Source organism: Grampus griseus, assembly GCF_964374135.1.
Source record: "Grampus griseus genome assembly, chromosome: 9".
NCBI lineage: Eukaryota > Metazoa > Chordata > Mammalia > Artiodactyla > Delphinidae > Grampus > Grampus griseus.
Window position 1 is genome coordinate 90,046,338 of NC_139003.1, and position 144,179 is coordinate 90,190,516.

Sequence of the window (144,179 nt, forward strand, 5' to 3'; positions counted from 1 at the left end):
GTGGGTGTAAAAATGAGTTATATTTTGAACTGTATGCATTTTATTCAGAACAGAATAAGAGTTTTACAGACAAAGCAAATCCAGATAGAAACTACAGAACAGTCTAGTATATCCCATCCATATTTATGCCATCCTAGTATTAGAAATATTGATTTATTTAAATTTGTTTAAATTTATTTTATTGTGGTAAGAACATTTAATGAGATTTACACTCAACGCTTAAGTGTACAATACATTAGCATTGACTATATGTATAACGTAAGGCAGATCTCTAGAACTTACTCATCTTGCTTAACTGAAACTTTACTCCCATTGATGAGAACTCCCTACTCCCCCCACCCCAGCTGCTAGCAACTTATTTAACACTTAGGTTCACTGGACTGAAATGAGTTTGAATACATACTTATTTGTAGATTTGTACTTGTTATATGTACATATGTCTATATCTATTGTATGTCACATTTAGGCTATGAAAGGAAAGGAAGGCAAAAGGAAAGGTTTCCGAAACCAGAGATGATCCCTTTACTACTCCCTTTCTATTCCATATAAAGTGGCATTGCCTTAGCCAAGCTTCACTCCCCAGCTACACTGGGCAAGGAGAGGGCTCAGGGATGGAGGCAGAAGAGGCTGACCATCTGTGCGTCCCAACTTCAGCACTGCACCTCAGGTTTGCTCATGAGAAGCCAGAAACGAAGGCACAGGTGATTTTGCACTTTAACTCCGCCTAACTGTAGCAGGTAGCATATTTATTTTCTTGCTCAATAATTTCTTTTTTAATGGCAATGACTTGATCTTCCAACTGTTTCAGCTGATCAGCTTTTTCTTGTCTACTTAGATTCAAAGCTTGGATCTTTGTTTCTAAATCTTAAAGAAGAAAATGGAGTAAATGTTTAATTAGGTCCCATTTGTTTATTTTTATTTTCATTACTCTAGGAGGTGGATCAAAAGAGATCCTGCTGCGATTTATGTCAGAGTGTTCTGCCTATGTTTTCCTCTAAGAGTTTTATAGTATTCAGTCTTACATTTAGGTCTTTAATCCATTTTGAGTTTATTTTTGTGTATAGTGTTAGAGAATGTTCTAATTTCATTCTTTTACATGTAGCTGTCCAGTTTTCCCAGCACCACTTATTGAAGAGAGTCTCTTTTCTCCATTGTATATTCTTGCCAACTTTGCCACAAATTAGGTGACCATAGGTGCGTGGGTTTATCTCTGGAGTTTCTATCCTGTTCCACTGATCTATATTTCTGGTTTTGTACCAGTACCATATTGTTTTGATTACTGTAGCTTTATAGTATAGTCTGAAGTCAGGGAACCTGATTCCTCCAGCTCCATTTCTCTTTCTCAAGATAGCTTTGGCTATTTGGGGTCTTCTGTGTGTCCATACAAATTAAAAACAGAGCTACCATATGATCCAGCAATTCCACTCCCAGGCATATATCCAGAGAAAACCATAACTTGAAAAGATACATGTACCCCAATATTCATTGCAGCACTATTTACAATAGCCAGGACATGGAAGCAACCTAAATGTCAATGGATGGATGAATGGATAAAGAAGATGTGGTACATATATATAATGGAATATTATTCAGCCATAAAAAGAACAAAATAATGCCATTTGCAGCAACGTGGATGGACCTAGAGATTGTCATGCTGAGTCAAGTAAGTCAGACAGAGAAAGACAAATAACATATGACATTGCTTATATGTGGAACTAAAAAATGGTACAAATGAACTTATTTACAAAACAGAAATAGAGTCACCGATGTGGAAAACAAACTTACGGTTACCAAGGGGGGAAGGGGAGAAGGGATACACTGGGAGATTGGGATGGACATACACACACTACTAGGTATAAAATAGATAACTAATAAGGACCTACTGTATAGCACAGGAAACTCTACTCAATACTTTGTAATGACTTACAAGGGAAAAGAATCTACAAAAGAATGGTATATGTATATGTGTAACTGATTCACTTTGCTATACAGCAGAAACTAACATAACATTGTAAATCAACTGTACTCCAATAAAAATTAATTTAAAAGAAGTGGAGTAAATGATATCTATTTGATAGATTCCTCCTGGATACCCATGTTATACCAAACACAGGGATTTATATGTCAATTAAGGACATATTTAGTTTTCTGTTTTGATTCAATGGATAAAGCACTTATTTTCACCAGATTTCTCAAGGTTTTCACCTAAATCAGCAAATTGATATTTTTGTCTAAAGCTAGTTAGAATTCATTAGAAATGAAAAGACAGAGGACAAGCCTTGATTGGATTTGGTGAAGTGCTGTATTTTCAAAGATTTGTTCTTCCTATATTCACTTTTTTTTAACATCTTTATTGGAGTATAATTGCTTTACAATGGTGTGTTAGTTTCTGCTTTATAACAAAGTGAATCAGTTATACATACACATATGTTCCCATATCTCTTCCCTCTTGCATCTCCCTCCCTCCCACCCTCCCTATCCCACCCCTCTAGGTGGTCACAAAGCACCAAGCTCATCTCCCTGTGCCATGTGGCTGCTTCCCACTAGCTATCTATTTTACGTTTGGTAGTGTATATATGTCCATGCCATTCTCTCACTTTGTCACAGCTTACCCTTCCTCCTCCCCATATCCTCGAGTCCATTCTCTAGTAGGTCTGTGTCTTTATTCCTGTCTTGCCCCTAGGTTTTTTATGACCATTTTTTTCCTTAGATTCCATATATATGTGTTAGCATACGGTATTTGTTTTACTTTTTCTGACTTACTTCACTCTATGACAGTCTCTGGGTCCATCCACCTCACTACAAATATCTCAATTTTGTTTCTTTTTATGGCTGAATAATATTCCATTGTATATATGTGCCACATCTTCTTTATCCATTCATCCGATGATGGACACTTAGGTTGCTTCCATGTCCTGGCTATTGTAAATAGAGCTGCAATGAACATTTTGGTACATGAGTCTTTTTGAATTATGGTTTTCTCAGGGTATATGCCCAGTAGTGGGATTGCTGGGTCATATGGTAGTTCTAGTTTTAGTTTTTTAAGGAACCTCCATACTGTTCTCCATAGTGGCTGTATCAATTTACATTCCCACCGACAGTGCAAGAGTGTTCCCTTTCCTCCACAACCCCTCCAGCATTTATTGTTTCTAGATTTTTTGATGATGGCCATTCTGACCGGTGTGAGGTGATATCTCATTGTAGTTTTGATTTGCATTTCTCTAATGATTAATGATGTTGAGCATTCTTTCATGTGTTTGTTGGCAATCTGTATATCTTCTTTGGAGAAATGTCTATTTAGGTCTTCTGCCCATTTCTGGATTGGGTTGTTTGTTATTTTGTTATTGAGCTGCATGAGCTGCTTGTAAATCTTGGAGATTAATCCTTTGTCAGTTGCTTCATTTGCAAATATTTTCTCCCATTCTGAGAGTTGTCTTTTGGTCTTGTTTATGGTTTCCTTTGCTGTGCAAAAGCTCTGAAGTTTCATTAGGTCCCATTTGTTTATTTTTGTTTTTATTTCCATTTCTCTAGGAGGTGGATCAAAAAGGATCTTGCTGTGATTTATGTCATAGAGTGTTCTGCCTGTTTTCCTCTAAGAGTTTGATAGTGTCTGGCCTTACATTTAGATCTTTAATCCACTTTGAGTTTATTTTTGTGTATGGTGTTAGGGAGTGTTCTCATTTCATACTTTTACACGTACCTGTCCAGTTTTCCCAGCACCACTTATTGAAGAGGCCATCTTTTCTCCACTGTATAGTCTTGCCTCCTTTGTCAAAGATAAGGCGACCATATGTGCATGGGTTTATCTCTGGGCTTTCTATCCTGTAAGTGTCCATCACTTTAGGGCTTCCCAATCTTACAGGAAATAGACTGAAGACACTTTTTTAAAAGACACGTTCATTTCTTCATTCTTCTCTGCTGATATGGAAGTCCCTGAACAGTAAAAGCAAAGTGATGCTTTTCACTCTTATCCAACCATGCATCTGTCTATGAATCCATCCATGCATTTATCCATGAATCCATCCATGCATACATCCATGTGTCTATCCATGCATCCATCCACTCATTTATCCATTCTTCATCCAACAAATACCTGAGAATTATAGTAAACCCTAACCAGGAGCCCATAGAGTAGTGGATAGAAGAGGCACAGAGAGCTATAGTTAACAGTGTGAAGTGGTCTTTAGAAAAGAAACTGACCTTAGGTTGAAGTGGAACTTCTAAAGGAAGGAAGGTAAATGTTCCACTTCACTCGGTCATATCACACCTGGATACTCAGTTGGTTTGGAATAACTGTCAGAATAGCATGTAGCATGTGTTTAGAGGAACAAGCTAGATTGCTGGAGAAATATGAAATTGTCTTGTGAACAAAAGTTGAATTAACTTTTATGTTTACATTTCATACAGAGAAAGAAGATTCAGGGTGTGTGCTATAGCTATTTTCAAGTATTTGTGGCCAGAAAAGCAGAGTAAATGTGTTTTTGGTCATCCTGAGGACACAGAATAGAACACAGCAGGTGAAAGCTCCATGAAGGAGGATTTTTGTCTGAATACAGAGAACTTTCTAGTAGTCACAGCAGTTCAAAGACTAAGGAGCTGCTTTGGAAGGTGGTGAGCATTCTATCACCAGAAACTTTCAAATACGGGCTATCTGGGATTGAACAGGGGAGTCAGCATTGGAAGGGTATTTGTACGAAAAGAAAAATAGATCCTTGGGTTTCTACCAAGGAACTTAACAAGATCGTGCTGGATACTTTCCATTTGCCCCACCAGATCCCTGACCCATCCTGCTCTGTGTCCTGGAGAGAAAGGCAGCCTCCACAGATGACATCACCTGGCTCCCTTGATCTCAGGCTTTCGTTCACACTTGGCCACTGGCCAGTTCTGAGAAGTGATCAGAGGGTGGCAAGAGTGAGCAGAATGCACCCTTGGTGAGCAGCAGGGTTCTGGCAGTCCTGCCCTCTCTCAAGTCCAGCTCCTGCAGGGTGGCCTCCTCCCTTCTGTCCTCGTACTCACAGTGCTGCTTCCCAGCACGCACACTCCTCCTTCCCATGGCTCATTCAGGTCCAGGGATGCTAATGGCTTCTCTGCTGGTCACCCAGGGCCTCCAAACCCTTGGTTGATTCCCTTAATTCCTGTGTTATTTTTTTTTTTTCTAGTTCCTTCCACCAAGAAATAGAGTCTATTTACCCTCTCTCCCCAAACCAGGTCCAGCTTTGCAAGTTGTTTTGACCAATAGAAAGTGGAAGAAATGATGTTGCTGGACCTCAATCAAGAGCCTCGCGCCTTCTGCCCATTCTTACGGAACCCTGTAACCACCAGGCTCTAAAGCAGCCTGGAATGAAAGACCCTGTGGAGAGAGGCCCAGCAACTCTGCCAAGCCTGGGCCCTGGCAGACAATGCGGCTGCTTGAGTAACAGCCCAGGAGAGACCTGCACCACCCGGACAACCCCCCCACACACAATGCACGCTTGTTGTTCTAAGCCATTACATTGGGGGAACAGTTTGTGATGCAGTAGATAGATAAGTGAGACAACTCCGCTTATAAACACACAATCCAGAATTACATCCAAGTGTGCTTTTTGTTTCTTGCTGGGATGCTGACTGACACAAAGCTCCACGGAGGGACCCTGGCTGCAGACTGGGGCCCACTCCCCACTCTCTCCGCTTTGATCTCGTCAGGTTAAGTCAGGGCTCCTTTCTGGAATCCCATGGGCATCTCTTCCTAACCACAGACCTTGTGGTTCAGCCTCTTCTTAAGTGGCAGAGTTGGGAAGATGGCCAAACCACTGTCTTAGTTTCCTATCTTGTTGAGTTGTGAAAACAGCCTTATGGTGAGAAGAAAAAAAAAGTACTAGAATGCATTAGTTTTGACCTGAGAAGTCGCCTGACTCAAACTTCTCTTCCAACCTAATTTTAAGAACTGTGAAAGTTTTAGTCTATGGGGAAAAGTGGCAACAATGCAGACCCTGACATAAAATATAAGACAGAAAAGGTCCTCCTGGTGTTTTTGTTCTCACAGGAAGGACCAAGGTCTGGGAATAATAGAAACTGATTTTTCATGGTATCGCCTATGGAGTGCAAGGTAAAAACAACATTTGTCTTTTTGAATCTTTCCTAGTATTTCCCTCTTTAAATTATTAAGAAAATACTGAAAGTGAAAAAAACTCACTACTTTTTACAACAATTCTGTAAATGTAAAAAGTAGTGTTTTCCTCTTCACCCCCCTTGCCCCCACAGATATCTAATGGTAACAGTTTGGTATGTATTTTTCCTGACTTTGGCCCACACTAATGTTGCGTTCTCATTTTTTTCATTTCATAACAATGATATAAATAGTTGTAGGGCCAATGACTCATTTTATAATAAAGTAGCATTTGTAAGTGAGAGTTGTTTTTTTTTGGCCCCGTCCTGCGGCATGTGGGATCTTACTTCCCCTACCAGGGATCGAACCCGTGCCCTCTGCATTGGGAGTGCAGAGTCTTAACTCCTGGACTGCCAGGGAAGTCCCTGGGTTATTTTAGCATTTTGAGAGTTACTTATATTCGAAATGAATATGGTTAATTTTAAAGTTGTGGGAGACAATAAATAAAACTAGAAGTAAAACTAGACCACTTATCATTCAATATTTCTTGATGATTTAGAGGTGGTTCAGGACATGATGATTGCCCAGAACAATCATGAGTATCAGCTGCGGAAAAAAACACTGATTACCTTTCTGATTGCATGTGTTCTATGTTTGCTACACTTTTAGTGCATCAAAATTTCCATTTTTTTCAAGAGTATGTTTCCTTTCTGGATTGCTACCTACAGACCCATGATAAATGACTTAGCACCCTAGAGTCTAGATCGTAACTCCAAAAAAGTAACTTGCAGGAGCGGAGAAAATGAGCAGCACAGCTTAGGACGGGGTTTTCCAACCTCGGCACCATTGATACTTTGGGCAGAATAATTGTTCATTATCAGGGGGATGTCCTGTGCGTTACAGGACATTTAGCAACATCCCTGGCCTCCGTCCACTAGAATGTTAGTTGCACCACTAGCTGTGACACGCAGAAATGTATTCAGACATTTTTATCCCCAGGGGAGGGGATAAAATCACCCCTGGTTGAGAAGTACCAAGTTAGGACAAGGGCATTTCAAAGTGACCATAGGCAATCTCAGTGTGTTCCAATTAATGCAGACAGAGCTCATCAGTACTTGTTGACATAAAATCAGGCACGAGGCATATTCCCTTACAGTCACAAACCCACCTCCTACTTCTCTCTCCTCGGTGGACTCAGAAGTGGTTAAACTGTGTCAACGATAAATTGAAATTGGTATATGTTCTACCAGAAAGGTGGAGTATTACGATGTTATTGTCCAACTGCAGGAGTGGGTAAAAGGATAGAGAGAACTACCACATGGTCCAGGAATCCCGGACTTGTGTATATATATGAGAAAACCAAATCTGTTATCTCAAAGAGATATCTGTACTCCTGTGTTCACTGCAGCACTATTCACAAGAGCCAAGACGTGGAAACAACCTGAGCGTCTGTCAGTGGATGACTGGATAAGGAAAGTGTGAGAGGCATATATACACACATCAGATATATACACATGTATGTATAAATATAATTCATCATTACAAACAAGGAAATCCTGCCATTTGCAACAACATGAACGAACCTAGAGGACATTACGCTAAATGAAAGTAAGCCAGAGAAAGACAAATCTGTATGATATCACTTATATATGGAATCTAAAAAAAAAAAAAGTTGAACTCATAGAATGAGTAGAATGGTGGTTGCCAGGGGTTGGGGGATGGGGAAATGGGGGGAGATGTTGGTCAGAGTACAGACTTCCAGTTATAAGATGAATGGGTTCTGGGGATCAATCAGATTGTATTGTATATGTGGGTAGATCTGAAGCATTCTCACCACATACACACAAAAAGTAAACATGTGAGGTGGTGGACGTGTTAACTGTGGTAGTCATTTCACAATGTACACGTCCATCAAATCATCACGGGGTACACTTTAAATACATACAATTCTATTTGTCAATTATACCTCAGTAAAGCTGGGAACGTCTAAAGAATAGATACCTGTTATTCTTCTTATCTTGTCCTCTGTATCTGCAGCCAGTTTGCTGCATCTCTTAGCTGTTTCACTTTCCCTAAGGTTTCCTTTGTCAGTCCTGGCGCGCTTGTCTTATGCTGAAGAATAGCTTATTGACACTGTAGCTCAACAAGCTCCTGTAACAAAGCAACACTCCCGTCATCAGAAAATATTTATAAAGCATGCACACGTGCGTGATGTTTGCCTGATAATGTTCATAAAAGGGATAAGCGGCGACCATCATCCAGTCAGTGACGCTTGAGTCACTCTGATATTTCCAACAGGGCTTTTATTTGCATGGTTTGGGTCATTTTTTTCAGGTTGAAAAAATGCTCAGGTTTAGTTAGTCACAAATAAAATGTTTCTGTTACAAAATATCAAGGCTTTTTTCACGTTAAGGCAATGATTTGTCCTGAACTATGTTAAGGTCAGAGATAATAGAGGACAGAACTGAGCCAGTTCTGCCCGTGACAAACGTTTGGTTCAGTTGGGTCGAACAGCTGCAAGTGCAAGGTGAAGGTCAGAGAGAGTGGTGAAGGTTCAGAAGCAGCAAGGACACAGTATTTGGTTGGCACAAAGGTGAAAGGGGCATGAGGAAGGAAGGGAGGCAGGGAGGCAGGAGGGTATGAAGGGCTCCTCGCGTTTAGAAGGGAAATCTTCAGGGTCAGCCTGGGTGGTTGACAACTTGGAACGTTACATAGATGAATAACCACCAGACCCAGGAATGCACTATGGAAGTGGTAGAGGGTGGGCAGGAATCACCTTTCTCAACCTCTGTTCCATAGAAAATGCCCTCAACTCCCAAGTCAGTGGAAAATGTACCCAGCACGTTAGGAATTAAGAGCAAGAGAATACACCAGTTACAAGAACACTTCAACCTCTTTCTTTTGCTTAAGCTGCTATATTAATGTGACCAACCAAAGATTTCCTGCTAAGAAAATGAGTTGATAGCTTCTTTCAGCAACCGAAATGAACAGGCCATTTTCCACAACTGTTTCATGAACTCACTCTGATTTTTGTAACTTGATCTATTCTCTTTGGTAGATGACTTTCACTTCTTTGTTTTGTGATTTAATTAGAGTAAAGGGATCAATCAGATTGTATTGTATATGTGGGCAGATCTGAATACATACAGTATAGACCCATGACATAAATTGTGAATGGTTGGAAGTTCAGGAAAAATTTGCCTAACATGTCACTAGTAATACGGGATGCGTAGATGGGGCTAAACACTCTAACGTAATCTGGCCAAAAACCTGTCTTCTTTGGAGACAGCACTCCACTTACAGAAGCATCTCCATGCCCAGCGGGGTCCCTACAAACATGCACTGCTGAGCATGGGCCAGCACTAAAGGAAATGCTGACCAATGGCACAAAAATCTGGGGTGAAGGGATTATCCTTCAAAGAAGCACGGTTGTCTGTTCTTAGTGGCAGGGGTAGGACCAGCGACCTCCTCAAGGCCCCCAGCCTGGCGCTGGGCCGATTCAGCCTGAGCTCCCACACGGACAGCCTCGTTCCTTTGCAACTTGGTCTGCAGCCCGGCAAGTCCACCCTCCAGCGCTGACTGTTGCTTTGCTAAAGCCAGCTCAGTCTCCCGGGCCTGATTTTCAGCCTGTTGTTGATTGAAAGACCAGGAAGGAGACAGTCTTTCTAAACAACAAACAAGAAAATACATGATGTAATGAGCCCTCTGAAGACAAGCTAGGTGTGAAGGGAAAGGAGATCATTCCTTTGCTTTTTCTGTTCCTTAAAAAAATGTTATAAAAAAATACTTCAGACAGACAAGAGGTTCTAGGAGAAGATGTGGCACGTATCCGTGTGCCCACCAGCTGGCTTAAGAATAAGTATTGCCAGTGAGCCAAGACCCTGGGTGTACCACCATCATCACCCCCTCCCCCGCAAAGGTCACCACTACTCTGAATCTAATATTTCTCATTCCATATACTTCTACATGCTTTGAACTCTATCGTATTTGGTATTTCTAACAATATACAGTATTTTCTACTTTTAAACTTTATGCAAATACATCATCCTGTGTATTTCTGCAGCTTGAATTTTTTAATTCAAAATTATTCTGGTACAGGTCACCTAAGTTAATTTGCATAACTCTTTTTATTCTTTTTTTATCCTTTATTTTTTAAATTCTTTACTCACTTTTACCAATTGAAAGTGTTCCATTGTTTGAATATACAAAAATTTATTCTTCTATTTTCCGATGGATGCGGGTGGCTTCTAATTTTTTTCTCCCTTATAAACAATAACGAACACCTTATACTTGTTTCTTATTTTGGCGACTATACTTGTCACGTCTAGAAGTCTGACAGGTCATTTGTTATCTCTTGTTCTTTGGTCAAACTTTCATGCCTTCTTTGATTTTTCTTAAGCGTAATAAACATTCTTATTTTGTACTGGATATCCAATAAAGGTAATACCCAAAGTCTCCTGCATTCTGACTCTGTTTACTGTTACTGATGGCCTCTTGCTTAAGGCAATTTGTTTCTTTATTGTGTGTTTTAAGGGAATCCTTTGAGGCTTGGTTTTAAGGTACATTCCTTTGGAAAGGATTTCTTATTGCCTCTGTCAGGCATCTGAGGGCCCTGACAACCCAGGAGCACTTTAAATGACATTTTCAGCTTGGTTTACCAGGGCCACACAGGTAGTACGAATTCTGGCCTCATCTCACCTGAGAGCCAGCTTGTTAATAATTCTTAGTGAAGACTCTCCCCCTCCATGCACAGGCTAATATCTTTACAGCCTCTTCCTCTCTCTGAAATAGTTTAACATTTCCTTGAGGGTTTGCCTTTTGGGGTCTCCTCTCTATGCGGGGGTCTCATCCCCTCCTTGCATGGGTTTCATTTTCTATTACTCATGGCAGCCAGGGAAACCAACAGCTTTAATACACCAGGGACTGACAGCTACCCTCCGCCTGCCATCAGGTTCATGCTTCATTATCTGTCTGGATCATGTTTTCCGGTCATTATTGGCCTCTGAAGATTTCCTCCATTTTTTACCAATGCAGCTATGCATTTAACAAATTGTTAAAACATCTAACCTTTTCAGGTTTTTTCCTACTAGATGGCTCCTTGATATACTGGTCCACCATGCTGTTAGAAATCGAAGCCCCTTCCTAGGCCCTTGGGCATAGGTGGGAGTTTTTCTAGAGCAGGAATCTTGAAGCTTTTTCTGTAAAGGGGCTGCTAGTAAATATTTTACACTTTGTGGTCCATAAAATCTCTGTTGCAACTATTCAACTCTGTGCCATTGTAGTGCAAAAGCATCCATGGACAATATGTGGCTGAATTCCAATAAAATGGTGTGACTTTGGATGCAACAGTTGGTGGGTCCCTGTGGCCCTTGGGCTGTATTTTGCCAACCCCTGTTCTAGAGTAGATGCCTAGAAGGGGAAAACCTGGAGACCGTCTTTATTTTTTGCTCCTGTATATATGCAACCTCTTCATATCTGAGCTTTTTATTTCCAGGTACATGACTTCCTGTGCTGGTGCCTTCTGCTTTTCTTTTCAGGATGCATGTACTTAGATATCTAAGACTCAGGGGAAGAACAGAGACTGAGAAGCTTGCAATCTGCTGGGAAGAGGATGTGCTGGAGAGAGATACATCACAGACTCTCAGTCTAGGTCCTGTTCTGTCCTCCAGCTGCCAGGCTTCCTCTTCTCGATCCATCCCCTGGGTTAAACCGTGGCTTTATTCCTGCCAAACAGTGGATGGAACCCTTTCTTTCAGGTAAGATAGTCTTTCAGTCTTAGGATACGCTGATGAGATTTCACGTATATTTTGTTATAAAAATCTGGCAACAATTAACTTAATTTCTTTGGTTGGTGAGCTCTCAGAAGTCCGTTACTTTCCCTGGTATCAGAAGGGATAAATACTGGCCTCACATCTACCATTAATTAGCTGCGAGACGTTAGGTAAGTGACTTAACCGCCGCGAGTCTTAGTTTCTTCATCTACAAGCTGATGGTAACAACACCTGCTTTGTCCCGCAGGCTTGGTCAACAGTGAGATGAAATAATGCCGGGATAACTCTGTAGAACGTTAATTAAACGCATAATACTATCATAATCTTATTTATCATCATAATAATTCCATCAGACAGGTAAGATGAGATATAAAAACTGTGCTGTCTTCACACTCAGTCTATTTCAGGTTAGTTTCAAGGAAGATAGAGAAATACCTGCAGTGCGTTCTTTTTTATTTTTGTCGTCTGGGCGGTCAGCTGTGTGATGGTAGAATCTGCCCGTACTTGAGTGATTTGAACTTGTTGCAACTTATTCAACATTTTGTCGAGATTTAATAGAACATCTGTTGCTTGTCTAAGATACTAACATATCAGATTAGATAAATATACAATTATTCATTTATTTCACCTTGAGAGTTCATTCGACTCAACAAAAACTTTACTGAATTATTCATAAAGTCAATTGAAATCACTCTTAAGCAAGGCAAAGTGCTGCAGTCTTCCTCTTGAGACATAGGTACATTTAGATGCCAGTAAAAGCACATACATATGCATGCACAGGTACAGATTTTGCCAGATATGGAAATCAAGGATACAGGTCTCGTTTCTTCTTAACTTGTCATAAGCAGAGAGGTTTGGGGGATAAAACTGCCAAGCTTGGAACAGAAAAAACTATCTTCGGCCAATTCCAGTTCTCTGATTTCTCAAACTTAAGTAAGTAACGCTCTTGAAATCCTGATTGGAGTAGGGGGCGGGGTAGTCAAGAGGCTCCAGAGGGAGCAGAAGAGAACGAAAGGCCCTGCGTTTTCAGGCTGTGTTTATTCAGGTTTATTTAAGCTTCGCTGACATTCCAGCTGCCCAGGGGCCCAGTCAGAGGTTACCATCACAAGCTTTCCAGGTGGTAGTCTATTTTACAGAAGTGAGCACACCTCAAGTCAACATTCACCAGATACTTAGGTCTGTGGGCTCAGAGGCACCTTTGCAAGAACGTACAAAGTCAGGGAACTAGATCTTAGCAGAGGCATCATTAGAAATGCTTGTGTGAGAGCAAAAATAGCTAAATGGCAAAACCCCTTCCCCATCCAACCCAGCCTCTCCCCTTCCAGTGATAATCTTTCTCTCCATTGAAAAGAAAAAAAAAAAAAACACAAAACTTTTTTTTTTTAAGAGCAGTTTAAGTTCACAGCACAATTGAGAGGAAGGTACAGGGATTTCCCACACACTCCCTGCCCTCACACATGCATAACCTGCCCAATTATCAACATCCTGCACCAGAGGGCCCATTTGTTACAAACGATGAACCTATACTGACACATCGTAAACACCCAAAGTCCAGTTTACTTTAAGGCTCACTCTTGGTGTTGTCCATTCTATGGGTCTGGACAAACATATAATGACATGTATTTATCATTATAGTATCAAACTGAGTATTTCCACTGTCTTAAAATTCCTGTGCTTGCCTATTCATCCTTCCCCTCAACCCCTGATCTTATTTTTACTGTGTCTCCATAGTTTTGCCTTTTCCAGAATGTCCTATAGTTGGAATCATACGGTATATTGCTCTCCCTTTCTATACTTTTTTTTCTCTACAATTACAGTGAGGGTTCTGGAGGCTTTCCTTCTCATAACTCCCCCCTCCCCCATATCTTTTTACTGAATTCTTTTTTTCCTTTAGATTTTCAATGTACTGCTCATTATAGTAAATTTAGAAAGTACCCCAATAAAAGAAGAAAGAAGAAAAAAATATCAGGGAGGGAAAATTTACCAGTAATCCTACCACCTGTTAAGATATTGGCACATGCTAGCATTTTTGTCCTACCAGTTTTTTTCTTTTCATGATTGAGATCCCCTTCTACATATAATCTGTTATATTCTTTTTTTTAATGAAGATTTCTTTTAACATCTTTATTGGGGTATAATTGCTTTACAATGGTGTGTTAGTTTCTGCTTTATAACAAAGTGAATCAGTTATACATATACATATGTTCCCATATCTCTTCCCTCTTGCGTCTCTCTCCCTCCCACCCTCCCTATCCCACCCCTCCAGGCAGTCACAAAGCACCGAGCTGATATCCCTGTGCTCTTTTTACAAGCATTAACATTACACTGTAAGAATCTCTGCATGTTACTAAAAATCCTTCGTCAACATCATTTTTAATTGCTGCATGATTGTGTCCAGTTGCTTAATCTTCCTAGTTTGAAATATTAAAACCAGGAGGGGCTGGGCTTTCAGTGGAGTCTGATGCACTTCACTTGTAGAGGTGGATGATGAGACAGTGAAGGCAGCTCAGGTATCAACTCTGCTTCTGGGGGTCCAAAATGCTGATGGGTGTTGATGATGGTACCATCATCCACTGACCCTATGACCTGGACTCACAGCACCCCATGATCATAAAAACATCAAGGTGGCTTTTCCTCTTTGCTTGGCTAAGTCGACAAGGGCAAAAGGAAGCAAGAGCTGTTGACTTTGTGTACCGTATGTATCATTCTACTCCTGTATTACTCCTGGGGCACTCGTGTTCATTTCTTCTCTGTCTCACCGTCATATTTTTAATATGATATACTTTCTTTAATCTAGATTTTCGGAGTACTGATATTGTAGTAAATACAGAAAGAAACAAAAATAGGTATGCAAGACGTAGAGAATGGACTTGAGGACACGGGGAGGGGGAAGGGTAAGCTGGGACGAAGTGAGAGAGTGGCATGGACATATATACACTACTAAATGTAAAATAGATAGCTAGTGGGAAGCAGCCGCATGGCACAGGGAGATCATCTCGGTGCTTTGTGACCACCTAAAGGGGTGGGAGGGAGACACAAGAGGGAGGAGGTATGGGGATACACATATATGTATAGCTGATTCACTCTGTAATACAGCAGAAACTAACACACCACTGTAAAGCAATTATACTCCAATAAAGATTTTTAAAAAAATAAATAGGAAAAAAATAAATAAATAAATAAATAAATAAATAGGTATGCAAGAAAGGAAGAATACACAGACAGTCCCAGCACTTGTTAAGATATTGGCATATAATTAATACATGGCATTTATTGGTGTATATTGGTATAAGGAGGTAACAGACACTGGAAGGGCATTCAGAGACTAAGGAAAACGGGAAACCAGCATCTCTGCACAATGCCTCCCAGCTTCCCAGCTTTCTGGGGCACCTCCACAGACAGCTTAGCCCTCATTTTGGGCAATGAACTATCAGAGGGTCATTTCATTTGAACGTTATAGCTCCTTAGGCAAATATTTTTCAGATGGCCTTTTGGCAGATGGCCTGTTAAGACAAGGAGGAGAATATTAATACTGTACTTACTCAGCTGCTTTTGCCTTCACCAAAACCTTTCGGGCTCCATCTGCTGCTTTTGCCTTCACCAAAACCTTTCGGGCTCCATCTGCTGCTTTATGTAGCCTGTTCTCCTCTGTCCTGTAGTCCTCACAGAGTTGCAAAAGTTTCCGTATTTTGTCAAATTCATGGGTCAGATTTTGCGATGTTACTGGTAGGTGGATGTCAAGTACACGATTTGCAACCCTCTCTATGTCCTCTGGAGGCGTGTTATCCTCCTAAATAAGAAGATGGGTTTTAGGTAATTGTGTCTCCTTATCATTCTACCTTGTAAATATCACCACAATGAATTCTAAGTTAATTTGCATTTGATGATGTGTCCCTAGAATACAGGGATTATTGTATATGTCTCACAGATGCTTCTTCATCCTCAATTTTCCCTTCTCTCTGAAAGAAATGCTGTTCATGTAAAGCTGAATTCATTCAATGCTTGTTGGAAAAACGAAAAATGACAGATTTGGAATACTGCGTGTGCTACAAAATGTCCTCACAAGAATTGCTTACTATAAGTACAGATTCAAAAGCAATTAAAATGTTTAGATGTCATTAAGATTCAAACACAATGGCAAACTATCATATATAGGATGGATAAACAACAAGGTCCTACTGTATAGCACAGGGAACTATCTTCAATACCCTGTGATAAACCATAATGGAAAATACAAAAAAGAATGTACACATGTATAACTGAATCACTTTGCTATATAGCAGAAATTAACAACATTATAAATCAACTATACTTCAATTTAAAAAAAGAGATTCGGTCTTCCCTGGTGGCGCAGTGGTTGAGAGTCCGCCTGCCAATGCAGGGAACGCGGGTTCGTGCCCCGGTCCTGGAAGATCCCACATGCCGTGGAGTGGCTGGGCCCGTGAGCCATGGCCGCTGAGCCTGCACGTCCGGAGCCTGTACTCCGCAACGGGAGAGGCCGCAACAGTGAGAGGCCCGCGTACCACAATAAAAAAAAGAAAAGAAAAGAAAAAAGAGATTCAAATACCATGAATGAGACAATGGGGAAGCACTGGGTTTGGACTCAACAAAACTCTTCTCTAATCCTCCATGACATTAAAAAGGCTCACAGTTTTTGCTCACCAGCATAATTGGGTAATTATAACTGATGCTACTGCTCAAGGGCCTATTTTGAGAAGGGGATGCAACAAAACAGAGTAATTTACAGTATGATTAACGTATTATAAAGAAACTTTTAGGGAACTCCCTGGTGGTCCAGTGGTTGGCACTCTGTGCTTCCCCGGCAGGGGTCATGGGTTCGATCTCTGATTGGGGAACTAGGAGCCCGCATGCCGCCAAGTGCAGCCCGGGGACGGGGGCGGGGGCGAAGAAACCTTTAAATACATCTATGTCCTGCTTTTCAGAAGAATAAAATTGGCCCCCTTTGAGAACTAAAGTGCGTAAGATGGACTCTTGGTATGTGGGGTAATAGCTCTTTGTCTCTCTCTGGCTCCTTATCGAGGCACAGATGCTGAGTGCCACGGGGGAAGTTAGAGATGAATCAGACACAGATCTGATCCTCAAGGGGTTCACCACCAAGTGGGGAATTATGAGTCACTTTAGATGATTACTGATCCCTTAAGAACAGAAGTGATAAACATAAGCCAGAATGATGTGGGGTTCAGAGGCAGGAGAAAATACTTCAGGAAGAACTTCAAGACAGCATTTAAACCTGTGCGGGTCTTGGAGGCCCGCACAGATTACATTTGTGGAGACGTGCAGTGAGAAGAGGGGTAAGGGCATTCTCCGCCGAGGACAAGCTCAGGGTGGAACAGGTAACAGTGTGTGGATCACTCCCGGCTGGCCAGTGGGGGGCGGGGGGGGTCTAAAAAAGTAACTAAAAAAGCAAAAAAGTGTCTAAAAAAGTTAAAAAAAAAAAAAAAAAAGGAGTGGAAGTTCAGGAAGGCTGGGAGCAGATCACACATGCCCCTATATGTGAGGCTAAGGAAACTGGACTTCATTCAAGAGACAATGTGGGGACTTCCCTGGTGGTTCGGTGGTTAAGACTCCACGCTCCCAATGCAGGAGGCCGCGGTTTGATCCCTGGTCAGGAAACTAGATTCCGCATGCATGCCACAACTAAAACCCGGCACAGCTAAATAAATAAGTAAATAAATATTAAAAAAAAAAAAAAAAAGGACAATGGGAGGCCTGGATAGCTGTTAGTATTTGAGTGACATGACCCCAGTATACATCTTCTTTGCACTCATTTCTGCCTTAGCTATTCTTGTTTAATATATAAAAGGAATATTTAACTTTCTTTTTTTTTGGCCACACCCTGCGGCTTGTGGGATCTTAGCTCCCCGACCAGGGATTGAACCCAGGCCCTGGCAGTGAAAGCACAGAGTCCTAACCACTGGACCGCCAGGGAAGTCCCAAAAGGAATACTTTACTTCCTATAATGTTTTTGAAAAAAATGTGATGAGAATTTTTCATGAATAAATTAACACCATATTTTAAACAGAATCACGGAGTTGGCTCTTTCTAGAAATAGTAACTTTTGTTAAAAAAAAAAGTTCTAATAAAAAGTGAATTGAATTTAACCCCGTATTCAGTCATGAAACATTTCTTGGCATTTATTATGAGATTAAAAATTCATATTCAAGTGATTATAAATTCACTTTCAGGAGAAGTGACACATAACTCTGTTAATAAGGAATTCAGACCGTAAGGAAAATATTAAGATGGTAAAAGAAGACCTGAATAGTGTGGCCACCATAAATGTAATGATCATTTTATTTGGGCTTTATACCCAAGAAAAACAAAGAACTGGGTGGGTGAAGGGCACTGCTTCCTGGTGACCAAGAGTCTTGGACCCTGACCAGGAAAGTTCTTCTTATGGAATAGGATTTTTCTTGATGTCTAGACTAATTTTTATTGTAATAATCTGAGTTTTTTTCCCCTAATTCCTTAGGCTAATTAAAGTGACATTTTTATTAGAAACTTATTTAGTAGCAATGAGAACTAGTATAGGAGTAGGCTCTGTGACCGTTGCTGGAACTGAGGACGCTGTGGCAGCTCTGATTTCATCTTAGTTTTGGCGTCTGAATTGACTTGTATCTGCAGAAAGAGCTACCGTGTTCCTCATACAGTTCCTGGATCTGTGTCTAGTTAATATCAGTCCGTCTAGCTCGCTCACTGAAAACTTGCTTTTGAACAAACAAAATGCCCAGTTGACTGATCCCACACCCAATCATTTTTACTGCTTATTTTGGTCATTTTTACTGATCATTTTTACTCTCTATTCTTTTCTAATTTTGAAAATCAGGACTAAAGCTGCTAATACAATTTCTAGAAACAGTGAGATGGAAAGAATACTTGGCCACAGGGGTCTCTTATAAATAAACAGGTTTAATAAAGTGATTGCAAAGATTGTAACCGACATCTCTACTGTCTATTAATTCATGTGGAGAATATTAAATTATTGAATTTGGAAGATGGCTATAGGAAAGAAAGCCTCCTCAGATCAATTCCACGTAGTGTTGTACCCAAACGACATTATTTACCGAGAGCGAGATTTCCCGTCAATTTCCAGCTGTACTATTTGATTTTTATCTTTAACTAATAGTTCTCTGGAGTTTAAAACAAACCTCTCCGAAAATAAGGCACAATGAAGGACACTAAGTTCATAATTATAATAATAATTCATAATAATAATGAATCCAATAGTTCCCCCTTTGGTCAGTCACAGAAAGCCAACATGAGTCTTGGAAAACAGTCAATAATATTTATCTAAAATAACCAATATTTTAGATGCCACCTCACTACAGTATTTGATACACTAACAAACAGCTGGCGTACTTTGATCTCACACACTCTGTCAGCAGAGAAAGTTGTGGAATCTGACAGAGTCTTCATGTTAGATTTTCCTTGTTTAAAAAAAAATAACTTTAAAGACCAAGTTCACTTCTTTGGAATTCTAACTAAATTCTAGGATGTATTACTAAACTAATCTTATACAGAGAGCCATATTATTTTTGATACACAGTTAATATTTTGGAATTGTTTCCATGAAGAAATTTAAAATCAAGGAGTATATCATGATTCTGATTTAGCCATGTCATTTCCACTTAACGTAATATGGAGTTGGTTGTGATGTTTGAGTATAAATTAAAAAAGGAAGAAAAAGGAGGAGGATGGGGAGAGAGAAGAGGAGGAAGAGTGTGGGAGGGACAGAAACTAGTCCTAATTTTTTTTTTTTTTTTTTTTGTGCAGTATGCGGGCCTCTCACTGTTGTGGCCATTCCCGCTGCGGAGCACAGGCTCCAGACGCGCAGGCTCAGCGGCCATGGCTCACGGGCCTAGCCGCTCCGCGGCATGTGGGATCTTCCCGGACCGGGGCATGAACCCGTGTCCCCTGCATCGGCAGGCAGACTCACAACCACTGCGCCACCAGGGAAGCCCCAGTCCTAATATTAAAAAAAAAATTACCTAACAAGAACATTTTCAGTTTCTTGATTAAAAGATTCATTTTTTCTTCTTCAGATTCACTTTGGTTTTTCATATTCCTCAGTTTCTCACTTAGCTGTAAGGCATTGTTTTTGGAGACTTCTGCCAGTTTACTTATATTTTTGATCTGGAATAAGAAAAAAACAACAATGAAGCAAACATAACAATTAGGCACATTCTGTGATGTTTCCTTACTTAGCTGGACCAAATAGAGGTCACTAAAAATATAACAGAAGTCTACATAATTAAACAATAGATTCATGTTAAAGGACTCTTTTAAAAGTTGATATTATCTGTTTTCATGACCATGTTTTCTTAATAATGTGAACTTATCTCTAAAAACATTATTAGTGATCAAAATTGTTATTTGAAAACAATTATTGGTGTAGGACTAATGACTTTTCCTGATACAAATCGAAAACACAAATTCTGTTTTAATGACATGTTAGCATTCTATCATATCAACAAATGTCACAGAAATTACTTACAGTGATCATTATGTTTAGTAAGTTGAGAACATATTCTTTAATATAAGTTAAAATATTAAGTTTAAATAATAAGTTTAATATAAGTTAAAATACTCTTTTAAACATTCTTCTGATTCAGATAATGTACTTTCTTTGAGAGTAAAAACAAAGCATTCTTCCTTTTAATAAACGAGTTTGAACTCAGAGAAGGCTACAAAGATAAATTCCAGATACTGTGTACACTTGGTGGAGGAATGATAGAACTAAAATGTTTACAACCTAGAAGTGCAAATTCTTAACTGTGTGCTTTGAGATAGGTCACAGACTTTTTCTTGAAATTCCAACAAATGAGAGAAAGAGAAAAAACAAAGAGAAATAGGACAATATCATCTGCAAGTTGAGCTGTATTTAATAAATTAACTGTGACAGAAGCAGGGCTAATTAGGATCAAACATAGTTAAGGAAAAAAGAAAATCTCACTTTATTTCCCCACAAAAATAGGCAGCCTAATTTAAGCAACACAGATTTTGTGGAGGATTTAATGGTAGTCACTGGCAAATGATGAAACAAAAAGAAATATTTACATGATTAAAAATATGTAATTTAATTTTTTGGAGTTGTTCCGTAATTCTCTAGAACTTTTTAAACTTTAAAATGGATAACCGTTGCCAAGAAAGATCTTAAAACTTCTCATCACAGGAAACAAAATGTAACTATGTGTGGTGATGAATGTTAACTAAATTTATTGTGCTAATCATTTTGCAATACATACATATATCAAATCATTATGTTGTATACCTAAAACGAATACAACATTCTATGTCAATTATATTTCAATAAAAAAATAAAAGGGAGAAGCAGTGAGTAAGAAGGCATAGAAGATGAGAATTCCAGAAATAAATACTCTGGACAGGAAGCACCAAATTATACACATGAAATCTCAGTGTACATTAGTCGATGCCATATTCAGAAAGAAAGAGATTGCTAAATTACTTCACTCTTAAAACATCTCTCTGCAATCCATCCTCTGTCATGACTCCTGAGAATTCTCTCATAATCTCTTCTGGCATGTTTCCCCCTTCTAATCAAGAGGAAAATAGCACATCATTTTATCAACATGACAACCCCCATTCTTTTCCAGTTCTCCATTTATGTGCTGATTAAGCCAGATTCTGCTATTATACACTTCAGGGATTATCTTTTAAAAGTAATAGCTTAACACGGGTCTTATTTAAATGGTGTGAGATTTCTGGTTTTTGAGAAGGGGCAATATAGTTGTTTAAAATTACATTAAACCATTAAGGATTGTTTTAACCACAGGGATGCAGGACCAGGATTTGCGTTTGTTCACTGCTGTATTCCCAGCATCTAGATACATGTCCAGCACGCAGTAGGTACTCAATGAATATTTGTTAAAGCAATGAAGAATAACATACAAGTGAAAAACTAGGTGGCAATATAGAACTATGACTATGTGAAAAAAATTTTTCAACATTTAGGATGTGTGGGGATGTTCTCTAACTTAATCAGAGACTTGCTCTGGAACTTGGATCCGGAGCCTGTGGAGCAAGCACGTAGTACCAGCCGGGGTTCGGATGCATGGAGGCGAGGCTCACGGAGCAAACTGGTGCTCTGCGCGTGCGCATGCGCAGGAGTGTGTCTCATCGCTGTGGTTCTCACGCCATTCCCAAGGCTGGCTCTCTATTCTCCTCTCACTTCTGAGACTCAGATGTCTTCCTTTTTGGTGAGGGGTTGGTTTCTCTTGCTTGAAAACAACAATGCTAACTGATATAATATTTACCTTATATTGGTAAAAAATTCAGCTCTTTTTTCTTCATCAAAGGCTCTATGTATACGTCCAAAAAAAAAAAGCAAACTAGGGAGCACATCATCATCTTGTTTTTAAGCTGAACACAATGTATTCACAAAACACCTAAAATTGTATTCATCCTTTCCAAATAAATATAATGTATTCACCAAAAAACCCTAAAGAAAGATAGGTAATTAAAAATTATACTCATTTATTAATATGACCAGAAAAGTAAATGAAACCATTTAAAATTATTAGAGATTCCATTATCGGGTACTTAAATATTAAAGCAACTTTATCATATCTATCAACATAGGAAAGAGTTCAAGGCATTAAGAGTATATTCCCCTTAAAATATTTTCTAATATTAAACTCTAACATCAAAATTTGTCTATTTAGTAGAATTTCAAACACACCCTTGAATTTATGAAAAACATTCTTTACTTTGACAGCTCTATAGTTTGAAACCTTCAAGGCTAGGAGTTTACACATTTCTATGCAGTGTTTGCTATAAAGGGAACCTATCCACACAAGTCTGTATATGTCCTACAAACATATACTTTGACGTTTTTCTCTTCTTTCTCACCATATACACACATACACACTATACATATATATGAGAAAATATATGAGAAAATATATCAATATTCACAGCTACTTCTAAATCACCATTCATATCCACATCTATATTTTTATTCTATATTGTCAGGCACAAGAACATCTAACATCTAGAATCTACCCTTATCACTTAGGAGTTAAATGGAAATTTAAAAAATTCCAAATAGTTTGCTTTTTTAATTGCTACTAATTTTACAAATAAAGCATGAGAAGACATCGTTTACCTGATTTTTCAACCCTTGAACTTGGCTGTTCAAATTGCGAATCACGAACTCTGCTTCCTGAGCTTTGTGGAGGGTGTTCCTCGAGAGGGTCAGGAGCCGGGACAGCTCGGGCCACCACAGGACAAGAGCACACAGGGCGTGTTCCCTCCTCCATACACCTGACAGGAGAAAGTATCTATGCTAAAAAGCAACTTGTTGGGGCTTCCCTGGTGGTGCAGTGGTTAAGAATCCATCTGTCAACAGTGCAGGGGACACAGGTTCGATCCCTGGTCCGGGAAGATCCCACATGCTGCGGAGCAACTAAGCCCGCGTGCCACAACTACTGAGCCTGTGCTCTAGAGCCCGCGAGCCACAACTACTGACGCCCGCGTGCCACAACTACTGAAGCCCGTGCGCCTAGAGCCCGAGCTCTGCAACAAGAGAAGCCATGCAATGAGAAGCCCATGCACTGCAAAGAAGAGTAGCCCCTGCTCGCCACGACTAGAGGAGGCCTGCATGCAACAGTGAACACCCAATGCAGGCAAAAATTTTTTAAAAATTAAAAAGAAAAAGCAACTTGTTGGCAGAGCTTTTTCTAACATCCTCCAGGCTCACCAAGGCAAGGCACTGCTCTATTCATATGTGTTTCTTCAATAGCTGTTCACACTTAGTACATGGATATGAGTGATTAAGTATTTCCTAGTTAACTGAATAAATATCTAACTTATTTGTTATCAGCATTTGGGCCAATCAATGTTGCTTTTACACTTATAGTTTTGGGGGAAATAGTCACATGTCTAGCATTTCCATGTTAATTTCATTATTTTTTAAAAATAAAAAGTACCTTTTACTTATGAGGCAGGAGGAGTAAATGTCCATAATCTGTACCGGTTGAGAAAAAGTAAATAGCATAAGATAATAAAATCAAGCCACAATCTTTACTCTTTGATTTTTCTCAAACTTTGACTTAAGAAATAAAAAATAAAATATAAATATTTATATTATTTTTAGATTAAATATATATTATTTATAGATACTTTCTACACTTATAAAATATAAATTAAAAAATAAAATGTAAGACAGGGAAATACAATCGAAGAGGTCTGTATATCAAGTAGAAACCACAAACACTTTGACTATACTGTCATGAATATTTACCTTTTCATGCAATGTTTGAATATCTGGTATCTGGATCTGCTTTAATTTCTCCAATGACAAGTTTTCTTTTGAGGTTAGTGTATCTAAGATGGTAAGTAAGTCATTTCTGTTTTTTTCAGTTATCTATGATGGAAGTAGTTTCATTAGTTTTCTTTTCAGCAGATAGAGCTCTGATAATACTTCTTGATGTTCTTTGAGGAATCTACATCAACACAAATTGAGGTAAGATAAATTTTGTGAAAACAAATGAAATTATACATGGGTTATCGAGATAATCATTCCCCAATTTGACTAGACTGTCTTGGTCTCAATCATCAATACAAAAATTCAACATCCTCTCCCTTGAATTTGCACTTAACAGGGAAGTAAAGAGTAAGGAATTGGGCTTCCCCGGTGGCGCAGTGGTTGAGAGTCCACCTGCCGATGCAGGGGACACGGGTTCGTGTCCCGGTCCGGGAAGATCCCACATGCCGTGGAGCGGCTAGGCCCATGAGCCATGGCCGCTGAGCCTGCACGTCCAGAGCCTGTGCTCTGCAACGGGCCACAGCAGTGAGAGGCCCACGTACCGCAAAAAAATAAATAAATAAAATAAATAAAGAGTAAGGAATTTGTTCTCATTCCTAATCTGGAAGAAGGTGCCCACTGAAAGAACTGAAAATCTGTCAGCTGTCACCCAAGACAGGCAGAAGAAAGCAAAAGTGCCCCTATGCTGATTTTCTCAAACTTGCAGATGTCGCGTCATAGATATACATATAATAGCTACAGAGCACTGAGGCTTAAGTTTGCAGACATGGGTTTGAATGCTGGCTTCTCCCTTTACTGTCTGGGTATGGCCTTGAGCAAATCCATTAAGTCTCTTAGATTGTGTTTCCTTATCTGTAAACTGATGATGATAATCTGTGGAGATTAAGTGAGATAATATAAAGACCCTCTGTGAAGTTCCCCAAATGTTATGTATTAATTTTGACCACCCATATGAATCCAATATGATGAAACAACTAAGTTCACCTCACTGTATAGAGCAGGAGTTGACAAAGTCATTCTACACAAGGCCAGAGAATAAATGTTTTAGGCTTACCTGCCATCACATTGCTGTCACAACTACTCAGTGCTGCCACTGTAGAGTGACAGTAGCCACAGACACCACATAAATAAATAGGTGAGGTGGTGGTCTCCTGGTGAAACTTCATTTACAAAAACAGGCTGTGGGTAGGATTTGCGGGCAGACTGTAGTTTGCTGACCTCTGATGTTGAGGCTGATGACAACAGCTAACATGCTGAGTGCTTTCTATACGCCTGGCCTTCTCATCAGTTCTCATCCTTGATCTCCACAAAACACTGTCAGGCGGTTAGCACGACCACCACCATTTTACCAGTGAGAAATGGTGGCTCTGAGGATAGCAAGGTCTCACTGATAGTATGATGTGAAGCCAGGATTTGAAGCCAGGTAGTTGGACTCTAGAACCTGTGTTCTTAAACACTTCTCTGTATTTTCCATATTGTAATGAAAACACAAATCCCTGAAAGTAATGTGGGATGTTTTAATGTAAATGAGAGTATCTTAGGGCTTTAAACTGTTCTAGGAACCAAAGGCCCAGGGTTCTGATCTTTACTCTCATGTAGTCATAATCCAGGCATGACAACCACACTTTATCTTTTCAACATTCCTGGTTTTTACACTAATGGACTCACTATATTGTGATTTTCATTTATCATGAACCGCCTACCCCCCCCCCCATCTCACACACACACAAACGAACAAAAAGCCATGTTTCTATTGCTTGGAATGATTTTCTGCCTTGATTTATCTGGCAAATTTATCTTTATTCTGAGAGGCCTTTTCTAATAGACCCAGGAAGAACTCATTCTCTCTACTCTGCTCCCGAAGTAGCTTGAAAACGTTCTGATAGAGTCTTTTCATTGTCTGGGGATTGTTTATATGTCTGTCTTCCCCCCACAAGACTGGGATGACTTCAGGGTGAGACTTACTGCCTGTCTCTGCTGTTCAGCACAGTGTCGGGCATCAACAAAAAGCCCAGTAATTGCTGTTGGACTGCAAGTTTGAGAGAATCAGCATGGGGCAGTTTTGCTCTCTTCTACCTGGCCTGGGTGACTGCTGACGGATTTTCAGTTCTTTCAGTGGGCACCTTCTTCCAGATTAGGAATCAGAACAAATTCCTTACTCTTTATGTAGCATTTATTGAGCGTCATCAACAGTGATTTCATCAAATTTAGGCTTTCCTTTAGGGTCATTAATTGCCATCTATTTTTTTCTCTTTTAGCTCAAGATCAGATGACAAACAGGACCATAGACATAGGATGAGGAAAAGCAGACAATGTTTGTGCCTTGAGATAGGTTTCACGTATATTTTCCCTTATACCGCTCAACTAGATGGGTTTGGTGTGAATAAGTTCGGTGCTGCCTCTCCTGGTACTAACAAGCTGTCTGTCCATTTCCAAACATAACAAGGATCTCATGGGAGATCAGCAGATGAGCTAATTCAAGTTCTGCTTTAGAGTTCCATTTCTCCTCCAAGTTGATTTTGGCATAATTCCCGTTCATTTTTAAGAATTATGCAATATGAATTACAGGCTTCTAGCATGTAACATGTCTCCAAATTCCTACAAAGTTCTTAAGAGAAATTGTTTAGGTCCCTTTTGCCTCATATTCCTTTGCATTTGTGGTTGCTGGAAATGGAGTGGCTTGTACTCAGGAAGGCACAGAAACATGTCTCTCTCATTTCCTTACGGCCACAATAGAATTTCCAAGCTGCTGATTAAACGAGATCCTAGCATGGTTTGGCATCACAATACTTTGGGTTTCAGTATTTGTTTAGTATCGCAGATTGTTAGCGTTATTTTGTGCAAATGCTATCCGTCTCTGCAATGTTTTAAAAAGTTGAAATATTCCTGCACAAATAATACCTTTAAAGGGTGCGTTTTCACGTTCTAAAGTGCTCAGGTGCTGTGGCAATAAGCACAGGGAGATTCACTAATGGAATGCACTATGGATTTCATCAACTCCTGTCCAGAAACAGACATCTGAGGTGCATTTCCTCTCTTACCCATGATGCTTGCATTACGGGCACGGGAGTGCAAATCAATTTCTTCTTGAAGATCTTCAAGTAAGAGGTTCACTTTATTCCTCGTTCTTTCTTTCAGATCTTGAAATTCATACACTGTTTTCCTCTGGTCACTTAGTTGAATGATTTCTTTCCTGTAGGAGAAAATGAGAGAAAATGTAGCTAAGCTTATATTACATTCGACAGATTGTGAAAAAAACACAAGTAAAGAAATTGCCCTCGGACTTCCCTTGGTGGTGCAATGGTTAAGAATCCGCCTGCGGGGATTCCCTGGTGGCGCAGTGGTTGAGAGTCCGCCTGACGATGCAGCGGACATGGGTTCGTGCCCCGGTCCGGGAGGATCCCACGTGCCGCGGAGTGGCTGGGTCTGTGAGCCATGGCCGTTGAGCCTGCACGTCCGGAGCCTGTGCTCCGCAAGGGGAGAAGCCACAACAGTGAGAGGCCCGCGTACCGCAAAAAAAAAAAAAAAAAAAAAAGAATCCGCCTGCCAACGCATTGGACACTGGTTCGATCCTTGGTCTGGGAAGATCCCACATGCCACAGAGCAACTAAGCCTGTGCGCCACGACTACTGAGTCCGTGCGCCACGACTACTGAATCCATGCGCCACAACTACTGAGCCCACGTGCCACAACTGCTGAAGCCCTCACGCCTAGAGCCCGTACTCTGCAACGAGAAGCCACCGCAATGAGAAGCCCACGCACCGCACCAAAGAGTAGCCACTGCTCGCAGCAACTAGAGAAAGCCCACACGCAGCAACAAAGACCCAACACAGCCAAAAATAAATAAATAAATAAATAAATAAAATAATAATAATAAAAAGATTGCCCTCATTATTAGGTATCCTCATACTTAGGATGGATTTTTCCCCCTCAAATTTTCATTTGACAGTTTGATTGTTTATGGCTTATCTCTTTCTTGTTAATTCCACTTCCTAGAGTAGTATTTCAGTGCTCATTTAAAATGGTTTCATAGCATAAAGGTTTTTGAATCTTTCAATTTCAGCTGTTTATACTCTGTCTCCCTTTACTTTGGTTTTCAAAAACACGTATTCAGACGTGGTTCATTTAAATCAGTCTAAGGGAGCCAACCTATATTAGGCTTTTAACAGAATCCCTCACACAGACAAGGATAAAAATCAGTACCTCATTTAGAATAAATCTGCTTCCAGCAAGGTTCCTTTTACTGTTACTTCTTACAGTGTCTTAAACTTTGAATTTCCACAAGTGACAGGTTTCCTTGCTGGCGAGTGTACATTTGGGTGTGTTCTTTCTACATCACCTTTGATGGTGTCACCTTTGTCCCACTTCAGTTGGCTGGGTTCAGCAAACACAGTTGGTTCAGGTGAATAATTAGAATATCCCTCATGAAGGGGAACTTGGGTACAAATCTTGAAGAGTACAGTTCAGGGAAGCTACAATACAAATTTATGGGACTAATTTATCTTGGTATGACTGCAAAGTATTAACCAATGCTTCCTAGCATTCTCTGCTCTCACTCTCCCTTCTAATCTACAGACTTTCCCTTCAAGCTCCAACTGTCAGCACTGTAATTCTTCTGGCTAATAACAATAACAGTACATACTATTATTATAGCTGGTACTCTTAAAGCACTTACTATGTGCCAGACACCATGCAAAGTGGCTTGTCTTGAGTGATTCTCACAAGAATCCCATGAAACAGAGACTTTAACCCTGCTTTTGATGAACTGAAGCTTGGAGAAGCTAAGTAACTTCTGAGGCCACACAGCAGCAGGTGGATTTGAACCACAGTAGTTTGACTTCTCAATCTATGCTTATGATATATCTTGGTTTCTCTGTCCTCCCCTTCCCCTTTGATTTGTAATTTACCCAACAAACATTTATTACTTAACTAAACCACGCCTGAAGAAAGGTACAGAGAAGGCAGCTTTGCCCAGAGGAGTCCCTCAGTGAGGCAATGGCTGAGCCGAAAAGACGTGGGAAGATGCAGAAGGAAACACATCCTCTCTCAGGAGGTCAGGGAAGGCTTCAGTGAGGGGGCGGTGTCTGGGTGCTTGTTGTAGAGAAATAGGAGTTTAGCAGGTGGACCAAGACGGGGCAGGCTTTCCTCACGGCTTCAGGCCTGGCCCCGGGACTCCGGCTCCTCCTGCTTTCTTCTCTCTGGTCCTGCTCGGGGCTCTTGCAGTATCTCTGTCTACAGCATCTACTGTGGATTGGCTCCTTCTGCTTTCTCAGTTCCACTTCATCCGCCATATCCTATAACCACAAACCAGTGGTCCATGAGCCAAAACTCATTCTCAGACAAGTTTCTTTGGCCTCTACAGTGCTTTCTGAAAGCACTATTGGATTACCTGCCTCTATTTTAAAGTGGGGACATTTCCATAAAAATCTGGATGTCTGACATTGTTTAAAAAATGAGGAGATCTGGGAACCCGGGGCCACAGTCTTTACCAGGGCATAGCAGTGCCTGTCCTCACCTGCCAACTTGACTTGGCTATGTGACATCTCTGGGCCCTATAGCTTCATTTATGATGCAGGTGGCCCTTCCTCTGAAGTATCCAGGTGAGTTGTATCATCTTCCTTGTGTAACTTTTAAGCAGTTGCCATATACTTCAGGATTTTTTGTCTGGTGATAACGAACGGCCTTATATTTATGCTTGTGGGTTTTTGTATGTTTGTTTGTTTGTTTTTGGCTGCGTTGGGTCTTCGTTGCTGCGCTCAGGCTTTCTCTAGTTGCGGCGAGCCGGGTCTACCCTTTGTTGCGGTGCGTGGGCTTCTCATTGCAGTGGATTTTCTTGTTGTGGAGCACAGGCTCTAGCTGCGCAGTCTTCAGTAGTTGCAGCATGTGGGTTCAGTAGTCGTGGTGTACAGGCTTCAGTAGTTGTGGCTCGTGGGCTGTAGAGTGCAGGCTCAGTAGCTGTGGCGCAAGGGCTTAGTTGCTCCACGGCATGTGGGATCTTCCCGGACCAGGGCTTAAACACGTGTCCCCTGCATTGGCAGGTGGATTCTTAACCACTGCACCACCAGGGAAGCCCTGACAGGCAGATTCTTAATGACTGCACCACCAGGGAAGTCCCTACACTTGTGTTTCATGTAACGTAAAACTCTGCAGCTTCAACTATTCTTTAATCCAGGAGCTTTTCTGGGGGAGGAGGGATATTTTTCTATATAACTATAATCTTTTTGGTTTCTTAGTAGACTATGTACTCCTAGAGGGGTGGAAACTATACCCCGCTCATCCTCGTTTTGCCCACAGCAGGTCAGCAAACTTTTTCTTTAAAGGGCCAGAGAGTAAATATTTTAGGCCTTGGGGGCACCATAGTGGCCCTGTCACAATCGCTCAACTCTGTCATTGTAGAGAGAAAGCAGCCACAGAGGATGTAAATAATGGGTGTGGCTGTGTTCCAATAAAACTTTATTTACAAAAAAATGTGATGGGTCAGATACTGCCTGTGGGCTACGGTTTCCTGACTCCTGGTCCAGAGCAATCACCATAATCTCTAGAAATATTTGATGAATGAAAAGAAGGACTCAATAATATATAATAAAAATGATACTGCATTTTGAAAGAATTACTGTACTCATTATATGACTCCACAGTAATGTGTGGGCTTATAAACAACTGAAGAATTTGGGAACATTTAGCAAATTTCCCTGAGAGCATGGTCAAAAAAAATTTTTGTATTAGAAACTTCCCCACTTCCAATTTTGTCTTTCAGCTCTGCTGGGTTTGGGTTTCTCAATTAACCTCATGATTGCCTTTTTGTTATAATCAATGACATCTCACAAAATCATGTCATTCTAAGTAGGTAAGAAAGAGACAACGATGATTCCCAGCCTGGTTATTAATGGAACAATGATTACTTCCCTAACATCTACAAAGGTTCATTTCTAAGTTGAAGGCTGCTAAAGTTCACAGGACTTAAGGTAAACCAGGAACTTGGCGATCTATTACTTGCACGCTAACCTTACCGAACAGAGTCATGATAATCCTTGACTTTTAAGAATTCCCCAGATGAGAAAACAGGATGTCTCCAAATCCTTTCTATTTCAGACATGTTCTCTCTGAGGCCTTTGAAGTCGGCCTCACAGATAGGCAGGGTCTCTCTTTTATCTTCCCTGTTAGCAGCCAGCCTAATTAACCCTTGCACCGCTTTGGAGAGGGAAGAAATGGTGTGGTCCCATGGATCAAAGCACAAGTGACACCGAAGACAAGCAGGGAATTTCTGGCCGTGACCCTGGGTGCAGTGATAACATCGTGGGCCGCTAACACCCTCTCAGCAGTGACACGTGCCCGTGTCCTGGTCACAGATGTGCTTCTGGGAATCTTTCCTGTTGCAGTCACATGCTGAAAAGGATGGGAGAAGGAGCGGAGAATGTCAGTCACCTGGCCTTTGGCTCATGACCAGCTCAAGAATAAAGTCCTCCCCTCTCCCCTGAGAATCTTCCCAACTCTCATTTCTAAGGTGAATGTTAAAAAGCAGGATAGGGCTTCCGTGGTGGCGCAGTGGTTGAGAGTCCACCTGCCAATGCAGGGGACACGGGTTTGTGCCCCGGTCCGGGAAGATCCCACATGCCGTGGAGCGGCTGGGCCCGTGAGCCATGGCCACTGAGCCTGCGTGTCCGGAGCCTGTGGTCCGCAATGGGAGAGGCCACAACAGTGAGAGGTCCGCCTACCGCAAATAAATAAATAAAAGCAGGATAATTTCAGAGATCTGTGCAATGGCCATTAAAACAGAGCATACCTCGTTTCATTCCACTGACCAATCAGCTCTCGGTTTTTTTGTTTTTTGTTTTTGGACACTCCACTGTGGCTTGCGGGATTAGTTCCCCAACCAGGGATCAAACCTGTCCCCCAGGCAGTGGAAGCGTGGAGTCCTAACCACTGGACAGCCAGGGAATTCCCAGCTCTTGTTTTTTATATGGATATTATTAGGTGTCACTTTTACTGCAAGTGTGAGTTGTTCCCATCTAGTTTCTTTACCTACGTGAGTGAAGAATATGGATCTAACGGATGACACACTTGTGATGGCTGCTACTGCCCCCCACCCCCACCCCAGGGTGGTTCAGGTGTGTCACAGATTCTCTAAGAAGGCCCATGATCACACTTTTTCTTGGTGAAACCCAGCCTGGGTGTGCTGTCTTCCATTACATAAGGAAAACTGTTCTGTTATCAAAAAAGGGGTGGGTGGGCGGATCGCTCTTTGGTATTTACCCAAAGGAGTTCAAAACATGCCCACATAAAAACCTGCACACGGGTGTTTTTAGCGACTTTATTCAGAATTGCCAACTTAGAAGTAACCAAGATGTCTATCAGTAGGTGAATGAATAAAGAAACCATGGTATATCCAGACAACTGAATATTACTCAGCACTAAAAAGAAATGAGTGTTGAGCCACAAAAAGACATGGAGGAACCTTAAATGCTTTTACTACTAAGTGAAAGAAGCCAGTCTGAAAAGGCTACATGTTGCATGATTCCTTTTCACATTCTGAAAAGGCAAAACTATGGAAACAATAAAAAGTATCAGTTGTTGCCAGGGGTAGGGTGGTGGGTAAGGATGAATAGGCAAAGCACAGAGGATTTTTAGGACAGTGGAAATACTCTGTGTGATACTATAATTATGGATACATGTCATTATTCATCTGTCTAAACCCACAGAATGGACAACACCAAGTGTCAACCCTAATGTAATATGAACCTTGGTGATTATGATGTATCAATATAGGTTCATGAATTGTAACAAGTGTACCACTCTTCTGGGGATGTTGATAATGGGGGAGGCCATGGTGGGGTCTGGGGGTATATGGAAAATATCTGTATCTTCCTCTCAATTTTGCTGTGAACCTAAAATTGCTCTTTAAAAAAGTCTTTTAAAAAATAGAGAACATTAAATTCATTTTGTCTTAACTAAAAAAAAAAAATCCGGATACTACATGCACTTCAAATGAATAGGTTTTTGATTAAGCCTGAGGACGAAGGATGGGAAGAGCTATTGAAGTTACAGCAATTTCCAAAAGGTCAGGGGATCACTAACCTATGCCATTGGCTTGACTACAAGGAACAAGTGATTTAAAAATGCATTTGGCCAGCTTGAGTGAAACTAACGCCAATTAGAAATAAAAACTGATTAACACACTAGGCTCCTCCAATAGACGTCACCTGTCTGGCACATTCCCTTTGGTCCAAAGGCCTCTGCAGAAACCCCTGGGGAGCTCTGTGCACTTCACCAGCTGGAGGCCAAGGCTCCCCCTTATTACCTGCTCGTCCCCAGGAGCACTCGTGGGATCTGTGGCCTGAGTGGACTGTTCGCAAAGTTTCCTCTGTGAAAGATGAAAACATTTTTATAAAGTAAGATTATTAAAATATTAGAGGGGCACAGGAATAGAGGCTCTCTAAGACAGTTTTTCTAAGAGCCAACATTTCTCCCTGTTTTTTTTTTTGTTTTTGTTTTTTTTGTGGTACGCGGGCCTCTCACTGCTGTGGCCTCTCCCGTCGCGGAGCACAGGCTCTGGACGTGCAGGCTCAGCGGCCATGGCTCACGGGCCCAGCCGCTCCGCGGCATGTGGGATCCTCCCAGACCAGGGCACGAACCCGTGTCCCCTGCATCGGCAGGCAGACTCTCAACCACTGCACCACCAGGGAAGCCCTCTCCCTGGTTTTTAAAGTAGCAATCCCATTTGGAAAATTGAGTATTTGAATGGGGCAAAAATCCAAAGGCATTTTTTTTAAGCCACAAAAGCACATTTATAAAGGAATGGAGAGGAGGAAAGAGAGTTACCGTATGTGGCTACATTGAGGTGACCACAATCATAAATCCATTACATCTGACATTTCTTCGGATTGATTTCTTTTGGAAACCGATTTCAAACAGAGATTCAAAGATCCCTCCTCCTAGAACCAACCCAGATTCTAAATCTGCACTGTCCGATATGGTAGCTACTAACCACATGTGCTATTTAAACGTAAATGGATTAAATGAAATAAACAATTGTTTTGCTCACATGCACGAGCCACATTGCAAGTGCTCAGTGGCTACATATGGCTGGTGGCCCCCGAACTGGACAGTGCAGTTGTAGAATGTTTCCATTTCTGCAGAAAGTATCAAACAGCCCTCCTCTAAATCCTGTAACTATTGCTGAGGCATGGAATGAAAGACACTAGAACACAAACTCCATAGGTTGGGGGCCTTGCCTTATTTGTTCACTACCTAGAGTACCCAGTAGACACTCTGAATATTTTTAAATAAATAAGTGAATCTGTGATGGACCCCAAGTTATGAGAGCCACATTGAAAAAACATCCACTCTGCTGACTTCCTATGATCCATCTCCCAGCATGTACCTTAATCGAAAGTAGTTATTTTTGTCAGCATGTTTCCAAATAGCAGAAAATTGGCTACAAGTTACGATCTCAGAAATCTGTTCCATTTTAATGACTTTGAGGAATTTCAATATAGGCTAACATTCAATATAGCGTAAAGTTTTAATATAAGAGAAAAAAATGTATAGGGCTAAAACATTTCTTTTCAAAACTAGGATTAAAGTTTGTGGACTTTCAAATATAAGACATGACACCACAGAACTCCTAGAAAAGAACATAGGCAAAACATTTTCTGACATAAATCATACCAACGTTTTCTTAGGTCAGTCTCCCAAGGTAATAGAAATAAAAGCAAAAATAAATGAATGGGATCTAATCAAACTTACAAGCTTTTGCACAGCAAAGGAAACCATAAACAAAATGAAAAGACAACCTACAGACTGGGAGAAAATATCTGCAAATGATTTGATGGACAAGGGCTTCATTTCCAAAATATACAAACATCTCATACAACTCAATAACAAAAAACCAAACAATCCAATAAAAAAACCAGGCATTTATATATACAATACCAAATGTCAAATAGATAGCTAGTGGGAAGCAGCCGCATAGCACAGGGAGATCAGCTCGGTGCATTGTGACCACCTAGAGGGGTGGGATAGGGAGGGTGGGAGGGAGACTCAAGAGGGAGGAGTTATGGGGATATATGTATAAGTATAGCTGATTCACTTTGTTATAAAGCAGAAACTAACACACCATTGTAAACCAATTATACTCCAATAAAGATGTTAAAAAATATATATATATATTAGGATTAGGAAAAAATAAAGAAAATGCATAGATTTTTATGCATTTCTTGGAGCATTTTCATCAAATAAATTCTTGTGAAGGAAAAAAAAGAAAATGGGCAGAAGACCCAAATGGACATTTCTCCAAAGAAGACATACAGATGGCCAACAGGCACATGAAAAGATGCTCAACATCGCTAATTATTAGAGAAACACAAACCAAAACTACAATGAGATACCACCTCACACTGGTCAGAATGGCCATCATTAAAAAGTCTACAAACAACAAATGCTGGAGAGGGTGTGGAAAAAAGGGAACCCTCCTACACTGTTGGTGGGAATGTAAGCTGGTGCAGCCACTGTGGAAAACAGTATGGAGGTTCCTCAAAAAACTGAAAGTAGAGTTGCCATATGATACAGCAATCCCACTCCTGGGCATATATCCAGACAAAACTGTAATTCAAAAAAGAGGGGACTTCCCTGGCAGTCCAGTGGTTAAGACTTTGCCTTCCAATGCAGGGGGTGCGGGTTTGATCCCTGGTCAGGGAGCTAAGATCCCACGTGCCTCGGGGCCAAAAATCCAAAACATAAAGCAGAAGCAATATTGTAAAAAATTCAGTAAAGATTTTAAAAATGGTCCACATCAAAAAAATCTTTAAAAACAAAAAAACACAAAGATACACACACCCGTATGTTCACAGCAGCACTATTCACAATAGCCAAGACACTGAAACAGCCTAGATGTCCATCGACAGATGAATGGATAAACAAGATGTAGTGTATATATACAATGGAACACTACCAGCCATAAAAGAGAATGAAATAATGCCATCTGCAGCAAAATGGGTGGACCTAGAGATTATCATACTACGCGAAGTGAGTCAGAAAGACAAATACCATATGATATCACTTACATATGGAATCTAAAATATGACACAAATGAACTTATCTACAAAACAGACTCACAGACATAGAGAACAGACTTGTGGTTGCCAAGGGGTGGGGAAGGACAGATTGGGAGTTTGCGATTAGCAGATGCAAACTATTATATATAGGCTGGATAAACAACAAGGTCCTACTGTATATCAACAGGGAACTATATTCAATATCCTGTAACAGATCATAATGGAAAAGAAAAAAAACTAATTGGTTACACAGTTTTCATTTTATTAATATTTTGTGGAAAATTTATTTTAAAGTTTGTGATTTTTCGACCAAACAAAGGAATTGAAAACTCAGTTGGTTCATAGCAAGCCCGTGGTAGGACCAGGCTGACTGTACTCACGTTTTCAGAATTACCAATACTCATGAATGCATCGCCCCAGGGGATCCCCATAATAATTTTCCTCACACTCACTGCAGCGTTTCCCATCATAGCCTAATCTACACGGACACTGGCCTGTAAGCTCAGTCATGGGTGAGAAACTGACAAGCTCTATGATCTAAAACAATAATGCATTTTAATACAAAACAGTTTTCCCTCCAGTGATTTAGAACATACAGCTGTGCAAAGGCCGAGGCAGGAGGATTCCCGCAGCCAGCAACCACCCCCGACAGCACCAAGGATCAGAAGTTAATGTTTTTTGCCTGAGGGCTCTTGAATATACGGCCTGCTTCCAGCTGTTCAGGGACAGGTGGCCCCAAATCAGGAAAGAGCCACAGACGCAAATGAAAACGAAACACATAATGGGAAATAGGCCACATTCACTCCCAGGTTCTGGGAGTTCTCCCCTACCAGAGGCAGACCCAAGACCTGGACTTAACCTCCATCAATTAATTTGGCAAATAATTGTTTCCATTATGCAATGTAAAGTGGAGTTTCTCCGAGTTGGGCTAATGTTTTTCTCCACAAAACATTTTTTGGAAATGAAGCTTAATCATTCAATGACAGTTATTTAACTGTGTTTTGGGGAGAGGGCTGAACGTTCCTGCATCCTCCCAACTGCGCTTTTTTTTTTTTTTTTTTGGCTGCACTGCTTGTGGGATCTTAGTTCCCCGACCAGGGAGGGAACGAACCCATGCCCCCTGCAGTGTGGAAGTGAGGAGTCCTAACCACTGGATTACCAGGGAATTCCCCCAACTGGATTCTTGAAAAGCTTTTCTGAACACCAAGGAGACTGGAAAACTAACAGGAGAAAAATATAAAATCAAATCACTACTGTTGTGGTCCTAGGTTATACCTGACCAAAGCTGCTTACCCAACAACAACTCCAGAAGTAGCTGGATTCATACAGTGACTGGGTCTACTAAGCTTCTACCCATAACCACTGGCTTCTACTCAAATACAAGGAGTTATGGGAGCTTGCTGCCATATTGTCTTTGTTGGGCAATGCTGTCTTACACTGATGCAGAATCTGCTCCTTGTAACTTGTTCCCATTGTTCTGAGTCCAGTATAAGGAAATTGCACAAAACAGGCAGCCTCCCTCTTCCCACTTACAGTCCATCTCCCAACTAGAGGTGGCCATCCTCAACTTGTATATGCTTCATTTCTTTAAGCCAAGCACCCCTAAGACTTCATCACGAAATACATGGTTCTATCCATTATCCTTGTTGTCTTCCTTTGGACACATACTAGTTTGTCAATACAATGTTTAAAATGTGATACTCAGAAATGAGAACAATGTTCCTGGAAGCCATCTGGCCCCATAGAAGACAACAGGACAACAGCCGCCCTGAAGCTGGGCACGGCACACCCAATCCCCTCTTTGGCAGCCCAGCCACACCACTGGCTCACTTGAAGCATGCAACCAAAATCCCCCAGATGTTTTTCTCACAAGCTAGCACCAACTTATTACTCCCATCCTGTATTTATGCAATGGATTTAAAAAACCCAATTGCAAAACTTTATTTTTAACCCATGGACACATCATCTTCTTGTTGCCAGCCAACAAGATAGGCTGTTAAAATATCTTGTCTCTTGTTTTGTCTTGATCACATTAACTTATAACTTTATAATATCTGCAAATTTGATAAGCATGTTTCCCCAACTCCATCTAAACTGTTGATGCAAATATTGGACAGCACATTCGGATCTCTCTGTGAGAATGCACTAGGGACCACCTACTGGCTGACAGAGACATTTATCAGTAGTTGTTTAAACAGCTGGCAATCTAAATGTCCACATGTCTCTTCTATACTCCAATGAAAGTGTTTCCTGATTGTAAAGAGCAAACTTTCCCAAGGAATCCCCTATGGACCAGATGACCCCAAATACCCTTGTCATAAGGGGGTCTTTGGTTAAACCAACACCATCTGCTTTTCAGTTTTGTAGATTTCCCTTAGCCTCCATGACTGAACTGTTGTCTCTGTCAAGTCCTGCTACAAATATGCTTCCCCAAAGGTCTAAGAAGTATGCCAGACAGTGATGTCATGAGCATTAGGAGTTCCTCATGAATGAGGAAGCCATGCAGTGTGTAGAGATCTACCAATTTGTTCCATGGTTGGTGGCTGCAGGTGTGAGGAGTGAAGAGAAGCATATAAATGAGGCACGGTCCTCTAGTGCCCAGATCTTGGTTTCTAATACCATTCTCCAATAAAAGGAACCAGCCCTCCTTAAAGAAATGGCTGATTCTAGGATGGGGCAGGAAATACACAAGATGAGCTTAGAGCACCTTGCAGTGCAGAAAGTAAGGAAGTACTTAAAAACAAACAAACAAAAAATAATATGTCAAATGCACACAGAAGCCAACTGAAAGAGCTCCCCATGACCAAAGCTGGAAAAACTTGAATAACAAAATTAAGGAGTGCTGGATTATAACTCAAAACATAGTACAAATATCCTGAGTCCACTGATATTAAAAAATGATTGAGGGACTTTCCTGGTGGCACAGTGGTTAAGAATCCGCCTGCCAATGCAGGGGACATGGGTTCAATCCCTGGTCCAGGAAGATCCCACATGCCGTGGAGCAACTAAGCCCATGTGCCACAACTACTGAGCCTGCGCTCTAGAGCCCACGAACCACAACTACTGAGCCCCTGTGCCACAACTACCAAGCCCCTGCACCACAACTACCAAAGCCCACACGCCTACAGCCCAAGCTCCACAGCAAGAGAAGCCACTGCAAAGAGAAGCCCGTGCACCACAAAGAAGAGTAGCCACCACTCACGGCAACTAGAGAAAGCCCACGTGCAGCAATGAAGACCCAAAGCAGCCAAAAATAAATAAGTTCATTAAAAAAATGATTGAAAAAAATGAAGAGATGGGGGACAACAGACAAAACTCCAGTGCAGAAGAATTCCAAATAATTTACGGAGATACTCTGCCCTCAAAGAGACAGAGCATAACTGTCCATTCCTTAAATGTGGACTGTGTTTAGTGACTTCCCCCCAAGGAGTACAGTATGAAAAGGAGAAGGGTTGCTTTACAGTAGAGAAATGACACACACTGCTTCAGCCAGTTGATCAAGATTCAGGTCAACAGTGATCAGTCGTGTAAATGGTAAGTATCCTTGATGTGATGTGATGAGAATAGCGCTTTACCTCTACGGTCTTCTCAAAACCCAAAATCCAAGTCTCATCATGAGGAAAACATCAGATAAATTTGCATTGAGGGACATTTTACAAAATACTCCTCAAAACTGTTAAGGTCATCAAAAATAAGGAAAGTCTAAGAAACTGTCACAACCAAGAGGAACTTGAGGAATCATGATGACTAAATGTAGTGTGGCGTACTGGATGAGGTCTTGGAACAGAAAAAGGATATTAGGTAAAAAAACTAAGGACATCTGAATAAATTATGGACATTAGTTACTGATAATGTAGCAACACTGGTTCATTAAGGACAAATGTTCCACACTAATGTAAACATGAATAACAGAGGAAACTGGGTGTGGGGTACCTCTTCTCTATGTTGACAACTTTTCTGTAAACCTAAGTCTATTCTAATACAAACATTTATGAAGGGAAAAAAGGCCATTGTGTGCATTTGTGTGGGTATGGGTTGGAGCAGGGAGGGTTGGAGAGAGAAAGAAAAAGAGAAGGGAAAACACATTCAACATATAAGAACTACCTTCAAAAGTTGACTTGTACAAAATTTGGCCTTTGAATAAGTTGAACAGTGGAGCTGAAATTGGAGGTGAGCCATACTTATTAGTCAGGAAGATTCCAGCTTCTGAAATGAGCATTTTGATTCCAATTAAACCCTAATCCCTGTATTGTAGATTGGACTCTAAAATTTCTTGTCATTTACCCTTCTTCCTGCATCTCTACTAATGTAAAAGTGTTTCAAAGAATACATTTATCAAACCAAAAAAGCCTAATAATGACACTGTTTTCTCCATAAATAATGTTAATATTCTTTTAAAAAAATTTCAAGCTCATTGTTTTGACTGAAAATCACATGTGCAGTTAAGTAGTGTTAACTGTATATTAAACAATAAAGATTTGCTCCTAGGCTGCATTCTTTAGAAACAATTGCTGCTGGTCTGGTAAGTATAAGATAAATAAGATAAATTAAATGAGAAGACATCTTATTTAACCATATGTAAAGCAATTAGTGAGCTGCAGGGAATAACAGCTTGAATTTTTTTGAATGGAATTATGGATTCTGAAGGAACCCGTTAACTTTCATTCTGATTCATAATCAATTCCGATTCATGACGGATTTCTAGGGGCTTGCCTATGCTTACACATATGAAACTGTGAAAGAGAGGGTGCTCTGTGTTTCATTCCTTGATAGATGCAGACTCTATCCCCATTTAAGTCCAATCCTATCTAAAAACACTGATTAACAGCAGTATGTAAAGAAAACATTCTTCACATATTTAGAACGCATGTCTCCCCATCACATCTCACTTTGACACCACAGGAAACTGAAAGTCTCTTGCCTGGTCACAGTGTCTACTGAGTGAGGTCCAGGGCTCACAATCCCATGGCTGACATCCTCTGCCGGGGATGACATTCCAGCATCCATCAGCACGATGGTCGCAGGCCCGGCCTGTGACGCTGGGCATACAAGGGCATGTGCCAGTGTCAGGGTCACAGAGACAAGCTCCTCCACCAGGGGGACACTCAGAGGGACTCACGCCGGAAGGATGACAGGAACACCCTGGGAGCACAGAGCCGTCGTTGGGGGGTAAATCCGCGATAACGCTGGCATCAACAACCCCTGCAAACAACTTTAAAAGGCTCAAGAAAGAAACATCTTACAATAGAACAAGGAATCTAAGTCAGTTGAACCCATTCAACTGGTTTTGATCTCCCCAAAATGCAATTTCCTATGGTTCTACCTACTACTACATTCCAAGAGCTCACAATTAGGATAAATGAAAGTCTCACTTTTTCCTCACGCCACTCACCAAAGTTCCACTTATGTCAACACTCCAGAAACAAACTGACTTCGGTGAACTGAAATAATTAAAATATCTCCTAAAAATGAGGAGTATAGTCCTCCTCTTTATCATGGAATTAAACCCTTGTCCTCTTCTACATCAGTGACTCTCCTATTTATACATTAAAGTCACTTGATGAGCCGGTTACAAGGCAGATACCTGGGCCCGGCTCCCAGAGATTCAATTCCGTGGGTCTGAGGCACAGCCCAGGAATCTGCATATTGATACCACACGCCCCCATCCCCAGGCGGCTCTGGTACAGTGCATGGTAGCCCACACTCTGAGAAACAAGGCTCCGAACCCACTAAGGCACGTGTTGAAGAAAACAGTCACAAAAGGCAAACTAATAACACCAGTGAGTACTCTGCAGCTGCATGTGCGCTGAACCTGTTTCTGCTGCTGAGTTCAGGACATCAGCCCATCACCCCGTGGGCACTGGCACTACTGACCTAACTGAAATAAGTACGGGAGTTGCCACCACAGTTACGAGCTGCCACATTCTGCCCCCCGCCCCCCCCCCGCCCCCCAGGGAGCTTTGCAGACTTCCTCCTACAGGTCTGATTGAGGGTCAAAGTAACCTGGCCTGCAGAGCTGGCAGCTGGGGCCTTGAGTGTTGTGCAGACATTTAAGGTCCTCCCCCGTGACTGGGCTGCAGGACTCTGGATCAGTTACATCAATGTGCTGTTGCAGGCACAAGGTCTGCAGGGGGCTCCCGAAATTCTTGGATTTCCACAGAAACCAGCAGAGCATTCTCCACACTGCACACCAGAAAGAAGGGGAGAGGAAAAGGGAATGAGATGAGGGGTGTGTGTGTGTGTGTATGTGCTTGGGGAGGGATACGGAGAGTGATATGGATAACTGGACTCCTCCGGGGTTAATGAGAGGTCACACATTTGGGATGAATAAGGAAAAGTGCTCTAAATTAAAACAAAACATTCATTTAAATTTATTACCCATTCAGAGAATAAAAAGATGATTTGGATTTTAAAAGTCCTTGGTGAAGAATGGACTCTTTCTTAAAAACTACAGACTTGTGAGTGCAGGATTCCTGGGTCATCATATAACCAGGATCACCCCAAAATGCCTCCAGACCCAAAGCTAATCTCAGCCCGTTTTCTGAGGCGGGGGCACCCTAACCCTCATCTGGTCCTAGAGGTGAAACAGCAGCAGCCTGAGATAATGTGCCTGGAAGTGAAGAGGGGTAATTGTCTTGATGTGTGGGCCCTCGAGGGTATTTTTGTACTAACCTTTATTAAGACACCTTGAGGGTGTCTCCATTAAGGATGATGGAGAAACCATTCCCATCTCTCCTACACTCTACTCTTTCAATCACCGGGCAACTGCCATTGTTTAGGTGCCCAAATCACGGGTCCAACTTCCATGTTTTGGTTCATTCCATTTAGAAATGGTCTCATAGCCCAACTGTGGTCTCATTTCTTAACAACTGACCAACCAAGCCACAGTGCACATGGAGAAGAGGTTATAAGAATTAACTAGAGACACGTGTAACCTTAGAGGTAACAAATACGAAAAAAAAATGGCCATGTAATTTATCATGATGTTAATTATCACTGAAGAAAATAATAATGCCGTATTTTCTATTATGATTCAATCAAGTAGACTATAATTTTTTTCCTTGTTTGCACTACATGTTTATACTCATGCTTAAACTCTTCAAAATAAAATTTTTGATTGAGGGACAGACACAAATACTGAATTAATTTAGGCAGTATCTGTATAATGCCCAAACTGGTGTTTCAAAACATCTGAAAAAATCAATTATATCTGTGAAATACCAGTCAAATTGATTACTTGGAATTATATAAAGAAAGCATTTGACTGATTAATTCTTAACTTTTAAATTATGTTATATGTTTATATATACATATATCATTTAATCACATATGTATCTTACTTAATGAGCCATTATTTTATTTTAAAAAATTAATTTGATCTGAACTCATTTGGTCAGTTTTCTAGAACATTATTTAAAAACAATTATAGCTCAGTGAAATGATTTTTTGTCATTGGTTTTGAATCATTCAAATTCTTTATTCAGTAAAGTAGCAATTTACCAAATTGTGTCTTCTTACCATTAACTTATATCCTGTACCACTCATTTGTCCAAGGCAGATAAACTATGAACATGTCATCATTTTTTAGATAGCAATGTGGGATAAGAAAAAAACATCATGAACTATACTGCATACCTGCATAACCTTGAAGACAACTGCAGATTGCATCTGAGCTCCAAGGACTCTGATAACAGGAATGGGCAAAATACTGATTGCTTGGGGGAACATCTGGACACGGGCAAGGACGGCAGGACTGTCCTGAAGAAGGATTTCCATAGTAACCATCGATGCATCTGTCAAGGCAACTTTTTACTAAAATGTTACCAGGAACAGCTCACATTAGCCAATGTGGATTTGCTGTGCTTTAGGACAGCGCAACTCTCAAAATTCAATATTTTTAGAAGATGCTCATTTGCTCTGTAAAAGGGTTTTTTTGCTTCATGTTGAAAGTTCCATGGCTTAGTCATTAAACTCAATATAAAAGCACCTAATTTACATGCATATTTTAGGAATATAAAAAGCAAGGTGCCAGGCAAATGCCTGTTATTGATTACTTAGACACTGCTTGGCTCATAACAAGATTGTGAAGGATGATAAACTGATGCTCTATCTTTCTCGCCCATAGTCATCACTCTACACTTAAATACTGTTGCTTCTCTACTCAATGGTCCTTCAGATAATGTAGTGAAGTCAGAGCAAAAGAACAAAAAATAAGAGTGCATATGAATTCCGTACCTTTCACAGTTTCTCCCAGTTGTAAAACCTCTACAACTGAAGCACGACAGTGAACCCATTACAAAGGCAGGGGCGGCAGTTAGGAAATCCAAAATAGCCCTCAAGGCACCGATCACAGTAGCAGCCGGCTACCTCTCCATGGCAGGGGCATCATCCCGTTACCTGGTCACAGGACGTCCTGTTACAGTGTTCTCTGAGCCTTGAGGGTGGCAGTGACATGCTGGATAAAGCAAAGAGAAGCCTGTTGGGGTCGGAGTAGGGGCAGTGGTGTGCTGGTGAAAGAGTCACAGTTCTGATTTCACAATCTCTAATTTACTGTATCGACCCTATCAAGGTGAATAAACGGAATCTATACAGTGCTTAGAATAGAGCCTGGCATGTACAGAGAACCAGGTAAAAATATTTGTTAAATAAGAATCCACTGATTCAATCAACAGAATGTTGTGGACAACTGGTTTTTTTTTTTTTTTTGAGGTATAACTGACATACGACATTACATTAGTTTCAAGTGTACCACATAATGATTCAATATTTGTATATATTGCAAAATGGTCACCACTGTAAGTCTAGTTAACATCCATCACCATAGTTATAATTTTTTTTCTTCTGATGAGAACTTTTAAAATCTATTCTCTTAGCAACTTTCAAATATACAATACAGTATTATTAACTATAATAGCCATGCTGTACATTACATCCCCATGACTTATTTATTCTGTAACTGGAAGTTTGTACCTTTTGACGCCCTTCACTCATTTCACTCACCGCCCCCCCGCCACGCTTGCCCTCGGCATACACCAGTCTATTGGTGCTCTATACCTATGGGCTTGTTTTTTTGTTTTTTGTTCATTTTAGATTCCACATATAAGTGAGATTATCCAGTATTTGTCTTTCTCTGACTTATTCACTTAGCATACTGCACTCAAGGCTCATCCATGTTGGCAATATCCTCTTCATTTTTATGGCTGAATAGTACTCCACTGCATGTGTATACCACATTTTCTGTAATCATTCATCTGTTGGTGGAAACTTAGATTGTTTCCATATCTTGGCTATTGTAAATAATGCTGCAATGAACATGATAGTGCAAATATCTTTTCGTGTTAGTGTTTTCATTTTCTTCAGATAAATACCCAGAAGCAAAACTGCTGGATCATATGGTAGTTCTTTTACATTTTTTGAGGAACCTCCATACTGTTTTCCATAGTGGCTGCACCAATTTACATTCCCACCAACAGTGTAGGAGGGTCCCCTTTTCTTCACATCCCAATCTCACTGTTTTAGCCTTTCCAGCCACTGGGCTTAGGCATCAGATGTTAAAGCCGGGTTTATACAGCCAACTCCATGGTGTCCTCACATCCTCACTGGACTACCATCTACCTGATACAAACTGAAAACTCCCTGAAACACGGACCATGTTTTTTTTTTTTATCATCACTCATGTTTCTTAATAGAGCTCTGTACACAGTCAGTGCCCACTGAATGGAAGAATAAAGTATAGCGGGAAAACTTTCAGTATATTTTATCTACATAGACAAGACAATCTGAATAATGAAGCCAAATTCCTAATCCCTCCCCTTTCCAACTCCCCACATTGATTTTCCTGCCTTTAAAACTCCAAGGTTGAGAACACGTGTGTTTCCCCCATCTGGCTTTTGCTACATACAGTGACAGCCGTGATGCCCCAAACTGTAGCTTCCTGTTGAGCACGTGTCACAGCAGTGGCCGGTCACACGAGGCTTGCACTGGCACTGGCCTTCCAGTCAGCTGCAGTTGGGTCCCACTGAGCCCTGTGGGTGACAGTTGCAGGCTGCAGGGAACAAAACAAGTTAGAGGCAAAGGAAGTGACAGAGAAGCACTCCGTCCTATTAGCAGCGCTAGTTCATGTCTTTCTCATTAGTTACCTCTAATCCTTAACTCCCTCATCTGTTAACTGGGGATAACATATGATATACCTCCTGGGGATATAAGGATTGAAGACAGTCATGCCTGTGAAGTACTTAGAATAGTGTTTGGCACCTGTAAGTGCTCAATAAACACTACTTAACAAACATCACTTAGCAATGAACATTACTTAACAAGTTATTGAAAGGCTTAAAATAAATTGCTTCAATCATTAATTGTTCCAATGTAATTGTTATTTCTTCCATTCCTGATAATCCATGTTGGTGCTGAACTATACCTTTCATTTCCCTTGTTCCATATCTTTCATGAGATTGCAGGCATCCCAAAAGCCAGAGTCCTGCATGGAGAAAGCATCTGTCTAGAACTTGGGAAGCCCAGACTCTTCATGGTGGCTGTCACGCTATAGCAGTGATTCTCAACTAGGGGGAGATTTTGCTCCCCAGGGGACATATGACAAAGTTTGGGGACATTTTTGGATGTCACAACTGAGGGGAGGGTGCTACTGGTATCAGGTGGGTAGAGGGGAGGGTTGGTGCTAAACATCCTACCATGCACAGGATAGCAACCCCTCCCCCAATGAACTATTACCCAGCCCTAAATTTTAAAAGTGCTGAGGGCGAGAAACCCACTCTATAGCTTAGCGAAATCTGCAAGTTACCTAATGTTTTGGACCCAACAGTCTCATTTATTAAATGAAGGTTTAGGGATGAAAGAAGGTGTTTAAAGTTCATTCCAGGTTTCCAAAGAAATATTTTAGGACCATTGTTCCAGGAATCTGGCATCCCCAAGCGACTGCCAGTCTCCTCTTTCATACAGTTCTTGTACTGCGAGTTATGATTCCAACACATGGACAGACTGCTCTGTGTACCTAATCATCGGGCAGCTGGTATCTACATTGGCTGGTAGGAGTAGATACTAAAATACATTAGATCATTTCACTCACGTTCCTAAAAGCCTTTGCAGAGATAGCGGCGATTCAGTGGAGCCCGTTAAACAGATACTCAGGGACTTCCCTGGTGGCGCAGTGGTTAAGATTCCACCTGCCAATGCAGGGACACGGGTTCGATCCCTGGTCTGGGAAGATCCCACATGCCGCGGAGCAACTAAGCCTGTGCGCCACAACTACTGAGCCCACGTGTTGCAACTACTGAAGCCCGCACGCCCTAGAACCCATGCATCACAACTACTGAGCCTGCAAGCCACAACTACTGAAGCCTGCAAGCCTAGAGCCCGTGCTCCGCAACAACAGAAGTCACCACAATGAGAAGCCCGCGCACCGCAACGAAGAGTAGCCCCCGCTCGCCACAACTAGAGAAAGCCCGCTCGCAGCAACGAAGACCCAACGCAGCTAAATACATAAAAACAGACACTCACCCACAGCCCCGTTGTGCAGCCTGGCAGACAAACTGGCTATAAGCCTTTCACACGCTCCAGGGAGCACCTGAGGTCCCATTGCCGAGGCAATTTCAACACAGTTGTGCAGGTGATATTCATCTAAATCCTGCTTGCTGCAGAAATTCTCCAATGAGTTGATTTGGGGAATAAGACGAACCTTTTGAAATAATGAGAAATAGAAGACTTACGTTCAAAACTGTCCCCTATTCAAGATTCCAGTTATAAAAAAAAAAAAAATAGATCTGTGAGAATCGTGGTTGAAAAGAGACTCAATTCCATCCTTTCAATTGCATATGACCGAAGACTTTAAGATTTTCAATTTAGTTAAGAAATCTTTAAATATTTACATTTATTGACTTATGGCAAAGAAAATAAGGTTTTATCTTTTTATTACTATATTTTTTACTTGTTAATCAATTTGTCTTAGATTTGAAGGAGTTTTAACTAGGCTACTTGTGATAGATTAAGAAATTATGGCTTACACATAGCACAGGGAGATCAGCTTGGTGCTTTGTGACCCCCTACAGGGGTGGGATAGGGAGGGTGGGAGGGAGACGCAAGAGGGAGGAGATATGGGGATATATGTATATGTATAGATAATTCACTTTGTTATAAAGCAGAAACTAACACCATTGTAAAGCAATTATACTCCAATAAAGAAAGAAATTATGGCTTAGACGTTGCATTCTGTAGTATTACTGTGGAACTCTAAAACTCTCCTTTAGAAAGTTTTATCTTTTTCAATTACATACGAACAGTGCTGTTCTACATCAAACTATCTGCCTCCTGGAGATTCACAGTACAGATTAACGTATTAAACCTCTGAGAAGTACTGCAAGAAAAACACTGTTGTTACTGAAGCATAGTTGATTTACAATGTGTTAGTTTCAGGTGTACAGCCCAGTGATTCAGTCTCCATTCTGCTACCCCCCCAACCTCTCAGCTCAGTGGTTCTCAATATGAGAGGTACTCACCCCCAGGGAGCATTTTAGAAATTCCAAGGGGTGTTTTTGGTTGTCATGGCTACTAGGTGAGGTGTGTTACTGGCATTTAGTGGGTGGGGATCAGACATGCTAGACATTCTCACAGTAAGGAAAATCATCGCATGCCTCCGACAGCTTTTGAATATTTCACTGAACATCCATGAAGGAGGATTCCGTGCTTATGATGATGAGTTGAAAACCTTACTCTGTGTTTTTAAAACACGATAAACATGTTTACAACACACCTGCTTGCATGGCTATCTCGTATGTAGTGAATCTACGTGTTTGAGCATCTCTGTACTTCAGTATGACTCCCGGTGTGTTCATGTTGGTACACGTATGTATTGAAGTACATATTATTTCCTCATAAATTACTTCCCTTTTATTGTGTTTGCACATTAACATTGATATTATTTGGAAGTTATGTGTGCAGGTAGGCTCTAATGCCTGTGAATTTCATTGCAGGGTAGGAAAGAGGGTTACAAACTAATCAATATTTGTAATAAAAAGGGAAGGTTGGGGCCGCTAGACTTCTGAGACGGCCCACAGTCTGTGGAGTGTTTCTCTCCCAGGGCCGCTCTCACTTTCCAAGACGACTCCATGCCCTGGGGCTGCTCTTGCCTTTTGAGATGGACTGCCTCCTGTCTATGGAATGTGTACCACTCTAAATAAATCTACTTCTAACCAATCACTTTGTCTCCCACTACATTCTTTCCGCAAAGAGACATGAAGAACCTGAGCTGCAGCAAGTCCTGAGACCAGGCGTGTGATCTCAATTACAACAGAGTGGGTTCAAGGGGGGAGAAAAAAAAGGAAGGTTGTGTCAGATGACATTGAGAGCCACTGTCCGAGCCACACCAAATGACCTGTCACAGTTTCCAGTATCTGTCACACTGTGTTGTCATTTCCTGTGTAACTGCCTGCATCTCCCCTTTAGAGCATCAGCCCTGGCGGGGCAGGGAAGGTGTTGGTCTCGTTTACCCTGTGCCTGCCCAAGTGGTTAATTTACAGTAAATGCTTACTAAAAATTGTGCAGTAGGGCTTCCCTGGTGGCGCAGTGGTTGAGAGTCCACCTGCCGATGCAGGGGACACGGGTTCGTGACCCGGTCTGGGAAGATCCCACATGCCGCAGAGCGGCTGGGCCCGTGAGCCATGGCCGCTGAGCCTGCGCGTCCAGAGCCTGTGCTCCGCAACGGGAGAGGCCACAACAGTGAGAGGCCCGTGTACCACAAAAAAAAAAAAAAAAAAATTGTACAGTAAAGAAGTATACATACATTCCTAGTATTGTATCTTTGATACTAAAATGACTCTGCATTCTCCAAACACAAACCAAGCAGGGTGACATCTAGGAGGAAGCCAGATGGGCTAGGCTTGGTGGTGAGGGCAGGCAATCAGGGACAAATTGTTTACAGTTCTTGGTCTCAGCCGGTTTAGAGTTGGCCATTCCTGGCACCAAGACGACAGAGCAGATGACAAGAGTCCCTGTCTATCAGCGATAGGATTTTGTAATGCCATGACTCACTTCTCCTAGAAACTTTTAGGGGCTTCATGTTTACCAAGTGTCATCCAACCCACGGTTTAAAAGAAGAATGGCAGTTTTATGTTCTAGAATACATAATTTATGTTTGACTCTCAGCACATTTTTATGGGCACACATATCATGTAATCAGGGCAACCGAAAATAAAAACCCAACCATCTCACTATGGCTGCCAAACAAAAGATACTTGTGCAGAAGGATGACAAAGCTTTCCTCTGGTCTTCTTGGTAATGCATCTCAGTCTCAGATGCAAATGTTAATCTGGCTGCAGAGAAGAATGAACTTTGAAAGGGTCAGTTCCAAACAATCGAGTATCTTCCCAAAGCAGCAAAACTGCTTTAGGCTGGAATCATAAAATGTGTAACGACTTTCTCCTACTGCCATCCTGGGTCAGGGACTCTAGGGTTCACTGCAGGTGCCCTGCCTGGATCCTCCCATCCACCAGCTGCTGTGGCACTGGCTGCTAAAAGCTCACAGCTGTCCCCTTCTCCAGAAAATTGGACCTAGCCAAGTGAGTGCGCTCTCTGGGGGTTTGGGTAGCTGATGATGACGTGGGCACACAAGGCCCCACCCCTTCGCCTCCAGGTGGAACCAACCCTGTGGTGCATTTCTTGCTCCAGGGCCCCCTGGAGACCACATCCTTGCCGGGCTCCGCCCCGCCCGCCCCCCCCCCCCAACCCCCGCAAGCATGCCCTCAATAACCCAGGCCAACCTGAGTCCCTGCTTGTAGGAAATCTGACCTCAACTGCGGAGCTAGGGCCTCTTCTGGGAGTCTGGACAGTTTGCCAAGATTGGGGTGCTCTCTTAATTTCTATTTTGGTTTCAGGGTTTTCATGGCTATATATAAGGAGAACGATTGCTTGATAATTGACCAAATGGACATATTTTAAGTTCATTTCAAATTATCCGTTTATATTCTGCAGCAAACATCACTGCAATGATTTTGTTTACATGCCTGTCTTCTGTGTCAGGCTGAGGACGCCTTGAGGGCAAGAACCAGATTTTACCCCCAATCCCCAGGAACCAGCACAGTGCCCGGCCCACATACCCTCAGAGAAGGGGTGATGAATGGACAATTTGGATGGATGCATCTAACACAGCAACCAGTGATTATCTCTGGAATTTACAAAGTTTAGAAATATTTAGGACATGGATTTAAAAAGAGGAGTACTTGGCTCTCATAAATTTGAGTTTCATGACTGTTATGATACAATAATAACATCCCTTGGTGATTAGGAATCCTTATTTTCTTCCTTTCCCTTTCTTTACTCTGCCTGGGTTTAGCTTTTTTTCCTGAATTAAACCTGTTGGATTTGAGTCTCGTTCTTTGGAACTCACACGTTGGTCATGAGCAACAGTTCTATTTAAAGCTCCTCGGTAGAGAACATGAGTTATATGGACAGGGAAATCATGAGCGTTTACATTTCCCACTTTACATTTCTACTTTCCACTTCAATTCTATTGAATTTCAGAGAAACAATGAATAATTTTTTAGTATGTATAAGGTAATATTTTAGGGCAGTATTTGGGACATATTTATATGATATTCAAATTTAACTGGGTACCCTGTATCTTTCTTTCCTCCCTCCCTCCCTCTCTTTCCTTCCTTCCTTTCCTATATCTTGCAACCTCACCTTTGGTAAAATCATCTTAAAACAATGGCTTTTTTTCATGTTATAAAAGCTGAACTTATTGAATAAAATCTAAGATATACCTGCCTCATACTAAATTCTATAGTAGATGTTGAAATTAAAAAGTTCTAGGGTATAAATTAAAAAGGTTCAATAGTTAAAAACTGAACTTTAAAGACACAATACACAAAATGTGGATATAGTTCATTAAATCAGGGGTTGACAAACTTCCTATAAAAGGCCAGAGAAGAAATATTTTGAGCTTTGCGGTCATAAGGTCTCTTGCAAATAGGTGTCTTTGCAGCTTGAAAGCAGTGTAGATAATATGTAAATGTATGGGCGTGGCTGTGTTCCAATGAAACTTCATAGGGCCGTAGTTTGCTTATTAAATCACAATATTAGAAGATTGTTACAAATGTTTAAAAATGCAATTTTAACAAAGCAATTCCATTTTATCCACAAAAGTACTTTAGAAAAGTCCCACACAATTCTCTACAATTCTGCTAAAGGTGGAATGAAACCGGCACTTTCATAAATTATTGATGATCCTGAAAATTAACTGACATATAAATTAATTAATACCTTCCAGAAATTAATATGACACATTATTTCAAGAACCATAAAACCCTGGGTAAAGTAGGACTGTATTTTCAAATGTTTAAAAAATATACCAACTACACAGAGTAGAAAAAATAGAAGCAACTTAAATGACCACAAGTAGGGGAATAGATAAGTACATTAAGTAAATTTATTCAATGTCCAAACTCTGCCCAGGGACAGGCCTGGGCCTGAAGTTGTGCACAGAGTGAGAGTTTGGAAGGAATGCCTGTGGCCCAAATTTGTGAGCCACAACTACTGAGCCTGCGTGCCACAACTACTGAAGCCCACGTGCCTAGAGCCGGTGCTCTGCAACAAGAGAAACCACCGCAATGAGAAGCCCACGCACCGCAACGAAGAGTAGCCCCCGCTCACTGCAACTAGAGAAAGCCCGAGCACAGCAACAAAGACCCAACACAGCCAAAAATAAATAAATAAATGAATTTTAAAAAAAGAAGCCACTTAAAGAAATACTATGCATGCTTCCTAAGAATGGTAAGATTACATAAGCATAATAAGAAAACACTGATGATATAATAGGAAGTGAAAAAAAGCCATGTACAATCTTGTCTAAGCACTCTGATTACAATGATATGAAAACATAATATGCAATAAATGGGAACTTGTAAGCTGATAATAATTAATGATTGTTGGAATTTCTCCCCAGACTTTCTGCAGTGCCAGGGCACAGCAGTGGCTCCAGGCAGGGATGTGTGAATCAGGCCTTCTGGCTCTGATTTCTCACTCCTCATTCACTAGCTTTGTGACTCTGTGCCTCGGTTCTGTCGTCTGTAAAATGGGAATAATGACAGTACTTAACTCATAGAGTAGATGTGAAGTCTAACTAACAGAATATGGAAAACACTTCAAACCATGGCCGGTACATACTATTCTGGACGATTTGCCATTGCTATTAGATGACCTTTATATAGAGTAGGTGATTTTTATAATGAAACAAATACTTTTCTATTTCTCATGAAACACTTCAAAGTACAAGCCTACTTTTAGAATTAGAATGGAGCTCATTTCAGAAGGAAGCACACCCAAGAGTCTGTTATACTTACAGAATCAATTCAATGTGTGCATGAGCCTGGAATTCTTCCAAAGGCTGGGGAAAACAGACATCTATGGAATATTGTACATCTGGTTCTAAACAGATGGGTGTGGGAAGCAGCATGATTCTGTACTAAGAGAAATAAAGCAAAAATTCAGTGACAAAAGTACAGTTATATAAGCTAAGCGGCCATCATATTTGGTGTGTTTCACATGTGCCGTGAAGTGGGTGCCACTGTGGGATGGAGACCGGGTTGAGGTCCAGACCAGCTCAGGTGCGTTGGGTGGACAGTCAGTTCACACTCAGATTCTCTGTGGCTCTTCCGTAGGGTTGTGCCAAACAGCAAAGCTTTGGAAACTGGCCATGATTTGTCATGACTACTCTGGGAAAAGGATGGAGCAAAGGTCCTTCATCCCATCTATCAGGCTAATATCAAAAGGGTCTCTGTTCTCGTCAGCCACAAATCTCCAATGCAAAATTAGTGGCCTCAAAACTAGACTCTCAGCTGTTGAGATAACTCAAGCTGAATACTGTCCTCTTATTCTCATAGCATTTCATTTTCTCACATCTCCAGGCATCTGGGGAATGGGAAACAAACATTCAAGATCTAGGGTCAGGGTATCTGGGCTGGAGCCCTGGTACTTCTACACATTAGCAATAAGACTTGGGCAAGTGCTCAGAGTGTTCTCGTTCTCAATTTCCTCCTCATCTGATGAAGACAAAACTACCTCCTTGAGTTGTTACCAAGATTCAACGCGGTATGAATGTAAAGCAGAGCATAGCACATAGTAAACACTTAATAAACATTGTGTCTCCTTTGATACATCTCTACTCTCACTTAGTTCCTGGATACAAATTCCTGATAGATGAACAACATTCTAAGAAACGTTCAACGTTTGAGGACACGCCTCCCGCATACCTGGAAGCTGCTGGTAAAGGCTGAGGCTTTGGCTGTGGGGTCTCGCGTGCACTGTGATCGCTCCCTCCGGCCAGGTTAACCACCATCTGGACAGTCCAGTCATCCGCAGACTAGACAGGCATCACGTAAGAGCACGTCCCTGCGAGGATGCATGCACCAACATATTCCTAATGGAGAGTGCATGGGATAAATTTGCAACCCACGGCCCGCTCAGAAAACAGAATTTTGGAGTTGAGAGAAGAGGTTCGTTCTCAGGCTCAACTCTCTGGTGTTTGAATTGTGATCCAGATAGAAAGAATGTTGTTTCTGGCCATAGATGTAATTCCTGGGTCTAGAGAAAAACCCTGGCACTCCGACAGGTCTAATCTTTAACCTCTGTCTCCCAAAGAGTCGATTAAATCATCATGTTCCTGACTTCCTAACACCATACACAAAAATAAACTCAAAATGGATTAAAGACCTAAATGTAAGGCTAGACACTATAAAACTCTTAGAGGAAAACATAGGAAAAAACACTCTGACATAAATCACAGCAAGATCTTTGGGAACCACCTCCTAGAGTCATGGAAATAAAATAAAAAATGAACAAATGAGACCTAATGACACTTAAAAGCTTTTGCACAGCAAAGGAAACCGTAAACAAGATGAAAAGACAACCCTCAGAATGAGAGAAAACACTTGCAAATGAAGCAACTGACAAAGGATTAATCTCCAAAATGTATAACCAGATCATGTAGCTGCATATCAAAAAAACAACCCAATCCAAAACTGGGCAGAAGACCTAAATAGACATTTCTCCAAAGAAGACATACAGACTGCCAATAAACACATGAAAGGATGCTCAACATCACTGATCATTGGAGAAATGCAAATCAAATCTTCAATGAGGTATCACCTCACACCAGTCAGAATGGCCGTCATCGAAAAATCTACAAACAATAAATGCTGGAGAGGGTGTGGAGAAAAGGGAACCCTCTTGCATTGTTGGTGGGAATGCAAATTGATACAGCCACTATGGAGAATGGTATGGAGGTTCCTTAAAAAACTACAAAAAGAACTATCATATGACCCAGCAATCCCACTACTGGGCATATACCCTGAGAAAACCATAATTCAGAAAGAGTCATGAACCACAAGGTTCATTGCAGCTCTATTTACAATAGGCAGGACATGGAAGCAACCTAAATGCCCATCAACAGATGAATGGATAAATAAGATGTGGCACATATATACAATGGAATATTACTCAGCCATAAAAAAGAATGAAATTGAGTTATTTGTAATGAGGTGGATGGACCTAGAGTCTGTCATACAGAGTGAAGTAAAGTCAGAAAGAGAAAAACAAATACTGTATGCCAATGCACATATATGGAATCTAAAAAAACGGTACTGATGAACCTAGTAGCAGGGTAGCAATAAAGACGCAGATGTAGAGAATGGACTTGAGGACACAGGGAGGGGGAAGGGTAAGCTGGGACGAAGTGAGAGAGTGGCATCGACATATATACACTACCAAATGTAAAATAGATAGCTAGTGGGAAGCTGCCACATAGCACAGGGAGATCAGCTCGGTGCTTTGTGACCACCTAGAGGGGTGGGATAGGAAGGATGGGAGGGAGGCTCAAGAGGGAGGGAATATGGGGATATATGTATACTTATAGCTGATTCACTTTGTTGTACAACGGAAACTAACACAACTTTATAAAGCAATTATACTCCAATAAAGATATTTTTAAAAAAATCATGTTCCTGGATCACAGAAACAAAAAAATCCTTCACAAAAAGATATATTTCTTTCATATTAGTTGCATATACATTATGTAAGTTTATATTATTTATTATATTATTAGATCTATTTATACGTATCTGTATAAATATATACATATAGAGAGAGACATACACACACACACATATATATAGATAGCGAGCGAGCGAGAGAGAGCATATGCTAATTACCTAAACTCTGGAAGCCTTACAATTAGGAAAAGCTTTTTAAAGCTATCAGAGATGTGTTCTCTCTATACAAAAATTAAATACATTTATGTGTATATACACATATGTAAAAAAAAAAAATGACTTTGTCATACTCACCAGGTCAAAGTTCCCTGAAGTCCTTTGCCTTTCACATGTAAGTGAGAAATTGAGAACAATGTCATGTTAAGAGTTTCAAGGCAGATCATCAGCTCTGGTCATACCACAGAAAGTGAGCCCTTCCAGAGTGTGGTCCCTAGAGAGACTCTGGGGGCTCTGAGGCCACCCCCAGCCATATACAATATTTTCCAGGGCAGATGGTCTGTGGGGTTTCAGATCATCAAAGAAAAGCTTATACAAAGAAAGGGTTAGGAGCCACTGCTCTAGCTCAAGTGTTTTTCTAATTTGGTTTCTCTTCCTCTTAGATATTTCTCAAAGGGGGGGAAGGTTAGAAAGGTAGCAGGCAAGAAGCGCAGGCTGCTTTTAGCTTTTCTCTTGTTTCCTGGTAAAATCCAAGTGCAAATAAATGCCTGTACTGCATCCCTGTAAGTCTGAATCTCTACACAGGTTTATTACATTTTTAGGAAAAAAAAGTCCCAGGAGGGCAGGATTTGCATTATTTTAGTTATTTATTGTCCTTATACAAACATTCCATCACCACTTCCCTAGAACTAGTATCTTAAATCTATAGCCCCAGCTTTAGCTTCTCTCCACAGAATAAGGCGTGTGTGCGTATGGCTGTGTTGCTTTAATATCTTTAGGAAACCCTTTGGTTTATAACGCTCTCCAGATGTTCGACTTTTTGCAAATCCTGTTAAGATGAACACAGGTAAGATTGGAATGGAAACACTTAGCTAGAGAATGTATTTCAGTCAGCTCGGAACCACCACCGTGGAAGTGGAGTAAAGGGTACCTGAGCTTCATAGCGAATGACAACAGCAAAATCCACGGGAATGGGGATGTTCCCCACAGCAAATCTCAAGCCGGGCCCAGCGAGAACCCTGGCAAATCCAGGTCCCATCCACGTAACAGGCACCCCAGGAACTGGCCCTCGGAGAACGACAGAAACAGCAGGCAGCTGGCCAGAGAGGAATAAACACAACTTTGCCTAGAGTGAAAGGCTGGAAGAGTTCACGGGGGAAAAAAACAAAAACAAAACCCACGGGTTTCTTTTTTTTTTCCCCACGGGTTTCTTGATGTGTATATGATCCATCTGAGTCCCGAATAAATTATTCCAACAAGGATACAGTCCAGCACACAGCGGAGAAGAACGTGCTGAATCTGCAGCTTTGGAACATATGTCACTGTATAGAATAATCACTTGGAAAGCACTGCCACTGGCCAGTACATTATGTACTCCACGTGTCATGTACTGAGTGATTCCACATTGGTGACCTTGGCTTTTCTCAGATCTGACTGTGGAGTTCTGGCTAAAATACGGAGGGCAAGAAAATATTCCCATGCCTACACTTCATGGATTTTGCCTAATTGTGCATGACAATGATAAAACCCACCCAGATTTTTTTTTTTTTTAGATGTTTCTTCCATGCAAATATGAGAAATGATCTTCTCCCATCTGCTTGGGGGCACGTAAGTACAAAACTGCTCACACACTTGATCGATTAGCAGCCCTGCCGGTCTCATGCTGGATGTCAGCCTGGGGCCATCTGGACCCTATAGATAATACTTCCTTGATGACTTTTGCATCTGCCTCTCGATACTTCCAGCCTCCACCGGAACGCTGCCTCTTGTTACTTTCTGCCTGTATTGCTGCAACAGTCTCTTGGCTGTTCTCTCCGTGATCTCCCTAGTCCAATACATACCGCACACTGCTGCCAACAAGCATTTCAAACGCTCTCTCACTGCCAAGAGCATCATGCCCAAATTACTTAGCCTGGAGTTCAAGTTGCTCTGTGATCTACCACAAACTGCTCTTCATTTGACAAATGTTCATTTAGTAACAATTCAACCCCCGCCTCTGAATCAGGAATGCATATACGAATAGGACAGATTCCCAGCCACAGAGGGGTTTAGAATCTTGCGTGGGAGACACAAAGGTAAATAAGAAATGAGACGGAGGTGTATGTAAACTCATCTCTATGCAACATTTTTCAAACTTTAAAAAAAGTACTCTGGAATTTGCAACAGACACTATAGGTACCCCCCCCACCCCGCCCACCCTGGGATCCCCCTTTCCTTGGTTTGTATACCCATCTCCCAGTTGCGTGTGTGCGTGTGTGTGGTTTCTAACAGCTCACAATTGCCCCCCTTCTCCGGAGAACTGCCCTCGCACACCCCAACTGCCTACTCCTACCCCTGGGGTAGCTCACAGCCAAAGACTACCTGATAGGAGGTTATGAAAGGCTGGCCCTGTCGTCTCAAGGGGCAGGACAAATTTATCTGCAGTTTATGTTTCTGACTTTCTCTGTGGATCAATCCAAGTTTTGTTTTACCTGAGACCACCTCTGACTCTTTCCTCTTCTCATGTTTCCTTCACTCTCTTAAAGAGTTTTCCCGAAGAACACTGCCTTCGTAAATTACATGCACCTGAATCCGGTCTTAGGCTCTGTTTCTAGGGCCGCTGACCTGAGACAGTTGGTAGCAGACAGTGTAGACTCTAAGATGCCTTCCTGGATGTGGAACATTTACTGTTCGGCTGGCAATGAGGAACCCAGTGGGTAACGTGTTGATGACCCTTGTGTAGCAGCAGAGCCGTTGCTAAAACAGTCATCTGTGGCCACCTGGGACAGGATAGAGGGCGAAGGGGAGGCACTGACTTGAGCAAGATTTCTGATACAGGGGAAAGAGTAGTTATAAGGACTGTGGACGTGGGTGGCTATTGTTGTACACCACTGACACATTTGATGAAAGATGATGGCAGGCTCAGGGCAATCGATCAGCAACTTAGAGTCAAGGGTGAGAATCAGAAGGGCTCCCTGGCAGCATTTAAAGAAACTCATCTCCTTTAGTGAGAGGGCAGGAAGAACTAGAGACCAGGCACAAGACTTAATTGGAAGAGCTGCGGAACTTCAGGGAAGGCTGACTTCTCAGCCTGGGTAAGTCACCTATGCCCAAGTCAGGCCCTCCCTTCACAGGGAAGCAGGGGCATCGTGAGGCATGGGTGATGCACATAAGAATCGTGAACCTTGAGGTTCTCCTGAGCACTCCTGGACTATAGAAGTAATCCACTCACACTTATTAGAAAATAGAGGCCCCCCCTCCATCCTCGCCCCCCCCTTCATCCCTGCCACATTTGGAGACAAGGCAGAAATCTCAAATGATGCAGGTACCTTAAAAGAAAACGTGTGCATTCCTGAGGATCTGCCCCTCCTGACCACTTGCCTGATAATTAGGGTCACGCTGCAGCATGATCTGATGGGAAAGGGCTGCATCTCCGAGAAGGACCTGGTTAACACGAACAAGTAGCAACTGGGAGAGGATGGCTGGGCATGGATCGTGAGGGGTGCCAGATCAAGGGGACAGAATATGCAATCAGGTAAGGAGAGTTTGTTGGTTTGGGGTCACCGGTGATAAAGGATTTAGCAGCCTGGCAAGGGCCCTGGAGCCCTGCGAGATGCTTGGCGAAAGCTGTGGTCCAGAGTAATGAAGCGGAGCTGCCAGAACTGCTGTAGCAGGCTGGGGAGGATGGGTTATAAGGCTCAAAGAACCAGGCATGCTTGAATGGGTGTAAGACGCAAGGCTGGAAAACCCATCAGCTGACTATATTCCTTGTCCATTTTTCAAGACAGTGAGGAATGAACTGGTGAGGGGCCACCAGCATCACAGAGGATAGGGTACCCTCTGTAGGCTGGTAGCCTAAACCATTACAAAATTGAGCTCCTCAGTATCAGTGCAGTGGACAGGATCGCAGACTATCAAGGGTTGGGGAGCATTTAACTCTCAAAAGCAAGATGGGTATAATTATAATGGTCAGCGAGGTTGGAATAGGAGACAAGGGGGCCTGACCTACAGGAATCTTCTGTGGAGACGACTAATAGAACATGATGCTCCTAGTCGACAAAATATTGCCTAACATGTGTACTCCAAACTGATCAAGTATGAACTGGCAAAGGCTGAGTTCAGCCACCTCAACAGAAAGACATAATCCTTTCCCCAATTTATAGAGCTGAGCAAATTCTCAGACTCAGACCCCAGTGACTGAATGAGAGGCTGGGTCCCAAGGAGGAAAGACTCTTCAACACCACAGCAAGTGTTAATTCTCTCACTTATCTCTCAAAGAGATCTATGTTTATTTACTAGTCTATTGGGGAAGCAGAAATGCCTAGATCTTTTGAGGGCTAATGGATACAGGATCTGAGTTGATACTGAGAACCATGTACCCAAAGTGTCATCATGGTCCCCGTTAGAACAGGGCATATGAGGGTCAGGTAGTAAATGGAGATCTGACTTAGGTTCTTTTCACAGTCAGTTCTCTGGGTTTACTGAACCATTGACTGTTTCCTCTAATTCTTGTATATGTATTGGAATGGACCTGCTTAGCAGTTGGCATTGATGTTAGTGCTCCTATAGTAGGAAAGGCCGAGTAAAACCTTGTGAAATGCCCACCCTCCATTGCCCTCCCCACCACCACCAAGCCAAGGTAGTAAATAAAAAGCAATATTGCAAATCAGAGGCATTCTCAAAGTGCCACTCTCAAGACTTGGTGGTGGGTCTCATATCATATCCCCATTACAAATTTTATACTAATATAACTAAGTTGTAGCCCCAATTGGCAGCTGTCCTGCTGGAAGGAGTATCATGACCAGAGCCGGTTACCACCACCCTGGTGCATGATACGCAGCTATTGAAATGCAAAATGTGTTTTCTTCCATCTCCATGAGGAAGAAGAAACAGAAGCAATTTGTATTCGCTTGGGATGGGCGGTCGTGTATATGTCGTCTTGCCCCAAGGCTATTAATTCTCCTGCTCTCTGTAACAGTATAGCCCCAAAGAATCTGGACCATCCAGATGTTCTACAAAATATGACACTGACTCCCTATACTGAAGGATAGTGAATTGGATCCCTTGGTCTAAGGCGATGTCATGTGGTGTCCCACATTGAGAATCGGACACTCTATGGCCTTGGTCAGCACCACTCTGACAGCTCAAAGAGTGTCTAATTCGCCAATGTCGTACAACACAGCTTCCTCAGCCAAGGGATCCACTTTACAGTAAAAGAAGTGTATCAGTGGTCACGTGACTTTGGGATCCACTGTTCCTACACAAACCACGGCATCCAGAAGATGCTGACCTGAGATGGCAGTGGGATGGGGCCCCTAAAAGACGCATTAGTTTCACGAGCTTGGAAATGACACCCTGTGAGATGGGGCAGTTTTCTTCTAGATGTTATTTACTCCTTAAACCAATGGTCTTTATGTGATGCTGTGTCCCCAGCAGGGAAAAAGCATGGGTTTGGGAACCAAGTAGGAGTAGCCAAGCTCATTGTCACTCCCAGTGACCGTGAATTTCTTAGGTTTGCAGTTAAAATTGGCACTGCATGCTATAGAGATAAACAGTATAGTTCAGGTTAATAATTTAAATTTTTAATATTTCTTTAGAGTGACATTAAATAGCACATAAAAATATTTTGACAAGTTGAGAGAGACTATGGAGGAAAGTAAAAAGCTTTATACTTTACTATCTTCAAGGGCCCTTTCCCTAATTTCTGAATAAGGGGACCTGCATTTTAATTTTTATTTTGCCATGGCCCTGCACATGGGTCCGAGCATGCCAGGAGTGAACTTGGGTCTGTGCTGTTAGTGTACTGCCTGGTCCCCTTGACTGGGCCACTCTATCACGCCACCAGCTCCTGGGATTGCTGGTCTCACCACTGCTCCCTTCTCTTGAGAACTGCCCTTGGCTGAGGTGAGCCACCTCACCTGGGCCGTGATCTCCATCTGCCCTGGCAGCCTACAGCCATGTCTGCCTGACATGAGAAGACAGCCCTAGGGCCTCAATGGGGGACAACTCTGTGGTGCAATTTCTGCTTCACAGCTTCCCCAGGGGATAAGGCAAGGCTAGACTCAGGCAAGGCCTAGCTGCCATCCTTGCCTCACTTTCCCCACTCCCCAGCCTACTGCCCTCCTCCCTGACAGGTTTCTCCTGATGAGTGCTTCCTCAGTAAAACACATGCACCCAGATCTCTGTTGTAATCTCTGATTGTAGAGAATCCAACCAAAGACAGTGACCCAGTGCGCGTGCGCGCGCACACACACACACATTTATATAAAACTGAAATGAAAGTTTCACAAAAAAATGCTCGTTTTATATTCTTCTGTTGTACTAAACTGATCCAGTCAATTGATTTCATGACCTACTTACTAATAGGCATGACCTGTAGTATGAAAATTACTGACCTATGGGACTCCAGAGATAGAAACAATTAATTATATCCAGATGTCAGGGTAGGGAATGTCAGAGAAAGATAAATCTGAATTGGGTCTTAAGGGATGGCTAGAAGTTTTGCAAGTCAGTAATACAGAGGTGGTCATTTCAGGCAAGAGTCAGGAGAGGAGGCCGTGGATGCTCTGAGCAGTGTTTCTCCAAGTGCTGCCAGGGACCACTCGTATCACTTGGGGTGATCGGCAAACATGCAGATTTCTTTTCTCCCTCCAAATGATCCAAAATGTGTGGGTTTTTTTTTTTAAAGCATTGTGCCAAACACCTCAAATATTTAAATCCAAATGAAGATCACAAAATGTAGCCATGTTTTCCTAAGTCTTTGATGGTTCCAATTTGAACCTCATTGCTCTAGAGCAATACTGCCTAATTGAACTTTCTACAATAATAAAAATGTTCTATATTTGCATTGCACTATCCAATACAATAGTCCCGTGTATAGAGTTACCTGAAAACACTTGACTAGTCTCACATTCCCTGATTCAGCATCTCAAGTGGAAGGCCCTAGCATCTGCATTCTAAACAATCTCCCTGGGCAATACTTACGCACAGTAAAATTTAGAGGTTCACTGATCATTGCCACAGCAAGCAAGGGCACTCCCTACTTTTCTCTTTCAGGTCGACTTCAGATTGAGATGCCTAGAGTCAGAGAAGGCTTCACGGGCATGTGGCATGGGAACAGAAACAAGTAGAATAAAGAGCAAAGCCTCTGTGACTTGGTGTACATGGGCCTGGAAGGAAGAACGCCATCTATGAAGCCTTCTCTTATCCTCTCAGTTGGAGGTGTTTCTCCTTAAGTGGAATCCGTATCACATTATGTACACCTCTTTATGATACCTACCCCACCCTGCCATGCATTCATTGTTTGTATACGTGGCTCATTTCCCCCACCATAATCTTAAGGGCAGGCTCTATGTCTAGGTATTTCCATTTTCATTCAATCAATCATTTCATCCACTCGAGAAAGTCTCTTATGAATAAGGAACTGTTTCAGCTGCTGGGTTTATGAACAAGACAGCTAACGTCAGCTTTCCTTTGCTTTTCCAACATGCCCCTTCGTGCATATGCACACAGGAGAGCTCAGTAAAGACCCCGGCATAACAAATGAACAAACAAACAAACAGGCCTAAAGTGGCCCTGACTTCAAGTGAATACTAGTTGGCTAGCTACAAGGTCTTCAGGTCTCCTCTGGCCTTCTAAAGCCATTGGAGGGAGGGCCCTGTGGAGGCGGCATCACCCTGGCACTCATGCCGGCAATGACCAACTACATCCATCTCAGATTCAAGGGCACAGTCACACACCACCCCCAGGGACATTAGCATGTCCTTTCTTCTCCAACTGGGAAGACAGCCATTCCTCAATACTGTATCTCTCCTTTCTAACATGATAAGAAAGTGTACATTCAGAGTCTGACTCTTCAACTCTCCAAAATCTTATTTTCCAGAAATTTTCATTTTGTAGAGAAATAAAGCTATTGAAGTTTTCCCCAGAGCCTCGAATTACTTTGAGCTGGCTTCTTCCTTTCCTTCATTCTATTCTTCAGGATAATAGGGCTTACACTGGCTGATCACTTACATGGGCCACGCATGGTTCTAAGTGCATTACCCGGGTTATTTGCTTATAGTACAACAGACAACGACACTGAAGGAATGATTTACCTTACTCTGCTCATCTGCTCGAATGCTTTGCTTCTGATTTCTCTTCAGTATTATGCTTCCTTTGTCAGTTACGAAATCATCTCCTTGTTGCTGGAAATACACATCACATGTAGGCAGAGCTGTTGCTAGTACCTTAAAAAGAAACGGCTGTTTAAGTAACCAACAAAAGTTCCAATTTTACCAGAGTTCAAGAGTTTCAGACTATACTGTACTTTAAAAGGTAATCATGATTCTCACTTAATAGCTTCAGGAAGAACACACAGAGGCAGCTTATAATTTTTGTTTCTCTATGAAAAGGGGAAATTTTTAGTGATCCTAAAACTATGTGTTGGGTTTTCTTTTTAAGGGCTGCTCAACTAGTGCAATTCTAAACTTTGAAAACACTTCTTATTTTCTACTGGTTTTGTGGTGTTTCGAAAATTAACAATATGCATGATATACAGATTCAAAGATTGTTAGATGTTGTAATTTTAACACTCTCCAGACCAATTTCTTTTAATTCTCATGGTTTGCAGAATCTGGTCTTAAACGTCCCCATGAGAGATTATACCGGGATAGCGAGATTCCACCAACCAAACTATTAAAACAGCAGAGTGGCATTCATGCAACTCCAGTTTCCTTAAAATCCTGGGTTTTATGGGACTCTGTTTTATATCATCTCCTTAGTCATTCAGCTGCCGACCCAGCTAGAATCTCCAATTGCTCGTTTCCAAATTCTCACTATACCCTAGACATCGATGTTTGCTTGATGTTTCATTGTTGGTTTTACAGTTAAGGTTTTTAATTTCACAGGTGCCCTGGTTGTTCATCGTGAGCAGGCAGCCTTGAGGTCAGCTGTAGTCAACTTCAGGAACCCTCATACTCTGTGGTCACTATTCAGACTCTCAGCCATGCTCTCCGACCAGCTCCTCAACCTGTGTGATGAGGACCCTTTGGACAGGCCACACTGGATTACGTTTATTTGTCCTCTTCATTTTTTTCCTCTCACCTATTGTGTTCATCTTGTAACACAAAATTATAAGCTATTTACCACTTTTATACAGAAAACATATTATGGAATTAACTTTATATTATACTACATTAAATGCCGTACCATGTTAAATTCAATCAATATTAACTTTTGTGACCACAGTTAGTTTCTATAACAAGCCAGTGTTTCCCAAACTGTGTACAAATCACCTGGGGATCTTGCTAACATGTAGACTGGATTCAATAGGTGTGGGTGGGGCCTGAGAGCCTCCAAGTCTAATGAACCCACAAGTGATGACACTATTGTTGGTCTACACACCACATTTTGAGTAGCAAGGATATTGCCATAGACTGAAGGTTTGTATCCCACTCCCCCTCTCCCCAATTCATATGTTGAAATAGAATCTGCAGTTGATGGTATTAGGAAGTGGGGTTTGGGGGAGGTGATTAGGATTAGTACCCTTATAAAAGAGGCCCAGAGAGCTCCCTTGTCATGTGAGGACTCAGTCATCTAAGAACCTGGAAGTGGGTCTCAGACATTGAATCTGCAGGCACCTTGACCTTAGACTTTCCAGTCTGCAGAACTGTGAGAAATAAGTTTATGTTGTTTATAAGCTACCCAGTCTATGGTATTTTTAGCAGCCCAGACTAAGAAAGATTAGATACATAGATAGGTAGGTAAATGATAGGTGAACAGATGGATGACAGATGACAGATAATAGGTAAACAGGTGATTGAGAGATGATAGATAGGTAGATGTAGATACAAATATAGATATCTTTCTGAAGACCCATCAAGAAAGTTAACCGTAATTCTTCTTAGCTCTCCTATTTGAGTATTAAAACAATTATTTGAAAGCTGGGGTCTTGGATTCATGTCCTTTCATGTCTCCATCCCCATCTTCTCTCTTCTCCCTGAACCTTGCCCCTTTCTCCATCCCTGTCTGGACTGCACCCTGAGCCCCTCCACCCCAGGCTCCACTTCTGCTGGATGGTGTCCGTAAGGGCACAGAGGACAATCTTCATCACGTCATGCCTTTGCTCAGAAGGTTTCAACGAGTTCTCATTGCCCCAAGAAGAAAATTTAGCCTCTTTAATAGGAGAATCTCATTTTCTCTTCCAGTACCTCTTTCCTATACAAACTTTCTGTTCTACCTGCAAATACACCTGCGTTGTTTCTCCTCTGAGCTGTTACTCAGAACTTTGCTGGTTGGACTGTCTTCTCCCCTCATCCACCAATGGAAACGCTCATGGCTTTCTAGTCTCAGGCAAATGATTCTACCCGCGTGTTAAGCCCATTCGTAAAGGATCAGTCGTGGCTCCAAAATCCTGACGCACTTATGGACTCTCCCCTTGTTGCATGGCACTGCTCCCATCCTGAGCTATCTATGAAAAATATCAGCTATGGTTAAAAACTTCTAGAGGGCAGAGATGCTAACTAATCCCTCTGTACGCCAGTCTTAGCCTGGAGCTCAGCATTATGCACCTGGCTATAAACTGGGGTTCCTGTGACCCCCTCCTTGAGTTCGATCATTTGCTAGAATGGCTCAGAGAACTCAGGGAAGCACTTATTTATATTTACTGGTTTGTTATATAATAAAGGATATGATGAAGGAGACAGATAAACACTCAGACGAAGATGTACATAGGACCGGAAGGATCCCACACACAGGAGCTTCTGTCCCTTTGTGGCTGGGATGCACCACCCTCCCAGCACACAGATACGGTCACCAACCTCGAAACTCTCTGAACCCAGTACTTTCGGGAATTGGATGGAGTCTTTAACCCACACGCAAGATGGATCATTACCTCAGCCTCCCTCACCTCTCCCCTTCCTGGACGCTGGTGGGTGGAAGCAAAAGTTTCAAGCTTCTAATCATGGCTTGGTCTTTCTGGTGACCAGCCACCATCCTAAAGCCATCCAGGAGCCCACCCAGAGTCACCTCATCAGAACAAATGACACTCTTATCACCCAGGAAAGTCCAAAGGATTTGGGAGCTCTGTGTCAGGAGCCAGGGGCCAAGATCACTATGTATATGCATATATTTTTTTCCTATTATTTCATGATAGTTTTAGCCTAAATATAAATATCAATATTCTTTTCCCAAAGCTTTTTTTTTTTTTCAGTTACCATCATAAACCTGCAATACGAAAAGCAATGAAGAAGAATCTAGACATAGGATTGCTTTATCTTGACTCCACCCACCGCAGTTGTGAGTCTAGGTCAGGATAGTGCAAGCCTCCTTTTCTTGCCCTAATCTCAGTCAGTAAAAGAGCAAATTCCGGGCTTCCCTGGTGGCGCAGTGGTTGAGAGTCCGCCTGCCGATGCAGGGGACATGGGTTCGTGCCCCGGTCCGGGAAGATCCCACATGCCGCGGAACGGCTGGGCCCGTGAGCCATGGCCGCTGAGCCTGTGCGTCCGGAGCCTGTGCTCCGCAACGGGAGAGGCCACAACAGTGAGAGGCCCGTGTACCGCAAAAAAAAAAAAAAAAAAAAGCAGCAAATTCCAAGCCTCTTAAGGGGTATTTTCATCCCTCCCACCAGTCGTGTCCAGATAAGGAAGAGACCTCAGGAATAGACTTAGTCAATGCCTTCTCCCCTTGAAGTCGTTTGCCTCACATTGCCTTTTCCTTTGTCACATTCCTGCTTGTGGCTGGAGTCAAAGGCGTAAGAGTGTTATGGGAGGCTAACCTGTATTTTCTCTGATGGGTTCATATGCCTGGGTTTGCCCCCCTCATAAGACTTTGGGATAAATATTTTTAGGGAGCATCTCCCGCAGGACTGCTGACTTGTAGAGAATGAAGCAGACCAAGCGACATTTCCAATCACACACTCCTATGAACAGAACTGAGGACTGCTAATCCGAGACGAGCTTCAGGAGGCCAGTGAGCACATCTTACACTTAGCTCAGTACCGTATTCATTCATTCATTAGCAGAGATCCATGGCTTCCTACTACGCACCAGTCATAGGACTTGTCACTAGAGCAACAGTGGCGATGGGGTACACATCCTCCCTTCCCTCTTATGGTTTACAGTGTTGTCAGGGAGACAGACCAGGAAATGCTCAATAAACACATTCTATCTGATGGGTACCTTGAAAGAGCAAAACTCAAGTCCATTTCATCACAACTTAATGCAATTCACACTTCTGTGCCAGGCTCTGTGCCAGAACAGGGATACAAAGATGAACAAAATGCAGACTCTGCCCTCAAGACTTTATAGAATCTGCAGTTCCATGATAGAATCGACTCTGCTGTGTTTGTGGGCAAAACCACTCTCTTCCGGGTAACTTACCCACGATCTCAAGGGTGTGTGTATTTACCCACACCGCTTCAAATGAAGTCTGTAAAGAGAGTCAATGAAATACGAACCAAAGGAGCCAGTCCCTGGAGTGGCGTGGCTTCCTCTGCCTCGCAGACGTAGAAATTCAAAGGAGCAAAGAAATAGCTGGGCGCTGGCTCAGTGTAGCTGCGACCTGTGACATGCGGACGACAATCACACTGCCCATCCTCGGGTGAGCACCTGAGGGAAAACGAACCCACCTCCTAAAAAAAACATGGAGGAGGGACGGGTGTAAGATAAGGGCCTTGGGGGTGCTGGGCTAAATGCCCCTTGGGTTTGGGCCCATTCTTTGAAACCATCAATCAACCATCCTGGGGAGGATGTGGAGAAACAACGGATCTACAGGTCTGGTTTTTTTGTTTGTTTTTTAAACTTTTTATTATATTGGAGTAGAGTTGATTAACAATGATGTGTTGGTTTCAGGTGTACAGCAAAGTGATTCAGTTATACACGTACATGTATCTATTCTTTTTCAAATTCTTTTCCGATTTAGGTTGTTACGTAATATTGAGCAGAGTTCCCTGTGCTATACAGTAGGTCCTTGCTGGTTATCCATTTTAAATACAGCAGTGTGTCCATGTCAGTCCCAAACTCCCTAACTATCCGTACCCCTGACCGCACCACCACCACCTTCCCCCGCTAGTAACCATAAGTTTGTTCCCTCCATTCTACAGGTCTAGTCTTGACAAGCAAATCCAGATCAATGAAACCTTGGTTGCCACTTCTCTCCTCAGAGGCTCTCTGATTCTGCTCTAAAAACCGGGCAAAGGAGAGTGCAGGACCTCTCTTTACAGGCTGACAAAAAGTTGGAGTTTTAGGCAGGTCAGATCACACATGTGCAGGCATCTTTCATACCACCTCGGGATGACAGTTCTACTGCCTGGGTATCTCACCCGTGGAAATATCTGAAGTGAAAGAAATCAGTTGGGCTACCGTTAATGTCTCAAGATCATAGCTTTTCAATGCCCTTTGCTTGTCTTGGAAGGACCTCCTTCACCTATGACTATAAGCAGGTCCAAATGAAATGTGCTTTTGTTTATTTGATAGAAATGGAAGTGAGGAATAATGCCACAAAACTTATTCATTTTACTGACTTACACGTTGGAATAAGCACTTCAAATATCACAGTCACAGGGAGAACATCTGTGGAGGTGATTTTCCAGTCCCCAGTATCCAACCTACAAAGAGAAAATGCTCAGTTGATTCCAGCCTTCAAGACATCTGCTGCTCTGAAGGGTAATGTTAAAAGCACTGCAGTTCCATCGACGCATAGCAAACAGCCATGCGGTCTGAACCATCACACAGTAGCTTGCTTGCCTACGCACTTGGTCATGATCTTCTAAAAACACACACCTCCCGTTTCTAGGACTTTAAATGAAGGGGACGGGGATTTGTCTATGTATTGCTTTGAATGGAAATGCGATGGATAATCAAAAAGGACCTACCATATAGCACAGGGAACTCTACTTAGTATTCTGCAATAACCTGAATGAGAAAAAAATCTGAAAAAGAATAGATATATGTATATGTGTGACTGAATCACTTTGCTGTACACCTGATACTAACGCAACATTGTAAATTAACTATACTCCAATAAAAAAAAGAGAAAGAAATGCAGCGGAAATCTCACAGCTCCTCTGACAGCGTCAATGTTAGCTTCAAGCTGGGTTGTCTAAGGTCAGCCAGGAGAAATTCTTTGACTTGCAACTGCTTTCAGTCCCTTACCATGAAATCCCTAGGGATTTTTACTTACACACTATGGCAACGTTTGGGGCTAAAAAGAAAAATCATTCAGGCTGATTTTGACATCTTATACGAATATCACAGTTTAGTAGAATCACGTGCTTATAAATAATTGTTTTGGCTAACATACTCTCCCTGTGTGAGAGACTCAACTCTATTCAAGACTTTTGTCATCATTGCAACATCTTGACCTTTATTTGATATAAACAGCTGGTGAGATATAAACAGCTACTTCTTAAGTCTGACATTCACTGTAAATACTCAGAAAAAGACTTCCGCCTCAAATCTCCATTTAACAAACTCAGATAGAATTAACATCTTAGTAGGCACGGAACTCTCATTTGAAATTGGTTAAGCATCTGTATGCTTTTGGTTGTCATCTTGGAAAAATTTTATGTCCACTTTACTCAAAAAGATTTTAAATATCAAAAGTTGACATAATTTGTTACAAAACGCAGCAAAGGGCCTTTGATATTTTTCCCAAAACCAAACTTTAGTTTAGGCAAAAACAACGTGAACTGAGCTGCTTTATCCAGGATGGGGTTGTGAAAACCCCCTCTAGGCAGGGTACGCTGTCATGTTGGCCCCCCAGTGGACCATCCAGGGCACCATTGACACATGTGCGGTACCAAGCAGATGCCTCGGCTCAGCCATGATGGACAAGTTCCCCCATCACTGGCCCCTGCTCAGTTATTTTCCTTTTGCAGACACAATTAAGTACACAGTGGCAGTTCACAAGCCAACGAAAAAAGTTAGGCCGTGTCTAAGGTTTGTCTGGAATGATCTGACCTGGTGTCTCCGTTGGTCTGTTCACCAGCTCTGCACTCTTTTTTTGTGGTGTCCACTCACGGTCATGGAGCTCGGCATGGCGCACCTTCCAACGTGAAACTTCTAGATTACTTGTCCCGTCGTACACAGAGTTCCCTCTACATATTTACTTCCTTGTTTTCTTTCCCCACCTCCTCTGCCCCATCCCCCATGTGTTTTCAGTAAAGCAACTTACAATATTAGCACAAAACTATGTCGTAACAGACATATGTTTCTTATTTATCAGCTACATTTCTTCAGACACATCAAGGTCACTGTTCTTTTATTAGGTTAAATTTTTGTTTTTTCTTTCTAAAATGTCATGGTGGGCTGCCAAGATCAGAGGACAAAGAAAAGAGCTGGGTTTTTAACTCCCTAAATGCGTGACACATTTCTTATGGAGTGAAAAATGTTTTATTTTGCTAATTTGAGACATACATGCTCATGTGGGTAGTGGAGTCTGTCAAAAATCCAAGGGTTTATTTCCCACAGGAATCTACAATACATTTAAACCTAAGGGTTTTTTTTTTTTTTTTTTTTAAATGAGCTCATCCAAAATATTTTTAGGCATGGAGTGGTAAAGGTGGGAAAGAGACTGTGTATAAGAGACAGAAGAAAAGGCCCCATGATCTGGTGGGTTTAACAAGGGGGCCAGATAAATGCTCTTATATTCTACTGCTTGGTACTTCCAAGAGAACAGAGGATAAAACTATTGCTGTTGGTGCCTGGGTCGATTCAGTCCCAACTGGTACAAGTCACGGTGCTGGTAAATGTTTAACAACTAGCTCTCTGCAGAAACATGGGGGTTTATTTCCAGTGTTCGCTGATTCCTGTAGTGTAAATACTTTTACCACGGGAGTACCGAAATACAATAGGACAAGGAAAGCAATCAACAGGACCAAGTCTCTTCTAGGCAATGCCAGTAGAAGACTGCATCACTCCCTAAAGGCGAAATCAGAGACAAATACGTATAGTGCATTCCTCACAGTGTGGTCCAGTAGCAAGAGACTGACACAGGCATTGGCCTGTTTCCACATCACAGGTCAAGAGTGGCATAATCCTTAGGGGGTTACAGTCACAGGCTGAAAGCACAGCATACACAATTATTCTCATTTTGATTTCTCCACACTGGTAAATGTCCTTAACAGCTTACACTGAGCAAAACACGTGTCCACAAGAACACAGAGCAGCCCGCCCTGCCAAGTTCATTGTCTGCCTGGCTGCACCATTACTGGACTGCATTTAACCCTGCACGGGAAATGCAGTGCCAGACACTTTTGCAGCCCTCGTGTGGTTCTACTGGATGGCAATTAGGAGGAGACAAGAGGTCATGCATGCTGCGGAGGTGGGCACAGCTCTGAATGATGCTGGCTGGGTCGGGTGGCTAGGGGAAGGGTTTCTGAGTGCTGCGGAGCTGGGCACAGCTCTGAATGATGCTGGCTGGGTCGGGCGACTAGGGGAAGGGTTTCTGAGTGTCACCGTTACTACCGACAGCTCCCTCTCTGGCAGATGCACCTATGATAACCCTTTCTCTCCTCTCTCTTTCTTAGCACCTCGTTAACTTTTTTTTTTCCATTCCCTCTCTCCTCTTTCTCTCCCACCCACTGGCAATGCTAATCCTGCTTATGTTGTAAAGGCTAAGAAATTGTGCAACCAGAGCAAGATGTGTATTTCCCCTGCAGGAAAAGCCAATGTGCCCGGAAACAGCCCAAATGTCCGTCAACTGACGAGTAGATGAATTGTGGTATACCCATACAATGGAATATTATTCAGCAGTAAAAAGAAATGAAATACTGATATGTGCTACAACATGGATGAACCTTGAAAACATTATGGTAAGCAAAAGAAGTCAGGCACAAAAGACCACATATTACATGACTCCACTTGTATGAAATGTCCAAGATAGGCAAATCTATAGAAACAGAAGCATATTAGTGCTTGACTAGGGCTGGGGGGATAGGGAGGTGGCGGCTAAAGCATGGGGTTTCCTTTCTTTTCTTTTTTATGGTAAAATACCTATAACATAAAATTTACCATCTTCACCATTTTTAAGTGTACAGGTCAACAATGTTAAGTACACTCACACTGTTGTGCAGTCAATCTCCAGAACTCTCTTCCTCTTGCAAAACTGAAACTCTGTACCCATTAAATACCATCTCTCCCCATTCTTCCTCCCTCCCCCCAGCCCTTGGCCACCACCATTCTACATTCTGTTAATATGGATTTGAGGGCTTCCCTGGTGACGCAGTGGTTGAGAGTCCGCCTGCCGATGCAGGGGACACGGGTTCGTGCCCCGGTCCGGGAAGATCCCACATGCCGCGGAGCGGCTGGGCCCGTGAGCCATGGCTGCTGAGCCTGCGCGTCCGGAGCCTGTGCTCCGCAACGGGAGAGGCCACAACAGTGAGAGGCCCGCGTACAGCAAAAAAAAAAAAAAAAACACACAAAAAATATGGATTTGACTACTCTGGATACTTCATATTAGTGGAATGATACAATACTTTTCCTTTGGGGTCTGGCTTATTTCACTTAGCATAATGTTTTCAAGGTCCACCCATATTATAGACTGGATCAGGATTTCCTTCCTTTTTTAAGGCTGAATGATATTCCACTGTGTTTACCTACCACACTTTGTTTATCCGTCCATTCACTGATGGATACCTGGGGCGCTTCCACCTTTTGACTGTTGTGAATAATGCTTCTTCACATCTTTCTGGGGTAATGAAAATATTCTAAAATTGACTGTAGTGATGGTTATACACTCTGAATATACTAAAAAATCACTGAATTGTACACTTCAAAAAGTGAACTGTGTGTGAATTATGTGTAACTGAAGCTCTTACAAAAGAAAAAACAAAGCAAAACAAAAAGCCAACGTTTGGTCCATTTGCCGGAGGGCATAAGGTTAGTGAACCAGGGGAAATGCCAGGAGCACTGAAAGGTATAATAGGAAATTACATAATTCATTATGCTGAAATTTAATTTTGCATCAAGTCCAAAAAGAAGAGTTTTTTTTTTTTTTTTTTTAACAGAATGATTCATCTTGCTGCTTTCTAAACATGCAAATAATCCAGTTCCTTATATGGGCAAAACCATAGAGCATGACACTATGACCAAAGGGAAATAATTAACCCAGATGCTCTGTGGAATTAGCAGCTCTGTGAGACCCCAGGCAGTCCTGAGTTTCTGTGATCCTAGAGCCAATGACCTCCCCATTTGGCCCCAGAAAACTCTGAGGTTATTTCTATTTTCCCACAGCCACTTCCCTTGCTTCTTTCTTTCCTTTTCTTTGACAGAGAACATAAGAAATACTAAAAGCAGTGTGAGAGGGAGAAAATAATTTAAAAAAATAAAAAGAAACCCCCACTTGAAAATTGCCTCAGAAGTCATCAACCTATGCAAAAATATATAATGTCATTTAACAAATTTGTAGAGTAGACTCCTAGTGGAGGATTTTTTTTTTTTTTAAGTTTTCATAACTTGGCATTAAATTTCTTGGCATTTCCCCCTGTGTTTGCTCCAGCACCGAAAATGTGAGCACCCCCTGTTGGTTCTTCATGATAAACTCAGCAAACCACCTAAAAAAGTTCTCCACTAACTTACTAAAATTTGTGGGAGGTTTGGTACACTTAAAAAAAAAAAAAAATCCGAGGCTGGTAGGACTCAGGTACTTACAATGACCAAATTTTAGACGTGACAGAGGCAGCTCCAAGCCTTAAATGCATTCAGGTTGGCGGCCCAGGCCCTGTTGACTTAACGCTGACAGCCCAGGGGGTCGGTGACGGTCAGTCCGTAGTGGTTGGTCTTGCATCGGTCGCACTCGTCTCCTTACACAGGCACTGGCCGGCCAAAGACCCCAAGTCAGGATCAGAGTGGCTCACACAAAGGCCACCCGAAATGGTCCCATCAGTGTCACATTCACAAGCTGGGGAGACAGACATGCATTATCTTAGTTAACTTCAAACTGTGGGATCCTTGAAATACAAGCGTACCATTTTACCTTCACTATAACTGTTTTAATTTCTTTAAATCAATAAATATGTTTAAATAATTAGACCAGAGAGCAAGGGCTGCTCAGAAATATCTCCCACATCTCTGGACTTGGAAAATATTGAATAATTCTGGGGAGACATATATATATATAAAGTGACGGTAAAGGAAGAGGACCAGAAACAGTGTGCTATTATGAAAACAGCATGTTAAGAATAGATTGATGAAATAAAACAAGCAACCCTAAAATATGTATGGACCACAAACAACCTCAAATATCCAAAGCAATCTTAAGAAGAAAAAAGCTGGAGCCATCATGCTTCTTCATTTCAAACCATGTTATAGAGCTACAGTAATCAAAGGAGTATGGTACTGGCATAAAAACGTACATAACTCAGTGGAATAGAATAGAGAGCCCAGAGATAAACCCACACATGTATGGTCAATTAAGTTATGACAAAGGAACCAAGAGTATGAAATGGAGAAAGGACAGTCTCTTCTATAACTGGTACTGGGAAAACTGGACAGCCACATGCAAAAGACTGAAACTGAACCATTATCTTACACCATATACAAAAATTAACTCAAAATGGTTAAAGACGTGATTGTAAGATCTGAAACTATACAATTCCTAGAAGAAAACATATGCAGTAAACTACGTGACATTGGTCCTGGCAATGATTTTTAGATTTGAAACCAAATGCAAAGGCAACAAAAGCAAAACTAAGTGGGACTGAACTAAAAAGCTTCTGCACAGCAAAGGAAACCACCAACAAAATGAAAAGGCAACCTACCAAATATGAAAAAATATTTGCAAATCATATATCTGGAAAAAGATTAATATCCAAAATATATAAAAAATTCATACAATTCAATAGCAAGACTCCAGCGTGGCTAACAGCGCAGACCCCAGAGACGGACATGAGACGCTAAGGCTGCTGCTGCTGCCACCAAGAAGCCTGTGTGCGAGCACAGGTCACTATCCACACCTCGCTTCCGGGGAGCCTGTGCAGCCCGCCACCGCCAGGGTCCCGGGATCCAGGGACAACTTCCCCGGGAGATTGCATGGCACGCCTCAGGCCGGTGCAACGTCATGCCAGCCTCTGCCGGCGCAGGCTCGCCCTGCACTCCGTACCCCTCCCTCCCCGCGTACTGAGTGAGACAGAGTCCCCGACTCAGCGGCTCCTTTAACCCCGTCTTGGCTGAGCGAAGAACAGACGCCTCAGGCAACCTACACACAGAGGCGGTGCCAAATCCAAAGCAGAACCCTGGGAGCTGTGCGAACAAAGAAGAGAAAGGGAAATCTCTCCCCGCAGCCTCAGGAGCAGCGGATTAAAGCTCCACCATCAACTTGATGTACGCTGCATCTGTGGAATACCTGAATAGACAATGAATCATCCCAAATTGAGGAGGTGGACTTTCAGAGCAAGATTTATTATATTTTTCCTTTTTCCTCTTTCTGTGAGTGTGTATGTGTATGCTTCTGTGTGAGATTTTGTCTGAATAGCTTTGCTTTTACCATTTGTCCTAGGGTTCTATCTGTCCGGTTTTTTTGTTTTGTTTGTTAACTTTTTAAAAAAATATTTCTTAATAATAATTTTTTTATTTTAATAACTTTATTTTACCTTACTTTATTTTATTTTCTTTTATCCTCTTTCTTTCTACTTATTCTCCTTTTTATTCTGAACCGTGTGGATGAAAGGCTCTTGGTGCTCCAGCCAGGAGTCAGTGCTGTGTCTGAGGTGGGAGAGCCAATGTCAGGACACTGGTCCACAAGAGACCTCCCAGCTCCACATAATATCAAACGGCGAAAATCTCCCAGAGATCTCCATCTCAACACCAACACCCAGCTTCACTCAACGACCAGCAAGCTACAGTGCTGGACACCCTATGCCAAACAACTAGCAAGACAGGAACACAACCCCACGCATTAGCAGAGAGGCTGCCTAAAATCATAATAAGTCCACAGACACCCCAAAACACACCACCAGACGTGGACCTGCCCACCAGAAAGACAAGATCCAGCCTCATCCACCAGAACACAGGCACTAGTCCCCTCCACCAGGAAGCCTGCACAACCCACTGAACCACTGGGGACAGACACCAAAAACAATGGGAACTACAAACCTGCAGCCTGCAAAAAGGAGACCCCAAACACAGTAAGATAAGCAAAATGAGAAGACAGAGAAACACACAGCAGATGAAGGAGCAAGGTAAAAACCCACCAGACCTAACAAATGAAGAGGAAATAGGCAGTCTACGTGAAAAAGAATTCAGAATAATGATAGTAAAGATGATCCAAAATCTTGGAAATAGAATAGAGAAAATGCAAGAAACATGTAACAAGGAACTAGAAGAACTAAAGATGAAACAAGCAATGATGAACAACACAATAAATGAAATTAAAAATACTCTAGATGGGATCAATAGCAGAATAACTGAGGCAGAAGAACAGATAAGTGACCTGCAAGATAAAATAGTGGAAATAACTACTGCAGAGCACAATAAAGAAAAAAGAATGAAAAGAATTGAGGACAGTCTCAGAGACCTCTGGGACAACATTAAATGCACCAACTTTCCAATTATAAGGGTTCCAGAAGAAGAGGAGGAAAAGAAAGGGACTGAGAAAATATTTGAAGAGATTATAGTTGAAACCTTCCCTAATATGGGAAAGGAAATAGTTAATCAAGTCCAAGAAGCACAGAGAGTCCCATACAGGATAAATCCAAGGAGAAAGATGCCAAGACACATGTTAATCAAACTTTCAAAAATTAAATACAAAGAAAACATATTAAAAGCAGCAAGGGAAAAACAACAAATAACACACAAGGGAATCCCCATAAGGGTAACAGCTGATCTTTCAGCAGAAACTCTGCAAGCCAGAAGGGATAGGCAGAACATATTTAAAGTGCAAAGGAGAAATACCTACAACCAAGCTTACTCTACCCAGCAAGGTTATCAATCAGATTTGATGGAGAAATTAAAACCTTTACAGACAAGCAAAAGCTGAGAGAGTTCAGCACCACCAAACCAGCTTTACAACAAATGCTAAAGTATCTTCTCTAGGCAAGAAACGTAAGAGAAGGAAAAGACCTATAATAACAAACCCAAAACAATTTAAAAAATGGGAATAGGAACATACATATCGATAATTACCTTAAATGTAAATGGATTAAATGCCCCCACCAAAAGACAGACTGGCTGAATGGATACAAAAACAAGACTCATATATATGCTGTCTACAAGAACCCACTTCAGACCTAGAGACACATACAGACCGAAAGTGAGAGGATGGAAAAAGATATTCCATGAAAATGGAAACCAAAACAAAGCTGGAGTAGCAATTCTCATATCAGACAAAATAGACTTTAAAGACTATTAGAAGAGACAAAGAAGGACACTACATAATGATCAAGGGATCGATCCAAGAAGAAGATATAACAATTGTAAATATTTATGCATCCAACAAAGGAGCACCTCAGTACATAAGGCAACTATTAACAGCCATAAAAGGGGAAATCGACAGTAACACAATCATAGTAGGGGACTTTAACACCCCACTTTCACCAATGGACAGATCAGCCTAAATGAAAATAAAGAAGGAAACACAAGCTTTAAATGATACATTAAACAAGATGGACTTAATTGGTATTTATAGGACATTCCATCTAAAAACAACGAATCCACATTTTTCTGAAGTGCTCATGGAACATTCTCCAGGATAGATCATATCTTGGGTCACAAGTCAAGCCATGGTAAATTTAAGAAAACTGAAATTGTATCAAATATCTTTTCTGACCACAGTGCTATCAGACTAGGTATCAATTACAGTAAAAGATCTGTAAAAAATACAAACACATGGAGGCTGAACAATACACTACTTAAAAACGAAGTTATCACTGAAGAAATCAAAGAGGAAATAAAAAAAATACCTAGAAACAAATTACAATGGAGACACAATGACCCGAAACCTATGGGATGCAGCAAAAGCAGTTCTAAGAGGAAAGTTTATAGCAATACAATCCTACCTTAAGAAACAGGAAACATCTCGAATAAACAACCTAACCTTACACCTAAAGCAATTAGAGAACGAAGAACAAAAAAACCCCAAAGTTAGCAGAAGGAAAGAAATCATAAAGATCAGATCAGAAATAAAAGAAATGAATGAAATGATAGCAAACATAAATAAAACTAAAAGCTGGTTCTTTGAGAAGATAACCATTAGCCAGACTCATCAAGAAAAAAAGGGAGAAGACTCAAATCAATAGAATTAGAAATGAAAAAGGAGAAGTAACAACTGACACTGCAGAAATACAAAGGATCATGAGAGATTACTACAAGCAACTCTATGCCAATAAAATGGACAACCTGGAAGAAATGGACAAATTCTTAGAAATGCACAACCTTCTGAGACTGAACCAGGAAGAAACAGAAAATATGAACAGACCAATCACAGGAACTGAAATTGAAACTGTGATTAAAAATCTTCCAACAGGGGCTTCCCTGGTGGCGCAGTGGTTGAGAGTCCGCCTGCCGATGCAGGGGACATGGGTTTGTGCCCTGGTCTGGGAAGATTCCACATGCCGCAGAGCAGCTGGGCCCATGAGCCATGGCTGCTGGGCCTGCGCGTCAGGAGCCTGTGCTCCGCAGCGGGAGAGGCCACGGCAGTGAGAGGTCCGCGTACTGCAAAAAAAAAAAAAAAAAAAATCTTCCAACAAACAAAAGCCTAGGACCAGATGGCTTCATAGGCGGATTCTATCAAACATTTAGAGAAGAGCTAACACCTATCCTTCTCAAACTCTTCTAAAATATAGCAGAGGGAGGAAAACTCCCAAATTCATTCTACAAGGCCACCATCACCATGATACCACAACCATACAAGGATGTCACAAAGAAAGAAAACTACAGGCCAATATCACTGATGAACATAGATGCAAAAATCCTCAACAAAATACTAGCAAACAGAATCCAACAACACATTAGAAGGATCATACACCATGATCAAGTGGGGTTTATTCCAGGAATGCAAGGATTCTTCAATATACACAAATCAATCAATGTGATACACCATATTAACAAATTAAGGAGAAAAACCATATGATCATCTCAATAGATGCAGAGAAAGCTTTCGACAAAATTCAACACCCATTTATGATTAAAAACCCTCCAGAAAGTAGGCACAGAGGGAACTTTCCTCAACATAATAAAGGCCATATATGACAAACCCACAGCCAACATCGTCCTCAATGGTGAAAAACTGAAAGCATTTCCACTAAGATTAGGAACAAGACAAGGTTGCCCCCTCTCACCACTCTTTTTTTTTTTTTTTTTTGTGGTACGCGGGCCTCTCGCTGTTGTGGCCTCTCCTGCCGTGGAGCACAGGCTCCGGACGCGCAGGCTCAGCGGCTATGGCTCACGGGTCCAGCCGCTCCGCGGCATGTGGGATCTTCCCGGACCGGGGCACGAACCCGTGTCCCCTGCATCGGCAGGTGGACTCTCAACCACTGTGCCACCAGGGAAGCCCCATGATTCACTTTGTTATAAAGCAGAAACTAACACACAATTGTAAAGCAATTATACTCCAATAAAGATGTTAAATAAATAAATAGCAAAACCCCACAAACAACCCAATTGAAAAAACGGGCAGAGGATCTGAACAGATATTTTTCCAAAGATGACATACAGATGGCCAACAGCTACATGAAAAGATGTTCAACATCACTCATCATCAGGGAAATGCAAATCAAAACCACAAGGATATACCACCTCACACCTGTTAGAATGGCTGTTATCAAAAAGACAAGAAATAACAAGTGTTGTCAAAGATGTAGGAAAAAGGGAACGCTTTGGCACTGGTGGTGGGAATGTAAACTGGTGCAGCCACTTTGGAAAACAGTATGGAAGTTTCTCAAAAAATTAAAAATAGAGCTACCATATGATCCAGCAATTTCACTTCTGGGTATTTATCAGAAGGGAATGAAAATACTAATTCAAAAAGACACATGCACCCCAATGTTCACCTCAGCACTATTTACAATAGCCAGGACATGGAAGCAACCTAAGTGTCCATCAACAGATGAATGGATAAAGAAATGTGGTATATATACAAGGGAATATTATTCAGCCTAAAAGGAACAAAATCTTACCTTTTGCAACAACATGGATGAAACTTGAGGGCATTATGCTACACGAAATAAATCAGACAGAGAAAGACAAATATTGATACCGTATGATCTCACTTATATGTAGAATCTTAAGAAACCCTCCAAACCAAACTCATAAATGCAGAGAAAAGATTGCTGGTTTCCAGGGGTGGGGATGGGTGAAATGGGTCAACGGGGTCAAAAGGTACAAACTTCCAGTTATAAAATAAGTCACGGATGTAATATACAGCATGGTGATTACAGTTAATAACACTGTATTGTTTATTTGAAAGTTGCTAAGAAAATAGTTCTTACCACAAGGGAAAAAACTTTAACTACGTGTGATGATGGATGTTAACTAGATTACAGTGGTGATTGTTTTGCAATACATACAAATATGAATCATGTGGAATTCCCTGGTGGCACAGTGGTTAAGAATCCACAGCAAATGCCCTGGCCTGGGAAGACTCCACATACCGCGGACCAACAAAGCCAGTGTGCCACAACTACTGAGCCTGCTCTCTAGAGCCACAACTACTAAGCCCACGTGCCACAACTACTGAAGCCCGTGCGCCTAGAGCCCATGCTCCATAACAAAGAGAAGCCACCCCAATGAGAAGCCTGCACATCGCAACGAAGAGTAAACCCTGCTCGCCACCGCTAGAGAAAGCCCGCACGCAGCAGCAAAGACCCAACGCAGCCGAAAATAAATTTATTTTAAAAATTAAGAGAAAAAAATATGAATCATGTGAGACACCTGAAACTAATATAATGTGATATGTCAATTATATCTCAGTTTAAAAATTAGATTATTTGGGGGGTGATGAAAATGTTATGGAGCTAAGTCCATGTGGTGGGTGCAAAACACTGCCGGTGAATTGCTGTTCACTTTAAATGGTTAATTTTATGTTATGTGAATTTCACCTCCATTTTTAAAAGGCTCTAAAAAGTGAAAATAAGGTCAAGAGATAAGAGTGGGATGCTGTAATGAAATATATATCATATATAGTTGATCTCATTCACTATAAAGGCATCAAGGGACATGACATAGAGGGAAAAACATCACATAAAATGTCGACCAAATCTCTGAAACATGGTTAATAAAGTAAATCTGTCCTTCCCCAGCACAGAAAAATATGTTGCAAGGGTAAGTGCTATCATTCTTTTTGATTCGTCTTGGAAGGAGCACCTACAAGAAAGAAAAAGGAATAAGAAATGTTCAAATCTTTATTTTTGGAAATCTGTTGGTGGGGCAAAAGCTTGGATGAAGAGATTCTGGAAAATGAGATAAACAGTCATCTGTAGCAAAGGTGTAACAAAAAGTAACCACCTTCCCCACTTTTTTTTTTTCCAGTAGAAACTCAAACAACTAAAAGAAGGAACATCATATGAAAAAGGATACTGATAGTACAAACAACTCCACAGAGTAGAAGTTAGAAAAGGTAGAGCTTGACTGAGTATAAGGAAGGAATCTCTAACCGTTAAGCCTTCCCAATAGAGCAGTGACCCTCTCATCATTGGAGGCATCCAGGCAGGGGCTGGCACAGCACTAGTTGTGGCTTTGGTATACAGGACAAGCGCATTGGTAGACATTAGATGACCATCAAGGTCTCTTGTATCTTTTTGGTGCTGTGTTTCCAAGGGATTCCACTTTTAAGGAAAGAAATAAAGATGAAAAAAATAAATATCCTGATTTTAAGAAACAATTATGTAAGATTTATACATGTTTGCTTTGGACTAATAAAAACAAAACCCTCAAGTCTAAAGCAATGTTTACATAACCACCATTTAGGTTATTAGTGAGTTTAGTGGAAAAAATCCAGTCTGGAAACACTGAAGCAAACAGTTGTCTGACAGAATCTTTTCTTTCTTTATATATTTATTTTTGCTGCGTTAGGTCTTCACTGTTGCACGCGGGCTTTCTCTAGTTGTGCTGAGCAGGGGCTACTCTTCATTGCAGTGTGCGTGGTTCTCATTGTGGTGGCTTCTCATCGCGGAGCATGGGCTGTAGGCATGCAGGCTTCAGTAATTGTGGCACGTGGGCTCAGTAGTTGTGGCTCGCTGGTTCTAGAGTGCAGGCTCAGTAGTTGTGGCTCACGGGCTTAGCTGCTCTGTGGCATGTGGGATCTTCCCGGACCAGGGTTCGAACCCATGTCCTCTGCATTGGCAGGTGGATTCTTAACCACTGAGCCACCAGGGAAGTCCTCTTTTGGTTTTCAATTGTTTGTTATTGGATTGTGACTGGTGACAAAAATCTTACTGTGGAAAACCAACACTGGGTTCTGTTAAGTTTGGGAAAAAAGCCCACAATTTTCTTCTAATCAAAGCCAGTTGCTTCTAGGAAGGAGCAACAAACTGAGTTTATTTTATAAGTAGCCAAAAGGGAAAAAGCTCAGCTTTATTTGGGAGACACTCCAAAGGGTCAGCAGTGAGTTCCAGAGTATAATTTAATTATACACAGAAATGTTCTTTGGGACATTTACTTTGAAATAACCCTATGTATGGTCTTTAGAGTAGAAGTCCAATAATATGTCTTGGCGTCACGCAATTTAATTCCAGCAAACTTATACTATCAGTGGTGGAGTCTAACAAATATTTGTTTTTTCTGTGTCACATCTGACTGTGTCTTAAATCATAGAAGACTTAAAATTTGTCATCTCTTAGGCCTGGAATCTGATCATGTAAACATTTAGGCTCAAACTAGGACAATTTAGAGAAAATTTATATGAGAACACTGGTCAGTCTTAACACACGTCATTTGTATACACACACACACACACACACACACAATGTGTTTAGGTAAACTGGGAGAAACTGGGAAGTCTCATAATGGTCATTTTTACAAGCTCCTCATTTGCCTTTCCTCAAGAAATTCCTTACTTACAAAGGATGGATTCTTAATTTCATATCAGAGGTACTAGTTTTCTTTCCTTGTTTTTCTCCACAAGCACCATCAAGTTAATACTAAGTGGTTCTTAACGAACAAGACTCTGGTTGATGCATGTGAAATATTTGGTTTAGTTATTTCCAATCTCTTTCCAGACTCCTAAATTATCTGTTTCAAAACTGTATTTCCCTCGGACTTCTCTGGTGGTGCAGTGGTTAAGAATCCGCCTGCCAGTGCGAGGACACGGGTTCGAGCCTTGGTCTAGTCTAGAAAGATCCCACATGCCGTGGAGCAACTAAGTCCGTGCACCACAACTACTGAGCCTGTGCTCTAGAGCCCGCGTGCCTAGAGCCCATGCTCTGCAACAAGAGAAGCCACCGCAATGAGAAACCCAGGCACCGCAACTAGAGAAAGCCCGCACGCAGCAACGAAGAACCAACACAGCCAAAAATAAATTAATTTTAAAAACACCTATTTTCCTGATTCCATCTAAGAGAGAAATTTCATCTTCTTTTACAAATGCAGAGCTTTATAAACATTAATAAAGGTTGTAATGTATATGTGTGTGTGTGAGAGAGAGACAGAGTGAGAAACAGAGACACAGGGAGAGACAGAGGGAGTTTGATCAGAGATTCTGGCAAAAAAAAAAATGACACTTAGGACACTGATTTAAAGAAATATATTTTCTGAGGATCCTGTATTATTTCAAACAGGTCACGTAAGGTAAACTTTTATACAATCAGCTACCTACTGAGTGATCTGAGCAAAAAACCCTTCATTTATGCTTATTCCACATCATGAATATTGAACGTTTGAAATCTAGGACACTGCATGTATTTGGGTATCTACTGATTTACTTTTGCTCAAGACTTCAATTTATGTATTATGATTATATAAAGTTTGAAATTGGAGTCTCATAGCAAGTTCCCCCTGCCACCAATATAAAATAACATTATATTGATGATACAGCCTAAGAAGCAGGATTTCTGGATATCGGGAGAGGCCATCTACCATGGGTCCTGGGCATGTGAACACTGTTGCTGAGTGTGTTAACAATGCAAGGCCCTGACGGCTCTTTGCTCAGGCCGTTTCTCCAGGTTGTGGTTGTAGTAAGCTACCTTGAGGGATGAGGTAACATTTTCCCCCAGAAAAAGAACGGGCTTGCTTCCACTTGCTATAAAAGCAATGAATTCTCCAAACTCAGTGCTCCTGGGCTGTGATGTAAGCTCATTAGCTGTGCAGGATCCAGATGGTATCCTCTGAGTTGCCCCATGGGCCGTGGGGACATGGGAACTCACACAGATACAAACATCTTGTTGCTTACTGTGTCATCAGCAATAAAGTCCTTTGTCTTTGATCCAGGAGTTTCATGTCTTCGCCCAGCATCCATGAAACAGTAACAAGCTAACCTGTTAGTTTGCCAGTAGGGTTAAGATCTTGGACCCAGTAACTCACACTGGGCATCTGAAGTCAGGTTGGAGTATATTTCTAAGCAACAATCTACAGCACTACTGGGGCGAGACTGAGGCAAGCGGGGTGCCCAGGGCACACAATGTAAGGAGGCACTCGCTGTCAGCCGTGTACTCACATGACTCAGAGTGACAGTGTCCTGAAATTTGGGGACCTAGGTGTTTTCTTGCCTCTCCCTAGTCTCGGTCCTGTAGGGAAAGGCAAATTAATGATGAGATACTATTTCGTTAGCAAAAATTAACTGTGGAGGAGCTTCAGGATGGCGGAAGAGTAGACATGGAGATCACCTTCTTCCCCACAGATACACCAGAAATACATCTACACGTGGAACAACTCCTACAGAACACCTACTGAACGCTGGCAGAAGACCTCAGACCTCCCAAAAGGCAAGAAACTCCCCACGTACCTGGGTAGGGCAAAAGAAAAAAGAATAAACAGAGACAAAAGAACAGGGACGGGGCCTGCACCAGTGGGAGGGAGCCGTGAAGGAGGAAAGGTTTCCACACACTAGGAAGCCCCTTCGCGGGCGGAGACTGCGGGTGGCGGTGAGGGCAGCTTCGGGGCCGCGGAGGAGAGAACAGCAACACAGGTGCGGAAGGCAAAGCGGAGAGATTCCCGCACAGAGGATCAGGGCCGACCAGCACTCACCAGCCCGAGAAGCTTGTCTGCTCACCCGCCGGGCGAGTGGGGCTGGGAGCTGAGGCTCGGGCTTCGGTCGGAGCGCAGGGAGAGGACTGGGGTTGGCGGCGTGAACACTGCCTGCAGGGGGTTAGTGCGCCACGGCTGGCCGGGAGGGAGTCCGGGGAAAAGTCTGGACCTGCCGAAGAAGCAAGAGACATTTTCTTCCCTCTTTATTTCCTGGTGCGCGAGGACAGGGGATTAAGAGCGCTGCTTTAAGGAGCTCCAAAGATGGGCGCAAGCCGCGGCTAAAAGTACGGACCCCAGAGACGTGCATGAGACGCTAAGGCTGCTGCTGCTGCCACCAAGAAGCCTGTGTGCGAGCACAGGTCACTATCTACACCTCCCCTCCCAGGAGCCTGTGCAGCCCGTTACGGCCAGGGCCCCGGGATCCAGGAACAGCTTCCCCAGGAGAACGCACGCCGGCCTCTGCTGTCGCAGGCTCGCCCCGCACTCCGTGCCCCTCCCTCCCTGCGGCCTGAGTGAGCCAGAGCCCCCGAATCAGCGGCTCCTTTAACCCCGCCCTGTCTGAGCGAACAACAGACGCCCTCAGGCGACCTACACGCAGAGGCGGGGCCAAATCCAAAGCTGAACCCTGGGAGCTGTGTGAACAAAGAAGAGAAAGGGAAATCTCTCCCAGCAGCTTCAGGAGCAGCAAATTAAATCTCCACAATCAACTTGATGTACCCTGCATCTGTTCAGGAATACCTGAACAGACAACCAATCATCCCAAATTGAGGAGGTGGACTTTGGGAGCAAAGCAATATATATATTTTTTGCCCTTTTTCTCTTTTTGTGAGTGTGTATGTGTATCCTTCTGTGTGTGATTCTGTCTGTATAGCTTTGCTTTTACCATTTGAACTAGGGTTTTGTCTGTCCATTTTGGTTTTTTTTTTACTTCTAAAATTTTTTTTCTTAAAAATTATTTTTTATTTTAATAACTTTATTTTACTTTATTTCATTTTATTTTATCTTCTTTCTTTCTCTCGCTCTCCCTCTCTCCCTCTCTCCCTCCCTCTCTCTCTCTCTCTTCCTTTCTTTCTATTTTTTCTCCCTTTTATTCTGAGCCATGTGGATGACAGGCTCTTGGTGCTCCAGCCAGGTGTCAGGGCTGTGCTTCTGAGGTGGGAGAGCCCAGTTCAGGACACTGGTCCACGAGAGACCTCCCAGCTCCACGTAATATCAAACGGCGAAAATCTCCCAGAGATCTCCATCTCAACACCAACACCCAGCTTCACTCAACGACCAGAAAGCTACAGTGCAGGACACCCTATGCCAAACAACTAGCAAGACAGGAACACAACCCCACCCGATAGCAGAGAGGCTGCCTAAAATCATAGTAAGTCCACAGACACCCTAAAACACACCACCAGATGTGGACCTGCCCACCAGAAAGACAAGATCAGTCTCATCCACCAGAACACAGGCACTAGTCCCCTCCACCAGGAAGCCTACACAACCCACTGAACCAACCTTAGCCACTGGGGACAGACACCAAAAGCAACGGGAACTATGTGTTTGGAGACCCCAAACACAGTAAAATAAGCAAAATGAGAAGACAGAAAAACACAGAGCAAATGAACGAGCAAGGCAAACACCCACCAGACCTAACAAATGAACAGGAAATAGGCAGTCTACGTGAAAAAGAATTCAGAATAATGATACTAAAGATGATCCAAAATCTCGGAAATAGAGAAAATACAAGAAACATTTAACAAGGACCTAGAAGAAATAAAGAGCAAACAAACAGTGAGGAACAACACAACACATGAAATTAAAAATTCTCTAGAAGGGATCAATAGCATAATAACTGAGGCAGAAGAACGGATAAGTGACCTGCAAGATAAAATAGTGGAAATAACCACTGCAGAACAGAATAAAGAGAAAAGAATGAAAAGAACTGAGGACGGTCTCAGAGGCCTCTGGGACAACACTAAATGCACCAACATTTGAATTACAGGGGTTCCAGAAGAAGAAGAGAAAAAGAAAGGGACTGAGAAAATATTTGAAGAGATTAAAGTTGAAAACTTCCCTAATACAGGAAAGGAAATAGTCAATCAAGTCTAGGAAGTGCAGAGTCCCATACAGGATAAATCCAAGAAGAAACACACCAAGGCACATATTAGTCAAACTCTCAAAAATTAAATACAAAGAAAAAATATTAAAAGCAGCAAGGGAAAAACAACAAATAACATACAAGGGAATCCCCATAAGGTTAACAGCTGATCTTTCAGCACAAACTCTGCAAGCCAGAAGGGAGTGGCAAGACATATTTAAAGTGATGGAAGGGAAAAACCTACAACCAAGATTACTCTACCCAGCAAGGATCTCATTCAGATTTGACAGAGAAATTAAAACCTTTACAGACAAGCAAAAGCTAAGAGAATTCAGCACCACCAAACCATCTTTACAACAAATGCTAAAGGAACTTCTCTAGACAGGAAACACAAGAGAAGGAAAAGACCTATAATAACAAACCCAAAACAATTAAGAAAATGGTAACAGGGACATACATGTCGATAATTACCTTAAATATAAATGGATTAAATGCTCCAACCAAAAGACATAGACTGGCTGAATGGATACAAAAACAAGACCCGTATATATGCTGTCTACAAGAGACCCACTTCAGACCTAGGGACACATACAGACTGAAAGTAAGGGGACAGAAAAAGATATTCCATGAAAATGGAAGTCAAAAGCAAGATGGAGTAGCAATTCTCATATCAGACAAAATAGACTTTTAAATAAAGACTATTACAGGAGACAAAGAAGGACACTTCATAATGATCAAGGGATCGATCCAAGAAGAAGATATAACAATTGTAAATATTTATGCACCCAACATAGGAGCACCTCAATACATAAGGCAAATACTAACAGCCATAAAAGGGGAAATCAACAGTAACACAGTCACAGTAGGGGACTTTAACACCCAACTTTCACCAATGGACAGATCAGCCAAAATGAAAATAAAGAAGGAAACACAAGCTTTAAATGATACATTAAACAAGATGGACTTAATGGATATTTATAGGACATTCCATCCAAAAACAACAGAATGCACTTTCTTCTCAAGTGGTCATGGAACATTCTCCAGGATAGATCATATCTTGGGTCACAAATCAAGCCTTGGTAAATTTAAGAAAATTGAAATTGTATCAAGTATCTTTTCCGACCACAACACTATGAGAATAGATATCAATTACAGGAAAATATCTGAAAAAATACAAACAGATGGAGGCTAAACAATACAGGACTAAATAACCAAGAGATCACTGAAGAAATCAAACAGGAAATCAGAAAATACCTAGAAACAAATGACAATGAAAACACGACGACCCAAAACCTATGGGATGCAGCAAAAGCAGTTTTAAGAGTGAAGCTCATAGCAATACAATCCTACCTTAAGAAACAAGAAACATCTCAAACAACCTAAACTTACACCTAAAGCAGTGAGAGAAAGAAGAACAAAAAACCCTCAAAGTTAGCAGAAGGAAAGAAATCATAAAGATCAGATCAGAAATAAATGAAAAAGAAATAAGGAAACGACAGCAAAGGTCAATAAAAGTAAAAGCTGGTTCTTTGAGAAGATAAACAAAATTGATAAACCATTAGCCAGACTCATCAAGAAAAAAAGGGGGAAGACTCAAATCAATAGAATTAGAAATGAGAAAGGAGAAGTAACAACTGACACTGCAGAAATACAAAGGATCATGAGAGATTACTACAAGCAACTCTATGCCAACAAAATGGACAACTTGGAAGAAATAGACAAATTCTTAGAAATGCACAACTTTCTGAGTCTGAACCAGGAAGGAATAGAAAATACGAACAGACCAATCACAAGCACTGAAATGAAACTGTGATTTAAAATCTTGCAACAAACAAAAGCCCAGGACCAGATGGCTTCACAGGCAAATTCTATCAAACATTTAGAGAAGAGCTAACACCTATCCTTCTCAAACGCTTCCAAAATATACCAGAGGGAGGGACACTCCCAAACTCACTCATTCTATGAGGCCACCATCACCCTGATACCAAAACCAGAGAAAGATGTCAGTGAGAAAGAAAACTACAGGCCAATATCACTGATGAAGATAGATGCAAAAATCCTCAACAAAATACTAGCAAACAGAATCCAACAGCACATGAAATGGATCATACACCATGATCAAGTGTGGTTTATTCCAGGAATGCAAGGATTCTTCATTATACACAAATCAATCAATGTGATACATCATATTAACAAATTGAAGGAAAAAAACCATATGATCATCCCAATAGATGCAGAGAAAGCTTCTGAGAAAATTCAACACCCATTTATGATAAAACCCTCCAGAAAGTAGGCATAGAGGGAACTTTCCTCAACATAATAAAGGCCATATATGACAAACCCACAGCCAACATCATCCTCAATGGTGAAAAACTGAAAGCATTTCCACTAAGATCAGGAACAAGACAAGGTTGCCCACTCTCACCACTATTATTCAACATAGTTTTGGAAGTTTTAGCCACAGCAATCAGAGAAGAAAAAGAAATAAAAGCAATCCAAATTGGAAAAGAAGAAGTAAACCTGTCACTTTTCAGATGACATGATACTATACATAGAGAATCCTAAAGAGGCTACCAGAAAACTACTAGAGCTAATCAATGAATTTGGTAAAGTAGCAGGATACAAAATTTATGCACAGAAATCTCTAGCATTCCTATACACTAATGATGAAAAATCTGAAAGTGAAATTAACACTCCCATTTACCACTGCAACAAAAAGAATAAAATATCTAGGAATAAACCTACCTAAGGAGACAAAAGACCTTTATGCAGAAAATTATAAGACAATGATGAAAGAAATTAAAGATGATACAAATAGATGGAGAGATATACCATGTTCTTGGATTGGAAGAATCAACATTGTGAAAATGACTCTACTACCCAAAGCAATCTACAGATTCAATGCAATGCCTATCCAACTATCACTGGCATTTTCCACAGAACCAGAACAAAAATTTCACAATTTGTATGGAAACACAAAAGACCCCAAGTAGCCAAAGCAATCTCGAGAAAGAAAAATGGAGCTGGAGGAATCAGGCTCCCTGACTTCAGACTATACTACAAAGCTACAGTAATCAAGACAGCATGGTACTGGCACAAAAGCAGAAATATAGATCAATGAAACAGGATAGTAAGCCCAGAGATAACCCCACGCACATATGGTCACCTTATCTTTGATAAAGGAGGCAAGAATATATAGTGGAGAAATGATAGCCTCTTCAATAAGTGGTGCTGGGAAAACTGGACAGTTACATGTCAAAGTATGAAATTAGAACACTCCCTAACACCATACTCAAAAATAAACTCAAAATGGATTAAAGACCTAAATGTAAGGCCAGACACTATCAAACTCTTAGAGGAAAACATAGGCAGAACACTATGACATAAATCACAGCAAGATCCTTTTTGACCCACCTCCTAGAGAAATAGAAATAAAAACAAAAATAAACAAATGGGACCTAATGAAACTTCAAAGCTTTTGCACAGCAAAGGAAACCATAAACAATATGAAAAGACAACCCCCAGAATGGGAGAAAATATTTGCAAATGAAGCAACTGATGAAGCATTAATCTCCAAAATTTACAAGCAGCTCATTCAGCTCAATATCAAAAAACAAACAACCCAATCCAAAAATGGGCAGAAGACCTAAACAGACATTTCTCCAAAGGAGACATACAGATTGCCAACACACGAAAGAATGCTCAACATCATCAATTATTAGAGAAATGCAAATCAAAACAATGAGATATCATCTCACACTGGTCAGAATGGCCATCATCAAAAAATCTACAAACAACAAATGCTGGAGAGGGTGTGGAGAAAAGGGAATCCTCTTGCACTGTTCGTGGGAATGTAAATTGATACAGCCACTATGGGAAACAGTATGGAGGTTCCTTAAAAAGCTAAAAATAGAACTACCAGGGCTTCCCTGGTGGCACAGTGGTTAAGAGTCCGCCTGCAGATGCAGGGGACACGGGTTCGTGCCCCGGTCCAGGAAGATCCCGCATGCCGCGGGGCGGCTGGGCCCGTGGGCCATGGCTGCTGGACCTGCGCGTCCGGAGCCTGTGCTCCGCAACGGTAGAGGCCACAGCAGTGAGAGGTCGGCTTTCTGCAAAAAAAAAATAAATAAAATAAAATAATAAAAAAAGAACTACCATACGACTCAGCAATCCCACTACTGGGCATATACCCTGAGAAAACCATAATTCAAAAAGACTCATGTACCAAAATGTTCATTGCAGCTCTATTTACAATAGCCAGGACATGGAAGCAACCTAAGTGTCCATCGACAGATGAATGGATAAAGATGTGGCACATATATACAATGGAATATTATTCAGCCATAAAAAGAAACGAAATTGAGTTATTTGTAGTGAGGTGGATGGACTCAGAGTCTGTCATACAGAGTGAACTAAGTCAGAAAGAGAAAAACAAATACCGTATGCTAACACATATGTATAGAATCTAAGGAAAAAAAGGTCATGAAAAACCTAGGGGCAAGACAGGAATAAAGACACAGACCTACTAGAGAATGGACTTGAGGATATGGGGAGGGGGAAGGGTGAGCTGTGACAAAGCGAGACAGAGGCATGGACATATATACACTACGAAATGTAAAATAGATAGCTAGTGGGAAGCAGCTGCATAGCACAGGGAGATCAGCTCGGTGCTTTGTGACCACCTAGAGGGGTGGGATAGGGAGGGTGAGAGGGAGGGAGACACAAGAGGGAAGAGATATGGGGACATATGTATATGTATAACTGATTCACTTTGTTATAAAGTAGAAACTAACACACCATTGTAAAGCTATTATACCCCAATAAAGATGTTAAAAAAAAAATTAAGTGTGACAAAACCCACATTACCAAGAGTTAAAGTGTGACAAAACCCAGTGTTGGTCAGGAAATAAAGTAACAGGAACTCTCATACACTGTTGGTGTGGCTGTTAATTGTTATACCCACTTAAGGGACAGTTCACTATTATCTAATCAACTTGGAAAGGTTAACAGTCTATGGCCCAGTCATTCCACTCCTAGGTATGACTCTTAGGGACAGTCTCTGCATGTGCACAAGGCCACATGTACAAGAATGTTTACTGAAGCATCAAAAGAGAAATGGACAAATAGATTTTGTTACATATATAGGAAGGAAGAATTCTATGTAGAAATTAAAATGGGAGAACTAGGGGCTACATGATATGGACAAATCTCAAAAATACAATGTTGAATGAAATACTCAAGGGTACATACAGCATATCATCTATCTCAAGTTTGAAAACATGTCAACATGTATTGTTTGTGGATGAAGACATGTGAAAGTCTAAACACAAGCATGCTAATGATGATTGCCAAATATATGAGAGTTTATCCCTAGGAAGGAGGGTAGACCAAGGGGACAGGTGTGCAGCTGGGACATCCCATCCACAATGCTGTAGTGTTCTAGTAATAGCCTGAAGGTGAGAGGGTAAGATATTACATTTTCACAAAGCTAGTGGTGGCTCTGTTTTATTTATATATATATATATATATATATATATATATATTATTCTGTATTATTTTGTCTATGAGTGAAATATTCCCTTTGAAAAAGTTGACATTAAAGATGAAAGATTTTTAAAGGTTAAAAAAAGAAAAATGAAACGAGGTAATAGCTTAGCAAAGTTGAATCATCTACAGCCAAATGCTGTAGCCAGTTTCTCTAGTTACTTCCTTGAGCTGACACTGCAGGTGCATGCGGCCTCTTCTGAAACCATCACCCCATCCTGGTTGAATTCAGAACAGTTTCCCGAATCATCAGTATCAGCCCCGGCCGCAAGACCACCAGGACGGACCTGGATTACCTGGCCCAACTTGTTCAGAGAGAGAAAAGTTCTCAGAGCCGAAGCGATTTTGCAGTTCCCACCCCCAAGAGGGCAGTTTGGAGACGCCGCTGAACCCAGGGTGGGCTGACGGCCCCAGGGACACCAGCTCTGCTCAGATGAGGGGAGAGGATGGGTCAGAGGCTGGGGACTCACAAATGCACGCGTACGGATCCGAGATGGCCTTGAGGGGGTCCCTGGAGAAAAGGGGCCTGAAGCGATCGCAGTGCTGGCCCTCGGTGTTGTGCCGGCAGCCGTCACACACGTACCCTCTGCGACTCCCGCTCGCCAGGTACACCGTCTTGTCGAAGTGACAGCGGTCAGAGTGTCCGTTCCAGCGACAAGCTGAGAACCGAGTGGAGTTACGAGAGATTCGCCAAGGCCTCAGGGATGAGCACCCTCAGGATGGTGGCTCCACGCCCCATCACCCATTCTCCCCTCCTCCGCTTTCTTCAGCCACCCCGCCTTCTTTCACCAAATATACAAAGGCTTAAAATAGGTGCTTTCAAGGATCTTTCTAGTACTCCGATTCTGCTCATACACTCTCTGTAAAATGTGTTCCCGAAATGTTTAATATTTAGTTTGTTTTTTTTTAAATCAAGCGAACAAATCTAAATCATGTGGGTGACCTAGAAGCCCTAGCATGCAGTATGTTTGTTGTCCTTCGGTAAAGAATACTTTGACTGACTCGGGCTTTGTAAATCTGAATTTTTTACATCATATACTCTGCAGTATGGTACTACTGCATTCTCCAGATCGGATGCTAGAGCTGGGCCCAGCCAGCCTCTGCTTCTCTAGGGCAGAATTGCTGGAAGCGGGGCTGCAGGCTGTTTTCCTCCCATCAGGGGCTCAGCCAGAGTGTCGGAAGGAAAGGCAGTCTGTTTAGAGGGATTTGTGTGTCTTTGTGGTAATGTCTATGCTGTTCATCCTGTTGGGTTTTTCCCTGTAAAGAGCATAACCTCTGGCTACGTTTTGCTGGGTCTTATCCACTGTGACACTCACGGATGGGGCTTTCCATAAAAGCTCATCTGAGAACCTCTCCTTCGAATCCTGTTTTCCCCATATTTGGGAAAAGAAACTGGATAACAGGTTTATTTGGAAGTTCATCAAAATTCGGAGGCAGCAAACACATGACAAAACGCCCTATCTTACTTATCAGCCTCAATAGTTTATAAAAAATACAATAGCCTGTCCAACTCCATTCTGGACCTCGTTTCTCATCTTAGCTGACATATGGTTCAAGGTCACCTTCATTTGAGTGTGTGATAATTCAGGAAAACAGTGGGGATCTTTGTACCCATTCTAGGGGTCACCACATTCCTGGAGTGGCACTGTCCTCACAGATATTACCATTTCATGGCTATGCCCCCCTCTGCAAAGGGGCCACACAACATGCATATTGTCTCGTTCTTCAAATTAATGTGAATTTTTGGTGTGAAGGTTTGAGAAGCTGGTGATTCTTCTATGTGAGATACTGGGAGACATGAGGCTATCACACATTTGCAGCTGTAAGCCACAGGGGTTCACCACCTGTGCTGCCTGCAGCTCCGCAGACACAAACTAAATGTTCTCCAAAAGAAGGAAAAGCAGAGATCGTGTAAGGAGCTCACATAAGGAAACTCGGTGTATGCTGAGAGTGGAGGTCCACCCACCTCGGCAAGTGCTGTCCAGGGGGCCCACGGCTAGCCTCCAAGGAATGTCCTGGAAGAAGTCCTTGCACCTTTCACAGTTCGGGCCATCTGTACTGTGCTGACACAGATGCACCGACCATGAACCTGCATGTGTGAGGAACATAAACACAGGGCTTATCTTAGAGCTTTGAGGACGCTGAGGTTCTTTAAATGGAAAATGACATACCAGGCCACAGGGTCCCTTCTGGGTCTTAGTTTCCCATCTGTTAGTTACAATACCAGCCTTGACTATCTTTTATTATTTGCTTAACTAGCTATTAAATTTTAAAAAATTTAAGATGTTTAGTGAACACCTAAAATAAATGTTTTTGCATTTCTGAATTCTAATTTCAGGGAACACAGAACACACATTTTGCAGCCTTTGGCAAAATGAGGGCCAGGATGGGGAGTATGCGTGTGCACATGCGTGTGCACGTGCGTGTGCGTGTATGGGGTGATTTAGGAGCATCAAGGAAAAGAGGGAACTAGAAACCAGAAAGCACTAGAGAAAGGTATGTGATTCTCTTGTTTTTTTCACAAAATGCCCTCCGTGTCCACGTTCCCAGGGAAAAGTTCCATTTCCAGTGAAACACAGAGGTGTCTAGGTGGGAAGATGCAATAGCCTCAATCCAGCCTTGTCTGTTATGACCAATAGTTCAAAACTATTGAGTTAGACACACCCCCAGGACCCTGCAAAAAATGCCATTCTTCGGGGCTTCCCTGGTGGCGCAGTGGTTGAGAGTCCGCCTGCCGAGTCAGGGGACACGGGTTCGTGCCCCGGTCCGGGAAGATCCCACATGCCGCAGAGCGGCTGGGCCCGGGAGCCATGGCCGCTGAGCCTGCGCGTCCAGAGCCTGTGCTCCGCAACGGGAGAGGCCACAACAGTGAGAGGCCCGCGTACCGCAAAAAAAATAAATAAATAAAAAAACCATTCTTCTACTACATTACTCTTTTACGATTAGTCCCAGGAATGGAGAAGATCTGCACTGCTTAAGATAGTCATTTGTAGTGTAAGTGTTACTTGGGGTGACCATCTTCAGAGCATCAGATATCACTCAGACACCTTGGCACTGAGCACAGGCTCTCACATGATAGACCTTCAGTATGTTTTTGTGAGACAATGATGTGAACTTACAGGTCATCCCTAGCAAATCTCCATTCCCTAAAAAACCAATAAACAAAAGACAGCAAAACGGACTATCTTGAAATCATAAATTATAAATTCTGCCCATTAGCTGAATGATGCCCACATGTGGCAGAATCCACAAGAACCTCTGTCCAGAGAACCGAAGGCCCCCAGAATGGCCTGACGGGCCAGGTTGAATGAAACAACATTGTTGATCCCCACATACAGAGTCTGATCTACATTCAGCACCAAGACAGTGAAGGGAAGATGGAAGAGCCAACCACGCTTTCAGGTTTGTAACTCACCATTCTGGGTGGGCTGAAAACGTCTCCGCGCAGCTTCTGTGTTGGGCCACGTTAGCTAGCATGGCCACTGCAAAAACATCTTCCCCAGCCACCATCTCATAAAGAGCATAGTAGTATTTATCAAGGGAATCATTTTGCCTCCTTCCAAGCAAAGTATCCCCGAGGGTATGGAGTTTGGTAAAGTTCATCCTCAGGTTTGTTAATGTCACAAGGTCTAGAGAAAGGAAAATAATGAAATTAACGAATCTAAGTGCATTTAGGTTGGACGGGTTCAATGCACCCTGCTTGACTGACATCTCCTTAATGTCCCCTAGACATGCAATAACAAGGAATTTCCCTAACGAGAAATTCTAGAGAAGGAGTTGGTGTGAAAAATATAAAGCAATTCATACCCTGGACGTAGGGGCTGTAAGGGTTTTCTATTTCAAAGCTGGGATCCAAAACTTCTAAAACAACCTGTAAAACAAAGGTAGGTTAATTTAGAGTATTTTACCCCAAAAACATAATTGTTAAATATACTCTTAAAGAAGAGATTCTGACCTTACAAGAAGGCTGAGCCACTGCTTCCCACCTGGTGTAAAACGCAGATTATCATTTGGGTTTGAGACAAGCTGGGACCTGGGACCGTTTGCTGCAGTGCTTGCACCTGAACACACCTCTCCTCCAGCAACAAAATACAGAGAAACTGCATGGGACTAAAAATAACTGCATGCATGCACAGTTGGGGCAAATTCTGGACCCGAAAGATACAAAGAGACCAAAAAACCCAACTGCCACTTTTGAAGAGCCTGGAGCACAAACAGGGTGTCAGGAGCAAAAGCAGGGTATTGTGCGTGCCCCCTGCACGCAACACTACCTAAGAGGTGGGCAAAACACCTAAGCCACCCCTCTGGCCCGACCCCTGGACACAGCCTACCCTCACCCCCTATAAGAAACAAGCTTGTCCCTCCCTCGGGGAGCGAGCAAGCAGGGGAAACTGTTGTTTGTTCTCGTTCCCCCCTGCTGCAGCAGGGGCCCCAATAAAGTCTTGCCTGAATTTCTTGTCTGGCCTCTAGTCAATTTTTATTGATTGGGGAAGGCCAAGAACCCTGGTCAGTAACAGGTTCTCATATGAATAAAAATACCAAGAATGAAAATCAAGGAAGGTTGTTCAACAGTCATTCTGGCTCTTTACGCACAAGTGGTCCATGTAGACGGAAGTGCTGATACCACTGGTGAAAGGGCTCCTCTGCTGGGTTGGGGTGGAGTGATGGGGTCACTATTCGGCAAGTCATCGTCAATTTAGATCTGGCGGGGGATTCTGGACCTGCCTTCTGCCACTCTTCCTTCTAGTCTAGCTGATAAGGTCATATCTCCCAAGCACACTCCTACCCCCTGACCCTTTGCCCATCACCAGCTTTGCTCTGAGGAAATTCCTGGCAGATTCCACGTGGGTGGGGACTTACAGAGCACGGAGCTGAGACAACTAATCCAAGGCTGCCGCCAACCTCTGTGGTTCCTTTACAAGGGTTAGAAAAAGATGTTCCTTCCTCTGGTGCCCAGGCTGCATTTTAGCCCTTGCTTACCTTCAGCACAGCACTCCTCTACAGGATGATTTCTTATAAGGTATTTATAATTTATCTGAATATAAGATGAATTCAGGACTCATTTCAATCCAGACACATTCATTCTGAAACAACCAGCAGCTCAAGTTCAATTTCAGTAGACACTACCTAAATTGTTTGCATCTCAATTAACCACATTAACAAAAATAGGTTTCATTTATGGCAAAGAAATCCAAGGAAGGAAATGCTACCTCACCACCAGTGGAGGGTTCAATATCCGAGTATTTGGAGTCACAAACAAGGTCTCCCACTCCGTGGGCCTGGCCAGATGTGATGTTGGGGAAGGAAGTAGCACAGTCTTTGGCAAAATATTTGAACACTCTCCAGGTGTGTCCATAGTCTGTGGAGCATTCAATTCACATTGCAGCAGGCCAAAAGGTCTAGGAGAAAAATGAGTTAAACTTGTCATACCTCACAAAAGTTGATTTTATTACTCACTCCAGATTGAATGTTTCCATTTTCAAATTCCATTTTTTAAAACTTTATTTGTATCTTTAAAAATCTATTCTACCGGGCTTCCCTGATGGCACAGTGGTTAAGAATCCGCCTGCCAATGCGGTGAACACGGGTTCGAGCCCTGGTCCGGGAAGATCCCATATGCCATGGGGCAACTAAGCCTGTGCGCCACAACTACTGAGCCTGCTCTCTAGATCCCGCGAGCCACAACTAGGGAGCCTGCGACCCACAACTACTGAAGCCCGCGCACCTAGAGCCCGTGCTCCGCAACAAAAGAAGCCACCACAGTGAGAAGCCCGCGCACCGCAATGAAGAGTAGCCCCCGCTCACCGCAACCAGAGAAAGCCCGCGCACAGCAACGAAGACCCAACACAGCCAAAAATAAATAAGTAAATAAAATACATTTACAAAACAAACAAACAAAAATATCTATTCTACCATGAAAACACCGAAATCTCTTTCTAACAAGCGGGCGAGTATTTATGAGCACATGCTTTGCCCCAGAATCGAATTCCACTTTTAAATTGTTTATGGTTCTGTGAATTATTAATTGAAGCAAAATAGCATACTCATTTTTAAAAAAGGCAGTGTAGCAGATATTTTACAGCAATTTGCATGTGGTTTTTCTTTGCCTAGAATGCTTTTCCTCTGGCAAACTCCTACACATCCTTCAAAATCCACCATGAAGTTTACCAACTCCCCAGAGCCATCTTAGCCATGTCAATGAACCCCCCCAGCATTCTAATCATATATCTATTTCTGCACTTGTCACTTGGCATTATAATTTCAAATTTATATATGTATGTGTGTGTGTGTATATATATAATATATATATTATATGTATGTTTGTATACATGACTAGACTGTGAGCTCTTTGAAGGCAAAGACTGGGTTCTTTTTAAAATTTTTAAAACATTTAGTTTTATGTTCCTTTTTTTTTTTTTTTTTTTTTTGCGGTACACGGGCCTCTCACTGTCGCGGCCTCTCCCGTTGCGGAGCACAGGCTCCGGACGCGCAGGCTCAGCTCAGCGGCCATGGCTCACGGGCCCAGCCGCTCCGCGGCATGTGGGATCTCCCCGGACCGGGGCACGAACCCGCGTCCCCTGCTTCGGCAGGCGGACTCTCAACTACTGCTCCACCAGGGAAGCCCCTTATGTTCCTTTTTTACTACCAAAACCTAGCTCCAGGCTTGACATCAAAATTAGAATTTTGATGAATGATTAAAGAATGACAATAGTACAGGATTTTCTCTGGCATCTACCTAATCTCAGTAAAGAGCCTTTAAATTTTCTCCCTCTTTTGATCACAATTTTTCCCTAAATAATTTCCAGTTCCTGCCCTCTTATGTCAAAAATTATCTTTCTAGTTCTTGTAACCTCTATCAACCCAGGGCTTGGAGGTTTCCTTTTTGCTATATCTTCCAAGATTTTATTTTATTTTTATGTTTAATCTATATAAGTTATTAATGAGCAGAGGGATTTTTTTTGTTTTTCATTCAAGAATAAAAACCCAGATGACAAAGCTTCAGTTGGATTTAAACAGCTTTTTGTTCTCTGTAGGGAAGCAAGGAAGCAAAATTGTAGGTATGCCAAGCATTTGGTAAATAGATAAGGGGACAGCAGCCTACACATCTGTACCTTAAAGGTCAGAATAAGTTGATTGAACTGAAGTAATGCCTCTAGATCCAGTCTGATGCTGACATGATCAAGACCTAAAGGAAAAACCAGAAAGAAGAAAATCAGTGATTTTGAGAGACCCCTGTTTATCACGTTAATCCCTCATTGTGGCTTGTCTGTAACGAAACCCTTTGAAATCTCATGGCTGGTGATCAACACTCTTGCCTAGTCTGCTGGAGTGGTTTCCCAAGCCACCCATGCCCAGGAGAAGGTCCATGTGAGGGTAATACCCATTTTCCCCTGACTGTGCCCACATCCACCTTTTGGTGGCAATGCACACGGCCACTGTGTGGCAGCATTATGTACCACCAAGGGAGTTCCCGGACATTCCCCAGAGGTGGAAAGAGAAGGATCATTTCCATGACCTCAAATCTTGACTCAACATAAGCTAGCAGGCACAGCATGGCAAACACCCTTTCCTTCCAACAGCTGCAAAAAAGCATTTGAACTAGTTGTATTGTCACTTAGCAGAAAACCCAGCTTGGATTATTTCCCTGGGACTGAGGGTCTGTGGGCTCCTCTGTGGCCACCAATCATGTCCTTGTTCAATGGATGACATAGAAAGACAACCTCATATTATGCTTGCCCTCAATGAGCTTATATATTATGACGATTCCCACACTCCCTTCTCATGATCTAGGATCTCCTAAGGGAGATATATTTAGGTGTCCAAAGAGAACACATGGATTGTAGCCCAAAGCATCCTGGCCAGGACTTTGCACTGAGATAGCTGCCATCCAGCTCTAGCACAGACACAGAGGATCAACTCCAATCCAGACGTGATAGAAGCCACTCTCGAGTGGAACTGTCCAATGGGAATATGGGCCCCACGTGTCATTTAAAATTTTCTAGCAGCCACATTTTAAAGTAAAAAGAAGCAGGAGAAATTATTTATCTGTATTAATAATAAATATAATAAACAATACTTTATTATATTATAATTTATAATATATGATATATTGAATATTACTTATATATGTCATACGTGATATAATGTATTATTTATCATATATATTTATAATGTCATATATGATCTATATAATATACTTAATCCAATATATGAAAAATATTCTCATTTCAATATATAATCAACATTTTAAAAATTAGTAGTGCTTTATTACACATATTTTTCTCTAAATCAAGTCTTAGAAATCCAGGATGTTTTTACACTCACAGTGCATCTCAGTTTGGTTTTGCCGTGTTTTGCATGCTCAGGAGCCATGTGTGGAGCCACAGTATTGGACAGTCGAGTTCCAGAGAGCAGTGGCTGCACCGTGGTGAATTGGGGAGCAGCTTAGCATTCTAGGCTGAATGGCTTGGAGAAGGATTTGCTGCCGAGAGAGCAGCCACACTCCAGGCTCTGTGTCGAGGGCTCCTAGCTCTTTCTGGAAAGGACATCTCCTGTCCCCTGTCTAAAGTTCTTGGTTGAGAACCCATCTTCTGTGTAGTCAGCTTTGACCGAAGGGCATTCCTTCTGTAAGGAGACGTGGAACGAATGCTGGACGTGTGGGTCAAAGCAGCTGTGAAGCAAAAATGGCCGCATCCGTCAGTGTGGCAAAACCCACCAACATTCACTAAGGAGAGTCCAATGACAGACCAATCATTAGGATCCAAAATGAACCAGCATTTAATAGACACCAATCATGTCCCTGTCCAATGGGTGACATAAAAAAATAGCCTCATGTGATGCTTGCCCTAAATGATCTTACCTATTATGATTATTCCCACACTCCCCTCTCATGGTCTAGGATCCCCGAAGGGAAATATGTTTAGGCATCTGAACACAAGAGAGGAATTGTAGCCCAAGGTGCAACATACAGAGATGTGGCAATGGAATCCTTTTCTGGGTTAAGGGCTCCAGACCCGTGTTGAAGAGGGCCCATCATTTAATATAGCCCAACCAGCTGCATTAAACACATAAGGCCCAAGGCTGGGGTGGGAAACAAGAAATCCCCGATCAGGTCCAAACTTACAGTGGTGTCTAGGAAATAAGGATGGTCAGGGCCGGTGTGAGGTTCAGTATCACAGTTATTCATGAACAGGGAAGGGCATCAATCCAGGAAAGAAAGAACTGCAGTGAGTAGCCAACTCTCCTCTCAATTCAATTTTTACATTAAAATCTTTGGCTTACCGTAAGAAATAAAATGTCCTTTCTCTTTTTCCCTTCAGGAGTTGAAAAAGGAAAAAGCACAAGGTATTAACTCTCAGACTTCCCCTGGGTTATTATTTCTGTTTACAGCAGTGTGTTTTTATATATGGCTTAATTTACCAACACCTCATAACTTTTTTTTTTTTTTAACAAAGAACAAGAGGATGCAGAGCTATGTTCCTTCCCACCACAGAAAAAGTGAAACATTCTGAGTTATGTGCTTAAAAAATACTTCGATTTCTCAAGAGGAAAATAATCTTTCTTAAAAATTAAATTTTGTTTTTTTACAGGGTTTTACATTCTCAGTGGATACTATTCCATTTCAGTATAACTCCTTGTTGTGTTAGTGCCAAAATCATAGAGTGAAAGGTGCCTTACAAAAAATTTGAAGGAATAAAAAATTGGAATGGAACTTAATCATACCGTTTTCTGATTGCCACCATTTCTTTTCTCCATCTGGTTCAAAATTTGGGATTACATTCTCAGTGGTGTGGCTGTTGGGTTGGGCGTGCGGATCATATGGAAATCTGGAGTCACAGATGAGGCATTTTTGTTCCCCCTGGAAAACACATCATTAAAATTAAAAATAAAGAATCATCATTACTTATTGTTGATATGAATTTAAAAACAAGCTGTACGTACTGTATTTTTCATTCAGTCTGGCTAAAAATACAAAGTAGGGGAAGTAACAAGACATCAATTTTTCCATCAATAGGCATTTAACTACAAAAATAAACAAAATTAAGATGTGACCTAGAAATTTTATAAATTTATACATTTGGGACAAAAATGCAGATTTATGTAGAACTAATAATTTTTCTCATACAAGGGGCAGAGGAACTGGAGGTTATTTTAAACTATAGAAAAATAATTAGGATATACTATTGAGTTGGAATGACTCTCTTTAGCCAAAAAAAAAGAATAATTAGGGACTCCCCTGGTGGCACAAGGGTTAAGAACCCACCTGCCAATGCAGGGGACACGGGTTCGAGCCCTGGTACGGGAAGATCCCACATGCTGCGGAGCAACTAAACCTGTGTCCCACAACTACTGAGCCTGCTCTCTAGAGCCCGCAAACCACAACTACTGAGCCCGCATGCCACAACTACTGAAGCCCTCGTGCCTAGAGCCTGAGCTCTGCAACAAGAGAAGCCACCACAATGAGAAGCCCGCACACCACAATGAAGAGTAGCCCCTGCTCACTGCAACTAGAGAAAGCCCATGTGCAGCAATGAAGACCCAACGCAGCCAACAATAAATTAAAAAAAATAAAATTCAAATAGCTATATAAAAAAAGAATTAGGAAGAAATTAATGAAATAATTGGCCATTAGTTTATCTGCAACCATCATCCTTTCCCTCTCAGACATTATTTTTGGCATAAAAGCTTCCAGGGCCAAAATCTTTACATCACACATGTGGATTTTATAAAAGATTTTCATTAAACTCACAACAGAGAGACCAACCCTCTTGTCTTGCAGACTAGAAGGTTTTAGTTAATTGGAACTAGTTTTGCTTGGGATGGATTTTCAAAGGTTATAACAGTCAAGATTGGCCTTTGAGTTTGCTTAATTTAATGCATCCACTTGTAGCTCTACTTAAAACTCCTGGGGAAATCTCCCGAGATTTCCAAAGGACTGCCAATGGTCTGCACAGATGTTCCTGGCTAATATTTGCGGGACTCTGGAGGATCATTTTTGCAAAGCTTCCAGGAAGCAGGAGCTATTTCTTACATTTCCATATTGGAAATTGCCCACAACAGCAAATGTGCTGGTAGGTATTCAGCGAGTGTTTGATTTTATGTTTGATCATGGCTTACAAGGGCCTACACGATCTGACCGGGCCCACCTCTTTTGTTGAACAAACGCATGATGATTTTAATGACTATTTCAGCTAGAGTCTGTCAAAGTAAACCAGCCTTTCAAGAGATCTATAAAATCTTTTTAGAAGCATGGGCCACCATAAGCCTTATACTTGAAGAAAACCAAAATGCCCTTTGGAAATGAAGGACTCATACAAGCAACATCAGTTCTGCCTACAGGGAGGTTTGCCCCAGGTCTGTCCTAAAAGAGCAGCAGGAACCCTGTGATTCCACTAAAAGGTGTCAAGACTTCATTTCAGTAATACTATGAAAATTATTGGGGAAAATGTCTAACTTCAAGGGCCATTTTGATTGTGGGTCATTTTTTTTTTTTCTGTAAACATTTTCGAAGCACAATCTTTGATGGAAATGGCTACAGAGGATGCTTAGTTGTGGCAACTACATATGGGAGGTCCAACTTGGGTAGCACTCTAAGTCAATGTTGACTTGAAGATTCGGAAGAGAATGTTTCACTTGATAGCTCTTTGCTAGACTATGGATGAAAAAAAATTATCTTCCATGCCAGGCAAATGTTTACGTAACTAGTACTTGTAGTCCCACCTGTAATACTTTGTCAGCCAGAAGCTATCTTGAGGTTTTTTTTCCAGTTTGAAGATGAAGATTTCTGTGATTACCTAGACCAAAGAAGCTCTGCAGTTCGATTTATTTCTATTTTTGGTGTAACTTTGCAATCCAGGAACATCAATTTCTAATTATCATCACAGTATATTGGCTCATGACAACTTAAGCAAATGCCAATGGTGGAAGGACAAGAGGGGTGATGCCAGTGTTGGAAAGTTTCTAGTATTACAGTTGGGAGCTACTTCTTTGTCCAGAGGACCTGGACTTCGGGAAGTTACCTGAAGGGCCTTCCATCCCACCTGACCTAAAACTGAGCAAAACTATAGTGTCATTTCCTTGCACATGTAGAGGATTTGCCTTCTTATACAAGTACTTCCCAACCTTAGGCCAGGGCTCAACATTCAGGTATTGTCTCCACTTATTTATAATCATCTTCTTTTTACTAGAAACCAATGAGAATACAAAGCCTTTCCCAGAGCCTCCGGGAGTTGCCTTAAACGAACAATACGTGGAAAAGCCTGGGCCACTAACATTAGGCTTACATCCAACTTCCTTCCTGAACATCCTCTCAGTTAAGGGGTTGACGTGATTGCCTTGGGCTTTTCAGCAGGTATGATACTCAGATGACCTTGCATGCTTGTTTCAGAGCCCAGGGAAGAAAAAAAAAGCAACTGGTCTTTTAATAAAATGGGTCTTTAAGAAAAAAAGGCACAAAAATATGTTCACTTCAGGATTTGATAGTCTCTAGGCAAGACAATTTCCAAGTAGCATGGAACTGTAGACAATTCCAAGTCTGCCCCAGCTCCATCTCCACCTGAAGCAGGGCAGCGAGAACTCACGTTCAGCATAATAGCCTTGCGGCCCTGAGGGATCTTCCATCTTCACCCATCTAGTCAATTAAGTCCACTCCATGAGAGTCACTAAGGCAGCCAAGCAGAACAGTATATTGTACAGTATTCCCTTCAAAGACTGAATCAAAAAAGGCTTTTCTGTCTAACTCTAAAGGTAACAAGAAATAGATGAAGCCCATTTTCCTTTTTCTCTGATCAGGGAAGGTTTCCCGGATGTTGAATTAAATCACTTGTGTCTCTGATGTTTGGGAAAGCGTGCTGTCTCCTCTTTACTGTTGTCTCGACGGCCCTATATGTACTTGGAAAAACCTACATCACTGACTAAATCATGTCCCCGCAAGTAAAGAATCAACCCACCTCAAGGTAGCTGAGGATGCAGTATTTTTGGGTCCCGCCCAGCCCACAGGTAGAAGCAGAGAGCTGCGCGCTGCAACCCACCAGGAGATTGCTGGTGGAGGGGCAACAACCACCTCCGTTGCATTCATCCTGAGCTTCCATGTAACTGAGCAACCCTTGATCATGACAGAAACAGGACAGAGGAGGCAGTCTAAGGGTAGCAGAAGGCTTAGAGAAGCAACTGGTTAAGTGGGAGAGTTAACAGTCTGTGTATTTTTAATACTAGTTCTGTGATTATTAAGATCCTGGTGGTGGATGCTGTTGGTGCCCTCAGCCTGATGGAAATCTCTTAGCCTGGGAGGTTAAGCCACCTGTGCTCATGTCCCCACCTGGCCCAGCCGGTAGCCAATGACTGATGGATACATATTTCCCAGCCATTGCCTCAGGCTGGGATCCACTGTGTGGTGCAAGTTATGCTCAGAAGCTCTCCTGGGAGGAGGTTGAAGCCAGACTCCTGCTGGGACCCCATCCTGCCTCCACCCCCCTCACTCTCCCTCCTCAGAGCACTCCCTCAATAAATCACTTGAGTCTCAGGTTCTGCTTCTGGGAGACCTGATCTGAGACAGCCTCCATTCGCTGGGAATTCTCTATGTGTTATTTTAGGGCGAATAACAAAGATGAATGCATAGACACGAGGAAGGAGAATCCTCATCCTGCCTCTTATACCTGTTGTCCAAACGTGGAGAAAATCAACTGGAGAATTTAAGAATTTCTTGGGAAATAACTTTCTCTTAAAATATATAAATTCAACTGACCCCTTTATAACCTGAATTGCTGGGTTCAGATACACCATGGACCAAATCATACCCCTTTGGGATAAAGGATGGGACAGGTGGAAGTTTCAGCCTGTATAGTACACTTAGCCATCGGTACCTGCCGTCCAACAGATCTGTCATGAAGGTTTCAGTCACAGGTGAGCTAGAGCATTAAAGGGCAGCTCTATCTCAACTGTCACCTCAGTTCTTTACTTTTCACGTGTAGCCTCTGAAATAGTATCTTTAAAGCTTGGTTTAAAAATGATTTTTAATGTTCTGCTTGTTTTAAAATGTTAAATTCTGAGTTAAGATCACTGTTAAATCTTTATACGTGAATGCGGGGTGGGTATGGTAATCCAAACTATTTCTTGCCTGCGTGGATCGCCTGCAGGGTTTACTCCGTTATGTTAAAGTCACACACTTGCATTGACAACAAGCTCATGATCCATAAAAAGAAAAATTGGTAAATTGGACCTCATCAAAATTAAAAACTTTGTGAAGAGGTAAAAAGGCAAGCTATAGACTGGGAGAATATAATTACGAATCACGTATCTGACAAAGCACTTGATCTAGAATATATAAAGGGCTCTCAAAACTCGACATTAAAAAACCAATCCAAGTAGAAAATGGCAAGCAGCATGAATAGACATTTCACTGTAGGAGACAGACAGATAGCCAGTAAGCACCTGAGAAGATGGTCAACATCATTAGCCATTAGGGAGACGCCAATCAAAACCACAATAGCACTACATACCTAACAGAATGGCTAAATAGAAAACAGTAATAACTCCAGCTGCTGGAGAGGATGGGGAAAACTGGATTACTCATACACGGCTGGTAGGAATGTAAAATGGAACAGCCACTCTGGGAAGACGTACGGTAGTTTCTTATAAAGCTAAGAATGCGCTTATCATACAACCTAGCAATTACACTCCTAGGTAATTATCCCAGAGAGATTAAAATATCTATTCATAAAAAATCTGTATAGCATCTTTATAATGGCCCCAAACTGGCAACAACCCAGATGTCCTTCAGTGGGTGAATGGTTAGGTAAAGTGTGGTCTATCCATACCATGGGATACTACTCAGCAATAGAAAGGAGAGAGTCGTTGATACATGCAACACTATGGATGGATCTTCAAGGAATGATGCTGAGTAAACACCACCAATCTCAAAAGGTTATATACTACATAATTCCATTTCTTGAATGACACAATTCTAGAGCTGGAAAACAGATTCGTGGTGGCCATGGGTGAGGGAGGGGGAGAGGTGGGTGTGGCTATAAAAGAGTATTACTAGGGATCCTGGAAGTGATTGAACTGTTCTGTATCTTAACTGTGGTACGGTCTCATGAATCTATACACGTGATGAAATCACACAGAATTAAATACACACACACACAAACAAGAGCATGTAAAACTGCAGAAATCTGAATAAGGTTAATGGATTATTTCAATGTCAGTTTCCTGGCTGTAATATTGTATTGTAGTTACACAAGATGCTACCATTGGGTGAAATGGGATTTCTCTCTTTTTTTTTTTTTTTTTTTTTTTTTTGCGGTACGCGGGCCTCTCACTGTTGTGGCCTCTCCTGTTGCGGAGCACAGGCTCCGGATGCGCAGACTCAGCAGCCATGGCTCACGGGCCCAGCCGCTCCGCGGCATGTGGGATCTTCCCGGACCAGGGCACGAACCCGTGTCCCCTGCATCGGCAGGCGGACTCTCACCCACTGCGCCACCAGGGAAGCTCTCTGTATTATTTCTTACAACTGCATGGGAACTTGCAATTATCTCAAAACAAAAAATTTAAAAAAAAAAAACCCCAAACAACTCCCTCTCCCTTCAAAATCACCCCATCAGCCTCTGGATGGTAAATCATGTAAATCCCACACTCTAAAATAATACACACAGGACAGGTTCCAGCTGCTCCTATATACTTTTCCCTTGAGACATGAAAATTTATGCCAAGCCCTGATTTCAGCAGACAGGGGTGCGAGGGATGGGCCTAAAAGGAAAAATAATTACCATACTGTGGAATAAGCTTGGTTTCTCCTCAGTTTTTTCAGCGATAAAAATATAAAGAATCTTCTATCATGGACTTGTTTTGAATGGATTTAATGGATTGCTTTCCTTCAAGCTGTCCTCCAAAAATACAGCCTATTGAAAAATAATGTTCTTTCCCTTGTGTACACATTACCCACATCTATTCTGCTAATATGGTCATTTTGTGATTATTAGGTGTTAAACATATATATAGATCACATTTCTATAGCTAAAAATATGATTCATAATGTCTCCTTCCCCACAGATTACCAAAAGTCAGTTTGAATGGGGAATTTTCCACCTTCCATCTCATTGCAAAGATTATTATACTAAAACAGAGCATAATATTTCTTTCTCTTTCTTTGAGATGTGGTTAGGCCCCTCACACACTTTATTTCACTATAGAATAGATGATCCTAGCTTGGTTAACCTGGATGTTTCTTTTTATTCACCCAACAATCCAAATCCAGATCTCCTTTTATTTCCTAGAATTGGCATCTAGGATAAATAACTAAACTAAAGTTTGGACTTCAACAGACAGAGGCTTTTTCAAAAAGGGCAGGTATAAAATCTCTGCTAATGCTACGTGTGGATTAGCTAAGATTCCCCTTCCAGGGCTTTATTCTTTTAGACAGGTTCCATCCTGAATTCTTTTATTGGAATTGTTGCCTTAGAGATTGAATATGTTTTTAGAACCTGACTTGGCCAAACATGTTTTAATCAAACATGTACTTTTCAGAAATAAAAGTATTCCAGGACTTTGGGAAATTGAACTATTATTCATGTGATATTCTACCAACAAATATGAACTTCTGGTCTAAAATACTTGGCAGAAAGTGGTGAAAAACCTTAAGCAGTTAAACCTTCTTGCCTGAACGTAGATAGACGTAGCAATATCCTTCCTGGATTAAAGCTTTCAACTGCTGAGTTATTACATGAGCAATAGGTTGGAATTGATTTCGAGAATAATGTTTCTGTCTATAGAAAATCAATGTATTGCTCAAAAATGACATAAAACTTGATGACAGGATCTTATTAAAAATGAATTTAGGGGCTTCCCTGGTGGCGCAGTGGTTGGGAGTCCGCCTGCCGATGCGGGGGACGCGGGTTCGTGCCCTGGTCCGGGAGGATCCCACGTGCTGCGGAGCGGCTGGGCCCGTGGGCCATGGCTGCTGGGGCTGCGCGTCCGGAGCTGCTCCGCAATGGGAGAGGCCACAGCGGTGAGAGGCCCGCGTACCGCAAAAAAAAAAAAAAAAAAAAAAAAAATGAATTTAGGAAAGCTGGTCATTTAAAGAAAATATACAGTAAATTTTCGATAAAGTCAGAGTCATTTATAGATACAACCATTATTATATGATCTCAGTAATTTTGGAAATTGTTATAATTTTCTTAAACACATGTGATGTTTTCATCTAGTTTAGACTTCATTTCAGAGTTTAGAGGCTATAAACACACACATCCATTTATGTGGTCACACACATTATTTACTATGAGTGAGCAAACGTGCAAAGGATGCACGTTGGATAAGATTTGCATTTTGTATACAGTTCCCCAAACCTGGGGCCAATTTTATGATCCTTTCTCCTTATCTTCCTTAGTTAGAATACAAGACAGAGGGTTTAAATAGGCTTCAGTATTTATATAAATGCCTATGGTCGAACTATAAACCAGAAAATGCCCATGCAGATGAGGTGGGGCTAACCTGGTTAGCAGTTTGACCACAGGCTACCCTAGCGATTTGGGTTAGAGCAGGTCAAGCTTAGGTTTAGAAACCCAGGATCTGTTGCAGGGAGGCCTTTTCCACCCAAGCTAATTTAGTTTTGAAGGTTTTCCCTCCAGAGAAGGGTCTCCTGATTGAGGAGGCCTCTCTGAGGTTCTGTGGCGTGGTTTAGAACTTTGGCAAGGTGTAAGTTATCCTATGGAGAGGCCGGGAAAAGATGCCATGACTGGTTGCTTCTGATTTTGAATACTGTTTTAGTCCCAAAGAGAACATCCAAAGAAGATATAGATGGGGACTTCCCTGGCCGTCCTGTGGTCAGGACTCCATGCTTCCACTTCAGGAGGTGTGGGTTCGATCCCCAATCAGGGAACTAAGATCCCACATGCTGCGCAGTGTGGCCAAAACAAACAAACAAAACAAAAAACAAAGCAGATGTAGACAAGACCAACTCTTCTCTGACTCTTTGAGACCAGATCTAAGCTTCCTAGTCCTGGGGGGGAAGCGCAGTTCAGTGAGTCTCCGCTTCCGTTGGCTGGCTTGTGGCTTGCCTCTGAGGCAGAAATTTTTCAACAAAGAACAAATGAGCCTTTACCACCTAGAGCGGTTCTTCTTTGTTCCATGACCAGCCAAGCTAACTGAGAATTTGCCTCAGGGTTTGGGAGTTGCCAAATTGAAAGAGGAGATTCTTAAAGTCTACTGCCATGAAGAAATTCAGCAGGAATATTTGAAGAGAAGGTTCTAAGCAATTTAGTTAGTACTCACCCAAAGCAGAGCTGTTATAGATACAGAAAAGCAGGATCAAAGAGAGTAATTTTTGGAAACATCTTCTCTGTGACTAATATAAATGATTCTCAGCTTATTAAAGACAGCCCGGTCATGGAGAGTCTGGCCGTTTAGTTCTGAGCTGCAGCTTACTCAGAAGAGGGAATTTTGCCTATAAATTCTTTATGAGACCTCATCACTGGGATAAGGGCTACATTCAAAGCAGAGCTATTTTTAAAAAATTAAAATGCATTGTATGTGTAAATTAAGAATCTGAAAGTAGTTTGCTTTTTTTTAGTGTCTTATTTACCTGCTGCTGCTAATACTCCATTAAAGAGTGACAGAAATAGCTATGGGTGGATAGTGGCCATGTTTGAATGGAACTTTCTACTTGTTGACACAATTATACAACAGAAGAGTCATGCAAATATGTGTTAGTATAGAAAAAAGAGGTGGATATGTTTAAAACCTATCTCCACTAAATATTTTAGAACAATTCAATACAAGCAGAAAATGGATTTTGATAATACTCACCAAGGTGCAAAAAATAGGTCAGTTGAAATTGCATTCCTTGCAAGGATTCTTCAATATACACAAATTAATCAATGTGATACACCATATTAACAAATTGAAGGAGAAAAACCATATGATCATCTCAATAGATGCAGAGAAAGCTTTCGACAAACTTCAACACCCATTTATGATAAAAACCCTCCAGAAAGTAGGCACAGAGGGAACTTTCCTCAACAAAATAAAGGCCATATATGGCAAAACCACAGCCAACATCGTCCTCAATGGTGAAAAACTGGAACCATTTCCACTAAGATCAGGAACAAGACAAGGTTGCCCACTCTCACCACTATTATTCAGCATAGTTTTGGAAGCTTCAGCCACAGCAATCAGAGAAGAAGATGAAATAAAAGAAATCCAAATCAGAAAAGAAGAAGTAAAGCTGTCACTGTTTGCAGATGACATGATACTATACATGGAGAATCCTAAAGAGGCTACCAGAAAACTACTAGAGCTACTCAATGAATTTGGTAAAGTAGCAGGATACAAAATTAATGCACAGAAATCTCTGGCATTCCTATACACTAATGATAAAAAATGTGAAAGTGAAACTGAGAAAACACTCCCATTTACCACTGCAACAAAAAGGATAAAATACCTAGGAATAAACCTACCTAAGGAGACAAAAGACCTGTATGCAGAAAATTATAAGACAATGATGAAAGAAATTAAAGATGATACAAATAGATGGAGAGATATACCATGTTCTTGGATTGGAAGAATCAACATTGTGAAAATGACTCTACTACCCAAAGCAATCTACAGATTCAATGCAAGCCCTATCAAACTACCACTGGCATTTTTCTCAGAATCAGAACAAAAATTTTCACAATTTGTATAAAAACAAAAAAGACCCCGAATAGCCAAAGCAATCTTGAGAATGAAAAACGGAGCTGGAGGACTCAGGCTCCCTGACTTCACACTATACTACAAAGCTACAGTATTCAAGACAGTATGGTAATGGCACAAAAACAGAAATATAGATCAATGGAACAGGATACAAAGTCCAGAGATAAACCCACGCACATATGGTCACCTTATCTTTGATAAAGGAGGTAAGAATATACAATGGAGAAAAGACAGCCTCTTCAATAAGTGGTGCTGGGAAAACTGGACAGCTACATGTAAAAGTATGAAATTAGATCACTCCCTAACACCATACACAAAAATAAACTCAAAATGGATTAAAGACCTAAATGTAAGGCCAGACACTATCAAACTCTTAGAGGAAAACATAGGCAGAACACTCTATGACATAAATCACAGCAAGATCCCTTTTGACCCACCTCCTAGAGAAATGGAAATAAAAACAAAAAGAAACAAATGGGACCTAATGAAACTTCAAAGCTTTTGCACAGCAAAGGAAACCATAAAGAAGAGTTTATGGTTTCCTTTGCTGACAACCCTCTGACAACCCTCAGAATGGAAGAAAATATTTGCAAATGAAGCAACTGACAAAGGATTAATCTCCAAAATTTACAAGCAGCTCATACAGCTCAATATCAAAAAACAAACAACCCAATATAAAGATGGGCAGAAGACCTAAATAGACATTTCTCCAAAGAAGATATACAGATTGCCAACAAACTCATGAAAGAATGCTCAACATCATTAATCATTAGAGGAATGCAAATCAAAACTACAATGAGATATCATCTCAGACCGGTCAGAATGGCCATAACCAAAAAATCTACAAACAATAAATGCTGGAGAGGGTGTCAAGAAAAGGGAACCCTCTTGCTCTGTTGGTGGGAATGTAAATTGATACAGCCACTATGGAGAACAGTACGGAGGGTCCTTAAAAAACTAAAAATAGAACTACCATCCGACCCAGCAATCCCACTACTGGGCATATACCCTGAGAAAACCATAATTCAAAAAGAGTCATGTACTACAATGTTTATCGCAGCTCTACTTACAACAGCCAGGACATGGAAGCAACCTAAGTGTCCATCGACAGATGAATGGAAAAGGAAGATGTGGCGCATATATACAATGGCATATTACTCAGCCATAAAAAGAAACGAAATTGAGTTATTTGTAGTGAGGTGGATGGACCTAGAGTGTGTCATTCAGAGTGAAGTTAGTCAGAAAGAGAAAAACAAATACCGTATGCTAACACATATATAGGGAATCCAAAAAAAAAAAAAGGTCATGAAGAGCCTACGGGCAAGACGGGAATAAAGATACAGACCTACTAGAGAATGGAGTTGAGGACACGGGGAGGGGGAACGGTAAGCTGGGACAAAGTGAGAGAGTGGTAGCGTATATATGGACATATATACACTACCAAATGTAAAATAGATAGCTAGTGGGAAGCAGTCGCATAGCACAGGGAGATCAGCTCGGTGCTTTGTGACCAGCTAGAAGGGTGGGATAGGGAGGACGGGAGGGAGGGAGACGCAAGAGAGAAGAGATATGGGGATATATGTATATGTATAACGGATTCACTTTGTTATAAAGCAGAAACTAACACACCATTGTAAAGCAATTATACTCCAATAAAAATGTTAAAAAGTGGTCACATGACAATGACAGGGTTCAAGGTTCTAAATTCAAAAAAAAGAAAAAGAACCTAGGGGCAAGATGGGAATAAAGACGCAGACCTACTAGAGAACGGACTTGAGGACACGGGGAGGGGGAAGGTAAGCTGGGATGAAGTGAGAGAGTGGCATGGACATATATACACTACTAAATGTAAAATAGATAGCTAGTGGGAAGCAGCCGCATAGCACAGGGAGATCAGCTCAGTGCTTTGTGTCTACCTAGAGGGGTGGGATAGGGAGGGTGGGAGGTAGATGCAAGAGGGAGGAGATATATGTTTATGTATAGCTGATTCACTTTGTTATAAAGCAGAAACTAACACACCATTGTAAAGCAATTATACTCCAATAAAGACGTTAAAAAAGAAGAAGAAAAGCTTGTTAAACTCAAAAGCTTTTGCACAGCAAAGGAAACCATAAACAAAACAAAAAGACAACCCACGGATTGGGAGAAAATATTTGCAGATGATGTGACTGATGAGGGATTAGTGTCCAAAATTTACCAACAGCTCATGAGGCTTAATATCATCAAAACAAACAGCCCAATCAAAAAATGGGCAGAAGACCTAAATAGACATTTCTCCAAAGAAGATATACAGATGGGCAAGAGGCACATGAAAAGATTTTCAACATCGCTAATTATTAGAGAAATGCAAATCAAAACTACAATGAGGTATCACCTCACACCAGTCAGAATGGCCATCGTCAAACAATCCACAAACAATAAATGCTGGAGAGGATGTGGAGAGAAGGGAACCCTCATGACTGTTGGTGGGAATGTAAATTGATGCAGCCACTATGAAGAACAGTATGGAGGTTCCTTAAAAATCTAAAAATAGAGCTACCATCTGATCCAGCAATCCCACTCCTGGGCATATACCCTGAGAAAAACATGGTCCAAAAGGATACTTGCACCCCAGTGTTCACTGCAGCACTGTTTATAATAGTCAAGACCTGGAAGCAACCTAAATGTCCATCAACAGAGGAATGGATAAAGAAGATGTGATACATATATACAACGGAATATTGCTCACTCATTATAAAGAATGAAATAATGCCATTTGCAAAAACATGGATGGACCTACAGATTGTCATACAGAGTGAAGTAAATCAGAGAAAGTGAAATATCATATGATATCCCTTATATGCAGAATCTCAAAAGAAATGATACAAATGAACTTATTTACAAAACAGAAACAGACTCACAGACTTACAGAATGAGCTTATGGTTACCGGGGGAAGGACTGGGGAAAGGGATAGTCAGGGAGTTTGGGATTGACATGTACACACTGCTATATTCAAAACGGATAACCAACAAGGACCTACTATATAGCACAGGGAACTCTGCTCAATGTTATGTGGCAGCCTGGATGGGAGGGGAGTTTGAGGGAGAATGGATACATGTATATGTACGGCTGAGTCCCTTTGCCTTGCACCTGAAACTATCACAACGTTGTTAATCGACTATACTCCAATATAAAATAAAAAGTTTAAAAAAAAAAGAAATTGCATTCTTTCGTCAGGAAATGATTAAATTCAATTCTGCTAGGTTTAAAAAAAGAAGGAGGTTAAAGTCAGTCACTGATAAAATCAATAACTGTCAACAATTATAAGTGACTGATGCTTTTTTTTTGGTACTTATTCTTCTATAGTCTTTCTTTCTCCTCTCTTTTTAAAATTGTAGTTCATTTACGATGTTGTTTTAGTTTCAAGTGTGTCTGATGGCTCTTATACTTTTGAGACACAAAATACCCACAGTGCCCAATTCCTTAAAAAATGAGCGTATACAAGTTTTACAAATATTTGTTTTCTATTTTTTGAAGAAACAGAAGGCAATAATCTATTTTGTCCATTTTTATTTAGAAAACAATTTTAATTATATGATTAACATGTACTCATTGAAAAAACAGAAGTATCAGGGAAAAAATGAAGGAATTATTATCTGCTGAACTACCGCCCAGAGAAAAGTGGTTAATATCTTGCTATATGTTCTTCCATGCTTTTTTCCTTGCATATAAATATTTTCCAAAAATGATACCGTACTGTATGCTTGTTTCAGTCTATACAACCCAGGCATCTTTCTGTACCAACAATAACATTTTTACATCAGGGAATTTCCACCCAGTGAAGGCCATTAGGACCACCTGGGGGCTTTCACAAATCCAAGCTGTGTCCCCCTGGTAGATCCAGCTATTCCTCTCTTGGTAGAGGGCCGCCCCCAAGTCACTGTTGTAAGGGACCTTGATATAAATGGCAGTATACACACACCTCAGTGGTTTAGGAGGAGAGGAGGTGAGATGCTCTCCTGCACTAGTACTTATTCATTTTTTTAAGACTACAATTTTTCTTTTTAATTTTTATTTTACATTGGAGTAGTTAACAATGTTGTATTAGTTTCAGGTGTACAGCACAGTGGCAGCAGTATTTTAAACGAGTGTATCGTATTCCTCTGAATGCCGGGACGAGAATCTATTTAATGAAGGCCCTGTTGGTTGATGTGGACTTCCTTTCTTATATTTTCCTGTTATAAATATTTTTGCTAAATCTTTGTTCATATCCTTAATTATTCCCCAGGATATATTAAGGGGAGAGGAAATATTGGATCAAAGAGCATACGTATGCTTGTGTGTATATAAAATTTTGATGTTACTATCAACAGCTGTATGGAAAGTTTGTCCCAATTTACACTCTCACCAACAGCCTATGGGAACAATCATTTAAAACTCTGTCAAGTTAAAAAGCAAAAAATTATACCTCATCATTATTATTTTAGTGTTTTTGTTTGAAGAGCAGTGAATGTAAAATATTTTTCATGTATTTACAGATGAGAATTTTTTTCCAGTATGGTTTATTACGGTATATTGGATATAGCTCCCTGCGCTATGAATTTTTTTTTTTTTTTACATTCTCACCTCCAGGGTTTTTCCGAGTTTTTGGTTTCTCCTACTAACCCCACATTCTCAATCCCTCTAATCTTTCATTCCCTGCCCTCTAGCATCAGTACACCATTTCCTGCTTTCTGAACCCTCTTCTCATGCTGTTTCCTTTGCCTTGAATGCCACCCTCCTAAACTTCAATGCCAGCTTCTTTATGAAGTCTTTTTAGGGTGTTTTGAAAAGCCTGATATAGGCAAATTTCCCATTCTGTCATCCAAGCTCTTTGCATCTCAAATGTCGTAAGGAAATCACTCACTGAGAAATGGTCCCCCCTGCAGCATCCCCATCTGGAAATGAGCTCTATCTGTTATAAAAGTCCACAATTTGGGACTAATGACTTTACACAAAACCTTGCCAAGTCCTATAGGAGAATCCAGGATGGAGCCTTAGGAAGGTCCGTCACTAAACATTGCCCGAACCTGAGCACTGTTTCTAGGTGGTGCTTTCTTGTTGCCTTTTCCTCAGTCAGAGCATGTGGCTTTGGTCAATTACCCAGCTGCACTTTAGATAACATGAAATTTCCAATCCTGATGTCCTCCTGGATTCAGAACTCCTGCCTGCATGCTCTTTCTGTCCAGAAACGCAGAATCATTAACCATGTGATTATCCTTTTCAGAAGAACAGGCAATATAAGCAAAGTTTGAAAATATTATCCTCTATAACCAAAGAAACCAAATTCAGTGAGATTATAACCTGTGTAAATAGCCTACTATTCAGGGCTTGAAATGATCTAGGCTCTGAATGGCTGAAGGTAATTGAAGTGCTGCATAGAAAATATAATGGCATTCCTGTTTCTTCCCCAATGGGGAATCCACTCACAGGGCAGATTCCAAATTGAAAGACTGCTTCCATCTACAGACAATGGGATAAAATCTCCCTCCTTTGGAAAGATGGGAGGGAGGCAGATTGCAGAATTCTACAGACTCAGATTTAGAGAGAAAGGAGGCAGAACTGTAGTGGCGACGGCAGGAGGAAAAGAAAGCATGAAATAATACCTTTTGCAGAGCATCTGGGAGGAACAAAGTTGCCTTCGTATCACAGTTCATCACATTTCTGCGATGAAAATGAACGTCTGGGAATTTTCTCAGTCCAAGGGTTATCTTCAAGCAATGATCAAGTCATGAGACGAAGAAATACACTTCCCAGCCTAAATCAGCTGGGTTCAAGAATGACTTGCCCAAATGAAGAGGAGGAGCTAGAAGATCCAGACTGGACCAGAATAGGTGCCCTATTAATAACTGCTTACGGATTATCACCAGTTACTCAGTGAGGAAATAAATGACAGAGTCACAGGGCTTACCCATCATTCCCCTGCCTGCTGAGTGCCTCCACTTAGATCAGTGGGGCACAGCCCTGGCTACACCTTAGCAACACCTGGAGACATTACTTTTTAATGACTTCTCTTAAAGATACTTATTTATTTTATAATAAAATACCCATAACGTAAAATTTACCATCTCAACCATTTTAAAGTTTACAGTTCAGTAGTCCTAAGAAGATCTAAATAGATATTTCTCCAAAGAAGACATACAGATGGCCAAAAAGCACATAAAAAGATGCCCAACATCGCTCATTCATAGAGAAATGCAAATCAAAAGTAACGAGGTTATCACCTAGTACCCGACAGAATAACCATCATCAAAAAGTCTATAAACAATAAATGCTGGAGAGGGTGTGGAGAAAAGGGAACCCTCCTACACTGTTGGTGGGAATGTAAATTGATACAGCTACTACGGAGAACAGTATGGAGGTTCCTTAAACAACTAAAAATAGAGCTACCATATGATCCAGCAATCCCACTCCTGGACATATATCTGGAGAAAACCATAATTCGCAAATATATATGCACCGCAACGTTCATTGAAGCACTTGTTACAATAGCCAAGACATGGAAGCAACCTAAATGTCCATTGACAGATGAATGGATAAAGAAGATGTGGTACATATATACAAGGGAATATTACTCAGCCATAAAAAGAATGAAATAATGCCATTTGCAGCAACATGAATGGACCCAGAGATTATCATACTAACTGAAATAAGTCAGATAAAGATAAAAATCATGTATCATTTATACGTGGAATCTAAAGAAAAAATGATACAAATGAACTTATCCACAAAACAGAAATAGACTTTGAAAACAAACTTATGATTAACAAAGGAGAAACGGGGTGGCAGGGGGAGGGTTGAATTAGAAGTCTAGAATTAACATGTACATACCGCTATACATAAAATAGATTATCAACAAGGACCTACAGGGAACTCCACTCAATATTCTGTAATAACCTATATGGGAAAAGGATCTGAAAAAGAATGGATATATGCATATGTACAACTGAATCACTTAGTTGTACACCTGAAACTGACACAACACTGTAAATCAACTACACTCCAATATAAAATAAAAATTAAATTTAAAATAACTTTAAAAAATCAGAATTATCTGGGGGGGAATATTGGCATCAGTTTTGTTTTTGTTTTGTAAGATTCCAGGTGATTCCAATATGCAGCAAAGTTTGGGACCCTCCCACTCAGCATTACCAGGGCCAATTTGCTTTAGACTAGAAACTTGAGGGTCATCCTTGATTCCTCCATGTCTCACCCTTCAAATCTAAACTGATCTTATCTGCTTAAACGGTGCTTCTCAAAGTGTGGTCCATGGATTTAATAAGGCGACCAATTCATCCCAGTTGTCCTGGGCTTTTTTGGTTTTAACATTGTAAGTCCCCAAATCCAGGGAATCCCCCTGAGTCCTGGGCCAACCCGGATGTTGGTCACCTACTGGATCAGCTGCGTCAGCATCACCTGGGGACTTGTTGCAAATGCGAATTATCAGGCCCCAGCCCAGGATCTACTGACTCAGAAATTCTCGAGACAGAGCCCAGCACTCTTGGCTTCTACAAGGCCTGCAGGTGAGTCTTATGTGTGCTCAGGCATGAGAACCACTGCCCTATGTAACTCCCAGGTCCACGCAGTGAAGATCAGAACTGCTGGTGCTCCTGGGGATGGCAGCTAACACTGAATGGGAATCTCAATGGAGGGTGTGTTCGTAGCTATCTGTGTGGTCTGGGCAGGTCCTGGCTGCGGTGTTGGGGTGAGCAGAGCTATCTTACCTGGATCTGGCCCTGTCTGAATGTGCATGGTCTTCTCAGAGCTTGCTTAGTGAAGGGCTTCTTTTTCTAGCCCCTCAATATCACGAAATGATTTTCCCATTAGAACAGAAGCTTTGTAAGCCACTTTTGGCAGCAAAGAGCTCCCTGCAGGAGGCCCCTTTTGTCTTGCCACTAACCTTAAACCAGGCACCCCCCATGTTCTACTCATCTCCGGCCCAAGCACACGTTTCAGATCTTTGGGTCACACAATACCTTGCCTAATCTGCTGGGTTTTTCCATAGATCAAAGAAGTAGAAATGAAGAATAATTAACAGATGACCAGATCTCTTCCCTAGCTTGTGAACAAACTGTGTGAACAAGATAGCATCCAGAGAAAGATCACAAGAAATCAACAAGCCTGCACACAGTAGGGGATGACTCTGACCCCCTATATCTCCATGGTTAACTGAGATTACTTCCCTTTTTCCCTTTAAAAATTTTCATGGCCAAGCGGAATCTTTTTTTTTTTTTCCTGTACATAGGCCTCTCACTGTTGTGGCCTCTCCCGTTGCGGAGCACAAGCTCCGGACGCGCAGGCTCAGCGGCCATGGCTCACGGGCCCAGCCGCTCCGCGGCATGTGGGATCTTCCTGGACCGGGGCACGAACCCATGTCCCCTGCATTGGCAGGCGGACTCTCAACCACTGCACCACCAGGGAAGCCCCCCAAGCGGAATCTTTTGAGGCGGTTTTGGGGGGACACTAAGTCCACTATCTTCCCGGACTGCCAGCATTCTTATTAAAAGCAACTTCCCTTTCTACCAACATTTGCAAGTATTGATTTTTGAGCGGCAAGCAGCCTGACCTGAGTCAGTAACAGCTTCTTATATTTTTAACACGCTTCTAGGGAGAAAACAGAAAAAAGTTTTCTTTCTTATATAAGGTCTCTCCTATGAAACGTCTTGTTTCTCTAAGTGGAGGTACCTTATCTCCATACCTCTTATTACCTCTTTTAAAGCATAAAGTGTATTTGGTTTTTTTTTTGGTGGCAGCTTTGCTGAGATAATACACATACCATAAAATTCACCCTTAAAGTGCTTTTTAAAGTATATTCACAGGGTTGTGCAACCATCACCAACCATCTACCTTTAAACATTGCAGGACCCCCAAAAGAAATCCCATACCCTTGGGCAGTCATCTCCTGTCTGTCTCTTCCTGCAGCCCCTGGGAACTACGAATCTCTACTAATCTCTCTTTCTGTACATGTGCCTATTCTGCATTCTTCAAATAAATAAAATCATACAATTTGTGGTCCTTTGTGACTGGTTTCTTTCAATTAGCATATGTTCAAGGTCTATCCACGTTGTAGCATGAAACAGTATTGCATTCTTTTATGCTGAATATTCCATTATATGGATATACCATATTCTGTTTATCAGTTTGTAGACATTTGGGTTTTTTTCTACTTCTTGGCTACCACGAATAACGCTGCTATGAACACTTACCTACAAATTTTTGTATGGATGTGTATCTTCATTTCTCTTGGGTAGATACCTGGTAATGGAAACATTTTTTTTTTAAATTATGACCTTATCTAAACATTCCTAATAGACTGTAAGCCCTTGAAGGCAAACATTCATCTTTCAACCTCTCGAAGTACTTAGAAAAATATCAAAAACATTTGTTGACTTGAATTCATTGCAGCTTGCATTTCTTGGGTTAAAATATGTCAGTCTCTGACCTTGGCACTAAGTGACACATGGCATTTCTAGCTTTTAATTTACTGGCTATTCCACCAACTTCAGCTCCTCTGCCCTCACTTGAAGGCCTCAGCTGTGCCCTGGAGGTGCCCCTCCTGCTGGGGCTGCATTAGCCTCGGTTTCAAGATCTTTGTGTAAATTGCCAATCCTGGGTGTTCCCTGGCGCTGACCTTTTTCCTCCCTCTTCCTCCACAACCTCATTCTGTGGCTTCTAGCTCCTGATTTTCTCCAGATATATATATATATATTGTTTTCCAGAGCCCCAGTGTGAAACTGGGGCTGTCTTTTAATCTGACGATTTAAATAGTGTAATAGGAAGCACGTGGAAGGTAAAAAGGCTATAGATGTATTACTCAGCAGTAGTGCTACCTGTTTTTGTCATAGCTGGAAGACAGTCCTCGTCTTCATTTAGAACTGACCTTACAAGTGTACTTTGTGAAACAATCCTGAACCACATCCTGTGAAGGATTTAGAGCTTACAGGTCAGAAGAACTGGCCTGGGGCCTCAAGCATTCACCCTGTGGGGTTCTCCAGGGCCCAGTGGAATGATGGGTGGAAATGGGCTGGGGTTTCTGGCTTCCTTTCCTCCACCCAGATAATGGGACTGGCCCCAAAGGACTACCAACATTGGGGTTTAAAATCCTTCAGCTATCTCTGAAATCCCTGAGGCAGAGGTGAGTTAGTTCTGGTTAATTCAGGCTACTGAATATATTCTCCCTGAAATGGGCCAATAAAATGTGATAAAGGGACTGAAATCATCCCTGATTCTCTTACTTCTCTGTGTCATCTATCAAGTGGACCCTGGACTTCCTGTTACCAACTGATTCCTTGTATTTCCCCCTCACTCAAGTTTACCTCCTAAAATTGAATCTCCTTACTTCTCAGTGAACATGGATGATGGCTGATCCTGTAATTACACTGAAATGCTTAGGCCCATAGCAGCTTGCCTGCTTCTCACGTGTGCAGTGGTTCTCACCACATTGGGTTTGCCCCGCAGAGAACATCTGGCAAGGTCTGCAGACATTTCCTTAGGTCACAGTAGGGGAGGGGGCTGCTACTGACATTTAGTGGGTAGAGGCCGGAGATGCTGCTAAATGAATATCCCAGAATGCAGTGGGCACCACCCCCAACTTCCCCTAACAAACAATTATCAGTCTCAGACACCAACAGCACTGAGCTCTGAACCCCTGTAGTTGTCCCTAGTCAGAGCCCATCACCCCACCTTTGTTTCCCTAAGTGACTCAGCCCTGGTCTTACCCCCAGTTTCCTGTTTCCCATTTTAGGTGACTGGCCTCAAACTAGAAGAGCGTTATAGTAAGTCCGGCAGCTGTTAGAAATTCTGTTATCTGCAATCACCTATGCAGTCATTATAAACCCCCAGCTTCACATACAGCCCAGTTCCAGGCACTGTGGTCATCTCCTCCATACCTTCCTTCATCAAGCTACACATCTAATTGGTGCTGCTTTTCTGGTCGGTTTAATCAGTGCTGATATTTACGAAGCCTCATGGTGGCCGAGTGAAATTTTTTCTCTTGCTAAATTCATCGGTGAGTTTAAGTGATCTATGTACAAGTAATCAGGATGAATCAACATAATGTTACCCCTTCTTTGGATAAAAAGCATGTCAGTATATTTACAAAGGAACTGGATGCATCCTGGTAATTGTTTCAGGAAAGCTGATAGATGATGCCAGTCTTAAAATAAGGAAGTGCTGCGATAAACAGTAAAACACATGAAACTGACAAGAACTAATTTTCTGGATGGCTGGTTGGTTTTCATTTACTGATTGTTCACTAACTTTACCTCATATGCCTTCCCTTGAAGGTTGTGCTCAGGCCCACATCTTGTCCAAGAGTTTCCTCTTTTTTGTCAAAAGAGTTTGGATAAATTAGATGAAGACACAGAAGGGGTTATCATGTCAAACTGCCCAGACTTAGGACCCACAGGTGCAAACAGTGTTCGGTAAGCAGCCTCTCCACAGAAAGGCCTGCATTCCACTCCTGCTTCTACTACTGTTCGTTTCTTTTGCAAATGGTACAGTAATATCTAACACAAATTGGGATAATTGCTATAAATTTATAACACTGTTATAATATTTTAACATGTTAGTCCTTAATTCCTTGTCTGGCTCACCTCAGATGGGTTATTTTATACATTTAAAAATGACAGTTCCCATAGAAGTCTTATGCTTAACTTCCCCTTATTTGTGTAACACTTTTTTTTCACATTACATCAGGAATCATTAGCTATTTCAACTGTATTGCCTAAATGGCATCACCATGAGAAGTGCAACGCTCTAAAGCTTACTTTTCTTTCAATGACAGCAAACACCATGTTTTCCTTAAAACTTATCATTTACACATACCTAGGATATTAACGTATTTTGAAGGACAGTTCTACAGAATTTGAAGTTTTCCTAAATTGTCACAAGTTAGATCGCCATGATAAAATAAATATTCCCCAAATACACAATTTAAAATTGTGCAGTTCAACACTACATCGTTTGAAGCTTTCTTCAAGGAACAGAAAAGCTCAGATCATTGGCTGCACCCCACTCTGCACTAGGCATCAACCACTCCACTGGATACTGCATTATGTCTACATGTCTTACATATAAATGTCATCGGATTAATTATCGTTCTGAAAAAGGAATGATTATCCTCTATTCTGGTCCCCCACCTACCCAACAACTTCTAAACTTGCTGCTGCCTTCCCTTAATCCAAAAAAGGCCAACTTGCTAGGGAGACCCAAGGTGAGACTTAACCGGTTTGAGAGTGTGCGTTGAGAGGCACAGGCAGCACACAGGCGTGTAGAGCTCCACCTGAAAGTGAGACGCAATTTAAATAGAAAATGCTTTTCCCAAGGCACCTGAGGAAAAAAAGATGCGAGGTATTCCGAAACCTGCCAAAAAAGGTGATTTGCGAAGCTACTTGCCTTAGGTTTTCGAACACACACACACACACCCCGTATACAGAGGGAAACAGAAATCGATTTTATGGCAAATGTTCATCTTCATTTAGGTGCCAAACTGCGGAAAGCAATAACTAGGAGTTGATACCAGGGCTACAGCAACAAACTGCAACATTCCTGCCAAATTTATAACTAAGTTCTTAGGTTACTTGTAGCTGCTGTGAAATTGAGGAACATTCACCAAGAATCAGAGGCTTACATGTGCTCACAAAAGCAACTGAGTTGCCACGCCCTCTAGAGGAATAAATTGTTTGGGGGTGAGGGGATGCTCTAAATTTACTTGGATGAAAGGTAGGAGCCTATTCAAATAATTTTTATTTACTACTCGCAATAATAATGGTTTACAAAGTAAACTTTGAACCTGGAAGAGAGCGGTTGATAAACGCAGATGTTTTCACCATTCACTAACTTGTGGTGTCTTTTACTTAAGTGTCCAACTTTGCCTTCAGAAACCAAGATTCTGGTGGCCTGGAGAAAAGAAGCTGTGTCTGATGAAACTTACAAAGAAACAGTGACACAATCCACAGAATATTTTGGCTCCTAGAATTTGAGTAGTAAAGTTATCCTCTACAAATCAGACGTTAAGACAACATTACCTAACCCATTTCACTGATTTATAGTGACGTGTATCAAAAAGAAGACTCGGCTCATTCTGAACAACAAAAAATTAAATTAAAACTCCAGAAGGCTAGCGCATAGCTGGGCCATGGTCTCTGCCGTCCTTGCCTGTAACTGCTGCCCCCAGCATAACGCGTGTTCATCCTCAGGGAACAAAACGTCAGTCTTTCAGGATTTACTCAGCCTTGAAAGACTTCTCTCCATTTTTACCCTTGCGCAGAGGCTTTGGTAGTGCATGCCGTAATACAAAAGTTCTGGCAGTGACACTATTCAGTGCCTCTTAGATTGGGAGTGATGGGTTTATGGCCCCATTATTTAACTGAATTTGAGTATATCAACGTCACCAAGCAAACAATGTTGTTGATATTTTCAGATACCAAAGAGGTGAAACAACCTTTTTTTTTAACATCTTTATTGGAGTATAATTGCTTTACAATGGTGTGTTAGTTTCTGCTTTATAACAAAGTGAATCAGCTATACATATACATATATCCCCATATCTCCTCCCTCTTGCGTCTCCCTCCCACCCTCCCTGTCCCATCCCTCTAGGTGGTCACAAAGCACAGAGCTGGTCTCCCTGTGCTATGCGACTGCTTCCCACTAGCTATTTTACATTTGGTAGTGTATATATGTCCATGCCACTCTCTTTGTCCCAGCTTACCCTTCCCTCTCCCCGTGTCCTCAAGTCCATTCTCTAGTAGGTCTGCATCTTTATTCCCATCTTGCCCCTAGGTTCTTCATGACCTTTTTTTTTTTTTGGATTCCATATATATGTTAGCATATGGTGTTTGTTTTTCTCTTTCTGACTTACTTCACTCTGTATGAGACTCTAGGTCCATCCACCTCACTACAAATAACTCAATTTCGTTTCTTTTTATGGCTGAGTAATATTCCATTGTATATATGTGCCACATCTTCTTTATCCATTCATCTGTCGATGGACACTTAGGTTGCTTCCATGTCCTGGCTACTGTAAATAGAGCTGCAATGAACATTGTAATATTCTCTTTTTCTACCTTCCCCATCAATGTTGGTGTTTCCCCTGGGCTTTATCATCTGAGCATCTCCTTTCTCTTCCTGTGTGTATTCTTCAGACAGACTCACCGGGACAGTTTAATGGCTGAATCCCCTTCTTTCTCTTCTCTAACCCACCTACTTCCTGAGGTTTAGCTCCATGTTTTCAACCACCGTGGACGTCTCTATCTGGACGACCCACCAGCACCTCAATCCCACAATACTCACAGTTGAAGTCTTTTGTTCAAATCTATCCATCTTCTTCACTTCCATTTCAGTTAATGGCATCTTTCTCCACCCATTTGTTCAAGCCAGGAACCTCAGCTGTGCTTAATTTCTTCCTTTCCCTTCCATTCTCCTGAGACACAGAGTCAAAATCTCTGAGCAGGGACTCCCTGAACGATGGATGGGGTCCATTGACAAACAGGGAAGCGGCCTTAGTTATTCCTCTGCTGTTTTTCCCCTTAGCCCAGCGTTATGGCTGCCCTGGGGCCTTGGCTTGCTGGCACTGGGATACTGCTCATGTCCTTTCAGAGGGAAGCTGTGGGGCTCAGACTGGGTCCCAGAGCATCACCCAACTGCAAGACTTAAAGGCACAGTCCATAGAGTGCTTCCTCCCTTGTTCTTCTCTGTTTGATCCTCACCATTTGTACACCCCCAAGATCGTTAGTTAGAAAGTCTTACCTTTCACTGGCTCGTTTACTCAGAAGATCCTTTCACGAACGTTGTGGGGAGGGGCAAGGGGAGCTGGTTGTAGGGGGAGGCTAACTTATTGACTGAACTCTTTTATTTTGCTTAGAAAGACCAAATTTAGTATTTTGTTGGCCAGGTCTTGATGACAAAACAAAGTTATGTGTACCTCAGCAACTCAAAGCAGAAATTTTAAAACATTACATTGTCAGTATGACTCTTAGCTTTTCCCGAGAGGACATCATCAAATAATATTATGAAGGAAATTCCTTGATTTCCAAATGCTGTCAAGTCAGATTTTTTTTTCCTGCATTTTTTTCTTTCTTCTACAGACTTACATCAATACGTTAGCTGGGGGCTGTCCTCACACTTGTAACCCAGACTCCAGTTGCTTCCTAAATCTTATCCTTGGCCCCTTCTGGGCCATCATCCTCATCGTCACTAGAGAACAGACTTATACTCGTCACTTCTTCGCTTACAAAGCTTCAATCGGTTTCCTTTTGCCATCAAGACCCGAGTTTCTTAGTGTGGCATAACAAAACATGTTTCCAAGCTGGTCCCGATGTCTCTTTCCACGTTCCCTGCAGGAGAGCTATGTTCCACTCAGTCTGTCCCCAGTATGTCAGGCGCTTTTGACTTAGGCCTTTGCACGGGACACCATTCTGCCATCTCCATTTGTCCTTTAGCTTTCACCCTTTGCAAAGCCTTTTTGTCCCCTCCAGGCAGAGGTGGCTACTCCATCTCCTTCACGAGGAAATGACAGCCTTTCTATGGCGATGAAGTGTTGCTGTCTGTCTCCCCCTAATTACTCTAAGCAATGTGATGGCAAGGACCACAGCGAAGTCCTATCCTTGCTGCTCTTCCTCTGACTCCAGTAACTGAGCCGTTCACGTTTCCTGTGCCCAGAAGCCAAAGGCTCAGTTCTGGCAGGTAAACTCCTGTGTACCCTCTGATCATCATCCCCAGACTCATGGTCCAGGGCCCGAGGATCTAGTGCTAGGTGTTCTAGTGCCCACCAGGGGGCAGCACTCCTCACCCACCGAGCCGACTTCCTTTTCCCTTCCCATCCTGCAGGGTTGGGTTTCTGCCTAGGGTCCATTTCTTTCTAGCAGGTAGCCTGGCCCAATATTAGGAGTCTGTTTACCTTGAGCCCCCTCCTTTGACTGGGAACCTGGCACTTTGTTTTGTTTGGGGTTAGTCCCCCTTTACGTCAGCCTCTTCCCATGGCTCTGCCACAGGGGACTGACCTTCAATATATATATTTTTTTTAATTTATTTTTTTGGCTCCGTTGGGTCTTCCTTGCAGCACGCCGGCTTTCTCTAGTTGCAGTGAGCAGGGGCTACTCTTCATTGTGGTGTGGTTTCTCATTGCAGTGGCTTCTCTTATTGCGGAGCACGGGCTCTAGGCACATAGGCTTCAGTAGTTGTGGCTCGCTGGCTCTAGAGCACAGGCTCAGTAGTTGTGGCGCACGGGCTTAGTTGCTCTGCGGCATGTGGAATCTTCCCAGACCAGGGATCGAACCCATGTCCCCTGCATATTGGCAGGAGGATTCTTAACCACTGTACCACAAGGGAAGTCGCCAGATCTTCAATATTTTAACTCTCATGTATTCTCCACTGCTGGGTCTTGCCTAATCTCCACTGAGCTGACCATCAGCAGAATTTAGACGAATCTGGCCTATTCCTCTCCCCCATTCTCTAGTCCTGGAATGAACTGATTCTCCTTAAGAAGCTGCTCTCTTGGCCAGTTTTTGTAACTCAGACAGCTTGTCATCTACCCTTCTGTGATGAATTCACCTGGCCATGATCTTCTACCCCACGAGGTCTTTGGCCAAGGATATAACATATATCACACTGTATTCCCACACGCCAAGCTTAGTGCAGTGCACACAGTAGGCATTTTATTTTTGAATGGACTGATATTAAATTGCAGAAACCACCAAAAAAAATCATATGGAGAAATATGTATCAGAAAAATCTCAATTTAGTTCTAAATTTAGGTTTAGAACTTAGATTTTAAAATTTGGGGAGTGGGACTTGCCTGGTGTTGCAGTGATTAAGAATCCGCCTGCCAACGCAGGGGACACGGATTCGAGCCCTGGTCTGGGAAGATCCCACATGCTGCGGAGCAACTAAGCCCGTGCGCCACAACTGAGCCTGCATGCTACAACTACTGAAGCCTGTGCGCCTAGAGCCCTGCTCCGCAACGAGAAGCCACCAAAGTGAAAAGCCTGTGCACCGCAATGAAGAGTAGCCCCCACTCACAACTAGAGAAAGCCCACGTGCAGCAAACACCCAGTGCAGCCAAAAATAAATAATAAATCAATTTACTAAAAAAAATTGGGGGTCACGTGATTTGGCCTGCTTTGGGTTGGCTTTCATCAGGCCTAAGTTACCAAACAGAGTGAATGGACCTGGAAAGTAATCAAACGGAATTTCCAGGGAGTAAAGCATTCAAGACAAGAGGGACAATTTTCTTTAGTGTCACTAATTTACAACAGCTGGAAAACTCTCCTACATGTCCTAATAAGGCCCTGTGGTAATTTAAGCCAACTGTTATTTCCCTGTCAGTCACTGTCTTGCCTTTCTTCACAAAATGTAGTTTCTTTTTTTTTCCACCTCCATCTCTTAGACCTTCTTTGTTTTCTTCTCTTAGACCTTCTCATTTTCTCTTCTCGTTTCCCCTAAAGCCAATTTTAATTGCCAGGATAATGCAGGGATTTTTTTTTCCCTGTTTTACTCATTCATTTTTTTCTGGTTCATGCTTCAGTAATCATTTTCAGGTGGCTTGACGTTTATCACCTATAAAACGTGCTTAACTAGAGGAGCTTGTTTCATAGAAACAGGAGACCCTCAACCTACTTCCAGGGGGACAAAGTGGAATATTTTCTTCTTAGTTCTCAATACTCTGTCAAGTCCCAGCTGACTCAGTGTCATCTTAAATGTCTCACACATCTTCCGTTTGCCTTGTGATTCACCAAATATAACCAGTGCAGGAACTGTAGATTTAAGGGGTTTGGGACTCCATGTGGTTTGGAATTCCATTGTCCTCCAAAGACGATTTATAGGATAGGAATGAAACTAAGGCAGATCTTAAATTTCACTCACCTGTCAGTATCTTACATTATCCATTTCAAACATCCTATGCAGTTTCAGTGGGTAAGTTTGTTGGTTTGTTGAAAGAACATATCTGGGATTCCTACAAGCTCATGGAGAATATCCTCATGGGAGAATAATGGTTGTGAACTAAACCAAAACTAGATGTTCATTTTTTCTACAACAGTGACAGATTAGAGAATAGATTCAACAAACGTTCCTCAAATACTTTTGTAGATCTTTAAGCTCTTTCAGAAATGTTTCTCAAAGGTTCTTGTTATTTGTGTGTTTTTGTTTATTGCTATATTTTAAGTTGATGCCATTGTTGTTTTTAATTTTGTTCCCTAAAACAGGCCAGATGAACGTGTTGACTTCTGAAATACTGGAAAGAAAACTCCAAACACTGAAATTACATCTTTTCCATTTCAGGACTGAACAGAGAGGAAACTTGAAGTCAGTATCCACTGAACTAACTTGTTTCATTTCTTTTTACAAACCAACAACTCCCACAAAGCACCAGGGGGTAGGAGACTAGAGAGTAGCATTTGATTTTTAGGTAGAAACTTCCACAGGGGGTTTGAGTGAAATAAAAGGACTTTTCAGTTTGCTCATTTGATTGGTATGTGATCTGTTTTATTAATCGAATACTATTTTTTCCCTTTAGTCTTTTAAATTTTTGTACAAAATATGAAACCCTAGACACTAAATATTGGTGTATATTTAAAAGTTATTCCAAACATTGGTATTCCATAAAAAGTGTTTCCTTTTGAAATATGTAAATTTAAAAGGTTTGCTTCATTCTCGGGTGATTTTACTGTATCTTGAAGGTTGTCGCCTGATACGCGTATCTCCAGTTTTAGAATGAAAATTGAAGTGACAGCACTGTTTACATTTCATAAATTTACCTTCAAATAACCACGCATAGGTGACTGTGGGCTGTTTTCCTGTAAATTGATGCCACGTTCTTAGAATATCTGCCTTCAGAATGGCTGAACTATTCACCTTTTAGGATTAAGGTTAGGGTTAGAGTGTTGTCAGACAGAAGGTATTTTCCAAAAAATAACTTGCCCAGGGGACAAAAAGGTCAGTCTATCAGGTAATCAGAAGCAGCCTCTCAGTATAGCTCTTCTTAATCAAAGGTCTTGGCTTCTCTCATTTTCTTTTCCACAAAGAAAACAGCTTTATTGCTTTTCCTGAAATATAATATATGCTCATTTACCCCACATCACATAATATAAAGAAGTAGGAAGATGAAAATAAAAATCTCCTGGAAGCCCACAACCTTTCGGTGAAGATCCTTCCAGATTTCTCCCCTCACTTTTTTTTTTTTTTTTTGCGGTACGCGGGCCTCTCACTGTCGTGGCCTCTCTCGTTGCGGAACACAGGCTCCGGACGCGCAGGCTCAGCGGCCACGGCTCACGGGCCCAGCCGCTCCGCAGCATGTGGGATCTTCCCGGACCAGGGCACGAACCCGTGTCCCCTGCATCGGCAGGCGGACTCTCAACCACTGCGCCACCAGGGAAGCGCCCCGCCCCCTCACTCTCGTTCTGGCTCTGTCATCTCCCAGAAGCAGAGGGCGGGCGGGCTGCAGGGCAGGAGCAAGTGCCACACGCAACAGTGTGGGATCCTAGGCTCTACTGCTCTACGTTGCAAGACCTTCAAAGCAGGCAAATTCCATTAGGTATAACTTACATACCATAAAACCCACTTGTTTTAGGCACAGTTCAATGCATTCAGTTGTACTCAAATGTGGGAAAGCGGACGTTTCATACCCCTGCGACAGGGTATTTCCTTGGAAGGCAGCGTGGGAGGAAACTCCCTGATGCAGCCTCATCTCAGCCAGAAACACTGATGGGCCTCGTCGTCCGGCGGTGGCTTGGCCTGCCTTTGCTCCTTGGTGACCCACCTCACCGCAGGGCTGAGGAGGCAGCACTTACTGAGACTTGCCGAGACTCCAGGGGATTTCTCGAGGGCTCAGGAGTCTTCACTGGGCACAAGGAGGCTTGCAAGTCCTGAGACGGGATGTGTGGACAATTACAAAGTCTCAGGAGACACTGAGACGGCTAATCAGCCTTTCAGAAGTTTCTGTGAACCCCAATGAAGCTAAGATCACTATGTGCCCTAGAGCTGACACAGGCTGCTGGAACTCTGAAAGGACAGATGCGCCTGCCTACAGTCTTCAGGCAGAGAGGAAGCTGCCAAACCCTCGCTGACAGGACTGACGTCAACCGCCCCGTGTTACCTCAGAGTCAGTCATCCCAGGCAGAGCCCATTGGCACCTGGGGAGAGCCCTGGCAAATTTATCCTTTGGTTTCTTTTATAACCAACTTTCCCAGTTCCTCTCCTTATAGAGGAAGAAGGGAAAATGCATGCAGTCTACAGTGACCTGGGCCTGAAGTAATCCTGGCACCTCCCACCTCAGAACCTGCCTTGGAATGTTCTAGTTACCAGACTAAGGTAGATGGAGCTCACCGGGCATTTAAGAGTGAGCCAGGCATGAACCTTTATACTTCCTATCAGAATTTTTTAAATGCATTTCTGTACTTATAGGAAAGGGTTAAAATGTACCAAGTTTTAAGTTGCTGATAAATGTGTAAAAGCTGTGTCATTTCTATGCAAAAATGGTTAACACAGAGTCATAGATCATTACAGTCCTAACTCTTTGCCCTCAAGATGAGGAAACTGAGATCTACAGTGTGAAATGACTCCGCTAAAGCCACGCGCCGGTCCACAGTCATCCTCCATCCTCTCTACACTAACAGCCCTGGTGGATGGCCATGCTGCTTTTATTTCATTCCTTGGTGTGCTGGCTTCGTGGCACAGTGTCACTCTAGCACACTTTAGGGTTTCAGTGAATCCACAGCAGTGGAAGTAGGAGAATAAAGCATACTAAGTTATTGAATTCCCATATCCACCCTGTGCAGTAAGTACTAAGTTATCCTCATTTTTCACATGAGGAAACTGAGGCACAAAGAAGTAACTTGCCCTTGGTTACAAAGGTATCAACATTTCCTTTGATTCCCCTGAAATGAACTGATATAACAAGGAAGCAGAGGAAGAAATAGTAATAAAGACCAGGATGTCGGGGACAGTCATGGGTCACGAGGGACAGAACCAATCCTCTTAGAGCCCTTCCCTCCAATCACACCGAACTGTGCCAGGAAAAACTGAAAATCTTTGAAATGAGGAAAAAATTACTAGAGTTCCCATGTAGTGCATCCTTCCTGGTTATCTATGTCTTTGAGCTACTTTACCACTCTGTAGGTCTTAGAGTACTACTGATAGTCATGCAAATAATTCTTGTCTATAGAGTTGCAAAATGTGTCCTAAGGAGATGCAACTGATAAGATGCCTTATAGATATTGACCAATTGATTTCAGCATTTCTGATGGCTTATATACATGTGTTTTTGAAAAAATTCTCTTTGAACTAGTAATAACATTTTACCGGTTCCCTCATTAATTAAAATCTTTGGCACACGTTTGTATGAGTCATCATTTTACCTTTTTAAAAAATTAATCATTAACAACTACTTGTAGTTTCTGAATGTGCCTATGCCTTCTCATGAGCTATTTCCTCTTCTCGTATGCTTTTCCCACTTCTTCATCTAGCTCAGGGGTCTGCAATCTCCAAGCCACAGACCCAGTCTGTCCTGCCACCTGCGTTTGTGATGACCTACAAGTTAAGACTGGCTTTTACAGGGGATTGGATCAAGATGGTGAAGGAGTAGGACATGGAGCTCACCTTCTCCCACAAATACATCAAAAATACATCTACACGTGGAAGGATTCTCATACAGCATCTAATGAATGCTGGCACAAGACCTCAGACTTCCAAAAGGGCAACAAAATCTCCATGTAACTGGGTAGGACAAGGGGGAAAAAAAGAGAGAGAGAGAGAAAGGAATTGGGATGGGACCTGTGCCCCTGGGAGGGAGCTGTCAAAGAGGAAAGGTTTCAGCACCCTGGGAAGTCCCCTCACTGGTGGGAAGATCAGCTGGGACAGAGGGGGAGCTTCAGAGCCTGGGAGGAGAGCACAGCAACCTGTTTGCAGAGGGCAAAGCAGAGACAGACCTGCACAGGCGGTCAGTGTCACCGCCCAGCACTCCCCAGCCTGAGATGCTGGTCCGCAGGGGTGCTGGCAAGAATCAGGCAAGAAATAAAAGGTATCCAAATTGGAAGGGGAGAGGTAAAATTGTCCCTATATGCAGATGACATGATACTATATATAGAAAACCCTAAGGACTCCACACAAAAACTACTAGATCTGATAAATAAATTCAGCAAAGTAGCAGGAGACAAGGTTAACATTCAGAAATCAGTTCAATTTCTTTACACAAACAATGAAATATCAGAAAGGGAATGTAAAAAAAAAAAACCCTAGAAATAAACCTGACCAAGGGATGAAACACTTATATGCCGAGAACTATAAATCATTAATAAGGAAAATTAGAGAAGATTCAAAGAAATGGAAAGATAGCCCATGCTCTTGGATTGGAAGGATATTGTTAAAATGGCAGTACTACACAAAACAATCTGTAGATTTAATGTAATCCTTATCAAATTACCCATGACGTTTTTCACAGAACTAGAATTCAAAAATTTATATGGAACCATAAAAGACCCCAAATCGCCAAAGCAATCCTGAGGGAAAAAACAAAGCAGGAAGCGTAACCCTCCCTGACTTTAGACCATACTACAAAGCTGGACTTCCCTGGTGGCACAGTGGTTAAAAGTCCACCTGCCAATGCAGTGGACATGGGTTTGAGCCCTGGTCCAGGAGATCCCACATGCCATGGAGCAACTAATCCCATGCACCACAGCTACTGAGGCTGCTGCGCTCTAGAGCCTGCGAGCCACAACTACTGAACCCACATGCCATAACTACTGAAGCCTACATGCCTAGAGCCTGTGCTCCACAATAAGAGGTATCACTGCAATGAAAAGCCCATGCACCACAACGAAGAGTAGCCCCCACTCACAACTAGAGAAAGCCTGCATGCAACAACGAAGACCCAATGCAGCCAAAAAAAATTAAATTAAAAAAAAAATCAGATTAGCTTTAAAAAAAATACTACAAAGCTACAGTAATCAAAGCAGTGTAGTATTGGTACAAAAACAGACTTACAGATCAATGGAACAGAATAAATAGTCCAGAAATAAACCCACACACCTATGGTCAATTAAACTTCGACAAAGGAAGCAAGAAAATACAATGCGAAAAAGTCTCTTCAGCAAGTCGTGCTGAGAAAGTTGGACAGCTGCATGTAATTCAATAAAGTTAGAACACACTCTCACCATACAAAAAAATAAACTCAAAATGGCTTAAAGATGTAAACATACGACACAACACCATAAAACTCCTAGAACAGAGCATAAGCAAAACATTCTTTGACATAAATCGTACAAATGTTTTCTTAGGTCTGTCTCCCAAGGCAAGAGAAATAAAAGCAAAAATAAACAAATGGGACCTAATCAAAATTATAAGCATTTGAACAGCAAAGGAAGCCATAAAAAAACAATGAAAAGACAACCTACAGGATAGGAGAATATTTGCAAATGATGCTACCCACAAGTGCTTAATCTCCAGCATATACAAACAGCTCATACAACTCAACAACAAAAAAACAGACAACCCAGTTGAAAAGTGGGCAGAAAACCCAAATAGACATTTCTCCAAAGAAGACATACAGATGGCCAGTAGGCATGTGAAAAAATGCTAAACATCACTAATTATTAGAGAAATGCAAATCAAACTTAAAATGAAGTACCACCTCCCACTGGTCAGAATGGCGATCATTAAAAACTCTACAAATAACAAATGCTGGAGAGGGTGCAGAGAAAAGGGAACCCTCCCACCCTGTTGGTGGGAATGTAAGTTGGTGCAGCCACTATGAAAAACAGTATGGAGGTTCCTTAAAAAACTAAAAGAATTACCAAATGATCCAGCAATCCCACTCCTGGGCATATATCCAGACAAAACTATAACTCAAAAAGATACATGCACCCCTGTGTTCATAGCAGCACTATTCACAATAGCCAAGACATAGAAACAACCTAAATGTCCATCGACAGATGAATGGATAAAGAAGATGTGGTACATATATACAATGGAATATTACTCAGCCATTAAAAAGAACGAAGTAATGCCATTTGCAGCAACACAGATGGACCTAGAAATTATCATACTAAGTGAAGTAAGTCAGAAAGAGAAAGACAAATACCATATATCACTTATACGTGAAATCTAAATATGGCACAAATGAACCTAGCTACAAAACAGAAACAGACTCACTGACATAGAGATCAGACTTGTGGGTGCCAAGGGAGGGGGGAGGGAAAGGGATGGACTGGGAGTTTGGGGTTAGTAGACGCAAACTATTACATTTAGGATGGATAAAGAACAAGGTCCTACTGTATAGCACAGGGAACTATATCCAATCTCCTGGAATAAACCAGAACGGAAAAGAATATAAAAAAGAATGTATATATGTGTATAACTGAGTCATTTTGTTGTACAGCAGCATTGTAAATCAACTATACTTCAATTTAAAAAAAGTGATAATTTCAGTAGATCTTAAAAAAAGACTGCCTTTTTTTTTTTTTTTGTGGTACGCAGGCCTCTCACTGTTGTGGCCTCTCCCGTTGCGGAGCACAGGCTCCGGACGCGCAGGCTCAGTGGCCATGGCTCACAGGCCCAGCCGCTCCGCGGCATGTGGGATCTTCCCGGACTGGGGCATGAACCCGTGTCCCCTGCATCGGCAGGCGGACTCTCAACCACTGCGCCACCAGGGAAGCCCTGGCTTTTACATTTTAAGGTTAAAAAATAAAAATAATATTTTGTGGCACATGACAACGATATGAAATACATATTTTAGTGTTCATAAATACAGTTTAGTTGAAACTAAATACAGTCTAGTTGAAACAGCCATGTTGACGATAGTTGATACCATCTACAGCTTCAGTGTCTACAATGACAGAGTTGAAGAGCTGTGGAAGAGAACATACCACCTGCAAAGCCAAAAATATTTACTACCCGGCTCTTTTCAGAAAAAGTTTGTCACCCATTGTTATGGTTACAATGGGTTCCCCCGAAATTCTTATGTGTATATCCTAAGCCCAAAGATGATGGTATTAGGAGGTGGGGCCTTTGGGAGGTGCTCGTGAGAGTGGAGCCCTTGTCAAGGGGATTAGTGCCTTTGTAAGAGAGACCCCACAGAGATCCCTTGCCCCTTCTATCAGGTGAGGACATGGCAGGAAGTCAGCAGTGTGGAACTGGGAAGAGGGTTTTCACCAGAACCCAATCATGCTGGCACTCTGATCTTGAACTTCCAGCCTCCAGAATTATGAAAAATAAATTTCTGTTCTCGGTAAGCCACCCAGTCTCTGGTACTCTGTGATAGCAGCCTGAATGGACTAAGACACCCATGATCTACTCTATGCCATGAATGTCTCAGCATCTCCTCCAGAACACATGCTAACTCTCCAGTCTGGGCTGGGCTGCCCCGCTGGGTGCATGTAACACCTGTACGTGTGTCTCCTGTAGCTGCTGTCATCTGTGTTGTGATAAGTGAGTCTCTCTTGCTGTCATTCCTCACCTGCAAACCCCTTGAGGACATGGACTGGATAACAAGTGTATTTGAATATCAGAGAACTCTGAGTATTTAATTATCAATCTGCTTTTATTTTTGGGGGGTTGTTGAAGGAACAATAAGACCCAAAATATTTTTAAAATAAAATGATGGGGGGAGGGATAAATTAGGAGTTTGGGATTCAAATATACACACTAGTATATGTAAAATACACCACCAACAAGGACCTACTGTATAGCACAGGGAACTCTACTCAATATCTTGTAATAAACTATCATGAAACAGTACATATATATACATACTGAATCACTTTGCTGTCTACCTGAAACAGTACTGTAAATTAACTATATTTCAATAAAAATTGTAAAAATATAAAATGACAGAAACCATTTATTTTAATCCCCCCCTGAAATGAAATGACATAGCAAGGAAGGTAGAAAGAGTGAAGACCAGCCTGTCATGGCCAAACACAGCGACTGAACTCTGAATGTGGGATGTGTCAGATGAGAGCACAGGCTTAAAAAGTCTTTGGAGGACTGACCAGCTTTAACCGACATCCCAATCTGGGCAGGTTGCACAATTTCTGGGAATACCCTTCTCATCGTTTGCCACTTATGTCCTTATCCATGGGTTTCAGGCTTCTCCAGCTTGTCTTTCCATCTCCATTCATTGGTTGGTTTTTCTGCCTTCCCCTTGCCCCATCAAGGAGCTTTCCCCAAACTCCTGGGACATCCTGTGTCACTCAGTGTGTTTGAGTTAAACACTTCACAGAGTCCAATCTTGTTTTTATCTTGGCGACTCTTTCTACTCCTCTGAACTTTCACTTTCAGAAGGCACCATTGGTGATAAGAGCCCAGGGGTCAATGAAAATATGGTTAGGAACGAGAGTTGCAGGAAACTCTAGGTACTTTGAAGGAGTTAAGCACTGCACAGTTGCAAGTGCCCCCAACACTGGCATAAATTCCTTCTTCAATCAGCTGATTCCCTTTCTCAGCTTCTGGCATGGATTTCTCACCTTGTCCTGTGACAGGATTTGTCATCTCTTGGAGTACCTAAAAATTCTGAAACCATGAGGAGTTCGATGCCACCTTAGGCTACTACAAGCCATGGCACAAATGTCAATTTCAAGAAGCCAGTGATTTTCTGTTCCCTTTGCAACTCTCATCCATCTAGCATGTTGTGGAAGCTACAGGAGGCGTTGACACTGGCAGGATTCAATTCCTATTCATCGTGTTATGGGTTGAATTGTGTCCTCTCTCTTCCCCCAAATCCATTTTTGAAGTTCTAGCCCCCAGTACATCAGAATGTGGCCTTATTTGGGAACAGTGTCATTGCAGATATAATTAGTTAAGATGAGGTCATGCTGGAGTAGGGCGGGCCCCTAATCCAATATGACTGGTGTCCTTATAAAAAGGAGAAATTTCGACATACAGAAGCATGCACAAAGGGAGAAAACTGGAGTTACGTTGCCACAAGCCAAAGAACTACCAGAAGTTGGGAGAGAGGCCTGGAGTGGATCCTTCTCTACTGCTTTCGAAGGAAGCATCATCTTGCCTACACCTTGATCTTGGACCTCTATCTCTTCTCGGGTCTCTACCTCTCAGAACTGTGAGTCAATACACTTCTGTTGTTTAAGGTGCCCTGTTTGTGGTCCCTTGTTATGGCAACCTTAACAAATACATCCCAGCATCACGCTTTGCACACTACTTCTCCCTGACCCCAATACTGGGGCTGGGGGTTTATGATCACCTAGAAGTCACTGTCTTCCGGGTTTGTTGATCTTGCTGCTTTTCCAGATTGAATGCTCCCCTGTATTAGTTTCCAGTTGCTGCTGTAACAAATCAGCACAAACTTAGTGGCTTAAAAAACCCCACAATTTCCTATTTTACATTTCTGGAGGTCAGAAATTCAGAATTAGTCTAATTGGGCCCAAGTCAAGGTGTCAGTCTGTCCGGTTCCTCCTTGTGGTTCAGTGGGGAAAATCCATTTCCTTGAGTTCAGCTTCTAGAGGTGGCTCGCTGCCGGTGGCCCCTTGCATCACTCGAATCTCATGCTTCCACTGTCACATCTCCTACTCCTCACTCTGACCCTCCTGCCTCCCTCTGTAAGGACCAAGGATTACATTGGGCTTACCCAGATAATCCAGAATTATCTCAAGATACTCAACTGAATCACATTTGCAAAGTCATTTTTACCATATAACGTGACACATTCACCAGTTTCAGGGATTAGGACATGGACCTCTTCGGGGGCCATTATTCTCTTTCCATCCTTATCCTTTCCATTCATCTTTCAAGGTCCTCTCCTCTTCCTCAGCCCATGGTGACATCTGTCTTTGTATCGATAATTATAGCTTATATACCACTACAGGGCCTGGTCCTAGATCCCTAATTGTTGGACATGAGGTCACTCAACTTCTCTAATTGCTCTGAAGATGCCATGAGTACAGACTATTGTTTACACTCCTCTGGCTCTCCTGCAACACTGTATATTGGCCATGCACCCGCAGATGTAAAAACTGCTCGATGGAAGGATCCATTCTTCTTTGGAGTAACGAGATGCAGAGCAGCACATCCAGACCTCCAAGTTTGCTCTCTTCTTCCTCCCTTCGCTCACTCAAGACAGAGGTAGGACTAAGCTCAGCTGAGCAGAGAGCTGAGACCAGCAAATCATCATCTGCCCATGAACTTACTCCCCAGAGTAGAGCTGGTAAGCAGTTAGCATGACCTTTGTATTCTCACTGTGTCCTTCCCACCTCTGTGGAAATAATAACCACGACACAGCCGACAACCTCGAACAAGTCACCACAGTGTTTAAAGGACCTTATGAAGCACTTATAAGCGTGGGGAAAATCGAGGAGGCTTTGGTTCTGCCTTGGAACATCCGGCAGCTTCACAACCAGCGGAGCCTGACGGTTCTTAAAAACCGGCTGTCCTGAGGTTGTGCTCTATGTGCTAAAATTAGAAAAGAGTACCATGTGGGTCTCTGTTCTTACATGAATGTGGGTTCAAGCCTGGGTATCCAGACATCACGTCCTTCCCTTTCACAGCCTTTGGACCGAGCGCCTACTGACTTTGTAAAAAAAAAAACAAAAAAACAAAACAAGCTCTCCTTATATTTTTAAATATTAGTTTTCCACAACTGAACAGACGTTTGTTTTTGGACTATTCTCCTCCCATTTGGAACATCAGAGTTTTATTGAATGTACTTTGGGTTTAAGGAGAAATAATTCAAAGGCGGACAGAGCTAGTATTTTGGAGTCAGATACATTTGAGTTCACATGCTAGATCTCTTGTATGGATGTGTGATCTCTGGAAAGAAAAGCGGTGCTGCCTCACAGGATTGATGAACTATTCAGTAGGAATGGACACTGCTTCCTAGAGCACCTGGCATTTCAAAGGCACTAAAGGCGGGTTACTTTTCTTCTCCAACCTCGCTCCAACGCAACAAATTCTTGCTAACTAAAGAGGATTAAATGCTCATATATAACGTAGGAAAAGACCACAAAGAATGTTTGCATTTGGGGGACAGAACGTGAAAAAATATAAAGTAATTTGCAAAGGATTACGTCTTCGTCTGTTCAGCCTGCCGTAACAAAATACCCTAGAATGGGTGGCTTAAACAACATAAATTGATTTTTCACAGTTCTGGAGGCTGGAAGTCCCAGATCAAGGTGCCAGCCAACACCGTTCCTGGTGAGACGCTGCTTCCTGCCTTTAAGGGGTTGTGTTCTCTCCGTATCCTAATGTGGGTTTGGGGCTTTAACAAAACAGTTTTGGGGCGACACCTTCAGTCCATAACAGATTGTATGATCACGTCTATACCTGACATTTCCTTTCATTTCAGGTTTTACCCTGGGGAGTTTCGGTTGTGTTAAGACCTATACAACTGCTTCCTCCCCTACTTCTCCATTTCTACCCTTGGCCGGGAAGGATACCAGAAGCCGTGTCAGCATGGCCATGCCTCCGCATTTTCCCGCAGTTCTGGGGATAAGTGGGGTCTTCTTGCAGGTCTCCGGACGCACCTGCTCTGGGAGTTGAAACTCTATGACTCATTACGGATGAAATGGGACTTCTAGTGTTACCTCCATGACTGCATGAACCAGGACTCAGCCCTTCCAAGTTTGGAGACAGAGATGCAGGGCAGGAAGGAGCGAGAGAGACAACAGCCCTTGAATCCCATATCCCCTCCCCTTCAAAGACTGCGTGGTCTCTCCCCATGTAACCCTACCCATCTCCCTTCCTAGTTGGTTGTCAACGGGAAGCATTAAGATGCCAATTGATTTTTTTTTTTTTTTTGCGGTACGCAGGCCTCTCACTGTTGTGGCCTCTCCCGTTGCGGAGAACAGGCTCCGGACGCACAGGCTCAGCAGCCATGGCTCACGGGCCCAGCCGCTCTGCAGCATGTGGGATCTTCCCGGACCAGGGCACGAACCCGTGTCCCCTGCATCGGCAGGCGGACTCTCAACCACTGCGCCACCAGGGAAGCCCAGTTGATGCTAACTTTATTTTCATCGTGATATCCCCGTATCTCCACTCAGTACGGCGCTGCCTTATTCTGAAAATGCCTTTGATCACTGTGCTGTGAAAAGCTGTCCCATGCCCGTTTTCTTGTACTTAGTATCCAGCAGTATTATTTAAAAATGTATCTTTTCTTTTTAGGGCATTGTAACCTTTTCTCCCCTTCCCTTTTAGCCAGAGAAGACAGAAAAGAGGTGTGAAGGGAAAGCCACACCGGAGCCGGGAAACGGATGCCTGTGCTGAAGGAAACACATCTAGGTCTGCCCTGGTGGTCTGGGGAGTCATTTTCATTACTAATGCCCACGGAATGCAGAGTGGTTCCCTGGGCTGACAGCTCCACTGTCTGGGAGACGGGGAAAGGAGAAGAGCAGTCATTTGAAAGGTCA

The 144,179-nt window shown here is 41.9% G+C and overlaps 1 protein-coding gene across 1 annotated transcript; it reads right to left on the reverse strand.

The window, feature by feature from the left end:
• Positions 1-724: 724 nt before the first annotated feature.
• LAMB4 (laminin subunit beta 4) lies at positions 725-112,962 on the reverse strand (the record flags this gene model as incomplete). The annotated part of the gene is given in 53 exon segments (XM_082661717.1): positions 725-864; positions 8,087-8,131; positions 8,134-8,209; positions 8,213-8,236; positions 9,551-9,712; positions 12,292-12,430; positions 15,399-15,646; positions 19,867-20,010; positions 23,003-23,097; positions 23,100-23,160; positions 24,140-24,260; positions 24,262-24,303; positions 24,305-24,341; positions 27,205-27,356; positions 31,174-31,478; positions 31,482-31,549; positions 36,621-36,717; positions 41,138-41,358; positions 42,195-42,211; positions 42,213-42,324; positions 42,327-42,399; positions 43,845-43,849; positions 43,852-44,009; positions 44,452-44,499; positions 44,501-44,601; positions 44,605-44,622; positions 44,625-44,671; positions 46,118-46,214; positions 46,218-46,261; positions 47,731-47,908; positions 53,565-53,575; positions 53,578-53,681; positions 54,474-54,583; positions 57,358-57,552; positions 68,842-68,992; positions 69,911-69,927; positions 69,931-69,990; positions 72,335-72,444; positions 75,118-75,183; positions 75,186-75,284; positions 94,598-94,786; positions 96,094-96,196; positions 96,199-96,216; positions 97,543-97,593; positions 97,597-97,628; positions 97,631-97,756; positions 97,935-97,998; positions 99,338-99,502; positions 99,506-99,526; positions 101,240-101,313; positions 103,851-103,986; positions 107,078-107,232; positions 112,929-112,962. Coding segments are annotated over 53 exon segments (5,166 nt in total).
• Between the last annotated feature and the right edge of the window lie 31,217 nt (positions 112,963-144,179).